The sequence below is a fragment of the Macaca mulatta genome, chromosome 15 (genome assembly GCF_049350105.2).
Source record: "Macaca mulatta isolate MMU2019108-1 chromosome 15, T2T-MMU8v2.0, whole genome shotgun sequence".
NCBI classification, from domain to species: Eukaryota; Metazoa; Chordata; class Mammalia; order Primates; family Cercopithecidae; genus Macaca; species Macaca mulatta.
In genome coordinates, this window is record NC_133420.1 from 73,392,123 (window position 1) to 73,536,301 (window position 144,179).

General features: G+C 35.9%; 1 long non-coding RNA gene across 1 annotated transcript; it reads right to left on the reverse strand.

Moving 5' to 3' along the window:
* Positions 1 to 32,601: 32,601 nt before the first annotated feature.
* On the reverse strand, positions 32,602 to 70,324 carry LOC106993722 (uncharacterized). Its single transcript, XR_013405050.1, has 6 exons — positions 70,212 to 70,324; positions 69,765 to 69,966; positions 59,584 to 59,785; positions 46,563 to 46,734; positions 45,498 to 45,699; positions 32,602 to 32,944 (listed from the first exon to the last, which is right to left on the reverse strand). It is a non-coding gene; the product is annotated as an uncharacterized LOC106993722 (long non-coding RNA).
* Between the last annotated feature and the right edge of the window lie 73,855 nt (positions 70,325 to 144,179).

Below are 144,179 nucleotides of genomic sequence, written 5' to 3' on the forward strand. Positions count from 1 at the left end.
TATTCCTTCCTCCCTCCCTTCCTTTCTTCTCTTCCTTCCTTTTTTCTTTCTTTCTTTTTTTTTTTTTTTTTTTTTTTTTTTTTGGCCACAATAGACCTAGACAGAGTACTTGTCCATCTGTTGTCAAATTCAAGCTTGTACACTGTGGAATCAGAGATTCAGCCACTACCATCTGAAAGCTGATCACACACTAACAAGATAGAGTGTTGCTGCTGAAGCTTAAGATAGGTACAGCCTGGAATATCAGAGAGCATGCCCGGCCCTCTGAGGCTATTGCAGCTACTACCCTCTCAACTACCACTGCTGGTTCTCCACAGCCTGGTCATGCTCAAGGCAAATCCTCATTGTTCCATGTGGCTTGTTCTGGGTCTCATGTACATCTTCTGGATGCAGAGACCCTCCAGACCCTGCTGAAGCTTAAGGCAGATACAGCCTGGAGTATCAGAGGGCATGCCTGACCCTCTGACGCTCTTGCAGCTACTACCCTCTCAAGTACCACTGCTGGTTCTCCACAGCCTGATCATGCTCATGGCAAATCCTCATTGTTCCACGTGGCTTGTTCTGGGTCTCAAGTACATCTTCTGGGTGCAGAGACCCTCCTGTCACTCTAAGCTGGGAGTTTTTCAGTGTCTGACATATGCAAAGGACCATCCTTAGCCAATGCCTTATGGAGGGAGACTGGCACTACTGCTGCTGCTGTGGCTAATTTAAGATTTGCTCAACTTTATGCTGCCACTTTTTTTCCTGCAGAAATTATCAAGGAACATTAACATTGCTGCTCAATATTTAAAGTACTTACAAGAATGATAAGTAAATGAATGAATGAGTGAGTGAATGAAAACTCTGACACTATCTTTAGGCTACTGGTACTTCCGAGTGGCTAGAAATCAGGGTTCCTGCAACCTCCTCCTTGGGTTTGACTAATTTGCTAGGACAGCTCACAGAACTCAGGCAAACACATTGCCAGTTTATTATAAAAGATATCATAGGCTGGACGTGGTGGCTCAGGCCTGTAATCAAAGAGCCCTCTCTCCCAGTGTTTAGATACATTCACCTCTTACTTCCATTAGAGTAGGAATCCATGAATGCAAATTTTTCTTTTACTTTTATGTGCTTAGTCACTATTTTCAAAATATGCATAGTGCTAGAGCACTTGGGTTTGAAGTAAAGTCTTGTCTCTGCTGCATATTAAATTAAAGGTGTATGTCCTCACTCTTCTTATGATGAGTACCTTCTTGGAGATACCAGCTTCCCATAGACATTGTCTCATTTCATCAGAGATATTCATACTACAAAAGAAAAAAAAAAATTGACCTTTTTTCCTTTTTCTTCAAGATAATGAGTACAAACTTGACTAATACATTTCAAAGCACTAAAAGAGGAGTTAAGAAACAGTTTGTTTCCAATACTTTTTTACTCACAGCATTGGATATCTACTTGCACTACAGTGTCATAGATTCACTCAGATCAATTTCCACACATACAAAAGAAAGAAAATCTGCTCTAAAGTAATTTATACACAGGACTGCTTGGCATAGATATGGCTGGCAACTTTTGTATAGCACTTTATCTGTGAAAGAAAGAGAGACAGACGACGAAAACAGAAAAAAAGGAATTCTGCCTTACTAAATACCTTGTGGGAGGACAGTATTATAGAAGCTGACCTACTTACTAATTCTGTTTACCAGAGAGATGCTTTCAGGAGAAAGAACACAGGTGATTGGGTCTAATCCCGTTGTCATGTGTACCTCTGAGTAAATAAACTAATACTATTTGCTACAAGAAGGACTCTTATCTATAGAAGGGCCTAGTGGGTGTATATGGTTAAATAGTAACTTATAGTAAATAAACACATATTCTATGACACATGGCTCCCTTGAGAATGTCACTTAAGCTAATAATTCTCTGGGTATGAAATTGAGGGTTTTTTTTAACTTTTAATTGACAGGTAATAATTGCACATATTTATGGAAATATAGAATGATATTTTGATACACATTCAAGGTATAATAATAAAATTATGGTAATTAGTATATTCATCACTTCAACTATTTACCTCTTTTTTGTATTGGGAACATACAAAATCCTCTCTTCTAGTCTTTTGAAAATATACAATAAATTATTGTTCACTGTATTCACCCCATAATGCTTCAGAACACCAGAACTTATACCTCCTGTCTAGCTATAAGTTTGTATCCATAACCAACCTCTTCTTATCCTTCCTTCCCGCAACCCTTTCTAGTCTCTAATAACTGCAATTCTCTTCTCTAATTTATGAGCTCAACACTTTTTAGCTCCCATATATGAGTGAGAACATGTAGTATTTGCCGTTCTGTGCCTGACTTATTTTGCTTAACAATGTCCTCCAGGTTCATCCATGTTGCCAAGAATGGCAGGATTAAATGGAGATTTTTCATAACTTAAGTGTTCTCTATTGTGGAAGAAACCTCAGAAAACCTCACTAGGAGAACTCAGCCATTATTGTGTGCCCAAGAGTGAGAAAGAAAGGCCCTGGGGAACCACCCTGGATGTCCCCAGACCTCTGCCTGCTTTGTCTGTTCCTCTTGATTACCTGTATCCTTGAGTTTATTACTGAAGTTTATATTTAGTAAAGTCACTGATTGATTTAGCCTGACTTGACAATCTGAATGTTCCTCTATACTCATTAGCTTACTTAGGAACATAAAGAATCAATGAAAACAAAAGAAATTCATGTATAGATAGATAAAGAGACTGTTTTTAGTAGAAGTATGTTATGATCATAAAAGCATTATTCAAATGGCAATGTTTATTTTATACATTTATATATTCTGCTTTATTACTTCTTTATTACAAATTTATATGTACACCAAATAATCTAGAATTCCAGGATAATTTGGCTAGCACAAAATAAATCAAACTTTGGAATGCTAATTAAAATTGGCTTTCAGCTATATGACATTATTTTTAAAGACTCAAAATAAGTATAACATTAATTTTGATTTATAAAATGAAAGAATGTCATATACATGTTTGAAGCAAATATTTTTACTTAATTTGAAATGCTGTTCCAGTAGAACCTAGGTTCCATAAAAGTAAATGATGGTACATACCCATACTATACGGTAGCTTAAAATATTATTTTGACACTTTGATTTGATTAAGTTTGATGTGATGATTCTGAGAAATCACTTAGGTAAGGGTGAAAAAGCTAGATAGATTAAAATAATCTTCCACACTTCATGACCTTTACTGAGTGACCTGAAAAAGATCTCTTTGAATTTCATTCCAGGCATGAGTTCAACACCTGTGTAAATTTGGTAGAAAAGAGAAAATGAATAGTACTTAAAAAACAGTGACTTTGGAGATGGACATTCTTAGTTAAATTCTCAACTCTGGATCTTACTAGCTGGGTACCATTAAAAAAAAAAAACCACTTTTCTTCACAGTATTTTTTCAGTAAAATTTGGAGATAATAATCTTTCAAAAAGGAATAGAGTGAGATAATATATGCATATAGCTATTTCAGTTGACCTCTAAATTAGTTTAAAAATTAAAGGTAAGAGAAGATGTTAGGTTTTAATCCACTGAACATTCTTCACAGTAATTGGACATTTTAAAATACAATATAATAACAAAAGCCTGTTGATGGGTTGGATACGATCAGCCGCCTTCCCAGTAACCACCTCCAAGTCTCTCCTAGTATCTCTTCCAGTCTCAGCACTTTCTCAAGATAGAAAAGCTTTGTCATAGGTATAATGTTACTGACCCCCCTGTGGAATGGAGATGCTGGCAGTGTTATGGAGTACCCCTGTGCATATGCGGGGTACTCAACTCTAGATTAGTGTGATGGTGCTCCCCTAGAGTTATGCACTGCATAATCTGTAGAACATTACATGATGGACCTTGTTGCTAGTTCCCCAACAAACCCATTTGTTTCAAGGAGAGCCAAGACAATAAGTCACATCTCAAGACATTTTCTGAACATGTAGGACTTCAGTTCTACAGTGCCACCCTCTGATGACAGCTCGGCCTTCCAGCATTTTTCTCTCTGTTCCTATCTCTAGACACTAGACCTATTTCTAACTGGTCTACTTCCATTAAGACTGAGGTACCAGAAGCTGGCATTTAGTGTAATTGATATTTATTTTTCCCTAAGGTCCACTCAGTAGTTGTAGGAGCTTACTTTTATTGACTTTAAGAATTGGGAGTGCAAAGTATAGTCACACTATAAAGAAAACAGTCTTGCTTTCAATGTCTATTTACCAGAATTAGGTAGCTACTTTTGTTTTATTATTATAATCTTAGTGTGAGTGAATGAACTTGGTATTTGTTATTGTCTACTTGTATCTCAGGGTGGAATAATCACAAAGTTTTTCGAAATCCTATAATGCCTGACACATAACATATACTATTATTATATTATTACTATCATGAATAGTCACTGATATAAAAAAGAAACTAGATTCACTAAGATAAAGCTAAAGGATTTGAGTAAAAATGGGTCTAGAGATGTTCTTGAGGAAATTGTTTTTCTAGGAGTTGACTGGGAGTTTGTGGGGGCTTGGGATGGTGGGGATGTAAGCCCTCTGAAATAGGTTTGGATATCCGTACACAGTGGACATTTTCCTCATCCTGAGGCTTGAAGGAAGTCCTATGGCACCTTTTGGAAATATTTAAAAGAAAAATAATTCTAAAATCTCTGAAGATAAAGTTGAGTGAAATAAATATACTTGGAGACCCCCTTTGCCACATCAACTGCTTTAATAGCTTGTGAGTTATAAGTGTAGTGGGACATGAAAATTGTTCTGATGCAATAAATTAATTATAAAAGTATATGATTGATATGAATGGAAACCATCCTAATTAGATGATGATGAGAATTGCATGAAGGATATTGCATAACAAGTATACCATTATGAGGTTGTATTTCTGTTAAGGGAATTAAGTAATTCATGATTGTTATTTATAAGATATTAAAAAGCCCCAAGGTAAAATACAGCTGTATATTCATGCATTTCTCGTGAATTATCTTGTATAACATATTTTGTAGAATTTTTAAGATGGATAACATGTGTTATGTTGAACTCCAATATTTGCCTGGATGAGATAATTACATTAGTTAGTTAGCTGTCAGAAGTGCTCTTTTCAAAATGAGGTAAAATATAGGTTATATAGATAAATAGAGAGATGGTGGATAAATGGCCATGTGATCTATTATTACAGAGCACCTTGATTTCACTGAAATCATTGAATAAAATAACTTTAAATTTCAGAAAATCTAGGGGTCTGAATTTAACTGTTTTATGTTTTATAGGGTTTTAACTTGCAGCATATCTTGAAGTTACTAAAATCTTTATTTTATATTTATGATGCTATCACAAATTGGCTATGATCGGGCGATGTCTCCTAGGTAAGATCCACTCATTTCAAGAAAAGTTTATTTTTTACTTCATAAAATAGAACAGTTTTTCTAGCGAGGAATGGCAGCTCAAATCATGAACTCCACACACAATTGCATTCAGTAACCGAGTGAATTATAGCACGATTTCAAGATTAACCCAAAGATCTTGTCTGAATAGTATGACCAGAGACCAGAAAACTTGCATCCTAATCTTCCCTGTGATATTGCTGAAGGAAGGGATCAAGGTAAAAGTTAGCAGCCTGATTTGTAAACCTGACACTAGGTGGTCAAATGCATGGAAACCCATGGAGGGAAACTTCCTCAAGGGTTGGCATTGGGATAGAATACTCAGATTCTGTCTTCTGATCATTAAAATGACACAGAGATTTTCTTCTTGATGAATAAAAACCACCTTGTTCACTAAATTATATTACTAGTCATTGATGGGATAGGACTAGAAAAAAAATTGTTCATGCTAAGGTCAAGAATAGAATAAGGCATTACAGCAACAATATATGCGCCAAGGCAGATTGCTGGAGTGGCCCCTACAGGATATTTGTCTCCCTAAAAGACATCCTTAGATGCTGTGACCTCCCAAGGTCTCTTACAAGTCTATTACTCTAAGCATTTTGTTTTTCCTTCCACATTAATACTGCCCTAGGTCTGCTTTCCTTCCTAGTTTATTTTCTTCTGCTTTTTTCATTTTCTTAAATGCATCTTGATTTCTATCTTCACTTTCTTTGGGAAATCAATAGCTTGTTAAAGAAGATAGTGGCACCTGAAAGGGCAGACCTAATGGTCCTACTCAAGAAATCATTGTGCTAACTGGGCTTATAAACCGTGTCCAGGCTCAAGTCTCCCTTTCTGAGGTGGCCAAGGATCACAATGAATGATACAAAGAAAAATGCTTTGGTTGGTGGAGGGGGGGCAGGAGAGGAAAGAAGAAAATACAGCAGTTTAAGAAATACTGGAAGATATTTTTTAGGCAATTTAAAAGTTGATTGTTATTTTTTGGTTTTATTTTTAAGATAGGGAATGGAAACATTATAATATAGTATTATTTAATTAAAAAACACAGCCTTCCAAAATAAGGAACACTGATTGGGATAAAGTTGCTCATGAAGACTTTGAAAATGCCTCCTTTGGAGGCAACTGTATTTCTGAGGAGATGTTGCTTTCAGAACTAGGGGTATAACATTATATGACATGAAAATAACAGTATTGTATTTTTTGTTTGATTATTAATCAAGGTAACGGTAGAAAACTAAGGAAAATAATCAGATCAACAGAAGCATCTTTTTTTCTGAGACAACTATTGGAATATTATTTTCCCCTGGCTGAATAACTAACCAGGTAAATAGAAAGATGACAGATATTTTGATCAACTACTTGTATTTCTTTGTAAATTTTTATTTTTTCACTTAATAAATCATGAGTGCTTTCCATATCTTAAATATGATTCCACAAAATGTTTGTAAATTGCTGCATTTTACCTGTGCTGCACTAACATTTATGTGCCCACTTTATTAATTGCAGAAAGAGGGAAATAAAGGTAGGGAAGGAGTGTAGGAGCCAGAATGAATGAAAAAGAGAGTAAGAAGAAGATGAGACCCATAGATAGTAGAGTGCAAAAGTGGAGAGAATAATGAGACAGTAAGCTCTATGGACTTGGGGTTTGGGTCTCAGTTTACTAGCTCTCCTGATGCAAACCACCTCCTATTTGTTATCTGATTTCAAATTGTTCATCGTCTACTTGAATCTCTCAATGTACAGATTAAGACCCTAGCAAATTAGAAAATTGTCAGACCTTGAAACCAAAGAGATTGGTATGCAATTTCTCAGTAGTTTTCTGTCTTGGACCACTTTGATCTTTGGCTTTCTCTTAGCAGACTGGAGAAACAAATTTATCTTGTGAGGTGCTTGTAAGTTTTCATTTAATTAGGTAGTGTCTGTAAAGTCTTTAGGACACATGTGTCCTGGGTAAGCACTAGCAAATATTAAATTAAACCATATGACATAGTCATTTTTATAGATCACAAAATGTCATGTATTAGCAATTTTATGTAGTTCAATCAAACTTTAATATTTTCCTTTTCTTTTAATCTGCTGAAGAACCAGAGACTAGCACCCCCAGATACCTGTGCTCACATACTGCTCTTATTCTATTGCACATGAACAATACCTAGCATTGGACTTCCTCTCCACAATGTGAATTATTGCCTGCTAATTACTGTGGCTGGAGGCCTAAAGGACTTCACCTATATGTATTTCCTTCCAAGATGATGAGGCGTCTCATTGAGCTCTGGGTTTTGGGCAACCTTCATTGAACCCACTATACCATTAATGGAGCTAAGGCTATAAGTTTCCACTTGATGGTTGAATAAATTTCATTTTACTCAAACTTTATTTAAACTGTCATGGGTTAGGAGAATTGTGCTCTCAGGAAACAAATAGTCTAACTCTCACTTTTTTTTTTCTGGTAATAAGCGTAAAATGACCATCGTTTAACTGGAGCTTGTACTTATATCATAGCAAAGATCTTATAGTTCTTTAACTGAGCATGCTGTTTCTAGGCTTTTGCATATGCCCATTCCTGTGCTGACATCTTTTATTTTTTGTTTCCTAGACACTTGCAAACTCCTACTTCTCCTGCAAGAGACAATTCTTATATCCTTTGTCATAAAGCTTTCTCTGACTCCCCTAGTAAGACAAACCTACACTGTCCCCAAGCTTCCACTGCACCCTCTATACACAGGCTATTATAATCCTGTATTTGGACCTATCTGTTCCCCCATTAAATTGTGAACTGCTTGAAACCAGGAACAGTATCTTTACACTGAAGTATTCTCAACATTTTGCATAATAACTGAAACACAGTAGACACCCCCAAATAGTTCCTGAACCAATTAGCAAATGTATGAATCAACCTCCTTTAAGGGCTCAACAACAGATTATCTGCTTTTTTGGTGGGGGAGTGCGTATTAGCTATCTATTTTTATATTCCGTTCCTTCCTCTCTCCTTCAATCCTGTAATTCCTTTCTTTTCAATTGAAGATTTAAAAAATTCTAATTTACCTCCCTGTTTAGAAGTGTATGGGAATTTTGAAGATGCTGATTTGCATAGGTATGTAGAATGAACAAGTAATCACACATATAAATGAATGCATTCCTTGGCATCTTTCAACTGATTACTATATTATCTCCCTTAATAAGATGCCTTAGAGTCTGCACATTTTCCTGATAAGAATAACTGCTGTCATATTTTTTGTTTTAATTTGAACATTTTAAAGGCATTTGCTATTAGCACTAATTAGATGTGTAAGAGCCTTCCTGAGCAAAGAAGATAGTCACAGCTAATTCATAAAGAATTAATGGTAGTAGCTAAATTGCCTTATAGATTTGCACTTTGGGTAAGGTTAAATTACCAAATAATGTGAAAACAGTTTAAAATTAATTTAATATTTAATATAAGTCATAGTTTCATTAAATTTGTAATAATTTTGAAATTTGTTCAATACTGCTCCAAATGAGCATCTATATAAAATCACTTTAAAGTAAATAAGCTAATAATATAACACCAGTAGAGGGAATAGTAACCTTAGTCATTTACAGAATACTTTTTATTATTATTGTTATTACTATTATTATATTTTTGGTTTTCTGCCATTTGTCTAGGTGTTATATACACAGTTTAAACCAGGTTCCTTACATGCAGATGTTAGACATTTGAGACAATTTAACTTGAGTCATTAGATTTCCTAGTAGCCTTAAGGTGGTTTGCATATGTAAGTATGTATGTATCTGTGTTTCTCAAAAGTTACACAGTTTCCCCTTAAAGAAGTTTATACGCTGAGATAATTCTTAATTATGTTGTTAACTCTTGTTAGATAGAAGTTACGTTACTGTCTAATTAGTTTAAAAGAAACATCTGAGAGGTGGTTTTAAAGCAAGAGTGACATCTAGTCAAGCTGCCTACTGAAACAGAACTCAAAGAGAAAGAACAACATTTTAGAAGCTCCTTTGCAAATTCTCAATCTGCACTACAAATGATTTCCTGATTTAAAGAATTCAAACATTGTAGGAAAAAAAAAACACACCTAAGTGTATTTTTGCACACTGAGTCTACTTTTCTGCAGATATGTAAAACCAGGGAACAGAATAGAATGGAAGTGAATTCACGTACTTTGTCGACCTACTGTAAGCTAAATTTTGCACCAGTACTTTATACATGTTATTGTTCATATCTCAAAATTAGGTACCTATTGAGGGGGTCAAGGGGATATCTAAGAGTACTCTTATTTCCTTCTTTGATTTGTACAATTTTAATAACAAAAGCTCTTTATTCTAGTTGGTTGAATTTTTTTTTTAACCTGCCTTTGGGTCCAGAATATCCCATAGACAGAAGGAAATAAAAAAAAAAAAATTGCTGCATGGCAATCCACCTGGTCTGAGGATCAGTTTGTGTCTTGTACTCACTGTGTTGAGGCACACAACAGAACCTGGAACACAATTCGTGCTTACCTGTGGTTTGTTGAGTGAAAGAATAAATGAATGTTACCCCATAGAGATTCACTTTCTATGGTTCACCCCAAAAGTCTGATTTCCTTTTTAGCTTGCTGCATTAAATGCTGGTACCTTGCCCTCCTTTGGTACCTCCTCTCATAAATTGGCCTTCTAATCATCAGCAAAGCAGCTTTCCAGACTTGTTTCCTATATACATTGGGTTTTGTTCTAGAAAACTGATTCTCAGTCCAGCTAGCTGTAGTCCTGGCCTCCTGGCTTTTACGTCACTAGTGTTACTCTTTGAGACCAGAGACATTTCATTTAAATGTCAACTGTGTCAACCCAAAACGTTGTTCTGTACCTATTCTCTTCACATCTTCCAAGAGACTCATTTGTAGATGTTGCTAGGCATAAGCAATAATCTGTGTTGCAATAATTTGAGGTTTATTTTGTTTCAGTTTTCAGCATTCCCAGATTATATTCTATTAGGAATAATGAATATTGGTTTCTTTGGCTTGAATATGTGGTAATGGGTGGGGGTAAGGAAAATGATGAGGGCAGACATTTAGAGGGCATCTATTTAAATAACATTTAAAGAATGCAAGGAAAAAACTGTCCTTGCTACTAATCTACAATCTCAGGCCATGCCTCCTTATGTCACATAATTACCCATACCTATTGTTCTTAGCACAGTATCTTTTTTCTTCTCTTTCCTTCAAAAACTTGGTAAATATTAACTCTTGCTTTAATTATATGAGCCCCTTCAATAGAAATAGAAGTTTCTAATAAAAAATAAGCTATTTCTATTTGTTTTTACATTTCAGTAACAATTTGAAATTATTAATAAATTTGGAAAAATTTCCAAATCTATTTCAACTTCATAGATTTATTTAGGCAAATTTTTATGGCGAGAAGAAACTGCCTTGAATAGCCATGTACAAACAGACAAGCATTGAATTAACTGGAAAAGAAGTGGAGTGCTTTTTGTTTTCATTTTTAGGACACCCAATATTCTTATAAAGTAAATCCTGGAAGCTTTGCTAGGGTTGGGAGAAAAGAAGGAGTGAGAATGACTTGCAGGAGGAGAATCTAGCACTATAATTGACTTAGCAAAGGTAGTTTTATCTACTTGGTTAACGACAGGTAGCGACTATATAATTGCTTTATTAAGACACCTGCACACTAGAATGTGAGAGAGAAACAGCTTGAAAAATCAAAGACTGACACTTTAGTAAGTTTCTAGTAGTCTATTGAACAGAGGCTTGTCAATGTCATCTCAAAAATTTAAAAAAAAAAAATTCTTTCTTTTTATATCATCTACCACCAACATAAAGGCACAAAACCTAGCAGGTCTTTCTGTATTTCGAAGGCAATATATGCTATATTTGGGTTTCTTCCTTCAACCATTTTATAAAATAACTCATAATTCTGTAGTTTTAACTGAAGTCGGTTTTGAGTGGGTCTCAGAACAGAACAAGGCTTTGCAACCAGTCTAATTTGTTATTAAAATTTCCCATTTGGGCAGTATCATCCAATAGATTAAATAGTGCTTGAAGTTCCCTATCTCTGGTACTTGCTTATAAATGCTGATTGGAACTTCTGGTTAGTCCTAATGCAATCACAGCACAATGCAGTTTCCTAGAGTTTGGGAGAAAAGTTATGTTCTCTTATGCGGAAAAATACTCTCCTTTAGAGAAGCATTTCCTGGCCTGCTACTGAACCCTACTGTGTACTGAATTTCTAAAAATGTGATACATGTGACCCAGTGTGCTTATAATTTAGCAGGTGAATCTAAGCCATAAATTCAGGAATGCAAAGTAGCAATCATCAATTGAAAGTTATATATATGTATGTGTGTGTGTGTGTGTGTGTATAATATTTATAACTTTATATTGTATATAAAATTTTATAGTTACATATATGGAGAGAGGTGACCCCTGGACAACACAGGTTTGTATTGCATGGGTCAACTTATATGTGAATATTTCTCAACAAATATACTTAAAACTTGTTGGAGGTTTGAGACAATTTCATAAAACTTGCAGATTAACTGCATAGCTGAGAAATACATAAGATTTAGACATGTCACATGTGCATGAAATATATGTAGTTACTAGTAAATTTGGTAATTTACTACCATGAAATATACATATATCTATTGTAAAAAGTCAAAATTTATCAAAGCTTATAAACACACTTATAGACCATACACGATGCCACTCACAGTCCAGAAAAATACAAACATGAGTATGTCATACTAAATTATAACTACATAAAATTAACTGTAGTACATATGGTACTACTGTAATAATTTTGTAGCCACATCATGTTGCTATTGTGGTGACCTCAAGTGTTGCAAATATCTGCTTAAAATGCTGTCTGACATTAATCATGCCTGTGTGGAACAGATCCTCTCTCTAGAAAATTGCACATCGCACATTGAAGTAAAAACTAAGATCTCATGGCTGTCACATGTTTTTCACTGTGTTTGGTGCAAAATCATAAACCCTGAATAACAATGTGAGACCCTTACAAAATGCCATTAGTGATGCTAGAAGTGGTCCCAGGAAGCAAAGTCATGGCAGTATTTAAAAATATTGAATTGCGGCCAGGCGCAGTGGCTCACTCCTGTAATCCCAGCACTTTGGGAGGCCAAGGCGGGAGATCACGAGGTCAGGAGATCGCGACCATCCTGGCTAACATGATGAAACCCCGTCTCTACTAAAAATACAAAAAATTAGCTGGGTGTGGTGGCGGGTGCCTGTAGTCCCAACTACTCGGGAGGCTGAGGCAGGAGAATGCCGTGAACCCGGGAGGTGGAGCTTGCAGTGAGCTGAGATCACGCCACTGCACTCCAGCCTGGGGGACACAGCGAGACTCCGTTTCAAAAAAAATAAAAAAAATAAAAAAATAAAAAATTTAAAATGTTGAATTGCTTAATATGTATTGTAGATTGAGGTTTGCAGCAGGAGTGGCCCACCATTTTAAGATAAATAAATCCAGCCTAAGGACCATTAAAAAGAAAAAAAGAGCATTTATGAATTCATAGCTGTAACTATACCAGCAAGTGCAGAAACCTTGTATGTTGTGATTACCTTTTTTATTTTGCATTGGAAATACAACCTTTACGTTGGGGAAAAATTACTATAGGAAAGGCATATCTATAGAATGTTTGAAATGTTTTGAAAAATGTGAAGTCATTATATGACAATTTAAAGCAAAAAGAAAGTAAAGAATCTAAGCTGAAGAATTTAACAACAGCAAAGGATAGTTTGATAATTTTAGAAAGAAATTTAGATTAAAAAAATGTCAAAATAACAGAGAAGCAGTTTCTGCTGACCAAGAGGCAACAGATAACTTCCCAAATGAAAAAAAGTCACTGAAGAGAAAGGAGATCTGCATGGATGGATTTTTAATAAGATGAAAATGTCCTGTTTTGGAAAACAATACCACAAAGGACATTTATTAGTAAGTAAGAGATATAAGCACCAGAATTTAAGGCAGGAAAGGATAGACCAATTCTACTGTTTTGTGCAAATGCAGTTAGGTTTATGACCAGGACTGCCCTTATCTAACACCAACTACCAATATTTTTATTGTAAAACAAGAAGGCCTGGAAAATAAGACCAATCTATTTCCTGGATTAGTTCTATTGATGCTTTGTCCTTGAAGTCTGGAAGGACCTTACTAGTGAGGGTCTGCATTCTTAAGTTCTTTTCATGTTGAAGAATGCCCCTGACCACCCAGGACTCCATAAGTTCAGCACTGAAGGCATTAAAGTAATCTACTTTACCCCTTATGTGACATCTTTAATTCAGCCTCCAGATGAGGGATCCATAAGGACCTTTAAGACTCATTACACATGGTACTCTATGGAAAGGATCATCAATGCTCTGGAAGAGGTATCTGAGAGAACATCATAAAAGTCTAGAAGGATTGCACCATTGAAATTGCCATTCTGGTTAGAGAAAAAGCTGTGAAAATTAGCAAGCGTGACACAATAAATTTCTGCTGAAGGACACTGTGTCCAGATGTTGTGCATGACTTTCCAGGATTTACAACAAAGCAAGTCGAGGAAATCATGAAAGAAATTGTGAAAATGACAACAACAAAATGAGGGTGGTGAAGAGTTTTAAGACATGAGCCTTGGAGAAAATTCAAGAGCTAATAAAATCCACACCAGAGAAATTAATAGAGGATGACTTGATAGAGATGAGTGCCTCTGAACGAGTGCCAAATGGTGAGGAAGATGTAGAAAAAGGAGTGACAGAAAACAAATTGACATTAGACAATTTGGAAGAAGTATTTTTGATTAGTCAAGATTGCTTTAGACTTCTTTTATGGCATGGACCCTTCTATGATACAGGCACTGAAATGAAAGCAAACAGTAGATGAAAGATTGGTACCATATAGAAACATTTTTACAGAAATGGAAAGGCAAAAGGAAAGAAAAAGCCAGACAGAAATTGTAATGTCTTTCTGTAAAGTTACATCAAGTGTGCCTGTCTTTCCTGCCTCCCCTTCTACCTCCTTCACCTTTTCTACTGTTGTCAGCCCCAGAAAGCAAGAACAACCCCTCCTTTTCCTCCTCCTCTGCAGCCTGCTCAACATGAAGATAAGGATGAAGGCTTTTAAAATGATCCACTTCCACTTAATGAAGTAAATAAATTTTCTCTTTCTTAACAGTTTCTTTTATCTAGCTTACTTTATTGTGAGAACATAGTATATAATGCATGTAACATACAAAATATTTGTTGACTTTGTGTTATTGGTAAAGCTTCCAGTCAACAGTTGGTTATTGGTAAATGTGGGGGGTGTTAAAAGTTACACAGGGATTTTTCAATTGTGTTGGGAGGGTCAGTACCCCTAAACTCCTATTTGTTCAAGGGCCAAGTGTGATGTGTGTGTGTGTAAATGTGGTTCAAGTTGTACATAAGCACATAAGTTTTAAAACACATAGCTTAATCTTCAGTAGCACATACTACTGCATTAACATGTCTCCATCAACCCCCACATTATGGCCTCACCTCCATATCACTATCTGATTGTGAAAGAGAACAAAATGGCCTAGTTGACAGATAGGCGTGAATGATATGCTGAGACAGCATTAAATTAGATAATTGCAGTATAAAAGCTTCACTCAGGTATGCAAAGAACAATGAAATAAAAATTCATTCCTTATATAATCCAACAAATGGCCAAAAATGTTGTCCAAAATCAATTTGTGGCTAAAAAAAGGAAGAAAGCTGGGTGCAGTGGCTCATGCCTTTAAATCGCAGAAATTTGGGAGGCTGAGGAGGGTGAGTCACTTGAGGTCAGGAGTTTGCAGCCAGCCTGGCCAACATGGTTAAACCCCATGTCTACTAAAAACACAAAAGATTAGCTGGGTGTGATGGTGGGTGCCTGTAATCCCAGTGACTCAGGAGGTTGAGGCAGGATAATTGCTTGAACCCATGTAGTGAAGGTCACAGTGAGCTGAGATTGCACCATTGGATCCAACTTGGGTGACAGAACGAGACTCCATCTCAAAAAAAAAAAAAAAAAAAAGGAAATGAAACAAGTAAATGAAAATATATTCTATGTTCATGGATTGTAAAAATTAATATTGTTAAAATGTTCATACTACCCAAAGTGACCTACATATTTAATGCAATTCCTATGAAATTTTCAGTAACATTTTTCACATAAATAGAAAAATCAATTCAAAAATCTATATAAAACTGTAAAAAACCCCAGATAGCCAAAGAAAGCTGAGCCAAAATAAACCTGGAAGCACCAAACTACTTAATTTTAAAATATAATACAAAGCTGTAATAATAAAAACAGCATGGTATTGGCATAAAAACAGACACATGGACTAACGGAACAGAATGGAAAGCCTGGAAATAAACCTACACATGTACTATTAATTTCACTTTGACAAAGGTGCCAAGAACACACAATGGAAAGGGAACAGTCTTTTCAATAAGTCATGCTGGGGAAGAACAAAATTGGACCATATCTCATACAACATACAAAAATCAACTCAAAATGGTTTAAAGACTTAAATATAAGACCTAAACTATAAAACTACTAAAAGAAGACACAAGAAATTGCTTTAATACGTGAGTCTGGGTAAGGGATTTGGGGATATTACTCTAAAAGCACAGTCAAAAAAAAAAAAAATAGGCAATGGGATTGCATCAAACTGAAAAACTTCTACACAGCAAAGGACACAATCAACAGAGGGAAGAGACTACCTACAGGATGAGAGAAAATATTTTCAAAATGTACATCTGATATGGAGGTAATATCCAACATACATAAGAAGCTCAAACAATAGCAAAACAAAAGCCAATTTAAAAAATGGGCATAGGATCTGAATAGAAATTGCTCAAAAGAAGACATTCAAATGGCTAAAAAGTATATTAAAACTGTTCAACATTATTAATCATTAGGAAATGTAAACTAAAACCACAGTGATACATCACCTCACACATGCTAAAATGGCTAGTATAAATAAGACAAAAGATAAGTGTTGGCAAGGATGTGAAGAAAGAGAAACTCTCGTATACTGTTGTTGGAAATGTAAAGGGGTGCTGTCATTATGGAAAACAGGACAGAGGTTCCTCAAAGAATAAAAAATGGGACTACCATATGATTCAAGAAACCCATTTACAGATATATATCCAAAATAAATGAAGTCAGTTTTTCAAAGAGATGTTTGCACTCCCAGGTTTATTGCAGTATTTTTCACAGTAGCCAAGACATGGAATCAACTTAAGTGTCCACTGATGGACACATGGATAAAGAAAATGTGGTTTTATATACATTGAAGGTTTTAAACACAATGGAGGGGTGGAGCAAGCTAGGAGAATAGAAACCTTCACCATTGTATACACCCCTGCACCCCACTGTAGTAACACCAAATTTTAACATCTGTGCACACAGAAAAGCACCATCACAAGAACAAAAAATCAGGCAAGCAATCACAGTACCTCATTTTTTACTTCATATCACTAAAAGAAGCATTGAAGAGGAATGGGAAAACAATCTTGAATCTCCAACACCACCTCTCCCTTATCAGCAGCTGCCATTTGGCATGGAGAGAGAATCTGTACACTTTGGGGAGGGAGAGACCAGTGATTTGGGTACTTTACATTGAACTCAGTGCTGCTCTGTCACAGCAGAGAATAAAGCTGTGCAGAGGTCAGCCAGCACCCATGAACAGAGAAAGCATTTGGACCAGCCCTAGCCACAAGGGAATCGCTCATCCCAATGGTTGGAACTTGAGTTTCTCAGTAAGCCTTGCTACTGTGGATTGAAGTGATCTGGGTTCCTAGGTAAACTTGAAAGGAAGCCTAGGACACATGGATTGCAATTTCTAGGCAATTCCTCATGCTAGACTGGGCTTAGAGCCAGTGGACTAGAGTGGCACATGACCTAGTGAGACAGAAGCTGGTAAGGCTTAAGGGAGTATGGGGCCATCACTCTCCCAACCCCAGGCAGTACAGCTTGTAGCAATGAAAGTGACTCCTTACTTCTGCTTAAGGAGAGGGGAGTGAAGAGTAAAGAAGACCTTGACTTGCATCTTGAATACCAGCTCAGCCACAGTGGGATAGGGCACTGGGCTGAGCTGTGAGGCCTCTATTCCAGGCACTAACTCCTATATGACATTTCTAGACACACTCTGGGGAAAAAAAAAAAAAAAAAAATCCACTGCCTTGAAGGGAAGAACCCAGTCCTGGCAGGATTCATCACCTGCTGACTTAAGAGCCCTTGGGCCCTGAATAATTAGCAGCAATTCCCAAGATGTATGCTGTAGGCCTTGGGCTCTGAGACATGCTGGCTTCATGGGTGATCCAGCACATTCCCAGCTGTGGGGGCTATGGTGAAAAACTCTTGCTTAAGAAAAGTGGAGAGAAAAGTAAAGGGAACTTTGTCTTGCACCTTAAGAACCAGCTTAGCCACAGTAAGGTAGAACAATAGTCATGATCTTGGAGTACCCACATTCACGCCTAGGATCTTGAACATGAGTTCTGAACCTTACCTGGGCCAGAGGGGATCCCACTACCTTACAGGTGAGTTCCAGGCCTGGCAGCATTGACCACAGACTGACAGAAGAGCCCTTGGGCTGTAAGCGAACATCATGGTGATCTGGCAAAACCCCCATGGACCAGTGGTGGTGGTGGCCACGGGGAGAGGCATCTCTGCCTGTGGAGAGGAGAGAGAAGAGTAGGAAGGACTTTGTATTGTGGTGTGGGTGCCAGCTTAGCTGCAGTAGAATACAACATCATGTAAACTGCTAAGGTTTTGGGCTCTGTGTCTTTGCTCCCAGACAGCGTCTCTGGACATGCCAAAGGGCCTGGAAGAACTTGCCATCCTGAAGGCGAGGGCCTTGGGCAAGACCCAGTGCTCTTTTGGCTTCAAGTCTGACCCAGCACAGTCCCAGTGGTGGTAACCACAGGAGTGCTTGCATCATAACACTCCCAGCTCTATGTGGATGAGCACAGAGAGAGACATCATTTGTTTGGGAAAAAGTAAGGAAAAACCAAAAAATGTAAGGGAAAAAGAAAATGGTAATCTCTGGACTACCAGGATTATCAGGAAGGTAATCCAGAGATTACCATTTTATTTTTCCCTTACATTTTTGGTGTCTGGGCATTGAAGAGTTATATGAAGTGTTACATGAAGGTAATCCAGAGATTATGCTGGATCTTATCTAAGACCACCAAGAGGATACCTCCTTGAGTCTGCAAAAACCACCACATCATTAATGGGCTTGAGGCCCAAGTCTCTTTGAATACCTGCAAAGCCTTCCCAAGAAAGACAGGTACAAATAAGCCCAGACTGTGAAGACTGTAATAAATATATAACTCTTCAATGCCCAGACACCAACAAACATCTACAAGCATCGACACCACCCAGAAAAATATGGCCTCATCAAATGAACTATATAAGACAATAGGGAGTAATCCTGGAGAAAAAGATATATGTCCTTTCAGACGGAGAATTCAAAATAGCCATGTTGAGGGAACTCAAGGAAATTCAAGATAACACAAAGAAAGAATTCAGAATTCGATCTGATAGATTTAACAAAAAGACTCAGAAACAAGCAGAAATCCTAGAGTTAGACAATGCAGTGGACATATTGAAGAAAGGGTCAGAGTCTCCTAATAGCAGAATCAATCAAACAGAAGAAGAAATTAGTGAGCTCAAAAACAGGGTATTTAAAAATACACAGTCAGAGGATATAAAAGAAAACAAAATACAATGAATACACTTATAAGAAAAAACCTCAAAAGGGCAAACTAAGAGGAGGTAGATAATGAGGTAGGGGTAGAACTTTTTGTTTTGTTTGTTTGAGTCTTGCTCTGTCACACAGGCTAGAGTGTAATGACACAATCTCGGCTCACTGCAACCTCTGCCTCCTGGGTTCAATTCTACTGCCTCAGCCTCCTGAGTAACTGGGATTACAGGCGCCCACCACTATGCCCAGCTAATGTTTGTATTTTTAGTAGAAACAGGGTTTCACCATGTTGACCAGGCTGGTCTCGAACTCCTGACCTCAGGTGATCCACCCGCCTCAATGTCCCAAAGTGCTGAGATTACAGGTGTGAGCCAGTGTACCTGGCAGAAGTTTTTTTAAAGGAATAATATCAAAGGGCTGCTCAAACCTGTAAAGAAACATCATTATTCAAGAACAAAAGAGTTGTGGAACACCAAGCAAATTTAACCCAAAGTAGACTACCTCAAGACATTTAATAATCAAACTTCCAAAGGCTAGGGACAAAGAAAGGATCCTAAAAGCATCAAGTGAAAATGTAAGAAATAACATACAATGGATCTCCAATACATCTGGCAGCACACTTTTCAGTGGAAATCTTACAGGCCAGGAGAGAGTGACATGACATATTTAAAGTGCTAAAGGGGGAAAAAAAAACTTGAATAGTGTATCTAGTGAAAATATGTTCCATTTGTGAAGGAGAAATAAATCTGGACAAACAAAAGCTAAGGGATTTCATCAATACCAGACTTGTCCTACAAGAAATGCTAAAAAGTCTGAAATAAAAAGAGGTTAATGAACAAGAAGAAACCATCTGAAGGTTGAAAACTCACTGATAATAGTAAACATAGAAAAACACGGAATAGTGTAACACTGCAATGATGGTGTGTAAACTACTCTTTTCTTAAGTAGAAAGACTAAATGATGAACCATTCATAAACAATAACTACAATGACTTTTCAAGGCATAGACAATTAGACATAAAGATAAACAGTAAAATGTTAAAAAGCAGGAGATGAAGTTAGAGTTTTTATTAGTTTTCTTTTTGTGTGTCTGCTTCCTTGTTTCTATATGCAATTGGAGTTAAGTTTTGTCATCACTTTAAAATTACGAGTTTAACATAGTATTTGCAAACCTCTTGGTAACCTCAAATCAAAAAGCATGCAACAGATACACAAAAAAATAAAAATCAAGAAGCTAAAATATTTGAATCAAGAAAATCACCCTCACCCTCACTAAAAGATAGATAGGAAGGAAGAAAGAAGGAAAGAGAAGACTGCAAAACAACCAGAAAGCAAATATCAAAATGGCAGGAGTAAGCCCCTACTTACGAATTTTAACAACATTGAATGTAAGTGGACTAAACTCCCCAATCAAAAGATGTAGAGTAACTGAAGGGATGAAAAACCAAGACCCATCGATCTGTTACCTACAAGAAACACACATCACCTATAAAGATACATATAGACTAAAAATAAAGGGATGAAAAATATATTTCATGACAACGTCAGCAAAGAAGAGCAAGAGTAGCTACACTTACATCAGACAAAATAGATTTTAAGACAAAAACTGCCAGAAGAGACAAAGAAGGTCATTATAAAATGATATAGGGGTCAACGCAGCAAGAGAATATAATGATTATAAACATATATCACTGAACACTAGAGCACCCAGATAAATAAAGCAAATATTATTAGAGGTAAAGGGAGATATAGACCTCAATACAATTATAGCCAGAGCCTTCAACACCCAACTTTAATCGTTGGACAGATCTCTCAGACAGAAAATCAACAAACGTCAGATTTAATCTACACTACAGATGAAATGGACGTAATCAATATTTACAGAACATTTCATCCAACAGCTGCAGAATACACATTCTTCTCAGCATATGGATCATTCTTAAGGATAGACCATATGTTAGGTCACGAAACACACCCTAAACCTTCAAAAAATTAAAATAATATCAAACATCATCTCTGTAACAATAAAATAAAACTAGAATTCAATAACAAAAGGAATTTTGGAAACCATTAAAAAAATGGAAATTAAACAATGTGCTTCTGAATGACCAGTGGGTCAGCGAAGAAATTAAGAAGAAAATTGAGAAATTTCTTTGCTATTGTGAATAATGCTGCAGTGAACATAGTGTGAATGTGTCTTTATAATAGAATGATTTATATTTCTTTGGGTATATACCTAGTAATGGGATTGCTGAGTTGCATGGTATTTAGACACACATATGCATATTTTCACTGCGGCACCATGCACAATAGCAAAGACATAGAATCAGCCTAAATTCTCATCAATGATAGACTGGATAAAGAAAATGTGGTACATATACACCATGGAATACTATGCAGCCATAAAGAAGAACAAGATTATATCCTTCGCAAAGACATGGATGGAGCTGAAGGCCAATATCCTTAGCAAACGAACCCAGGAACAGAAAACCAAATGCCACATATTCTCACCTGTAAGTGGAAGCTAAAAGATCCACATAGAGGGACCAACACACATTGGGGCCTTTTGAAGGACAAAAGATGGGAAGGGGGAGATCATTAAGAAAAATAAGTAATGAGTATTAGGCTTAATACCTGGGTGATGAAATAATCTGTGTAACAAACCTCTATGACACAGGTTTACCTATGTAACAAACCTGCACTTGTACCCCTGAACTTAAAAGTTAAAGAAAGAAATAAATACAATATTTCTTATCTACAAAAGGAAAATTTCTTGAAATAAATGAAACTGGAAACACAACATACCAAAACCTATGAGATACAGTGAAAGCAGCACTAAGAAAAGTTTATAGCTGTAAGTACCCTTGTTGAAAAAAAGAAAATCTTCAAATAAATGATGTGATGCATATCAAAGAACTAGAAAAGAAAGAGCAAACCAAACTTAGAAGAAGAATATAAGTAAGAATCAGAGAAGAGATAAATGAAATTGAAATTAAAAATACAAATTCACATACACCTACAGTGAACTCATTTTCAACAAAAATGCCAAGAACATACAGTGAGGAGAAAACAGTATCTTCAATAAATGGTTCTGGGAAAACTGGATATCCCGTATGCAGAGGAATGAAACTAGACTTTTGTCTCTCACCGTACACACACACAAAAATAAAAACGAATTAAAGACTTAAATCTTATACCTCCCACTATGAAATGACTACAGGAAAACAGTGTGGAAACTCTCCAGGACATTGATCTGAGGAAAAAAAATATAGTCTTAAGTTAATACCCCACAAGCACAAGCAACCAAAGCAAAAACTGAGAAATAAGATCACATTCAGTTAAAAAGCTTCTGCACAGCAAAAGAAACAATTATCATTGAAGAGAAAACACACACAATGGGAGAAAAATATTTGCAAACTTCTCATTTGACAAAGGGTTAATAACTAAAATATATAAGGAGCTCAAACAACTCTATAGAAGAAAACTAATAATCTGATTTTTAAAATAGGCAAAATACTTGAATAGATGTTTCTCTAAAGAAGACAGGCAGACAGGCATATGATAAGGTGCTCAGCATCACTGAAACTCAGAGAAATGCAAATCAAAACTACAATGAGGTATCATCTCACCCCAGTTAAAATGTTTTATATCCAAAAAGCAGGCAATAACAAATGCTGACAAGGATGTGGAGAAAAGGAAACTATTGTACACTATAACCACTATAGAGAACAGTTTGAAGGTTCCTCAAAAACCTAAAAATAGAGCTACCATATGATCCAGCAATCCCACTGCTTGGTATATACTGATGAAAAAAGGAAATCAGTATTTCAAAGAGATATCTGCATTCCCATGTTTGTTGCAGCACTATTTGTAATAACCAAGATTTGGAAGCAATCTAAATGTTCATGAACAGATAGATGAATGGATATAGAAAATGTGTATATACACAATGGAATACTAGTCAGCCGTAAAAAAGAATGAAATTGTCTCATTTGCAACAACATGGATGGAACTGGAGGTCATTATGTTAAGTGAAATAAGCCATGCACAGAAAGACATAACATTACATGTTCTCACTTATTTGTGGTATCTGAAGAGCAAAATAATTGAACTCATGGAGACAGGGAATGAAAGGATAGTTAACAGAGCTGGGAAGGGTAGTAGAAGGGTTGAGGAGGGGGAGGTGGGGATGGTTATTTGGTATTAAAAAAGTGAATAGCACCTAGTATTTGACAGTACAATAGGGAGACTGTAGTCATTAATAGTTTAATTGTACATTTTAAAATGCTAAAAAGTATAATTGGCTTGCTTGTAACACAAAAAATAAATGTTTGAGGGGATGAATACCCAATTACTATGATGTGATTATTATGCATTGAATGTCTATACCAAATTATCTCATGTACCCCATAAATATATATACTGTGTACCCACAAAAATTAAAAATTAAAAAAACACAATGGGATACCATTAAGCCTTAAAAAAAGATAGAAATCCTGTCATCTAGGACAACATGAATAAACCTGGAGGACATTATGCTAAGATATGCACAGAAAGATCAATACCATATGATCTCACTATACATGGAATTTTTTAAAAATTGACCTTATATAAACCAAGAGTCTAATGGTGGTTACAAGGGTATTGGGGAGATGTTGGCCAAAAGATAAAAAGTTTCAATTAAAAGCAGTAAGTTCTGGAGAGCTATTGTACACATGATGACTATAGTTTCTACATTCTTGAAATTATCAAGAGAGTAGACCTTAAATGTTCTCACTACAACAAAATTATAAGTATTAGATGATAGATACATTACTTTTTTCTTTATCATTTCATTTCACAATGTATACTTATATCAAAACATCACACTGTGCACTATAAATATATGCAATTTTTATTTATTAAATGTACCTTAATAAAGCTGGGAAAGAAAATTGATTTTTAAAAACAATAAGGAAGAAGAAAGACCAACCTAAAGTCACAAAAATAAACTTCATTTATTTTTTTTATTTATGGGCAATAGTATGCATTTTAAAGAAACATAATTTGAATACTGGTGAAGACAGAAGTCAATGTACCTGTCAGAGGAAGCGAGAATAAAGATGCCTGCATCCTATGTGAATTTTTTCCACAAGACATCCTCTGTCAATGTTGAAAAAAACGTCCAGCTTGTGTATGTTTAATGCATTCATGAACAAAGTAACTGTGGTAGCAGGGATGGAGATTTTTTTTTCATAACAAACTTACTTTGACACGAATTTTCTAGCTACCACTACAGTTGCATTGCCCACCTGCCAATAGCAGAAACCGAGGCTAGACTCCTGATATAGAATTAATCCCCATGGCGGTTAAGGACCGACCACATGAGAACAAGTCAATTGCATTGGACCTCTTCAATCACGGACATAGCAGCAGTTCATCCTTACTGGAATGGATTCTTATTCTATATGTAGATTTGCCTTCTCTGTCTCAAATGCCACTACCAGCATTTACTGAATGCTTTGTTAAAATCAAGGTATTCTGCAAAACACTGCTTTTGAACAATGTACTCATTTAACAACAAAAGAAATAAGATAATGCACTTACACTCCTGGAATTCATTCACTGACTTTATCACATCTAAAGCAGTGGCCTAGTGAAAGCAGGCAAGACAGTGTATTGAAGGTTTAGTTATGGCAATACTTGAGTAACCACATGAGATGAAATGTTCTGCTACAAGATGAGGCATACTTTCTCAACTTCTAATGTTTAGATGGTGACATTTTTCCCACTTTCAGAATACAGAGGATCTGGAACAAAGGTGTAAAACTGGAAGTGGCTTCTCTCTTTATTTCCCCTAATAACCCAGCCACAATATTTTCACTTCTTGTCCCCAAAACTTCAGTTTCTGCCTGTATAAAGTACTTAATAACAATGATGCTTTCATCTGGAGACACAACTATTGTTCCACTGAATTGGAAGCCGAGAATTCCACCCGGTCACTGAATTTTTTCTGCCACCAAACTCATAGGCAAAGTAGTGGATTACTATTCTGACTTGAATAATTGATTCTAATTATCTACAAAACAGAGGCATGGAGGAGATGGTCTGGAGGTCAGAGGTTTCCTCAAGACACTTCATGGTATTGTTATGTGCAGTAATAACATTTAATAGAACATTAAATACAAAAACCCACTTTAGGCAAGAACACTAACACAATCGTGTATTGTTTAACAACAGGGATGCATTCTGAGAAATTCATTATTAGATGTTTTTGTCATTGTGTCAACATCATAGAATGTACTTACACAAACCTAGATGGTATAGCCTACTGTACACCTAGGCTATATGGTATAGCCTATTGCTCTTGGGCTACAAACCTATACAGCATACTGCTGTACTTAATACTGTAGGCAATTGTCATGCAATAGTAGCAATGGTTTGTATTTATGTATCTAATCATAGAAAAGGTACATTAAAATGCAGTATTATAATTTTATGGGACAACCCTCACACATGTGGTCCGTCGTTGACAGAAATATCATTATACAGTGCATGACTGTACTTCAGATCTTTCTTGAATGATGATTCAGGTCACCATATAAAGAACCCCAATACACTGAGGTACTAGCTCAGGGCAAAGGGAACATGGAGTGGGCAGTAGAGGAAGAAATTATGACATGTTACCACTTGAAAAATAGGGATTGTGGTGGGAAATAACAGGGTATTTTTCTTGCTTATTTGATTATGTGGATATTTTTACATCAACCATTTTCCCACTTTCTCTTTCCCATACTGTCTATTACAAGGTGTGTTAAAGATGTTAATGGCAATTAATACTGTAAATTTAATCTTCAAGTTACAGGATATCAAAGGGAAATTATGACTGAGATTAAAAAACAGAACATTATCCAAATATGAATACATAATAGGCATCATTGAGAAAAAGGTAGGCATGTTTTTGGTTGATTAAAGCATAATCACACCATGCTGGATAGAATCAGAGTATTGTTTTCATCACTGCAATCCGGAAGCCTACAAACAGCTACAAAGGTAAATATAAATGCCAAGTGGAAAAGGTGCATTGAAGAAGAGAAGTTGAGAACTATATTTCCCAGAATCTACTTTCCTGTGAAATGCAGATTCTGGTCTGTTAAAGAGGGGTATCAGAATCAGATTTAGAAGGAAGAAGAGCAACATCTCCAGGAAGGCGAGATGGATGTTTGGGTAGACCTTGAATGGGTGTGAGGTTCAAAGCAGCTGTATTATACCCAGAATACATAAAATGACTTCTGTTTTCCTGACTGAAGCTTGACTGATTCAGTGAGAAAATAAAAATGTCCTCCTCCCAATTAAGAATAAAATGCTTATTCTTCATCAACTTTCCTCCAGTCTTAACTCTGGAGGCATTTTAGTTTGTGATGCTGGAAAGCAGAGTAGTTTCACGGTGGATGATAAAAATAGCTCTAAACAATTACTTTGCCCTTAAGCAGCTTTGAAAACAGAACATATACATTAAGAGAAAATAAAAATATAAAGTACCATGACCTAAAAGTCAAATGAGGGTATGAAGGAACTCTGTTCAGAATTTCAGAGAATAGCACAGATCTGTCTCTTGCTACGGGACTCTTGCATGCACCTTCTCCACTGCCTGGAAATGTCTCCATGCGGCCAGTTCTTTTGCATTCTTCAGATCTCAGCTTAAATGTTAATTCTTTATAGATTGAGCATACAATCTAAATTTTAAGTTTAGATTTTTAATTATTTTTCAGAGCACCCAATTTCTTTGTCTTCACTGCATTAATTGCTATTTGAAGTTATTTGTCTCCATATATATGTACTTAGCATCTATCTCCTCTATTATACTGTAAACTCTAAGAGGGCTAAGCCCATGTCTTTCTTTGTAAACTGCTTAATAGGCAGTGCCTAGCAAAGAGTATGGGTTTAATAAATAGCTGTTGAATGAAAAATTAATGAAAAAGTGATTAGTGAAAGCAGAGATAGTAAGAGATGGGTAGAAACATGTTTTTTAAAGAAAGACATTGGTACTGATCCAGAGATATTTCAATAATGTGAACTCATGATAAGAGTTTGGTTCCTTTGTTTGCTGAGTTGCAAAAAAGCAGAATGGTGGCATTCTAAGAGTCACTAAAAGACAGAAGGTGGGAGATGGAGAAGAAAAATGTCTTAACTTCCCATAAATCCTTAGATTTCTATTAAGTTTCAGTTCCAACTGATTGTGTTCACAGTCCTTCATTTTTATATCATAACCATAAAATTAATGTATTTTATATGGCATTTATAAAACAAAAGTTCTTAGATACCATTAAAATAAATATATCTCATGTAGCTACACATGGAATTATTTAGCAACAATTACTGTTCTGCAGAAGATTTTTCAATAGAAATTTTTGCTTGATGAATTTATAAACCACAGTAAAATGGACGTTTTGATAATTTTGAGACATATTATAAACACTATGAAAAGGCCTGCCTCCTTGTTTGAAGCTACACTGATCAATGCATTGACCTCTGTCTGAAACTGCATTAACCTTTTTCTACAGTGAAGAAATTTGAGAGCTCTGCTGTTTTTCTTCTTTAGAAACTTAAACTGAGACACAAAACATTTTTTTTTTTTTTTGGCAGTTTGCTTTATTTCCAGGCTTGTGCTGAGAAGAGTCATGTCTACATCTGCATGTAATATATAAAGCTACAGTTTGTGTAACCCAAAATATAATGTGAAAGAAGGACCATTTAAAATACTTAGACCCAAAGCAAATTTCCATGATTTTCACAAATAAGGCTTGTGAATTAATAAGGTGTATCATTTCATTGTTGTAGCAAACTGGATACATTTAATATTTAAAGAGGGAAACTTATACTTGCTTTTTATCCCCCAAATGGACTCTCTCAAGAAAATGCATAAATATTTTTATAGAATCAACTTGAAGAATATGAATATGTAAGTTTTGAAGCCCTCTATAATTACTGAATTCCAGTGGTCTTTTCTGTTTAAATCTAGACATTTCTCTTTAAAATAGTGTGATAGTATTTCTATTACCCAAAAAACTGAAACAATAATAAAGATCAGTTAAATTAGCTATTACATATTTGGTTAACAACATTAAATCTATAGTTTTAAAATTATTTTTATTTACTTTTGTATATTGAATTAAGTTACCTTTCTATTACTGTCATTTAAAGAGCTTAAAGTTTCCATAATTTGGGAGGTGGGTGGATCACCTGAGGTCAGGAGTTCGAGACCAGCCCAGCCAACATGGTGAAACTCTTGTCTCTACTAAAAACACAAAAATTAGCTGGACATGGTGGTGGGTGCCTGTAATCCTAGCTACTCAGGAGGTTGAAGCAGGAGAATTGCTTGAACCCGGGAGGTGGAGATTGCGGTGAGTCACGATGGTACCACTGTATTCCAGCCTGGGTGACAGAGTGACACTCTGTCTCAAAAATAAATAAATAAATAAATAAAATAAAGTTTACATAATTTGAACAGAGAGAAAACTGGCAATATTATATCAGGAAGAAAATAAGGTCATTTGGATCACTACCATACCACTTCTAATTAATTCCTTCCAAAATGCTGCCTCTATTGTATCTGTCAACTATCGCCAGAAATTTTATGTAACAAGCAAGCAAAATGTTAGAGTCATTTAACAACAAGAATTCATTTCTCTCACTTGTAAGTGTGCTGGGTCTGCTCATGTAGGCTGGATTTGCCTGGGCAGCTAGACTATGGCTGTGGGGCTGACTGGGCTTGCTAAGGCAGCTCTTCTCTGTGTGTGCTCAGTCTGGGGGCCATGATGCAGGCAGAGGAAGTTGTTTTCATGGCAGTGACAGGAGCGCAAGAAGCAGATTGGAAGCAGGTGAGGCCTCTCAAGAGCTAAACTTGGAGGAACTGGCACACTGTCCCTATGCCCACATGCCTTTGACTGAAGCAAGTGTGTGGCTGAGATCAAAGGTCAAGGATGTACAAATTGTATTTTTGTGAGAGGAGCACAAAGTTGCATGGAAAAGAAAATGAGAAGAGACAATAATAGCTAGCAGCCACAGTGTCCAAGGCAATTTTCCATTACAATCATGGCTATCCAAGGCTCTTTGGTTACAATGGCAGGAGCAGCAGCAGTGACAAGATGATATAAGGTTTGTTGTATGAAAATAGTTCAAATGTTAAAATTAATAATGGCTTAACTAAAAATTTAGAAATCAGTTAGCAATATGCCTAAGATAGTGTTAAGTATTGTTTGTCAATGGGTGTTTTTCTATTAAATGGAGACCACTGGGCCCAGAAGAAATAAAGCTTACTTTTATTCCCTTGGTCAGCCTGAAATGTCTAGTAATCAGCAAAGTCCTGCAAGAGAAATGCTTCATGTTGGACACTAAAATGTATTCAATTGCACATCAATCTCTAAATCGCGAGTATGGTTTTTATTGTTTTATTTAAAGGTATTTCTAAGTTAATTTCACCTGTTTACAGCTTGTTTATCCTTTCACAGCTATATAATCAGACATAAAATGTTTTTAAGGATATTTTTAATAGTAAGTTAGATCTAATAAAGGTTTTTTAGGATATTATTAATGATGTAGGACTTTCTATTTGCATTATTTAATGAAATACACTGACACAGATTCTCATACTTTTTGCACCACTAATGGACTCCCCCAAGAAATGGTGTTCATTTGCCTGAGAGTATAGTTTAGTTTCAAAAACTTTTCTCAGTGCATATCACTGCAGACCTTTGGAATATTCTCTCCTTCTTTTTCCTCTTCCCGTGTAATTTTCAACTATCTCAAATGCAGCATTATTGCACTACTTGCTTATCAAAAAAGATCATGACAAAGTGACCTGACTTTTGTTGAACTAGCAAAGTAGTATATAATATATTTATTCTCAAAATGTGAAACTCATTTTAAAAGGCCAAATTCTGTTTATTTTTTAAAAATTCTTCAGTGAATATTATCTTTAGAAATACATGTGACATTATCTTTAAAAACACATGCAACATAGGGCAGGGTGGGGTGGCTCCTGCCCGTAATCTCAGCACTTTGGGAGGTCAAGGCAGAAGAATCCCTTAAGCCCAGGAGTTCGAAACCAGCCTAGGCAACATGGTGAAACCCTGTCTCTACGAAAAATCCAAAAATTCTCCTGGTATGCTGGCATATGCCTGTAGTCTCAGCTAATCAGGAGGCTGAGGCAGAGGGATCACTTGAGCCAGTAGGTCGAGGCTGCAGTGAGTCGTGATTGCACTACTGCACTCCAGCCTGGGTGACAGAGTGAGACCCTGTCTCAAAAATAAATAAATAAAAATAAAAATACATGCAACATAAGAAACTAACAATGAAGGCAACTTATTTATAAGTTTCTAGTATCCAATACAGAATTTTTCATCTCTGAGGAATCTGAGGTTATGTAGCTAAAACCACTAGCTGTCTTTTCAGCTGTGTTATATTCTTAGTACTAATATGACCAGTTTCTGTGTGAGAAACTAAATATATATTCCCACACAATGCACAAATTCTTCCACATTTTTTTTCTGATAGGAATTCTGAAGCAAAATGGTTGTTCATAAGGTCAGATTTCTGTCTTGCTATGATTCATTTGTTCAGGCAGTCAGTGCTTACATTCAGCCATCCTGCACTGATAAGACCACACCCCCTATTAAAATAGAAAAAGACTGTCCTGAGCCCTTGAGAATCCTGCTTTCCTCTCCATGGTTCCCTCAGGACCCTTCAGTTCTGAGACTGAATGTCACCCTGTGGCATTTCAGTGTGTTCTGGCACCTTTTCCCATACTAAGATATAAGGGATCTATGCTGATTTTTCAACGCTTATGCCACACCAATTCTATTTATTTATTTATTTAGAAACGGAGTCTCGCTCTGTCGCCCAGGCTGGAGTGCAGTGGCATGATCTCGGCTCACCGCAAGCTCTGCCTTCTGGGTTCACACCATTCTCCTGCCTCAGCCTCCCGAGTAGCTGGGATTACAGGTGCCTGCCACCACGCCTGGCTAATTTTTTGTCTTTTTAGTAGAGACAGGGTTTTACCCATGCCACACTAATTCTTAAATGTCTTTAATAGCATCTTTGCAGGCATAGGGAGAAAATGTTTAGAAATCAATTGGGTCTTAAAAGGAAATAGGAAGAGATAGATTCAATTTCAGGAAGAAGCAAAGTGGTAGTGAAAAAAAACACGGTGAATATGAGAACTCCCATTGAAGTCAGTGTTCAGTTCACATAAGGCTCTGTCACTGGGTAGTTGTGTGGTTTTGGTAAGAATTTAACCACACACTGAGCCTCAATTTTCTCATCTTTGAAACCAGAATGAGAATACCCATTTTGCATAGGGTAATATTTAAAACAGGAGGTAATATTTAACTGTGTCTGGCCCTATCTTAAGCATTTAAGAAATAATACCATCTATAATCATGGCTGTGCTCAATATAACGGAGCAAGTCGAATTAGCATCTCCAGACTTTGTTCACTTATTTTTAGTTAGTACTCTGAATACAGCTGCTGTAATAAGCACTGATAGCATAGGGGGCTCTGGTTCAGTGCTGAAGAACTTAGCATCCAAGGTTGAACATAAAGAATATCCTATTTATTTCTTCTAACTTGCTACAGGGTGTTGGCACTCTAGTTGTCTGTGGATAAACTTAATATCTTGATTAGTTCTCCTGAGAATGCCTCTGGAAACTGTTATGTGAAGTGGAAGGTGGAAGGCTGGCTAATACCTATGGTGGCTTCGAAATAGTCTGCTGAGGTCTGGTAGCTTGGAATTGTCAGACATTTGTTACCTTGACAACCACAGACAGCACAAGCCTGGGTTTTGAGTGACTTTAGATTCCTTTGCAGTTCCTTCTGGGGATGAATGATTTGTATGTCTAATCAATGAATGGCAAAAACATGTTATTTAATAAGATTAATGAAGCTCACATAAAGCATTCTGTACACTAAGTCCAATGGCATGGCTTCCTAAGAAACGTAGTTAACATTCTTTAGAAATGCAGTTAACATTTCTGGAATGTAGGCCTCAGGGAGAACCAGAGCCTCCTTTAATACGAGGTGAAGCTCTAGGCAGGGGTTACAATGCCACTTTCAGTTGACTCTGCTATATAGTCTCAGAATATGTCCTGAGCCTTATGAGGAAGAACTTTTTCCTCCATTTTCCTTTTATTCTCTTAATTGTTGATGATCTGGATAACACTGGGATGATTTCTAGACCTAAAACTTCCTTTAAATAAATCAATCCTGACCGTATATTTTTACAAGAGGCTAGGAAACAATGAAAACAAGTATTTGTTTGTTTGTTTTTGGTATTTTTGTTCTGCTTAAAGAAATTCTGGAATATAATTTTTCTTTCTAGAATGTTTTTCACGTTGTTCTCTGTTCCTGTCACAGTCTGGCCTCATCCTCCAACCTCAGGTTCACCTTCATTCCTTTCGATCGGACTCTAACAAACCTCAGTCTATAAACAGAGATCTACTCTCCATGTTTATTTATCATAGTAATTTATTTCTTGGATGTTGTATTGGCAATTTATTGCTATCTAACAGACTATCCCAAAACTTAGCAGCTTAAAACAACTGGGGGTGATTATTTCACACAACTTCTGAGAGTCTGGAATCTGGAGTGTCTTATTGGGTGGTCTGGTTCAGTGTCTCTTATGAAGTTGCAGTCACTATCAGTTGGAGCCACAGGCTATAAGACTTGACCAGGACTAGAAGAACCACTTCTAGTTTCACTCGTGAGGTTGTTGGCAGAAGTCAGTTCTTTGTTCCATGGCCCTTTCCATAGGACTGTTTTCTCAATATGGCAGCTGGCTTCCCCTAGAATGAGCTGTGGGAGAGACAGCAAGAAGCTTTCTTTTATAATCTGACCTTAGAAATGACTATTACTTATGCTTTCTTCTGTTCACACAGACCAATCCTAATACAATGTGAGAGGGGACTACATAGGAGTGTAAATACGAAAGATAGGTCATGGAGAGGACACATATATTTTCCCTTCTCAGTTTGCCAAAGTGTGGAAACATAATTACAATGAATGTAAGGTTTTCCTCAACACTTATTCCTGGAGCTGTGTGTGAATCCTTATGTAGTACCAAGTCTAGATTTGGTTTTTGTTTTCTTGTTTTGTTTTGGAAGAGAGAGGATGTTTAAAAGGGCAGGTATATCTGATTTTTGGCATTATTATATAGCCAACTTGAAAACTGATGATAAGTTATCATGGACATTGTTAGTACATCTCTCACTTAATGTTCAGCAGGAATGCCATCTTTCATTCCCCCAAAGTATTAGGATACCCATAAGCTCCCTATATTCCAAATGGAGAGTGGGATGGATCCAGGTCTTCACTGTCCAGTATGATAGCTACTAGCCTTACATGGCTATTGAGTACTGGAAATGCAGTAGTCAGAATTGACATGCGCTGTGTAATACACATCTATTTTAAAGGCTTTGCCAGAACACAAAGTAAAATATCTGTATTGATTACATACTGAAACAGTGTTTTAGTTATGTTGGCTTAAATAAAATGCAGTATTAAGTTAGTTTAATGTTAGCTGTTTTGTATTTATTTTTTTTAAAAAAAAATCTATTGGAAAAAAATTACTTAAATAACTTGCATTGTGGCTTACATTTCTATTGGACAATGTATCTTGGATGGAAGGTAGCAATATAGAGGAAAAGCCTCCCTATCCAATACAGGAGCATGAAGGGCCCTTCACAATTAGATTGTTCTAATAGCAAGAGTATCTCCAACCCAGGAGGACAGAGGATAAGGGACCTGGATATTATCATCTCAAAGAATAGCCTTTAACTGAAACAAGAGAGGACACAAACAAATGGAAAAACATTTTGTGCTCACGGGTAGGAAAAATCAATATCATGAAAATGGCCATACAGCCCAAAGTAATTTATAGGTTCAATGCTAGTCCCATCAAGCTGCCATTGACTTTCTTCACAGAATTAGAAAAAACTACTTTAAATTTCATATGGAACCAAAAAAGAGCCCATATAGCCAAGACAATCTTAAGAAAAAAAGAACAAAGCTGGAGGCATCACACTACCTGACTTCAAACTGAACTGCAAGGCTACACAGTAGCCAAAACAGCATGGTACTGGTACCAAACAGATATATAGACCAGCGAAACAGAACAGAGGCCTCAGAAATAGCACCACACATCTACAACCATCTGATCTTTGACAAACTTGACAAAAACAAGCAATGGGGAAAGGATACCCTATTTAATAAATGGTATTGGGAAAGCTGGCTAGCCATACGCAGAAAACTGAAACTGGGACCCTTCCTTACACCTTATACAAAAGTCAACTCAAGGATCAGGTGCAGTGGCTCATGCCTGTAATCCCAGCACTTTGGGAGGCCGAGGCAGGCAGATCACAAGGTCAGGAGATCAAGACCATCCTGGCTAACACGGTGAAACCCTGTCTGTACTAAAAATACAAAAAATTAGTTGGGCCTGGTGGTGGGTGCCTGTAGTCCCAGCTACTTGGGAGGCTGAGGCAGGAGAATGGCGTGAACCCGGGATGGGGAGCTTGCAGTGAGCGGAGATATGCATCAAGCCTGGGTGACAGAGCGAGACTCCATCTAAAAAAAAAAAAAATCAACTCAAGATGATTTACAGATTTAAATATAAGACCTAAAAACATAAAAATCCTAGAAGAAAACCTAGGCAATACCATTCAGGACATAGGCATGGGCAAAGACTTCATTACTAAAACACCAAAAGCAATTTCAACAAAAGCCAAAATTGACAAATGGGATCTAATTAAACTAAAGAGCTTCTGCACAGCAAAAGAAACTATCACTAGAGTGAACAAGCAGCCTACAGAATGGGAGAAAATTTTTGCAATCTAACCATCTGAAAAACAGCTAATATCCAGAATCTGTAAGGAACTTAAAAAGATTTAAAAGAAAAAAACAACCCCATTAAAAAGTGGGAGAAGGATATGAACTGACACTTTTCAAAAGAAAGACATTTATGTGGCCAACAAACATATGAACAAAAGCTCATCATCACTGGTCATTAGAGAAATGCAAATCTAAACCACAATGAGATATCATCTCACCCCAGTTAGAATGGTGATTATTAAAAAGTCAGTAAACAACATGCTAGAGAGGATGTGGAGAAATAGGAACGGTTTTACACTGTTGATGGGAGTGTAAATTAGTTCAACCATTGTGGAAGACAGTGTGGTGATTCCTCAAGGATCTAGAACTAGAAATACCATTTGACCCAGCAATCCCATTACTTGATATATACCCAAAGGATTATAAGTCATTCTGTTATAAAGACCCATGCACACGTATGTTTATTGCAGCACTATTCACAATAGCAAAGACTTGGAACCAAGCCAAATGCCCATCAATGTTAGACTGGATAAAGAAAATGTGGCAAATATACACCATGTAATATTATGCAGCCATAAAAATGAATGACATCATGTCTTTGCAGGGACATGGATGAAGCTGGAAACCATCATTCTCAGCAAACTAACACAGGAACAGAAAACCAAACACTGCATATTCTCTCTCATAAGTGGGAATTGAACAATGAGAACATATGGACACAGGGAGGGGAACATCACACACCAGGGCTTGCTTGGGGGTTGGGGGGCAAGGGGAGGGATAGCATTAGGAGAAATACCTAATGTAGATGATGAGTTGATGTGTGTAGCAAACCACCATGGCACATGTATCCCTATGTAACAAATCTTCATGTTCTGCACATGTATCCCAGAACTTAAAGTATAATAAACATGAAAAAGAAAAAAAGAATAGCCTTTAACCAAAGATGAACAGAAATTGCCCCTCATGTGCGATTATATATATGTTTTGCACTTTTGTCCAGAAGTGTGCAAGATATGGAGTCGCTGCCAAAATACAGAGTCCCAGTTGCCTGCAGCAGTGACCAGCTGACAAACATATCTTGATTAGATTTTCTTTTCTTCCTACTCCACTATTGGTAATTTCTAGGACGACTTTCCAGACAAACTTCTTTTACATGATCCTACTTACAGGGCCTCCTTCTAGAGAAATCTAATTTAGGACAGAATGTATGAGTGCATGTGTCTGTAAGCAGGAGTGTGGATGCACAAAGACAGAGAAGTAGCCTTATGTATTTCCAGTTAGCATAAGTATTCATGGGTTAACTTGACATAGTGATTTGACAGCCATAATTGTTTTTCTTGTATATCTGCTTTCTTGTCCTCTGGTCCTGCATTTGTGTATCACCATTCTATCCTGGTAATATCTTACCTCCTTCCCTCTAAACAGCATCCTCTGGATGGCTGTGTTCACAAAGTCTTACAGTAGCCAAGTTGGGCCAGGTTCTAGAAATATGGGCCATACGTGACAGCCTAAAAGTTTTCCTTTTGACATTTGTTGAAAGGAAAATCAGTTTTCTTCCTCTGAGGATAGCATGAGAATGACACTTTACTTTCCAGCCTCCTCCTATTGTGACAGGTTGATAAGCACTCTATTTTCATCCTCCTGTTTTCTTCATCATAAATAGGTCTCAATTTATAACCCACATGTGCAGTTTCATTGAGAAGCAGGGCAGAAGGCGCACTGCCCTATTTTAGCTCAGCAGGGCAAGAGCATTAAGAACAATGAAAGGTCAGAGTTACCTATCACAAATATATCTGAATGATAGCATCAACAAAATCAGAATGAGCTTTTCCAGGAAACAGTGACCTTGTGACATAAAAACTATGCTACCTCAATGTCTAGGTTGCATTAAAACAAGCACAGTAATAATAACAATAGCACCACTTCTCATAAGTAAAGTGCTTTCTGATTTGTAAAACACTTTCATAGATATCTTCTCCTTTGATTCTTTCAACAACATTATAAGAGAAGCAACAGTTGTTGCGGATATGCTGGCAAATTATTTAGCAATGCAATCCTACCCATCTCTTGCACTAGCTAATTTGTATAATCTAGTTTCATGGCATTAAGGACACATCCAGGCCTAGGGGAATTAATAAAACTGTGTACAAAACTTGTTTGATGCATGAACACTCAGTCTTTGCAACATTAATTTCAAATGGACAGTTGGCCAACTCACATGTATTTATTGTCTCAGCTCACTCCACCCCAATCTCTATTTTCTTTATCTTCCTCCCATCCACAAATCATCCATACATGACCCACTTGCTTAATTTCTCCATCGATACATTATTCCTTCCTACTAGCCTGGAGCTTGATTTTAACAGCACTCTTGGTAATGGGCCCATTTGGTTTGGTCCCAGGACTGCCTCCTGGGTATTGTCAATAGTTGGCATCCTTCATAGATTTTTAGTGTAAGCCAAGAACTGATATGCAAATTTCTTTTGTCCCTGTGTTGTTTTACCCATTTCTTTGGAAACAGCATTGATAAAGATGCATTGGGACGGCAGCACTGTCAGAAGATTAAATTTTATGACAGAAAGTGCTAAATAAATGGTCTGTTAAAAGATTGAGTAATTAAAAAAATGTAGACACATTGATATGTCAAGCAAGGTAGAAATTAGTATATCATAAAATGATGTCATGCTACCAAGCAGGATGAGCTCATGAATCTTACCAGAGAATCCAGGCATTGGTCAGCATTTCTAGTGGAAGTGTTTGGTTTATGTTTATGGCAGAGAATTATCCTATAATGTAAGCTTCATAAGAGCATGGCTTTGTCCTTGTATCCCACTATGTCACCAGCTCCTAATACAGTGTCTGGTACAAAGAGAGCATACACGCAGTTTTTTAATAAATGGATATCACAATGATTAAATAAATTTGTCTTCTAGTTTATAATAATCTCCTTCCTATTTTAAAGCCGCTGGTATCATAGGGTGTCCTAGAAATAGGCATATTTTAAGGAAGAAATTTGAACAGTCCCTTTAAATTTTCTCAAGCTTCCTTTAATGAAGCAAAGAAAAATTCAGTTGCATTTTGTATTTCTCAGTTAGGAATGGTCTGGCCACAGGGTACAATGATATTTTTAAATACGGGGAAAATAATCCACCAGTTTAATCTGCACAATGTTTAACACAAATATCTTCTCCATTAACAATATGGTGCGAGAGAGAGTCTAGGGGTCATTAGAGGACCTGAAAACACCCTGCAATGTGTTTGTACAAGATTAGCCCTTCATTGAAAAGATGTATTCATTCTCGATATGGCCTTATGTCAGGGTTGCTGGCCTTAATGTGTGGAACTTTTCCAGTTCATCAAGGCAAACGTGCCCAGAGCTATTTTCTGGGTTTGAAATAAAAGAGCAAGCTGTGGTAAGCTTGAAACCTTTGTTACTATTTGTATTCCTCTCTTCTATTTCCTGCTCTCTCTTTTTTTTAATCCACCTGCTTTTTCCTTTGCTTGGTAAACAGAGTTGCCCATCTGACAAATTGTGAAAATATCCCCTCAACCCCTCAGTCACACATTTGGCCTTGGTTTTAATACCAAAGAGTTTAACATACCAAAACATAGGCAGCCATTCTTCTTGGCTTATTATAGGCTCAACTCAGCTATTTCTTCAACAAGCTGAAGGAACCTTTCCTGTCCTGTCCTCTCTCTTCCTGGTCTGGAATTTATTTTCCTATCAATCTAAATCTCTGCCTTTTGTGATAAAAATCTGTGTTTAAATTGAACATTGTTACAGATTTTTGGTTTAGATTTGATGCTGTGTATTTTATAAATGAGTTTGAAGAGAAAGGCAAGGAAATCCTGTACATCCAAGGTATCTAGTCAGTATGGGATATGTTATGCTACAAAGGCAAGTCACACAGACATCTAAAAACATAAGGTTTAGCTCATGCTACATGCCCATTGCTGGTTGGCAGGGAGTCCTGCCTACAAAAGTCACTCAGAGTTCCAGGCCAAGAAATCAGCTACCACCTCAAATATTGCTGGCCATACTACAAGGGAAAGCTAGAACTCTAGGGAAAGGCTTCTCACATTTTAACTTGCATGAGTTCACCTGGGGATCTTATGAAAATGTTGATTCTGAGTCAGTACATCTGGGCAGACCCTGAAAAATCTACATTTCCAAGAAGAGTTCAAGTGATGGTGCTGCTGCTACACTGCCTAGTGTATTTTCAGTAGCGCAGGCCTAACTAAACTAGCAATTAAGTGTTCTGCCCCAGAAGTACAATTTCATCAGACACACTGCTCCTCCCAACAACAAGACAGCTGGGAAGTACAATCCAATCAGATACCCAGAAAACAGAACTGAAAATATTTGGTGAACATCCAGAAACATTAGCATGGCTATTTATGTAGCACAGAAGCAAAATAAATACTTCTTAAATCATTTTTAAGCTAAACTGATCAATGTGTTAAAATGTTAATAAAAACAAATTGGGTAGAGATTCTCAATCCCAGGCTATATATCAGAATCAGCAATGGGGATGTTTTTAATCACAGACACCTGACAATGTAGAGTGGCTCCATGGCAGGGTTTGAGTATATTTTTCTTTTTTTTTTTTTTTTTTAACTACTTAGGCAATATGTTAGCCAAGATTTAAAAAGCACTGACGTAGGAATTCCTAAGCATTTTATTGAAGGTGTGAAAGTACAATTTAAAGAATACACTTGCAAGAGTAAAAGAAAATACTCTTCTAACCCACTGAAAGTTAGATTTCTGGAATAACAGATTAAGAGGTAAAAAAGCAAACAAATTCATTATGTCAACATGCATGGGCATCCCATAAAATATGAGACTCAAAGACCCAATGACTGAAGATTTTATACCTTTATGCCCTCAAATGACTGAAGTTTTATACCAAAGAGAAAGAATAGGGTCTGGGGGCTTTTCTGGGGGAGATGGTGACAAGCCACAGGAGGGTCAGGGGAGAAACTGCACTGGGAACAAAGGCTGTCTTACTATGCAGATGAAGTTTCTCAGAAGCAGCCCTCAGAGGAATTGATGGTAGCTGTGGTTAAAGTCTTTCAGTGGAGGTGTCAGACTTGTAGTCTCTTTTCCTGATTTAATCTTCCCTGATTGACAATTGTATGTCTTCTGGAGGAACATACCTTAGTCAGTTAAGGGTAGACCACAGAAAGCCCTTTCCCTGCCTTTGCTGCTCTTCAGCTGCTCTGTTTGGAGTCCAAAGTGACAAATTTGGAGGTATTCTTTTCTGAACACCCATATATTTGATTATCAATGCCCTCTACCACAAATTTATGAAATGTACTATGAAAGTAATTGTATTTTAATTGAAATTTAATATAAACTTACACCTGTGGCAGAAAATATTTAAATTTTTTCCATTTATAAAGTTTTTTTTTCTCTTTTTAAAATTACTGTAAAAGCCCAAGGGAAGGCCTTACATTTAAGAAGTCAAACATATTACATTATTCACATTGCTCAAGTATAAAAGTGCTTAAGTAAATAACTACTAAATGTTGATTTATTCAAGATTGTGAGATAATTGAAAAAAAGGTGGTCAAGGTAAACTGGAAGGCAGAAAATAAAAGGAAGGAAATGAAGAAAGGAAAGAAGCAAAGGAGTGAAGGGGGGAGACTTCCCCTTTGCAGTCTGAAGATTTGCTGAAAATAAACTGACAAAAGTCACATTGATAGGAGAAAAAGGCATACAAATTTATTTTATCATGTGTGGGTAAAAAATAAATCACAGTAGAATGATTATCCAAAACCAAATGAAGTGCACATGCTTATAAACCCTTCTTCACAGGGGAAGGGAGATGAGGAAATGTAGAGTAAATAATGTTAGGGGAAATGAATAGGCCCAATGCTCAGACAATGGTTAGTAACTTTGGCTACTAACCAATGGTTTGGAAACTGAAGGGGTCTAGGGGAATAGACAGTGGCTCCTGATGAAATAAACTTGTCCATGTGTAGTTGCATTCCCCACTCCCTACAATATGGGTTTACCTAATGAAAACTCAGGGAAGGGACAGAAGGTAGTTGTTTTCTTTGTGGGTGTGCCCAGTCCCTCTGCAGATAGGGGAAAAGCCTCTCCTAGCACCTGCTGATCTCCAAGGGCCTTCATTTCAAAATACTTAAGCATGCTAGGGTGCCATATTTTGGGGTAATATTCTGTGGTCTCCTTCAGAAAGAAAAGAGGGACGAAGCTGACATATTGCCCAGAACCAGAGCAGTAGAGGGTAGCCCTTGAGCACAGCCACGGGAATGAGCTAATGCAAATTCAATTCCAGATTCAGATTGTAATAACTATGAATATTGCTAAAGTGACTTATCCTTGTGCAAGTTACTCAGCTTCTCTAAAACTCAGGTTTCTCACTTTTAAAATGGAGAACATTGCTCTCTCTCTAGATCCTAGGTCAGCTGATTGAAAAAAGTTATGCAAATCTCTTAGCATGGAGGCTAACATGTTATCCACCAAAAAAGGTAGTTACCATTATTTTATTTGTTGACTTGATAGAAGGGAGCTGCCTACAATATGACTCTGATAACACTGATAGTAAAACGTGCCAATTCTCTCTTATTTCCTTGGGAGCCATCCAGTGCACATAGAGGATTTATATCCTTCTTAATAACCTCTGTCATTGAACCGTGGTAATGTTTGGGGTTAAGAGTTGTTATTAACATGCACATAATTAATGAAATGTAAACTAGATTTGTCAGACTGCCCCAGTGAATTAATTTGGATAAAGGCAACATAAGGATAAATAAAAAGGGCATAAAAGAAGAAAAGGATGTCACAATTAGGTCTACTTCATCTGTGTAACACAATGGTTAGGAAAACAGACTCTTGAATCTCACAGAGACCTGTCATTTCCAGCTTCGTCATTAGGGTCAAGTTACTTACCTCTTCTAAGTAAGGATTTCTTCTTCTGTAAAGAAGGTGAGAAAATATAACTACCAAAGGAGTGTTGTAGTGTTGTTATTTCAAATATGGACTGAGGAAAAAAGACAGACAGAATTTCTATATGGGATCCCACAGGTTTTGTGCTACATTGTGACCAAGAAGGCCTTAATGTTCCCCTCAGCTTGACTAAACATTAAGTAGGTTTCTTCTTGATATTAGGGCCCTGACATCCGTTTTGTCAGAGAATTAACCTTAGACAATTATTTATTTATTTATTTATTTTTGAGATGGAGTCTTGCTCTGTCACCCAGATTGGAATTCTGTGGCTTGGTCTTGGCTAACTGCAACCTACACCTCCAGAGTAGTTGGGATTACAGGCTCCTGCCACCACGCCCAACTAGTTTTGTATTTTTAGTAGAAATGAGGTTTCATCATGTTGGCCAGGCTGGACTAGAACTCCTGACCTCAAGTGATCTACCTGCCACAGCCTCCCAAAGTGCAGGGGTTACAGGAGTGAGCCACTGCACCCAGCCTACCTCAGACAATTTTTTATTGTAAATCAGTTCCTGACTTTTTGAGATTTAAATCTTCTGCCAACCTCTTTCCAGTTTTACAATCCAGGCATTTCTTTTTCAAGGACCTGGCAACTATTCCTTTGAAACGTAATCATCAAAGAAGATAGAGCTCCTATCTCCCAGTCTAGGTGGGAGGCTAGGAACTTAACTTCCATAAGCATCAATTAGCAAACACAGTGGACCACATCAGCCTATAGTCCTCTGGTTCTTTTTCATTAGTTCATCCCAGTGCTTAAAAACTCTCCTGCCTTTTGTTTCATTGGGATTAAGTTCAATCTCTCTTCCCTGCTGCAGTTGTCTTGAATAAAGTCTTCTTGTTTAACTCTATCCAGTGCAATTTTTCTTTTACACTTATAGTCTCTTCAAACCAAAGACCCTCAGAACTTTTCTATACTTAATCTTGATTCTTTAGGCCCAGTTGTAAACTAAAGTGAGAGAGTAGATTTAACATTAAGGTTTAGGCTGGGGGCAGTAGCTTACACCTGTAATACCACCAGTTTGGGAGGCAAAGGCAGGCAGATCATTGAGCTCAAGAGTTTGAGGCCAGCCTGGGCAACATAGCAAGACCCTGTCGCTATAAAAAGTTCAAAAATTAGCTGGTTGTGGTGGCATGTGCCTATAGTCCCAACTACTTGAGAGGCTGAAGTGGGAGAATCACTTGAGCCTGGAAGGTGGAGGTTGCAGTCAGCTGAGATCATGCCACTACAATCCGGCCTGGGTGACAGAGCAAGACCCCATCTCAAAAATAAAATAATAAAAATAATAAATAAATTTTAAAAAGAGAAAGAAATTAAGGTTTAGATGCTATCGATTTCTCATGCCTTAAATAGGCATCTGAAAATCATGTTAACTCCATAGTAGCTAGAAGTTACCTGTAGTCCATCATTTATCTGTAAATATTAAACTGTGAGATTTGCCAAATTTAAATTGGAAGAAAACTAGAATAGGAGGCATAACCTTCATGTACTGTCTATCTTCTTATTCTTTGTAGGAGAAATGCCAAGTTCTCAACTCATTTTATTAATATGCATTGAAAATATTAGAAATATCAGGCTAAATAATGAAATATGCATGTCAAAACATTAACCCTTTTTAATTTTTCATTGACTAGCATTTCATATGTTAAATAAAGCTAATCAGGTGCTCTAAAATTAAAGAAATCTTATTTATTACAATTAACCCAACATTAAGAAATTTTAACCTAATATACTTCGTGTCCTTTTGTAAAATTGTAGTAACTAGCAGAAAAGTTTAAGCTTCTCTACGTATTCTTACATTAATTTAACTAATATTTCCAGTTCTCAATTATCACATTGGTAGAAGAAGAAAATGTGAAATATTCTTACATATTCTGTCCCCAGAATTTGTTTCTGCTATAACCTCTGTGACATAACACCCATGCCCCCCTCAAAAAAAAAAAAATACAACCGTTGATAGGATAGTTTGAACATTGTTATAATTTCCAAGAAAATTTAATACTAGATTCAGCACTTTGATCAAGGTCTCTTTACCAAATAAAAAGGTATTTTTAAATTTGTTTATTCTTGTTTTCAGTCACTAAGTATTTAGATTTAGCTAACATTTATTATATATTAGGTACTAAGTGACATGTCAAAGAGTCATATTTTCACTTCTGGCTCTGATGCAGCAGCTCGTGGCAGACCAATACTTCAGTCAATACATTTAGAAAAGCTGGATAAAATGTTTAAAAATCAAATTGAAAAGACCATATTGCTGCTAAGGCAAATGAGGAAGCAGAAAATCAAAAACAAAGGATAAGACGACATTTTCCCCTCAGGGAATCTGCCAGGTTATGGTCTTGGGAAAGTGGGAATCTGAAAAACAGGACAAAGGACCATAACCAAAACAGATAAGCTGAGCAGGTTTTGGTAATTGAATGGGGCTGGCGAATAATTTTTGTTTAGGACACAACAAGTAAGACTTGGGGACAATGGTCTCAGAGTTTTCAGAGATGGGGAGAAGGGAACACTTTGGATATTTTCTTTTGAGAAATATCCTAATTCCTTAAGGTGAACATGGAAAGAGGCTAAGAAGCAAAACAGAAAGCTGCTGCCAGGGAGAGAAGAGTTTTCAGCATACACAAGTATCTGATCAAACAATAACTGGAGTTAGGTCTCCAGCTAGAGACTCTGCAGAGCTATGTCTTAGGAGTGGAGGTAAATTAAAGAGCATCTGAGCCTTATGACCACAAAAAACCAACCGTAAATCTGATTGGTCTTGATTGCATTAAGGTAATCTGTTTCATACTCCAGCTGCCTCCTACAGGAAGATGAATCATTGGTGGTAGAAGAGAATATGGCCCTGAGATAACAATTATATATGTATAATTTCTGACATTCAGGCAAAATTTACCGGGTACAGTAAGATACATGAAAGGGGAGGGAAACAGACAACAGAAACTCCTGTGGACAAAATTGGGACCTCCTGCCAATCCCCCTCCCCGGATTTATATGTTGACAATCTAACCCCTAATATGACTACTTTTTGGAGACAGGGCCTGTAAGTCATAAAGGTGAAGTCTTGATCCTATTAGATTAAGTGCCCTTATAAGAAGAGACATCAGAGAACTTTTTTCTTTCTCCCCCACTGGCACACAAAGTTGAGGTCATATGAGTATACGGTAAAAATATGGCCATCTACAAACCAGGAAGAGAGCCCTTACCAGGAACCAAATCAGTGGGTACCTTGATCTTGGACTTCCCAGTTTCCAAATCTGTGAGTAACCAATTTCTGTTGTTTAAGCCAACAGTCCCCAACTTTTTTGGCACCAGGGACCAGTTTTGTGGAAGACAATTTTTTTCATGAAGGGGACTGTGGAGGATGGTTTTGGGATGAAACTGTTCCACCTCAGATCATCAGGCATTAGATTCTCATAAGGAAAATGCAGCCTAGATCCCTTGCAAGTACAGTTAGCAATAGGGTTTGTGCTCCTGTGAGAATCTAATGCCACTGCTGATCTGACAGGAGGCGTAGCTCAGGCTGTAATGCTCAATTGCCCACCACTCACCTCCTGCTGCGTGGCCTGCCTGATTCCTAACAGGCCACTGACCCATACCGATCCATGGCCAGAGTTTGAGGACTCATGGTTTAGGTCACCCAGCCTGTGACATCTTGTTGTAGAAGCCTGAACAGACTATTACAGAAACAATCCATGTTGGCCCATGGGAAAACTTTCCCTTTTGCCTTCTGAAGGTTTGCTGAAAATCAAACTGAAAAAAAAAAGGAAGATTGATAGGAGAAAAGACATACAAGGTTATTAATGTACCTGGGGGAGAAACACAGAGTGATTACCATGCAATGGGATACAAATGGTTACATGTTCTCCTTGGTAGGGAAAAGTGAAATGGAGAAGTGTGGATAATTTTAGGGGGGTAGTAAATGATTGTTAGGGTAATTCAGTGAGCTTAAAGAACATACAATGGGCCGGGCGCGGTGGCTCAAGCCTGTAATCCCAGCACTTTGGGAGGCCGAGACGGGCGGATCACGAGGTCAGGAGATCGAGACCATCCTGGCTAACACGGTGAAACCCCGTCTCTACTAAAAAAAATACAAAAAACTAGCCGGGCGAGGTGGCGGGCGCCTGTAGTCCCAGCTACACAGGAGGCTGAGGCAGGAGAATGGCGTAAACCCGGGAGGCGGAGCTTGCAGTGAGCTGAGATCCGGCCACTGCGCTCCAGCCCCGGCGACAGAGCGAGACTCCGTCTCAAAAAAAAAAAAAAAAAAAAAAAAAAAGAACATACAATGGCCCGGAATGAAGTCTTTTGGGCTCACAGAAGAGACAGTGGTTAGTGACAAAAGTGCGCCCAGGTATGTTGCCAGACTTCAGTCTTTCGTCCTGTGGTAAGAGTTCAGTTAATGAAAATTTAGGGAAGTGACCAGAGGTCATTATTTTCTTTTGACAGGTCCAGACTTTAGGTAGATAAGGAGACTTCAGAGAACAACTTCATTCTATGCTTTGGGAGAGACAGAAGCACCATATTTTGGGGTGTTGGCCACATCTACATATAATGCAGCAACATTGTTAATGCACAGCTTAGTATTTGACAGCAGAGTACAGAGGATCATTGCTCACATTTTTGGGGTTCTTTGTGTGGCAGTCTCCTCTCTGATATTACATTCCACAATTTTCAGCTGCTTTAGTCTAACCAAACTCTGCTATCAGGCTCTCACTGAATGTAACCACCTTATTCTCCTTCAGTTCCCCTCCTTGCACTGGAGTCTAGAAATTGCCACCATGAAGAAAGCTGGAAATTCAATAGGGACAATCTAATTTGTTTCCCTTTTATGAGGAATCACAGCCCAACACTACTTGTCTCAATAGCTAAAAACAGTCGTTTCATATATTTTGACCAGCTTTTAATTTGTTTACTGTGGATATACAACTTCTGTATCAGATACTTAGGAATAGAAGGTTAATCCTTCCTATTCATGTTAAAAACTGTTATTAAACCAGAAATCATAGTCTAAAAAAATCTGATAAAGCATATCTGCAAAAATTCTCCAGCAAAAGTCACATTAGCAATAAAATAATGAATGACAGAGATTGAGAAAGAGAGCAGGACAAGGATTCCAGCTATAATTGCTTCAATTTATTATCATTTGGAGTTTTTTGCAAGTTCAATAAGGCAAGTAAAATAAATAAAATGAAAACAATTCTAAGGAAAGAGGTGCAAAACATCAACATGGAAAACTACAAGATAATTATGACAAAAATGTAAGAAGACCTAAATAAATGAAGGGATATACTATTTCCATAAATTAGAAAACTCAGAATTTTAACAATGCCAAATGTTGCTAAGTTAATCTGTAATAAATAGTTCCATGTACTTATAACAATTATATTCTTTTCAATGTATTGACAAGAATGGTAGAGAAAATTAAGAGATAAAAAATGGAAGATTTATCCTATCAGACATTCAGATTTATTATAAAGCTATAGTTACTGAAACAGTGTGATGTTTGGCATAAAAACAGGCAAAGAAAATAATTAAACAGAATGGAGAGTTCCAAAATAGATCCACATATATACAGTCATCTGTGATGCAAGTGGAGAATTTTTTTCTTTTTACTTTGCAAAGCAGAGTATCTGGACTTACATGCACACTATTACCACAAATTCTACACTCAGATATATACTCATTGGAAATGTATCTAATGTGCTCCGAAAACACTTGCATAAGAATGATTATAGCAACATTATTCATAATAGTGAAAAACTGGAAGCATACCAAATGTTTATCAATAAACATAAAAGTTATGTTTGAATAAAATAAATGTATGGATAAAAATTATGGTACATTCACACAAAATACTATATTCATGAAAGGGAACAAACTCAATGCATATGAACAACATGAATATAGCTCATAAACACAAGAAGCCAAACACAAAAGAATTCATAACAAATGATAACACATACAGTTCAAGAACAGACAATACTAATATATGATGATGGAAATCAAAGGAGTGGTTACCTTTCACAGGGGATGGTCACTGGGAAGAAACATTAGAAAGGATTCTGGATATACTGGTTTTGTTCTATATCTTCATTTAAGTGGGAGTTATATAACAGTGTTCCTGTGCCTAAATATCCATCAAATTCTATATTTGTGATTTTTATAGTTTCTGTATATATATTACAATACATATATTACATTACCTCTGTGTGTTTTACACTGCAACAAAATTCATAAAAGCACAGACAGTATCCAAAATATAGTACAGTAGGAAAGACTTGTACTTAGAAACCTATAATATTCAGCAGCATTCATAAGTTGTTAGGAAATCACAAGTTACTGTTTCATAGTTCAGAGTGGGAGAATATTGTTTCCACTTTGGTGGAGGTAGATTAAATTGAGGAGTGAAGAAAGGTTTTCTGGAAGAGATAAAATTTGAGATGGAACTGAAAAGAGAAACAAGTGATTGCTAGGCAGAAATGAGGAGTGGTCAGTCATTTCAGCAAAATAATTAGTATCCCCTCCCTGAAGTTGGTTAGCTATGTAAGAAAAAGTGACAGCCATTTGTTTGGATTATAATCAATAACGTGAAATTAGATTGAAAAGAAATATTAAGGGTAGATTTTGAATGACTTCAAATAATGGAGTAACAAATTTGGATTTCTGTGGGCTCTAGGGAGCAGGCTTTAACATACATAAACAAGAAACAAAGGCATGATCAAAATTATGATCTGGAAAAATAAATTGACCTCAAGGTTACAGGAAAGAGAAGGAAATTTATGTAGCAAGAAAACATAAATGAGTATTATGAAAATTTTATTCATTTTCATTTGGCAAATAGTTATAAAAGGTCTACTGACTAGCTGTGGTAAAAATTAGCGAGCAACTAATTTAGATCACTCGAGTGAGAGGGTGACAAGTAACATACATGACATCTTGATTAAAGAACAATTTGAAAAATTATTTATGGAGTACTACTAATGAAAAGGTATGAAAGTGCATAAGTTAAGAACACGTTCAGCTGCCATAAACCAAAACCCCAACTAATACTTTTTGAAATATATGGCAGTTTATCTTTTCCACATAGTAAGAAGACCATAGCAGATATTGCTAGTGCTGGTTCAGCTTCTTAAAGATGACATAACATCAGAATTTTGTTTTCAGCTTTATTGAGGTATAATTGACAAATAAAAATTGCATATATTCAACGTGTACAACATGATTTTTTCACATACATATTCATTGTGAAATGTTATCCATAATCAAGCTAATTAACATATCTGTCACATCACATAATTTTCTTTTATGCATATGTGATAAGAATACTTAAAATCTACTCTCTTGACAAATTTCGAGTATACAATATATTATTATTAACTATTGTCACCTTACTGTACATTAGATCCCCAGAACTTAACTCCTCTTGTAACTGGAAGTTTATAACGTTTGACATCTCCCCATTTCCTCCACCCGCTGACATCTGGGATCTTGAACTTTTCTCCAACATTCTGAGATTGTTGGCTTCCATCTTCTTGGGTAACGTCTTGCAATAACAAAGTATATGTCATATCTTTGACATGGCCTCTTAATCAATGAAGGTAGGGGGAAAGGCAGTGCCTGAAAATTCCATGAACTTTTTATAAGAAGGAAAAAGGTTTTTCAGAAATCGTCTCATCAGATTTTCCCTGTCATCACTGGCAAAAACTGGAGCACATGTCCAACCCCAGCTGAAATGAAGGCTATGAATATAGAGAATGCGAACACGATATACATGATACACTTCCCTGGCCTCTGTGCACTGCCAATCACAAAACCTATGTCACCAAATCATGATCAAGTCTCTTCGTTAACAAAGAGAAAGTGCAAAACTGATGTTGGTCCTAATAGAGTTATTCACCAGTCACACAAAAATATACATACATATATAATGGGTGGTGCTTGCTCTTAAAAGGCATAAGTAATACGCTTGCTCTGTGAATGTCGTAGGCGGCCACTACATTTAATATGGAAATAACTGCACTTCATATGGAATTAAGAAAATAACTACACTTAATATGGAATGGAGAATTTCTGTCTAATACATGGAATGTATTTTCAACATGTTTGCACATCTTTAATAAAGTTTGCTATGCTTTGCTTCTTCCAAAAACTGTCTTTGCAAGTTTGAAAACACATACAGTAAAGAGGGTAACCTAAAAATGAACAATATAAAATCACAATAAAAACTAGGATTAGAGAAATAGAGGTGATCTGATGAGATAATTATGTACAGAGAGTTCTACATTTTATGTGACTTAACAAGAAATAGGGTTAGTAAAGGATTTCTTATCATTTGACTTTAAAAGTAAACTGTTGTATTTTGAGAAATAAAGTCATCATCATTGCCAATAAGAAGGAATTATATGAACTGTTCAGTCTTTTTAGAATAAATATTAGTATCAGAAAGATAAAAGATAAATTATGTCCTTAAAAAGAATAGCTTCCGATAGGCTAAGTTTTTTAGGTGTAATGAATTTCCCATTATTTTCTTCAGGCCTCATTACCTATAATTGATTATTTTACAATTTTTAAAATGCTTTTAAGGCTCTAGTATGGCTATGTCTTTAATTGTAATCTTCCCAAGATTTCTTTAGTATATTTTTACTCGAGATAGGGACTATGTCTGCCTTGTTTCCCATCATATTTCTTTTTTTTTTTTCTTTTTTTTTTTTTTTTTGAGACGGAGTCTTGCTCTGTCGCCCAGGCTGGAGTGCAGTGGCCGGATCTCAGCTCACTGCAAGCTCCGCCTCCCAGGTTTACGCCATTCTCCTGCCTCAGCCTCCCGAGTAGCTGGGACTACAGGCGCCCGCCACCTCGCCCGGCTAGTTTTTTGTATTTTTTTTTGTAGAGACGGGGTTTCACCGTGTTAGCCAGGATGGTCTCGATCTCCTGACCTCGTGATCCGCCCGTCTCGGCCTCCCAAAGTGCTGGGATTACAGGCTTGAGCCACCGTGCCCGGCCCCATATTTCTATTATACATGGAAGTCAATCAATAAATATTTATTAAATTAGTCTGTGGGATAAAAATAAGAATAAGAACTATTGCTCTTTTTTCTCAACATCAATTATAAAATACATGTTAATTAATATTAATACTGATTTTTAAAAATACACAAATATTCTACATATGAAAATTTTTGCTATTAACCCTCTCTAAAAGTTGCAGTCAGAACATGCCATCTTAAATGGTTTGTGTTTCCTTTTCCTCTGATATTCCAAAGTACCCAGAATGGTGTCTCCCACATCCTGCATCATTCAGTGTATAATTGATGTTCTCATGAACAAAGAGATTCCTAAGGACAGTTGAAGCAATATTACTTTGGTACCTTATTTCTGGTTATCTGAATGTTGGGATAGAATTTATTGAACCTAGATAAAGAAAAGATTTACATGCCTATTAAGCTATCTTTCTTAAATATTAGATGTTCCAAGCAGTCTTTGAGAAATGCTGCGTCTCGGCTTATTCATAGTTCTATTCTGAAATTAGTGACTGAGTGCTGGATTATTGATTAACAAGAGATTTATATGTTTTAGAAACAAGCTGAACAAGAAGTTGCATTGGACATTTTACTGTCAAAGTTGAAAGGCTGACTTTTTTTCTTGACCAGACAGAGGGCAGTCACCCTTTTTCACAGAGGTAGCCTCCAAGGATATTTGCAACCAGTCCACAGGTTTCTCCGCAACAGAGTTTTGAATCTGTTAAAGTGTTTGAAGAGTAAACAAATTGAAACTCCAGATTTCTGTATAGCACTTTATGACAAATATCATTTTGGCATGAAAAACTTTAGTGGTAGGTGGTTACCACTCAACTAGACCATGGGTGGGTCCAAACCTAGTGCCTGAGTAATGTAACTGCATCATAAGTTTTCTACACTTTTTAGTGTCTTATATTATACTCAAAAATGTAATGTATTCCATCACATTAAAAACAAAATGGAGGCCAGGCACGGTGGCTCATGCCTGTAATCCCAGCACTTTGGGAGGTTGAGGCGGGCAGATCAGCTGAGGTCAGGAGTTTGAGAGCACCCTGGCCAACGTGGTGAAACCCTGTCTCTACTCTGGAGGCTGAGGCAGGAGAATTGCTTGAACCCAGGAGGCAGAGGTTGCAGTGAGCTGAGATCACACCACTGCACTCCAGCCTGGGCAACAGAGCGAGACTCCACCTCAAAAAATAAATTAATTAATTAAATAATAAAATAAATAAAAATTAGTGAAAAAGGAGATGTGGCTAATGAAAGAGAATTAATAGTATAATTGTAATATCTTGAGCCCAAGCATAAGTAGAATGATGCTTTTGACAGAAATAGGAAACTTCAATCCATTTCAGGATTACCTACCTGCATTGAAGTATGAAATTTTTGTTTTGAAATTGCGTGAAACATGAATTAAGCAGACATCTATTTAAGAAGTGAAAGAGAGTGTGCACCAGATCCTAAGTAAAGCATTTCATCAAAACCAGTCATCAAGGTAGAGTTCTGGGAAAGTGAGAGGAGAGATCCAGGTCAGTTCACCTAATCCTGGGCTGGCTCAGCTTGGTCCTACTTAACTCTTCATCTCCCCCCCATTTCCTGTCTTTATTTGCCTTCATATTTTATTTCTAATCTTGAACTTATATCCCGGTACCTGACAGCCAATTTAACATTTCTGGCCTTGTAGACCTTGTCTCAGCACTATGCTCCCCTTGTAAGTGTCTGATCCAGCCCATCTAGGGGGAAGTTAGACAGGTAATATCTATCTTTTACTTTTGAGAAAGAAGAAAGTGTAGTATTTAATAATACCTTTACAGGCAGGCCATATTTATTCCAAAATAGCACTTTATTAGGGCTATAAACATGCAATTAATCATGCTCTACTTTCATGGTATGTAAATGCATACTACCTAAATGGAAGAGATTACTTAGAACACTAGCTATGAATCACAGAGCCCCTGTGACACTCCTCAAAATGCACCAAGGGAACGGCCAGTGCTTTTGAAATAATGCAAATTATATTTGCTAGTATTCGTTAAATACTTATCATGTATTAGGCATGTGTTAAGCTCTTATAGGAAATGTTACAGTAGTAAAAGTATCTAGAAAATTGAATTTCTTATTTGTCCATAGTCTCAAAGTAAATATAGGATTAGAAATTGAAAAATTATTACTTCAGTTTACACATTTCAACCGTACAAACATTTATAAAATTGGGATTTTTGAAACATTGTATTTTGACATTGTATTTTCTAGCAAGCTCAGATAACATTTTTAGAAGGAAAAGGATTTTCACTGAATTCCCTGATTAGAAACTGACACTTAGGGGTGCTCAGAGTGCCTCTTTCAAGTAACGAAGATTATATACATTGCTCTAAATAGTGAGGGACTGATTTGAATGCCATTTAGACCCAATGCCTTTTCACAGGTTGCTCCTCTCACATGGAATGTCCTTTCTGTATTCCTCATCTAGAAATGTCTGCTTTCTTTGAGACCTGGCAGCTAAGATGACAGTACAGTAATCCACAAAGTACTCTAGCATTTATTGGCAAGATGGGTGGCTCTCAAACTTGAGTTTATCAGATTTATCCAGAGGGTTTATTTAAAAAGATGGCTGGCCCCAATCCTGAAACTTCTGATTCAGTAGGCCTGAGGTGGAGTCACAAATTTGCATTATTAACAAATTTCCAGGTGACAATGCTACAATGCTGCTGATCCAGAGGCCACACTTTGAAAAAATATTAAACCATGGTACAACAATGACATAAAAAGTCAGTGTCCTTTTTCTGCCAGGCCTATTGCTTAGGCCTTCAGTTAAATAATACACAGTTATGTGTGTGTTAAATTGCTTGGTTGCATTATTAAGATAATTTATATTCCCATCACTAATCTAGTCTCTGAAACCAGATGCATATATTCAACTACCTATTCTGTAGCTTCATTCATATGTCTAACAAGCACCTAAAGCTTAACACGTCGGAGAATGAACTCTTAATTTCTGTCCCCTCTCTGTTTCTACACAGTATACTGCTCTAGTCCTATATAGCAAATCTTAAAGGCAAGGTACAAAAGGATGAGGTATTTTACAAGTAACTTAACTGTGTCCCAGAGAATACAAAAACCGAAACAAAAAAATCAATGATATTATAAAAACACAAACATATCTAGGCACAAAAAAGTAAAATGTATAATGCTTAATAGCCAAGCAAAAATTACCAGGCTTACAAATAAGCAGGAGAATACAGAATATAATTATGAAAATAATCAATTGAAACCATCTCAGAAAGGACATATGCATTAGAATTAATAGTCAAGACTTAAAAATAGTAATTATAATTGTATTACATACATTCAAGAAGTTAGAGACATAGAAGATATTTAAAACCCCATTCAAACTTCTGGAAATGAAACTATGACATGTGAGACAAATACTGGTTGTAATTAACAGATTACACATGGTAGAAGAAAAGAGTAGTTAACTTGAAGATATAGCAGCAGCAATAGTTAGAAATGAAATTCAGAGAGAAAATAGACTAAAAAAAGTTAACAGAGCATCAGTGAGCTGCAGGACCATGTTGCAGTCTGAATATGCATGCAATAAGAATCCCTCAATGAGGGAGAGGTTGGGCACAAAATAATAGCTAATGGGTAGATAGAATTCAAATATGGCCCCAACATTTTTTAGCCCCTGGTGTATTCACCCTATATAATCCCCAGGACAGTGAATACGGTAGATTTTACTCTCTTGATTTGGTTATAAGGCACAAGTATCCTTTAAATGGGGAGATTATTTGTGTGGGCCTCACCTAATCACATAAAGTACGTACAATAGAAAACAAGCAAAGAAATAATGTCTAACATATTTTCAAATTTCAGAAAAAAACTATTAACTGAAAGAACCAAGAGACTAAGCAAAACCCAAGTATTAGAAACATGAAGAAAACTATCCTAGTGCATATTTTAAGTTGCTCAAAACTTGTGCTAATGCAAAAAAAAAAAAAACAAAAAAAAAAAAACAAAAAAAAAACAAAAAAAACCCCAAAAACCTTAAATGCAGCCACAGAAGACCCACTCACCTACATTAGGGAGTCAAATACAAAATCTTCCTGAATCTTTCAAATAAAATATGAGGTTGCAAATAAATACCAGGATTGATTTAGACTATTTTCTTTACCCATCAGACTGCACCAATTCTATCTTTAGGGTGTACTATAAAAAAAGACTTTAGTAATTACCTCGTTTGAATATCTTATAGATCTATTGAAGGGAAATATAATTACCATTTTGTAAAAAATTTAGAAACTGAGCTCTATTTGAACATATTTACTCATATGTTAAAATAAATAGTACCAAGAAGGGCAATTATACAATATTCCATGTGAAAGAATATGCTTCCTTTTTTTCTTTCTCTTGCCTTTTCTAAATGTGGAATCATGTTTCCTCTGAATTCCAAAAATAAATAAATAAATAAAAATTGGTTTTGGATAAAGACACAAAGGATAGAATTGATTATATATATATATAAAATATATAATTCATATTTAATGAAATATGTATTTCAAATTACTGATATACTAAGCTGACTTGGAAACTGCTGGGACTTAACTGGCATAGATAAGTGGATAAAGAGAGAATATTAACATTAGGCAAAGCCAGAGAGATAAGAGGTTGACTACCAAGCTAAGGTTATCAGTGGTATCATGTCTTCCTAAGGAACATCATAAGCACAAGTTTGAATTGGACTGATTTTCTGTAATATTGACTTCAAGTATTGGTTGAAAATAAGAAATAGTTTCCAGCCTTTTGGGGGTAAGGCATTACTAAGAGCATCAGCTAATCACATTGGAGTTGAGAGCACAGCTCCAATGGGTGATAAGAAGCTGAAGATGAAACTCACAGTGAAGGCTGGGAATGTACAGGCAAGCACTGTGGTTCCAGCATACTCTGAGTTCTCATCATCTCACCCATGCTCTAGGTATATTGCAACAAAACAAGTTGTCAGCTCCATTATTGTGGGGTTAAAACTTTCTACTTTGATCTGCATTCACTGAACAACTTAGGCTGAGCCTGGCTCTGTGGATAACGTCGTCATTACAAGAAATGTAATGACCACCATCAGCTGGCAATTGGGAGATGAATAATATAGGAGAAAAGAAGAGATTCTTGCTTTTACTAATCAATTATTTTTTAGTTCCCAAATATTCCTTTCTTAGAGAAAAAGGGGAAAGTTTAGACATGGTAAACACTGAGAAAAGTCAGACTAAATATTTTTAGAATATCCATTTATTTCTTATTATCACAAAATTTTTAGAATATCCATTTATTTCTTATTATCACAATTCAAGGAAATGATGTACCACTTTTTCACTTTTGAGAGAGAAACCGTTAATAAAATTGATCGTTAATGCTGAAGACTGTCATGAATTAGTCACTAGATAGAGGCATGTTTAAATTGCAAATTACTTTGAAAGTCATTAACCACCCCAAACTTAATAAAGTGAAATCTTCACACTATTAAAGAGAGTAACAGATGTTGTTTTTAATGTTTAATGAAAAATATTTATCTGCTGCTATAATCCAGTCCCGTCTCCCTGACCCCCGTCTTTTTTTTTCCTGCTCTCCAGTTAGGTTTGTTATGTTTCATTTGAAAGCTCTTTTGCAAGATGATGAGTGCATTATTTTTTTACAATTGTGAAGGCTCAATCTTAGATAAATGTTATTTATAAAGGAGTTCGGCATACTGCATATTTGAGAGCAAGAGTCAGTTTCTAGAAATCTGTGTGAGTAAAATGGAGAGAAGGCATTTTTTTTTTTTGTCTCCAGCCAATATGGCAGATGAGGATATGTAACCACAGAAAAGCATTCTAATTGGTGCAGCTTCAAGCCTTGAAAGATACTGCATGGTAACTGTGCTTTCTCTTAGATGATCTTTTTTTCCTTCTTGGATTATTTAAGGGGGACTAATTTTTTGAAACCCTAGGCAACAAGATCACAAGCAGTAAACAAAGTTTGTATCAAGAAAATAATGGTATTTCAATGTTAGGGAAAAACAATATCATAGCCAGGAGGGAAGCAATCAGAACTTACACTGCTGCAATCTGGAAGCTTCTCCTCAGGACCTGTTTACCGCTGGTTCACTGTTCTCCCAAGCAGTATAATGTGCCAAACAAGTGGCAGGTGGGAAAGTTATGTAAAAAACTGTCTCCATGACTTCGTTGACTGCTGACATACAAAAAGAAATTGTAGAGACATTGAGCCTTCTGAAATAAAAAATGAAAATTAGGGTAATCCCCTCAACCAAGAGACGGAACTGGTCTCTATCTAAACAGACCTAAAGTGAATAATATTGTCTAGTGTGGATAGAGCTCCTTCTGATTAAAAAATGTGTCACAGCTTCCTTAATTTTGTGTAATAGTATGAAAAATATATCCTTGATTTCACCTTCTAGACTTGCAACTTTCTCCTAATTCTTTGCGTTCCAGGTTCAAGGAAGAAAAACAGCAATCATGAAGAGAGAGAAAGAGCAGCATAACAGATCATTACATTTATAGTAATGATTTGATTCTCAGAGCCAGGCTTAGCCCAAGTTGTTTAATGAATGCAAATCAAGGTAGAAGATTTCAGCCCCAGCATGAGTGGAGTTGATAATTCGTTTTGTTGCAATATAGTTACAGGATATATATATTAGTCTCCCTGGAACATTCACTCCCATAAGAAAGGAACCATTTTTTCCCATCTATTAGGCAAATCTTGCAGATTGAAATATTAAACAATTAAAGTTTATTGTTACGTTATACTGTGATGAAGTACCACGAGTAATCTTATCCTTGACCATAGATTAAAAGATCATAGCCTTCTGAGGAACTGCAAAATGACCTCTAAAATTGTGTGGAATATAAAGGCATTGCAGTCTAAAATAACTATAAGTATCATTCCATTGTACAAATATTTACAGACTATGGTACCTAATATAGGCCAGGAGCTATGCCAATACTTTAGAGGGAAACACAAAGACGGCAAGCATAGCCCCTGACTTAAGGAAACTTCATGTTTAAGAGAAAGAGTAGACAAGTATACAAACTGTAATAGGCAGCAAGAAAAAGTTCATTTAGGCCGGGCGCGGTGGCTCATGCCTGTAATCCCAGCACTTTGGGAGGCTGAGGCGGGCAGATCACGAGGTCAGGAGTTTGAGACCAGCCTGGCCAACATGGTGAAACCCCGTCTCTACTAAAAAAATACAAAAATTAGCCGAGCCTGGTGGCGTGTGCCTGTAAACCCAGCTACTCAGGAGGCTGAGGCAGGAGAATTGCTTGAACCTGGGAGGTGGAGGTTGCAGTGAGCCAAGATCATACCACTGCACTTCAGCCTGGGTGACAGAGCAAGACTCCGTCTCAAAAAAAAAAAAAAAAAAAAAGTTCATTTAGAGATAATCAAAGATGTAAGGATGTTCAGATCAGGAGCTCTTAAGTTCAGAGAAATATTACATGGGCTTTGTGGATTGAACTTGGTTTCTCCAGGGAAGAGAAAATGTAGATGATCCAAGCTGGGGGAACAAAATGAACCAAAGCATCAAATTTGAAGTATTAGGATATTTGGAGTTGGCAAATTGTTCATTGACTTGTGGAGTATGCTGTTTGGGATGGCAAATATGAGAGCTGTTGACAAGAAAATCGTCCTGCCATGTATTTCTTCTATATATTACATTCATGACCTGTGTGTTTATTTATTTTGAACTCTTTCAAATGAAAGATGACATATGAATAGCCATTCTCTATAACTTGGTAAAATGTCCCCAAAGTGATAAAATCCTAGTAACCAGCATCTAGATCTAAGAATCATAGTACCATCATCCAGAAGCCCCCCAACCTCCATAGCCTCTTTTAGTCACACCTCCCCCATAAAAATCATTATCCATTTTTATATGTACCATTGTATCACAGTAGTTTTTTTGTTTAGAACTTAATATAAATAAAATATTAGATAAACTTGTGTTTGACTTCTTTTACTGAAGATCTGTGTTTAGTGTAACTATAGCTTCTTCTTTTTATTGTTTATTAGTATTCAATTGTATAGAATTGTAAGAATGATCTATTGCTGATGAACATTTGGTTTTTTAATTTGTTTTAATCTTAACTTTTCAATCAAATAAATGTGTTAAAAACAACTCAATTTCAAAATGGTTAAATGAACGCAGTGACTGATTAACTTAAATGTATACATAATCACCTACATACCATATTCAAGTATGAACAATAATCAGCAATTTTCCTTATTAGTGATGAGTCATAACTCCAATTTGAGGACTGGGAAGTAATTGGGTCACTTCTGTGTCCTGTTTATCTCTTCTGTGGTCACCTGACTAGCTCAGTTGGTAAAGCCTGAGACTCGTAACCCCTTCTAGTTTGCTTCATACTCTAGTCTGTGTTGACCTCTTTGAATTCTGCATTGTCATTCCTGATTGGAAAGGTCCTCAGATGCATTATAAACATTGTATTCTTGTATTAGAGGATGTTTTGCCTCAACTGCAAAACATCAGGTATTTCTACTATGTTATGTAAACAAACAACCAAAAAAACTCCTTGCACGCATTTTGTTTTCCAATTCCAGAATAACTCTGTTGAAAATTTACCTCACTCGCTCTGATGAAGGAGAGTGTTATCTTTCTCTTGAGAAAGCTCTGTGTTTTGAGAAGGAACAACTAACTTTCAGATTGCCATCTGGAAGGTTTCTCACTCAGGAAACTTACCCAAATTCCCCCTCTATTGTCCTCAAAAGGATCGTCCATCCATGGCTCTGTGATTCTTGCTGTGTCTTGCACTGTTAATGTTTTCCTGGGGGAAAGTAACATTTCTTAGGATCATAGGCAGCGATTCCCATCTCAGTTACCAATCATGATCATTACCTCCGTCAACCCCTGATACCTGCTTTTATAAATTTTGAGGGGAATAGAAAGGAAAGACCAAGAAAATGCAGAAAGTGGAGGGGAGTGCTTTCACCATGCATTGTATGTATCTTCAGAGATTCAGTAAGAGGATGAAAGGCTGCTGGGCAAGTGACTCCATGGGAGCTCCAAACCCTACTTGTACTTGACAAAAATGATTATTTAATTTTTTTTATTTTCAATTTTACAGATTAAAAAAAGGATGGCAGAGTGAGACACTTCCCTTTTTATTCATTCTTGCTACTTTGCAACTATGAGTTTCCGAGAAGTTATAAGGTTGACTTCATATCATCCATCCCAGTTACAATTCCACTGTGCATAAACACACTTAATGGATTATATAACTACTGTATTAAAAGATGTATTAATTCCTTGGGTGGGACTTGCAGTTGTTCTGGAACTTAAATGCACTAATAATATTTCCAATATAATATATGAATATATGTCCTCTGGGTATAGGACAAATATCTTAAGGAGAAACAGTGTTATCATTCTTAATACATACCAGAATTTTTTTTAATGGAATTTTACTGTAATAAACAGCTTATTACAGAAAAACACTTTCTCTGAATATAATGTATCTTATTATAATGCTCAGTATAGCATCATGGTTTTTTTAATTATTTCCAAATAACATAGAAGAAGTTGGATTTAATCTAGTAAGAATTACAACACAATTTCTATAGTCAGTAGCTCAGTAATGAATTCATGTGAATTTGAATGTCCATTTCTGAGCTACTTACTTTAATTCTAAAAAATGTTTATTGAGTGTTAAGTATATGACATGTGTCAGATAATGAAAGTATAAAGCAAATTAAGTCAATAATCCTGTATTTCAAGGAATTTATGGTATAACCTAGTAGACAGTAAAAAACATAAAATCATCATGGTGACATACATTTCATGATGGAGATACATAGCTTCCATGGGAAACCAGAGAGGAAGATTTTTGTTTCCTTGTTATTTATATATATATATGTGGGGGGTGTGTGTGTGTGTGTATTTTTACAGATATATGCTTATACAATCAAAGTTTTATGTGCAAAAGCCTGAGATGTATGGCTTTGGAAAACAGGATAAGTTTTAGGAAGTAAACATTGGAGGGGAGAGGCAGTCAAGAGATAAACTTGATCTTATTGATCTTCAGAGAAGTCCTAACTTTTAGACATTATTAACCATATTTCACAGAAGTCATGGTACTGATTCCTGGCCAAATCCGCTGTATACAAAAGCCTATTCAATCTTTTACTCTATACAACTGAGATATTAAATTGGAAGTTACTTATTTTAATAACATAATTTTTCTATATAATGCTTCACAATTCCAAAGCATCTTCACATAAATTGCCTTATTTTAAACTCATAACCACCTTGTGAAGCAGAAGGTAAGCATATTTATTCCCATTTACACATGAGGGAACAAAGGCTTAGTGTAATAAGAACTGGTGCAAGATTATCACACATTTATGGAGTAAAATCTAAGTCATTTTATTCCCAATTTTGCAAACTTTTATTCTCTGTTTCTTAGTGTCATAGTTACTATGATAAAATGGGCAGTCATGACTGCATATTTATTCTCACATACAATTTATAACATCTTATTTTAAGAGTATAATTAATAAAATTTTTTTTTAAAATTTATTTATTATTATTATACTTTAAGTTGTAGGGTATATGTGCATAACGTGCAGGTTTGTTACATATGTATACTTGTGCCATGTTGGTGTGCTGCACCCATCAACTCGTCATTTACATCAGGTATAACTCCCAATGCAATCCCTCCCCCCTCCCCCCTCCCCATGATAGGCCCCGGTGTGTGATGTTCCCCTTCCTGAGTCCAAGTGATCTCATTGTTCAGTTCCCACCTATGAGTGAGAACATGCGGTGTTTGGTATTCTGTTCTTGTGATAGTTTGCTAAGAATGATGGTTTCCAGCTGCATCCATGTCCCTACAAAGGACATAAACTCATCCTTTTTGATGGCTGCATAGTATTCCATGGTGTATATGTGCCACATTTTCTTAATCCAATCTGTCACTGATGGACATTTGGGTTGATTCCAAGTCTTTGCTATTGTGAATAGTGCCGCAATAAACATACGTGTGCATGTGTCTTTATAGCAGCATAATTTATAATCCTTTGGGTATATACCCAGTAATGGGATGGCTGGGTCATATGGTACATCTAGTTCTAGATCCTTGAGGAATCGCCGTACTGTTTTCCATAATGGTTGAACTAGTTTACAATCCCACCAACAGTGTAAAAGTGTTCCTATTTCTCCACATCCTCTCCAGCACCTGTTGTTTCCTGACTTTTTAATGATTGCCATTCTAACTGGTGTGAGATGGTATCTCATTGTGGTTTTGATTTGCATTTCTCTGATGGCCAGTGATGATGAGCATTTTTTCATGTGTCTGTTGGCTGTATGTCTGTCTTCTTTTGAGAAATGTCTGTTCATATCCTTTGCCCACTTTTTGATGGGGTTGTTTGTTTTTTTCTTGTAAATTTGTTTGAGTTCTTTGTAGGTTCTGGATATTAGCCCTTTGTCAGATGTGTAGATTGCAAAAATTTTCTCCCATTCTGTAGGTTGCCTGTTCACTCTGATGGTAGTTTCTTTTGCTGTGCAGAAGCTCTTTAGTTTAATGAGATCCCATTTGTTAATTTTGGCTTTTGCTGCTGTTGCTTTTGGTGTTTTAGACATGAAGTCTTTGCCCATGCCTGTGTCCTGAATGGTACTACCTAGGTTTTCCTCTAGGATTTTTATGGTATTAGGTCTAACATTTAAGTCTCTAATCCATCTTGAATTAATTTTCGTATAAGGAGTAAGGAAAGGATCAAGTTTCAGCTTTCTACTTATGGCTAGCCAATTTTCCCAGCACCATTTATTAAATAGGGAATCCTTTCCCCATTTCTTGTTTCTCTCAGGTTTGTCAAAGATCAGATGGCTGTAGATGTGTGGTATTATTTCTGAGGACTCTGTTCTGTTCCATTGGTCTATATCTCTGTTTTGGTACCAGTACCATGCTGTTTTGGTTACTGTAGCCTTGTAGTATAGTTTGAAGTCAGGTAGCGTGATGCCTCCAGCTTTGTTCTTTTGACTTAGGATTGTCTTGGAGATGCGGGCTCTTTTTTGGTTCCATATGAACTTTAAAGCAGTTTTTTCCAATTCTGTGAAGAAACTCATTGGTAGCTTGTTGGGGATGGCATTGAATCTATAAATTACCTTGGGCAGTATGGCCATTTTCACGATATTGATTCTTCCTATCCATGAGCATGGTATGTTCTTCCATTTGTTTGTGTCCTCTTTGATTTCACTGAGCAGTGGTTTTTAGTTCTCCTTGAAGAGGTCCTTTACATCCCTTGTAAGTTGGATTCCTAGGTATTTTATTCTCTTTGAAGCAATTGTGAATGGAAGTTCATTCCTGATTTGGCTCTCTGTTTGTCTGTTACTGGTGTATAAGAATGCTTGTGATTTTTGCACATTAATTTTGTATCCTGAGACTTTGCTGAAGTTGCTTATCAGCTTAAGGAGATTTTGGGCTGAGACAATGGGGTTTTCTAAATATACAATCATGTCATCTGCAAACAGGGACAGTTTGACTTCTTCTTTTCCTAACTGAATACCCTTGATTTCTTTCTCTTGCCTAATTGCCCTAGCCAGAACTTCCAACACTATGTTGAATAGGAGTGGTGAGAGAGGGCATCCCTGTCTTGTGCCAGTTTTCAAAGGGAATGTTTCCAGTTTTTGCCCATTCAGTATGATATTGGCTGTGGGTTTGTCATAAATAGCTCTTATTATTTTGAGGTACGTTCCATCAATACCGAATTTATTGAGCGTTTTTAGCATGAAGGGCTGTTGAATTTTGTCAAAAGCCTTTTCTGCATCAATTGAGATAATCATGTGGTTCTTGTCTTTGGTTCTGTTTATATGCTGGATTATGTTTATTGATTTGCGAATGTTGAACCAGCCTTGCATCCCAGGGATGAAGCCCACTTGATCATGGTGGATAAGCTTTTTGATGTGTTGCTGAATCCGGTTTGCCAGTATTTTATTGAGGATTTTTGCATCGATGTTCATCAGGGATATTGGTCTAAAATTCTCTTTTTTTGTTGTGTCTCTGCCAGGCTTTGGTATCAGGATGATGTTGGCCTCATAAAATGAGTTAGGGAGGATTCCCTCTTTTTCTATTGATTGGAATAGTTTCAGAAGGAATGGTACCAACTCCTCCTTGTACCTCTGGTAGAATTCAGCTGTGAATCCATCTGGTCCTGGACTTTTTTTGGTTGGTAGGCTATTAATTATTGCCTCAATTTCAGAGCCTGCTATTGGTCTATTCAGGGATTCAACTTCTTCCTGGTTTAGTCTTGGAAGAGTGTAAGTGTCCAGGAAATTATCCATTTCTTCTAGATTTTCCAGTTTATTTGCGTAGAGGTGTTTATAGTATTCTCTGATGGTAGTTTGTATTTCTGTGGGGTCGGTGGTGATATCCCCTTTATCATTTTTAATTGCGTCGATTTGATTCTTCTCTCTTTTCTTCTTTATTAGTCTTGCTAGTGGTCTGTCAATTTTGTTGATCTTTTCAAAAAACCAACTCCTGGATTCATTGATTTTTTGGAGAGTTTTTTGTGTCTCTATCTCCTTCAGTTCTGCTCTGATCTTAGTTATTTCTTGCCTTCTTCTAGCTTTCGAATGTGTTTGCTCTTGCTTCTCTAGTTCTTTTAATTGCGATGTTAGAGTGTCAATTTTAGATCTTTCCTGCTTTCTCTTGTGGGCATTTAGTGCTATAAATTTCCCTCTACACACTGCTTTAAATGTGTCCCAGAGATTCTGGTATGTTGTATCTTTGTTCTCATTGGTTTCAAAGAACATCTTTATTTCTGCCTTCATTTTGTTATGTACCCAGTAGTCATTCAGGAGCAGGTTGTTCAGTTTCCATGTAGTTGAGCGGTTTTGATTGAGTTTCTTAGTCCTGAGTTCTAGTTTGATTGCACTGTGGTCTGAGAGACAGTTTGTTATAATTTCTGTTCTTGTACATTTGCTGAGGAGTGCTTTACTTCCAATTACGTGGTCAATTTTGGAGTAAGTACGATGTGGTGCTGAGAAGAATGTATATTCTGTTGATTTGGGGTGGAGAGTTCTATAGATGTCTATTAGGTCTGCTTGCTGCAGAGATGAGTTCAATTCCTGGATATCCTTGTTAACTTTCTGTCTTGTTGATCTGTCTAATGTTGACAGTGGAGTGTTGAAGTCTCCCATTATTATTGTATGGGAGTCTAAGTCTCTTTGTAAGTCTCTAAGGACTTGCTTGATGAATCTGGGTTCTCCTGTATTGGGTGCATATATATTTAGGATAGTTAGCTCTTCCTGTTGAATTGATCCCTTTACCATTATGTAATGGCCTTCTTTGTCTCTTTTGATCTTTGATGGTTTAAAGTCTGTTTTATCAGAGACTAGTATTGCAACCCCCGCTTTTTTTTGTTCTCCATTTGCTTGGTAAATCTTCCTCCATCCCTTTATTTTGAGCCTATGTATGTCTCTGCATGTGAGATGGGTCTCCTGAATACAGCAGACTGATGGGTCTTGACTCTTTATCCAGTTTGCCAGTCTGTGTCTTTTAATTGGAGCATTTAGTCCATTTACATTTAAGGTTAAGATTGTTATGTGTGAACTTGATCCTGCCATTATATTAACTGGTTATTTTGCTCGTTAGTTGATGCAGTTTCTTCCTAGCCTCGATGGTCTTTACATTTTGGCATGTTTTTGCAATGGCTGGTACCAGTTGTTCCTTTCCATGTTTAGTGCTTCCTTCAGGGTCTCTTGTAAGGCAGGCCTAGTGGTGACAAAATCTCTAAGCATTTGCTTATCTGTAAAGGATTTTATTTTTCCTTCACTTATGAAACTTAGTTTGGCTGGATATGAAATTCTGGGTTTAAAATTCTTTTCTTTAAGAATGTTGAATATTGCCCCCCACTCTCTTCCGGCTTGTAGAGTTTCTGCCGAGAGATCTGCTGTTAGTCTGATGGGCTTCCCTTTGTGGGTAACCCGACCTTTCTCTCTGACTGCCCTTAAGATTTTTTCCTTCATTTCAACTTTGGTGAATCTGGCAATTATGTGTCTTGGAGTTGCTCTTCTCGAGGAGTATCTTTGTGGCGTTCTCTGTATTTCCTGGATTTGAATGTTGGCCTGCCCTACTAGGTTGGGGAAGTTCTCCTGGATGATATCCTGAAGAGTGTTTTCCAACTTGGTTCCATTTTCCCCCTCACTTTCAGGCACCCCAATCAGACGTAGATTTGGTCTTTTTACATAATCCCATACTTCTTGCAGGCTTTGTTCATTTCTTTTTCTTCTTTTTTCTTTTGGTTTCTCTTCTCGCTTCATTTCATTCATTTGATCCTCAATCGCAGATACTCTTTCTTCCAGTTGATCGAGTCGGTTACTGAAGCTTGTGCATTTGTCACGTATTTCTCGTGTCATGGTTTTCATCTCTTTCATTTCGTTTATGACCTTCTCTGCATTAATTACTCTAGCCATCAATTCTTCCACTTTTTTTTCAAGATTTTTAGTTTCTTTACGCTGGGTACGTAATTCCTCCTTTAGCTCTGAGAAATTTGATGGACTGAAGCCTTCTTCTCTCATCTCGTCAAAGTCATTCTCCGTCCAGCTTTGATCCGTTGCTGGCGATGAGCTGCACTTCTTTGCCGGGGGAGATGCACTCTTATTTTTTGAATTTCCAGCTTTTCTGCCCTGCCTTTTCCCCATCTTTGTGGTTTTATCTGCCTCTGGTCTTTGATGATGGTGATGTACTGATGGGGTTTTGGTATAGGTGTCCTTCCTGTTTGATAGTTTTCCTTCTAACAGTCAGGACCCTCAGCTGTAGGTCTGCTGGAGATTGCTTGAGTTCCACTCCAGACCCTGTTTGCCTGGGTATCAGCAGCAGAGGCAGCAGAAGATAGAATATTTCTGAACAGCGAGTGTACCTGTCTGATTCTTGCTTTGGAAGCTTCCTCTCAGGGGTGTACTCCACCCTGTGAGGTGTGGGGTGTCAGACTGCCCCTAGTGGGGGATGTCTCCCAGTTTGGCTACTCAGGGGTCAGGGACCCACTTGAGCAGGGAGTCTGTCCCTTCTCAGATCTCAACCTCCGTGTTGGGAGATCCACTGCTCTCTTCAAAGCTGTCAGACAGAGTCGTTTGCGTCTGCAGAGGCTTCTGCTGTGTTTGTTATTGTTTACTGTGCCCTGTCCCCAGAGGTGGAGTCTACAGAGACAGGGAGGTTTCCTTGAGCTGCTGTGAGCTCCACCCAGTTCGAGCTTCCCAGCGGCTTTGTTTACCTACTTAAGCCTCAGCAATGGCGGGCGCCCCTCCCCCAGCCTCGCTGCTGCCTTGCCGGTAGATCACAGACTGCTGTGCTAGCAATGAGGGAGGCTCCGTGGGTGTGGGACCCTCCCGGCCAGGTGTGGGATATGATCTCCTGGTGTGCCTGTTTGCTTAAAGCGCTGTATTGGGGTGGGAGTTACCCGATTTTCCAGGTGTTGTGTGTCTCAGTTCCCCTGGCTAGGAAAAGGGATTCCCTTCCCCCTTGCGCTTCCCAGGTGAGGCAATGCCTCGCCCTGCTTCAGCTCTCGCTGGTCGGGCTGCAGCAGCTGACCAGCACCGATCGTCCGGCACTCCCCAGTGAGATGAACCCAGTACCTCAGTTGAAAATGCAGAAATCACCGGTCTTCTGTGTGGCTCGCGCTGGGAGTTGGAGACTGGAGCTGTTCCTATTCGGCCTTCTTGCTCCGCCCCTAATTAATAAAACTTTTAAAACCAGGACTTGAACTGGGTGAATTCAGAGGATAGAGGACAAGCTGGCACACATAGTAAAAAATGTAGAATGCAAGAAAAGGCCCAAGTGCTCCGAATGGATGGGGATAGCTTAAAGAAATTGTCACACAGAGTTTAGCTTGTAACTGGGAAAGTAACTTTTTCAAATGGCTTCATGAACCATGTCCTATATATAAGCAGAACAGAATATACCAACATGTCTAAACACACATGCCTGTTTGAGTCCTTTGATAACACTATTACTAGTTGTTTCCTCTACAAGGTTAGGTTGGATTTGGCCAGTTAATTGAAACTGAAGAAAACAAAATCTAAACAGATTACACGGGAGCTCAAATTTGAAGGAGGGATTCATTTAGGGAACATGCATTCAACTAGCCAATGTTAACATGCAGGACCACGTTAGACATATGAGAAATAATCCTACACAATTTTCAGTCCTGTCAGCTGTAGCTAAGGAGTTATGGTGAATACTATAAAGTTAGGTCAATCACCTATATATTGGGACTGACAGTTATTAAGGAGAGCTAATGTGTTGATCCAAGTGATATTTAAAAACCACAGTTAGATTAGTTTAGATGAGGTTGTAATTCCCATTTTCATCATGAATTTTATTTTACTTTGTCAAAGATGTAATAATACTGAATAGACTTTAAATTATTTAAAGCCTCATAATAATTTCACTGTTCATATCTCATTAATTACTTAACATTATAATGGTGGTCTACCTCATAAATAGAAATATAAAAATAGGCGACAATGATAGAATATAGCCCTTGCTTTTTGCTGTGATAAATTTGAAGAGATCACAATATTGAAGATATTTCAATACTTAACATGCAAAGAAAAGAAAAACTTGCAAAAATTAAATTCAGTCCTTTTTATATGATTAAAAGAATGATAATTTTGCAAAGCATTATAGAATCTTTTTCTCTCAGGTCTACATTTTTTTCTGGCATGTCTTTCAATTGTGCTAAAAGCAAATTCAGTACATCCTATGTTTTGTCATGTAGGGTATCATATTGTCTCCTTCATAGCATTGCTGTAAATACATGAGGAGAAGAAAAATTCAAGTAGCAAATAGGGCGTGTGTGTGTATGTGTGTGTGTGTGTGTGTGTGTGTGTGTGTGTATTTACCACAAAGTTAATATAAGTTTAAGTACTATAACTACTACAGAACTCTAATTCTCAAACTGGATTTTATATCAGAATAGTCTTAGAAATTGTCAAGATGTAGGTTTTGTGGCCCTACTTTTTTCCTACCAAATCAGAACATCACTGTTGCAGTGCCTATAAACCTATATTTGCAATACTCTCCATGGTGATTCTGATGTGCAGCTGGATTTGAGGACCACTGATAAGATATTCATATCAAATATTAAATGTGTGTACATAATTAGTATTGAAAATACATGTGATGTTTCTTTGAAATTGTAAAATATCTAAAATAATGGTTTTAGAAGTAACTCCATGCCCAACATCACCATGGTAAATGCTGCAAAGTATTAAATACCTAGCATAGTGCCTCTTAACAGCTCATCATGCTGGCTTGGGTCATGGGTGATAGTTAGCAAGAAAATTATCAAACGTGAACTGGATTATCAAATGAAAACTTGATGAACTCTTCTATACTGCAGGAAAAGGGGAAGAGTGACTTCAGGATAAAGAGCAAATGTCATCAGCTCAGCAGTAGCCCAAAGACCCCCTTCAGTGTTTTCCACATCCCTTCATGTAATTATGGTAATTATCATTGATTATGCTCAAAGTTTTTTCTAGATAGTCTTTTAAACATTTGCATAGATTATAATTACATAATTCTCACCAAAAATATTATATGTTATTAAATCCATGTTACAATCTGGAAAACTGAGGGTTTCACAGAGACCTGTATTTTGTAACTACTAAGATAATACAGTAACTACAAAATACAGTTACTACAGATAATATAGTTTCTGTAAAAATACAGTAACTCTACAGGTAACAATGATAACAAAAGGTTGTCTTCAAAAACATAGATAACACAACTAACAGCAAAATAGCAGAGTTACTTTCCTCATTGCCAGAGTACAAGGACTCCTTCTCCCATACTTCTTCCCATGCCTCTGAAGTGCTTGGTTCAATGAAGGTTAGCCTACTTTACTTTGGGACCACATCGATCAGGTACTGCAGGGCCAGTGGGCAGCAGAGACCTTCTATTAAGTTTTCTTATGAGTCACTGGTGAAGCATAGGAGTTCCCTGCCTCTGGCACTCTATAGGAAAAAAAAAAAAGGAACAAAAGAAAACAGGCAGTTTGCCCCTGTCACATAGATTAATCAAGAAAGCCATAACCTTTGTATATTTAGTTTGTCTCTGATAAGGGGAAAAGGGCATTATGATACATACAGACAGGAATCACTTCAATCATCTTTAAATGTCTTAGGACGTAAGGCAAGGGGCTTAACGCTTTCATTTAACACATGTATTCTTTTTCTCTTGAAGTTTCTGTAATTATTACCTGTGCTCCTTCTATCATGCTGTATTGTGAAAACTTCAGAGAAAAGAAGCGAGTTCTATAGATCAAAGAAAAAATTGACTGGAAAAAAAAAGGATTGTCTTTCTACTAAACACACACACATATTCTGTTGTTATGGCAACATAAGATCTAAGAATGGCACACCAAATAATATGGTACCAAGGCACATTATTATACTGTCATCAAATGTCACAATAAATGTGCTTCAGCTCCTGAATATAACATACAGTATTGTTTTCTGTTCTTCTCAGTACTTTCACTTGAGGTCAAAGCAACTTTTTTGAATGAAGACCAAATATCACCCATTGCCCTTCTTGTTAAATCTTTCTTGCATAAAGATATCCCACTAATTTCACTGAAAATATATTCAATAGATTAAAAATTGGGCTATTTCTTCTGTTTCCTAAGGGAACAACTGTTTATCCTTCAAAACCCATTACACTGTATCTATATAGCAATATGCTTAGCTGAGGAATTCATTTGTGTGTGTGTGTAGTGTATATATATGTGTGTGTGTGTGTATGTATAAATAACTTTTATTGACTAAAAATTGGCTACAAATATGTAGACAAAGTAAATCATACTGATTTAGATAAAACAGATTGGTTTAGTATATCTTCCCACATGCTTTTAATCTTTAAAAATATATTTATGTAAGAGAGCAGTGGTGGAAATTTTACCATTTTTTGGATGGTGCTGCAAATTATAGAGTTGCTTTATTCTTCATATTTTCTCTAATATCCTGATATGCATATGTATGTTAGTGTTCTATTATGGTATTGACTCACAACCGTACCATGTGACTTTGCCAATGGAAAGACAAAAAAATGAGGAAGGGCGGGTTACAAGTCAGCAGCATTTTTCTGCAGAACAATATGGAGAGATTGCAACAACAGTGAAAAGGTGAGTTATCTAGGAGGTTTTAGAAATGATAGGAAAAGATCACACATTTTAAACAAGCATGAAGTACTGAGAACTAACATGGGGAGGGTCTGAAATTGGCATTAGGGACTGTTTCCTCTTTCATGTAGGAGCAGAAGAGGAATAAAAAGGAAAGGCTAGGTTGAAGTAGAAAATGAGGTTTCAAAGATGTGTCCTTGGGTGTATGTCACCCTCATGCCTTACTGCCCTTCCACCCCTGATATTTCACTCTAATTCTGCACCTATATGTTTTTATTTTTAAACCAAGAAGTTGTCACCAAAATATAGAAAAATGCAGATGACCCCCAACTTACTATAATTTGACTCACGATTTTTTTGACTGCAATAGTGTGGAAGCAATATCCATTCATTAGAAACCATACTTGGAGTACCCATAGAACCATTCTGCTTTTCATTTTCAGCTCAATGTCCAATAAATTACAAGAGATATGCAACACTTTATTGTAAAATAGGCCCTGTGTTAGATTACTTTGCCCAACTGTGGGCTACAGTAAATGTTCTGAGCACTTTTAAGGTAGGCTATGCTAAGCTATGATGTTCAATAGGTTAGGGGCATTACATGTATTTTTAACTTAGGATCTTTTCAAGTTATGTTGTGTTTATCAGGACGCACCATCATCATAAGTCAAGGAGCTTCTGCAGATTTCTGAATTGTACCAGTCCATTTCCAGAGTATTCTACATTTATCGCTAGGAGCTCATTTCAACAGAAAAATAAATCCATAAAATTGCCGTTCAGTTAGTGTCAGCTAATTCTGCTGCTCTGTCCCTATTTATTTGAAAAATGTGCTATCCCACAACACAGTATATTTGTGAGTGAACTAAATTAAGGGTGATAATACTGAACCTACTAATTTAAAATATATTCTGGGGCTCTTAGCTTAGTCAAACATATTTAATGTTTGTCTTCTCAATATTATTCTCTCCAACTACCCATTTCAAGAAATAATTTAACACTGAGTGGAGAGCTGTACACTGATAAAAGAGGTCTATTGTCCCCAAAGCATTTACTATCAGTTTACTCAGACTATCTTAAAATGCCAAAGAAAATGAAATTCCAACTCAGTAATTTAGCCATGTGCTAAATGTATTTTCTGATGAGATTGCTGCGTATTACTGAAGTCCAAATTAGAAAGTCGGTGAAAATTGATTGGGAAATCTAAGGACTGCATTAAAAAGACAAAGGCATTAATGGAAATAACATGGACTTCAGTGAATGTTTGAAACAACGTTTCAGAATTTTATTTTTATTTAGAAGTACAGGTTGTTGTGCAGCACCAAGTGTGTTCAAGCTACCTATAGAAATCTGGCAGGGGGACATGAAACCATCTTTGAAAACACCCACAAACATCTTTACAACTGTAGTTTATCTATCACTCATAAATACTTTGATGCAGGAAAGTTCCCAGGCACCCAGCTAGAGAGCGTGTTAAATTTTGAAGCATATTTATGGAACAGTTATGGGACTTGGGCTTAGCACCAGATGTCAAAATATCCATCAACTTTTGAAAGATTTTTCTCTCCTATGGAAAGACAAAGGAGGAAAAGGCAACACTCTTCTCAATTTTTCATTTTTAGGTTGTACTGGCACAGGTGTGCTGTTGTTCCCTGTGGTTTTACTGTTTAGCAATCATGTAGAACCTTAGATTTGAAAACACTCTCCCTCATTAATCATCAGTTCCTCACACTGTGATGTAGGCTCTACAGTGAGTTCCTCCTAACAGGGCTGAAAGGGAAGGTGAGGAGAGACAGCACCACACACACACACACATGCAAAAGTGTGCACAAGCACACACACAATTGATTTTGTAATTTCTAACATTCATTTATTGGCCTGTTCTATATATTCGATAAATGACTAAATACCATCAGAATTGACACTAATATATAATTACATGTAATTGTAAAAGGGGGTGATTACATTTATGGGTAATGTTCTTAGTTTATTTAGTTACATGAATACCATTGACTTATAGTAGAAGAAGAATTTTAAGAACATTTATTTGCTTCCACAATCATTGCTTGGAAATATTCATCCCATTGATGTTCAGATATCCCCCTGCTGTCTTTTATATTCATCTGCTTTCATTTTTCTTCTCATTCCGTTTTCTTTCCCTCTTTGTTGCTGGAAGTCAGGGACCCTGAACAGAGGGACTGGCTGAAGCCATGGCAGAAGAACATAAATTGTGAAGATTTCATGGACATTTATTAGTTCCCAAAAGTAATACTTTTATAATTTCTTACGCCTGTCTTTACTGCAATCTCTGAACATAAATTGTGAAGATTTCATGGACATTTATCACTTCCCCAATCAATACTCTTGTGATTTCCTATGCCTGTCTTTTCTTTAATCTCTTAATCCCGTCATCGTCGTAAGCTGAGGATGAATGTCACCTCAGGACCGTGTGATGATTGCGGTAACTGCACAAATTGTTTAAACAATATGAAATCTGGGTACCTTGAAAAAAGATCAGTATAACAGCGATGTTCAGGGAACAAGGGAGATAACCATTAGGTCTGGCTGCCTGAGAGCTGGGTGGAACAGAGCCATATTTCTCTTCTTTCAAAAGTAAATAGGAGAAATATTGCTGAATTCTTTTTCTCAGCAAGGAACATCCCTGAGAAAGAGAATGTGTTCCCAAGGGGAGGTCTCTAAAATGGCCTCTTTCGGAACGTCTGTCTTTTACAGTTATAGATAAGGGATGAAATAAGCCCTGGTCCCCTGTAGTGCTCCCAGGCTTATTAGGGCAAGGAAATTCCCGCCTAATAAATTTTGGTTAGACCAGTTGTCTGCTCTCAAACCCTGTCTCCTGATAATGTGTTATCAATGACAATGCGTGCCTGAAACTTCATTAGCAATCTTAATTTCGCCCCAGTCCTGTGATCTTGCCCTGCCTCCACTTGCCTTGTGATATTTTATTGCCTTGTGAAACATGTGATCTCTGTGACCCACACCCTATTTGTACACCCCTCCCTTTTGAAAATCACTAATAAAAACTTGCTGGTTTTGCAGCTTGTGGGCATCACGGAAACTGCCGACATGTGATGTCTCCCCTGGACACCCAGCTTTAAAATTTCTCTCTTTTGTACTCTTTCCCTTTATTTCTCAGACCAGCGAACACTTAGGGAAATAGAAAAGAACCTACATGAAATAATGTTGAATTATCAGGGGCTGGTTTCCCCCAAAACCTCTTAAAATGACTTACTGTATACTGGGCCTTCTCACTTTCATTCTTCCTCTTTTAGTCTGTCTCCTCTGTGTGTTTCTCTTGCATTCCAATATTTTCACTCTTTTCTAACCATCTTTTCTACTTTCTGTACCATTCAGTGACATTACCTCTTGCCTATCACTTTTTTATTGCATTTATATTTATCTTTATCCTCTCATCTTTTTTACTCAGATATTTTTCTCCCTTCTGTGATAAATTTCTGTTTCTCCTATAATGGACATTTTTCCTTTCCTCTTATGTAAATGTTTCCCTTTCTTTTTTTCCCCATGATTAATATTTTCATCTCCCACATTTTTCTCAAATGCTAATTTCGCTTTTACTTCCTTTGTTTTCTCGTCCATTTGCCTTACCTTTATTGTTCTTTTTCTCTATTCTTATGAGAAAATATCCTCTTTATCATCATTTCTTGCGTTTTCATTCATTGACTCTACACTATAGTCCCCTTCATAGATATTGCAGGTGGCACTACTAATTTCTCAGTCCTTAAAAGGTCGTTTTCCTTAAGTGTCCTAGGGTTGATTTTATATGTCATCGTAAGTCCTGCCTTATTGGTCTGCTCTATTTGTTGAATAAATTATTAACTCTAGTGAGAATTAACACTAATAAGTAATTACCTGTAATTATAAAAGGGTGATAATCATTTTGAGAGTTCGGATCCTTGGTTTATTTGATTGCATAAATACCTATTAACTCCAGTAAAATAAAATCATTGATATTGATTTAAAGGTAACCAAAGGTATTACCCTACCTTTGAGACTCTATAGTAGATTGAAATGACTAAATACTTATATATTTTCTTATCTTTAAATAGAGGTTAATTAAATTTGATCACAATTTTTTCTTTACCACACTGCCTTTATTTCGCCAACAAAAAAATAACGTGCAATAATTCAGAAATAAACTTGGCAATACAATACATGCAGAAACATGCACAGGTACACACATTTAAACATCTCTTTTACTTCATCTTTTGTTGACTATTTTCACTACATAATGAAGGGTCTCTGTTACAGGCTACCTGTGCTATTCATTAACTGATACTTTACCAAACCTATAAACTAACTTAGGAATAATTAACATCTATATACTATTTTATCTCATCATTTATAAATATTCATTAACAATTTTTGAGGACTAACCTCTACAGAAGTCCTGAAGAAAAACACTGAGCCAAAAGAGAGATTTTCATGTCATCTGTTGGAGAAAATAATAATAAAAGAACAAGCAAAGATATAATTTTAATACCATAATTAATAAAACAAGAGAGGTATGTGAAGCACCAAGAGCATACAGAGATTGACCTCAATCTAATAAAATTTAGGGAAGGCATCTCTGATGAAATGAAGCTTGAGAGGTTGTAGGAAGAGTATGTGGTACTGAAAGAGGAAATGCCACATGCATTTAAACATATGGACCCATTGTATTTTTTATTAGCTTGTTTTAGGTTTTTAGAATTATTTTATTACTACTAAAAAATGAGTCAATTTTTGAGCTTATTATTTTATACCTGTGTATATATGTATATATAGATTAACTTATATTAGTTCAATTAATCTTCACTTGATTACCACAGAATTTTTCTTAAATATGCTTTCTTTTGTGTAATATCACAATGGTGATATTTTGCAGTCTGTTTCAGTTTTCTGTTTCTGCATAACAAATTACCACAGAATAGCAACTTAAAACAACAGGCAATTATTATCTCATGGTTTCAATAGGTCATAAATCCTATTGCTCAGACTCGCCAGGTTAATACTTTACCCCTTTTTATTAACCCAAGATCAACTGATAGTAAACTAGTAATGAGAGTGATATTTCGTCATTTTCATAAATTAGATCTGTACTCAATGGGAGGGAATTATACAAGAGATTTTGTGTGTGTGTGTGTATGTGTATGTGTACTGGGTGTAGCGGGGGCATGAAACTTGAAGGCCATTGTAGAATTCTGACTGCCGTGGATACTCATTGTAATTTTAATAAGAAAGTAACAGTAAGTTTATAATATAAATTCTTGGCTTAAATTTAATATCTTTTATTATGTTGGGAAAATCCATGTTTATATTCATCTATTTTCTGAAGGATTTTGTTAAACAAAACATTGTTAGTATTTTATTAAGTTCATTTGGGGAGCTTTTGAGATGACAGCTTTGTTTTTTCTCATTTGACCTTTTAATTTTATGTATTGTATTAATAGATTTTTAAAATAAGTGAACTTTTTTGACCATGTGGCCAAAAGGAAACCATGTGGTCACATGCAGTGTTACTTTGGGAAGCCATATAAGTTTACATGGCAAAGAGATAGGATATGGGCTGGATTAAAAATTTTGATGCCATGAATGCCATTTATCTTTTACAGTATACAAATTTAATGATAATAATAGAAGCTCAGCCTCAGACATTTTAAGAACAGCTAAACTGGATACTAACTTTTATTTAGTCACTGAATATTTACTAGCCTGCCTAGTTTTTATTAGAACTGTAGTGAACTCAGATAAAAGGAATTCGAATTCCTTTTGAGCTTTTACTGCCCTACTCAAAATCCTCATTAGTTTTTCATGTCACTTATAGTAAAACCAAAGTCCTTTTAATGGCCCCTGAGAAGTTTTTTACACTTTGTTTCCCTATAATCTATCTTACTTAACTTCTCCTTTTCCCTACTCACATCCTACTTAGGTCAAACTTCTCTTCTTTTAATTCTTCAAAAGTACAAAACCTGTAGCACTTTATGGCTTTTGCACTTGCTGTTGACTCTCTTGGGAATACTCTTCCCTCACTATCAAGTTTGGGTTTTACTCAAATGCCAACTTTTCAGGAACATTTTCCACCTCTCCTGCTTTAGTTTTCTCCATAAGTTTTATAACAATTCAATATGCTATATATTTGACTGATTTTTTTCATTGTGCCTTTACCACTGTTGAGGCAGGATAGGCAATCAAGGAAGTGACCATGTCGTTGGGACATGGCAGCCGTGGGACGTTACAATCAACACAATTAAGCCTCAGCATTCTCATTGGAGTTAGGTGCATTCAAGCAAAGCTGTCTTCCATAGGGAATTTCCCCTGTAGAGAGCATGCACGCTTTGATTTTACCTGTCCTCAGACTGACCCTTTTCTCATCATGATGTTAAAAAACACACCCCTGGGTGGAGATTTTAAGATGCTAATGAGACATGCAATGTATAAACAAGCATGCACAGCTACTGCGCATGTGCACCCAGATGACTATCCAGAACATGCTTACTAGTAACACCTCTTCCCACCTCCTTATGATTAATCATGTAAGACTTCCACAACAGCAGTCTCCCCAGTGCCAGTCTTTGCTGTCTCATCCTTACGAGTAGCCCACCCTGAACTCTCTCTCTCGGGGTGTACTGTCTACTCTGCACTTAACTTTCAAAGTATTCTTTTTCTTTCACGATAAGTTATGCTGCATCTCCTTTGCCACGTGTCTCTTATTTAAGTTCTTTTAAACTTAGAAGACAAGAACCGAGGTCTCACTACAGCTGTCAGCACCTTTACTATACAAGCTCCACTAGAAAAGGGATGTTCTCACTGTTTTGTTCATCGCCACAACTAAAGCATGCATGTGTGCCAGAAACATAGGTGTTCTATATATATATATATATTTTAAATGAACATATATGTCTACAACGAATCTAAGTTCTTGTAACTTTGTTTGAAGTTTATAAAATTCTATACTTCTCTTATATAAGTGATCCTACCTCAAATCCTGGCAATAATTATTAAACAAAGAATAATGTTGAGCATTTTTAGGAATATAAAATGTTTTGCAAATGAAAGACTCATGTAAATATTATCATATTTCCCTGAACATGGGATCCTTTACCAAATACAGCCTATGCTGTGTTTTCATATACTGTCTAAATAACTCTGCAGATGCCAGATTCTTATTGCACAAATTTTCTGAATTAAAATTACTAAATTGGTATTGTGAACCTCAATTATGTTAAATCATGAAGGCATTAAGGCCTTCAAGCAACAGCAATTGAATTACATTCCAAGCACTCTGCTTGGAAGTAGAAATTTAAAAATGAACAAAATATATTTTCCACCCTTGGGTCTAAATCTTATTACAGATTTTTTAACAAAATATAACTTCATCTCGTGTTTAAAAACAAATAGATAAGAGCTCATTAAAGTTATTATTAGGACATTATTTTACTTATTTTATTTTATTTTTATCTTCCATATTAATTATGGCCTGTTGGTTATTCACATTTTTTATGCCCATTTCATTATGTTAAGGAATTTTCTCCTTTTTCTCAGTTTATATTTATTCTTTTCCCTCTTCGTTGTTCATTGTCATCATCCTCAAGTTTCGTTTGTCTCAGGGTTGACTTGAACATTGTTCTAGTACATTTTTACCTTTTCTTCCAACGTGTTTCAAAACTCTTCAACAATTCTACTCCCTTTTATACTCTTTAAACCTTTACACTTTGACTTTAAATCACATGTGCTTATCTCTACTTCCTCTCAAATGGCCACTAAATTGACACTAAAGAGTATAAAATGGTAAAACCCACTTGGACAAAGATTATGGAAGTGGAGACAATGGGAAATCAGTTGGAAACAAAATGGAAAAGTTCTAACAAATCCAACTGGCTGGAAAGAACTGAAACCTTAAGTGCATGGTGAGGAGAATACTGATAATGAGTCAAACCATTTAACGGCAGGGAACTTTTAAAAAGTTCAGAGATTTGAGATACTCTTCCCCGTTAGGAAGAGTAGTGAGGGCAAAACCAAAAATGGGGTAATTATTTGTGCATCTATATATAAAAGATTTAAATCCAGATTGTTCCATAAAGCCACCTAACCAGATGAATGCTCCCAGGCAGAACAAAGGTTTACTCTCTGAGGAAATTTAACAGAAGAAGCTGGAAACTATAGACTCATGTATGTTGAAAAACAGGAACAAGATATGTAACTAAAATAAGATATTTTATTGAAGACCTGCTCACTTAGTCCTCTTTGCTTCTGGAACAGCTATGGCCAGGCAAAATTACATGAAGCAGGAGTCTAAGGATTCCTTTCTAAAGAAACTGGATAACCATAGGGGGAAAATGCCCTATGTACTAACTTGTGCATTCTCCACTGTTAAATACGTGACTCCTCATTCAATGACTACACAGTGAAGCTAGCCTGTCAGCTCTAAGATGTGCCTGCAAAGCCAACGATTACTCAAATATGAACAGCCACCGAGTGTAGTACATTTTATTATTGGCAAAATATTCACTGGCCCTCCCCACCAGACATAAACCCTGATTATGTGATTTGCTTTGACTAATGAAATATGAACAGAAAGGATGGATATATTCCCCATTTGAGCACAAGTTTTAAGAGTTCTTATTGGTTTTATCATTCCTATTTGCCATCTGTAATTACATTAATGATGTCTTGCACAGAGGATTGAGAAAACAGGGGAGAAAAGGTAGCATAAGGAAATTTTAAGTGCATAAAATGCTATATTGAAAATGACCCTCCAATACTGAAGACAGTGAATAAAAGTAAACTCAACACAGAGACACATTATCATGACATTTCAGAAAAACATGAGTTAAAAGATACTCCTGTTAGATTCTAGATAAAAACAAATTATCACCACCACCATCACAGGCAGTTATAGCATTGGAAAGCAGGACAGAGTGAAATCTTTCCGCAGCAATAGCTCGTGTCCGAAGACTATGGTAAACTGCCTTCAAATTTATAAACTTGTCTTAGTCAGGGTTATCCAGAGAAACAGAAATAATAGAATATAGATCTGTGTGTATAGATATAAATAGAGAGGGAGGAAGAGAGAGAGATTTATTATAAAATATTGGCAGCTAGGTTATTCAATGTGTTGGCATAAAATTGCTCATAGTAGTCTTTTATGATCCTTTGCATTTCTGTGGTATTATTTGTAACGTCTCCACTTTCATTTGTACTTTACCTGAGACAGCTTTTTTCTTTAGCTAATATTTTATCCATTTTTAGCTTTCCAGAAAGCAAACTCTTAGTTATGTTTATCTTTTTTATTCTCTATTTCATTTATTTCTGTTCTAATATTTATTATTTTTTTTTTCCTTTCAAAAAGAAGTTTGGGCTAACTTTGGGCTTAGTTTGTTTGGGTTTAGTTTGTTCTTCTTCTAGTTTCTAGAGGTATAAACCTCCCTCTTAGAACTGCTTTTGCTGCATCTCACACATTTTGTTATATTGCATTTCCATTTTCATTTAACTCAATATACTTTTTCATCTCCTGTTTGATGTTTTCTTTTGTCTGTTGCTTGTGCAGGAGTGTATTTAAGTTTCACATATTTGTAAACTTTCCTCTTGTTATTAATTTCTACTTTCAAAGCTTAGTGGATGGAAAAGATGTTTGATATAATTTTCATCTTACTACATTTGTTATGACTTGTTTAGCGGCCTAAAGTATGACCTATCCTAGAGTATTTCATGTATGCTTGAGAAGAATATGCATTTGGCTGCTGTTAGAAGAAATGTTTGATATTTGTCTATTAGGTCCATCTGATTTAAATTACAGTTCAAATCTGATGTTTCTTTTCTGACTTTTTGTCTGGATGATGTAACCACTTTTGAAAGTGGAGTATTGAAGTCCCCTACTATTATCATGTTACTATATCTCTCTTCCGCTTTGTATATTTAGGCACTCTATTTTGGGGTACATATATATTTATAATTATTATGTCTTCTTGATAGATTGACCCATTTATCCTTATGGAGTAATCTTCTTTTTCTCTTGATACACTTTCTGACTGACTTCTATTTTGTCTGACTTAAGTTTATATACCCCCTTCTATCTTTTGTGTTCTACTTGTTTGGAATGTATATTTCTATCCTTTCACTTTCAGCCTATTACTATTTTTGAAGCTAAGGTAAATCCTTTATAGGCAGCATATAGTGGGCTTTTTCTTTTTTCTTTCTTTCTTTTTTTTTTTTTACTTTAAGTTCCGGAATAGCATTGAATCTATATGTGTGCAGAAAGTACAAGTTTGTTACATAGGTATACGTGTGCCTTGGTGGTTTGCTGTGCCTATCAACCCGTCACCTAGGTTTTAAGTACCACATGCATTAGCTATTTGTCCTGATGTTCTCCCTCCCCTCGTTCCTGCCCACCGACAGGCCCCGGTGTGTGTTGTTCCCATCCCTGTGTCCATGTGTTCTCATTGTTCAACTCCCACTTATGAGTGAAAACATGTGGTGTTTGGTTTTCCTGTTCCTGTGTTAGTTTGCTGAGGATGATGGTTTCCAGCTATGTCTCTGCAAAGGACATGCTCTCATTCCTTTTTATGGCTGCACAGAATTCCATGGTGTATATGTACCACATTTTCTTTGTCCAGTCTATCATCGATGGACATTTGGGTTGATTCCATGTCTTTGCTATTGTGAATAGTGCTGCAATAAATATACGTGTGCATGTATCCTTATAATAGAATTATTTATATTCCTTTGGTTATCCCAAGGAATCCCAGTGATTGGGACTGCTGGGTCAAATGGTATTTCTGGTTCTAAATCCTTGAGGAATAGCCACACTGTCTTCCACAACGGTTGAACTAATTTACTTTCCCACTAACAGTGTAAAAGTGTTCCTATTTCTCCACAGACTCACCAGCATCTATTGTTTCTTGACTTTTTAATAATCGACATTCTGACTGGCATGAGATGGTATCTCATTGCAGTTTCGATTTGCATTTCTCTAATGATCAGTGATGTTGAGCTTTTTTTCATGTTTGTTAGCTGCATAAATGTCTCCTTTTAAGGAGTGTCTGTTCATATCCTTTGCCCACTTTTTGATGGGGTTGTTTGCTTTTTTGTACATTTCTTTAAGTTCCTTGTAAATTCCAGATATTAGACTTTTGTCAGATGGGTAGATTGCAAAAATTTTCTACTATTCTGTAGGTTGCCTGTTCACTTTGATGATAGTTTCTTTTGCTGTGCAGAAACTCTTTAGTTTAATTAGATTTCATTTGTCAATTTTAGCTTTTGTTGTAATCGATTTGGGCAATTTCATCATAAAATCTTTGCCATGCCTATGTCCTGAATGGTATTGTCTAAGTTTTCTTATAGGGTTTTTATAGTTTTGAGTTTTACATTTAAGTCTTTAATCCATCTTGAGTTAATTCTTGTATAAGGTATAAAGATGGGTCCAGTTTCAGTTTTCTCCATGTGGCTAGCCAGTTTTCCCAGCAACACTTATTAAAAAAGGAATCCTTTCCCCATTGCTTGCTTTTGTCAGGATTTTCAAAGATCAGATAGTTGTAAGTGTGTGGTCTTACGTCTGAGGTCTCTATTCTGTTCCATTGTTCCATATGTCTGTTTTGGTACCAGTATCATGCTGTTTTGGTTACTGTAGCCTTGTAGTATAGTTTGAAGTCAGATCGCGTGATGCCTCCAGCTTTGTTCTTTTTCCTTAGGATTGTCTTGGCTATGCAGGCTCTTTTTTGGTTCAATATAAACTTTAAAGTAGTTTTCTCTAATTCTTTGAAGAATGTCTATGGTAGTTTTATGAGAATAGCATTTAATCTATAAATTACTTTGGGCAGTATGGCCATTTTCATGATATTGATTCTTTGTATCCACGAGGATGGGATGTTTTTCCGTTTGTCTGTATTGTCTCTTATTTCCTAGAGCAGTGGTTTGTAGCTCTCCTTGAAAAGTTCCTTCATGTCCCTTGTTAGCTGTATGCCTAGGTATTTTATTCTCTTTGTAATAATTGTGAATGGGAGTTCATTCATGATTTGGCTCTCTGCTTGTCTATTGTTGGTGTATAGAAATGCTTGTGAATTTTGCACATTTATTTTGTATCCTGAGACTTTGCTAAAGTTGCTCATCAGCTTAAGGAGTTTTTGGGCTGAGACAATGGAGCTTTCTAAATATAGTATCATGTCATCTGCAGACAAAGACAGTTTGATTTCCTTTCTTCTTATTTGCATACCCTTTCTTTCTCTTCTCTGATTGCCCTGTCCAGGATTTCCAACACTCTGTTGAATAGGAGTGGTGAAAGAGGGCCTCCTTGTTTTGTGCCCATTTTCAAAGGGAATGCTTCCAGCTTTTGCTCATTCAGTATGGTATTTACTGTGGGTTTATCATAAATAGCTCTTATTATTTTCAGATATGTTCCATCAATACCTAGTTTATTGAGAGTTTTTAACATGAAGTGATGTTGAATTTTACCAAAGGCCTTTGCTGCATCTATTGAGATAATCGTATGGTTTTAGTCATTGGTTCTCTTTATGTGATGTATCACGTTTATTGATTTGCGTATGTTGAACCAACCTTACATCCCAGGGATGAAGCTGACTTGATCATGGTGGATGAGCTTTTTGATGTGCTGCTGGATTCAGTTTGCCAGTATTTTATTGAGGACTTTTGCATCAATGTTCATCAGGGATATTGAACTGAAGTTTCCTTATTTTTTTGTTGTGTCACTGTCAGGTTTTGGTATCAGGATAATGCTGGCATCATAAAATGAGTTAAGGAGGAGTTCCTCCTTTTCAATTATTTGAAATAGTTGTGAAGGAATGGTACCAGCTCCTCTTTGTACCTCTGGTAGAATTTGGCTGCGGATCTGTCTGTCCTGAGCCTTTTTAGGTTGGTAGGCTATTTATTACTGCCTCAATTTCAGAATTTGTTATTGGGCTACTCAAAGATTTGACTTTCTTCTGGTTCAGTCTTGGGAGGGTGCATGTGTCCAGGAATTTATCCATTTCTTCCTGATAGTCTAGTTTATTTGCATCAAGGTGTTTATAGTCTTCTCTGATGGTAGTTGTATTTCTGTGGGATCAGTGGTGATATCCTCTTTATCGTTTTTTATTGTGTCTATTTGATTCTGCTCTTTTTTCTTCCTTTTTTAGTCTGGCTAATGGTCTATCTGTTTTATTAATTTTTTCAAAAAACCAGCTCCTAGATTCATTGATTTTTTGAAGGGTTTTGTGTGTCTCTATCTCCTTGAGTTATGCTCTGATCTTAGTTATTTCTTGTCTTCTGCTAGCTTTTGGATTTGTTTGCTCTTGCTTCTCTAGCTCTTTTAATTGTGATGTTAAGGTCTCAATTTGAGATCTTTCTAGTTTTCTGATGTGGGCATTTAGTGCTATAAATTTCCCCCTTAACACTGCTTTAGCTGAATCCCAGAGAGTCTGCTACATTGTTTCTTTGTTCTCATTGGTTTCAAGTAACTTTTTGATTTCTGCCTTAATTTCATTATTTACCTAGGAATCATTCAGGACCAGGTTGTTCAATTTCCATATAGTTGTGTGGTTTTGTGTGAGTTTCTTAATCTGGATTCTAATTTGTTCACACTGTGGTCTGAGAGACTGTTTTTTTTTTAATGATTTCAGTTCTTTTGCATTTGCTAGGGAATGTTTTACTTCTAATCATGTGGTCAATGTTAAAGTAAGTGCCATGTGGCACTGAGAAAAGCGTATATTCTGTTGTTTTGGGGTGGCGAGTTCTGTAGATATCTATTAAGTCTACTTGATCCAGAGCTGAGTTCAAGTCCTCAATATCCTTGTTAATTTGCTGTCTTGTTGATCTGTCTAGTGTTAACAGCGGAGTGTTAAAGTCTCCCATTATTACTGCATGCAAGTCTAAGTTTCTTTGTAAGTCTCTAAAACTTGTTTTATGAACCTGGGTGCTCCTGTATTGGGTGCTTACATATTTAGGATAGTTAGATCTTCTTGTTGAATTGATCCTTTTACCATTATGTAATGCCCTTTTTTGTCTTTTTTGATCTTTGTTTGTTTAAAGGCTCTTTTTTCAGAGTCTAGGATTGCAACCTTTGCCCTTTGCATTTTTTTCTTTTCTTTTCTTTTCTTTTTTTTTTTTTTTTGCTTCCATTTGCTTGATAAATTTTTCTCCATCCCTTTATTTTGAGCCTATGTGTGTCTGTACACATGAGATGGATGTCTTGAATACAGCACACCAATGGGTCTTAACTCTTTATCCAATTTGCCAGTCTGTCTCTTTTAATTGGGACATTTAGCCTATTTACATTTAAGGATACGATTATGTATGAATTTGACCCTGTCAACATGATGTTATATCATTATTTTGCACACCAGTTGATGCCGTTTCTTCATAGTATCATTGGTCTTTATATTTTTGTGTATTTTACTGTGGTGATACCAGTTTTCCCTTTCCATATTTAGTGCTGCCTTTAGTAGCTCTTGCAAGGCAGGCCTGGTAGTGATGAATTCCCTCAGCATTTGTTTGTCTGAAAAGAATTTTATTTCTCCTTTTCTTATGGGGTTTAGTTTGGCCGGATATGAAATTCTGGGTTGAAAATTCTTTTATTTAAGAATGTTGAATATTGGCCTCCACTGTCTTCTGGCGTGTTGGGTTTCTGCTGAGAGATTCACTCTTAGTCTGATGGGCTTCCCTTTGTAGGTGACCTGGCCTTTCTCTCTGGCTGCCTTTAATATTTTTTTTTCCTTCATTTTGACCCTGGTGAACTGATGATCATGTGTCTTTGGGTTGATCTTCTCATGGAGATCTTAGTGGGGTTCTCTGTATTTCCTGAATTTGAATGTTGGCCTGTCTTCCTATGTTGGGGAAGTTCTCCTGGATAATATCCTAAAGTGTGTTTTCCAATTTGGTTCCATTCTCCCCATCTCTTTCGGGTACTCCAATCAGTTGTAGGCTCAGTCTTTTTACATAGTCACATATTTCTTGGAGGTTTTGTTCATTCGTTATCATTCTGTTTTCTCTAATCTTGTCTGTCTGCCTTATTTCAGTAAGACAGTCTTCCATCTCTGATATTCTTTCTTCTGCCTGATTGATTCAGCTATTGATGCTTGTGTATGCTTCATGAAGTTCTCTGATTCAGTTATTGATACTTGTGTATGCTTCATAAAGTTCTCATGCTGCCTTGTTCAGCTTCATCTGGTCATATATGTTCCTCTCTAAACTCTTATTCTAGTTAGCAGCTCCTCTAACCTTTAATCAAGGTGCTTAGGTTTTTTGCATTAGGTTAGAACATGTTCCTTTACCTCAGCGAAGTTTGTTATCACCCACCTTCTGAAGACTATGTCTGTCAGTTCATCCATCTCATCCTCCATCTAGTTCTGCCCTTGTTGGAGAGGTGTTTCAAACATTTGGAGGAGAAGAGGCACTCTGGCCTTTTGGGTTTTCAGTGTTTTTCGTTGACTCTCATCTTCATGAATTTGTCTAGTTTTGATCTTTGAGGCTGCTGACTTTTGGATGAGGTTTTTGTGGGGACATTTTTCGTTGATGCTGTTGCTGTTGCTTTCTGTTTGTTTGTTTTTATTTCAATAGTCAAGTCCCTCTTTGGGGCTGCTGCAGTTTGCGGGGGGTTCACTTCAGGTCCTATTCATCTGGTTCACTCCCACGCCTGGAGATGTCACTCAAGGAGGTTGGAGAATAGCAAAGATGGGTGCCTGCTCCTTCCTTTCAAATCTCTGACCTCAAGGGGCACTGACCTGATGCCAGTAGGGATACTCCTATATAGGATGTCTGATAACCCTTGTTGAGGGGTCTCACCCAGTTGGGTGGCATGGGAAGACGGATCCATTTAATGAAGCACTTTGACTGCCCCTTGGTGGAGGTGCTGTGCTGTACTGAGAGGAAACCCACTCATCTGGGCTGCCCAGATTCCTCAGAGCTACCAGGAGGAAAGATTAAGTCTGCTGGTCCATGGAGACGATGGACACCCCTCCCTGTAGTGGCTCAGGCCCAGGGAGATCAGAGTTCTGTCCCTGAACCCTTGGCTGGAGTTACAGAGTTACTGCAACCTCAGTGTTGGCTGCTGCACCTCCCTCAAGGAGCTCAGAAGGCTTAGATAGCAGGCAGCCACAGCAGTGGTGATGGCCACCCCTCCCGCTGGGAACTCAACTGGCTTAGGCCAATTCTAGCCTAAGAGAATCATAGGGCTTCGTGGTTGGGACTTAAGGCCCTTGTGGCGTGGGCTTATGAGTGGGATCTTCCCATCTTGGATTGCACAGTTCTGTGGAAAAAGCATGGTTTCCCAGGCTGGGTAGCATGCTCACTCACTGCCTCCCTTGTCTGGGGTTGGGGACTCCTCTGACCTGTATGGCTCTCAGGTGGGCTGCCACACGACACTGCTCTTCCTTCTTCTCCCTGGGTCATGCCAGCTGCCTACTCAGTCCTAATGAGAGAACCTGTATACCTCGGTTTCTTGTGCAGGATTCACACACTGTTTTGGATCTTTTCCATGGGAGCCTCAGATCACGTCTGCTTCTAGTTGGCCATCTTGGCCTTGCTGCCCCAGTTGACTCCTTAAAAAGAAAAAAATTCATTCTGCCTCTGTATGTATTTTGGTTGGAGAATTTAATTAATTAACTTAAATTTTATTATTAATTGCTATTTTGTTAATTTTTTCTGACTTTTTAATAGTTCTTTTGCTCCCTTCTTTTCCTCTTGTTGTTTTCCCTTTTGATGATGTTTTGTAATGTATGTTTTAATTCTTTACGTTCATCTTTTCTATATAAACTATAGGGTTTTACTTTGTAGTAACCTTAAAGGCTTAAATAAAATATGTTACAGTTGTATTATTCTACTTGAAGTTGATAACATCTTAAATTTAATCACATACAAAGTTCTACACTTTTACTCATACCCTTCCACACATTTAATATTGTTGATGTCAGAGTTTAAATATTTTCATATTGTATATCCATTAAGAAAATATTGTAGCTATGGCTCTTTTGTCTTTTAACCTTAATATGAGAGTTAACAGTGGATTACAGACTACTATTACAATATTAGAGTACTCTGTATTTGAGTATATATGCACCTTTACCAGTGAAATTAGTGCTTTCAGATAACATGATTTTATGTTACTAATTAACACCCTTTCATTTTGACTTGAATAACTAACTCCCTTTAGCATTTTCTGTAAGCAGGTCTAGTGGTGATGACCTCCTTCAGCTTTTATTTGTCTGAAAAAATCTTTATCTTTCCTTCATTTCTGAAGGACAATTTTTCCAGATAAAGTATTCTTGCTTAGTAGGTTTTTCTTTCAACTCTTTCAATGTATTATCTCAGTCTGTCCTGGTCTGTAAGGTTTGTGCTGATAAATTTGCTGATAGCCTTATGTAGGTTACCTTGCATGTGACATGTCAATTTTTGTTTACTGTTTACAAAATTCTCTTTTTCTTTGATTTTTGAAAATTTAATTGTCATGTGTCTTAGTGAAGCCCTCTTTAGAGTGAATCTGTTTTGGAATTTTAAGCTTCATGGATGTGGACATTTACATCTTTCCCCAGATTTGGGAACTCTACAGCCATTATTTATTTAAATAAGCTTTCTGTTCCTTTCTCTATATTTTCTTCTGGATTTCAGTAATACTTGTATTGATTCACTTAATGGTATCCCATAACTTCTATAAACTTTCTTCATTCATTTTTCAAAATTGATTTTCTCTTCTGACTGGATAATTTCAAAATATTTGTCTTAAAGTTTCACAGATTCTTTCTTCTGCCTGATTGAGTCATCCACTGAAGTTCTCCATTGAATATTCATTTCATTTATTGTGCACTGCAACTCCAGAATTTCTATTTGGTTCTTTCTTTTTATGATTCATATTTCTTTATTGAACTTTTCATTTCATTCATATAGTGCTTTCCCGAGTTCCTTGAGTTGGTTATTAGTGTTCTCTTATATCTCACTGAGATAGTTTTAAATGATTATTTTAAATTGGGGAGGGGGGTAACTCTTCAATCTTTACATTCTTTAGGTCAGTTTTTGGAAAATTGTTGTGTTTCTTTGGTGCGATCATGTTTTCTTCTGCTTTTGTGTTTCTTATAGCCTTGCATTGATGTCTGTGCATTTGAGGGAGCAGTCACTTCTTCCAGCCTATCAAAGGGGAAAGACTTCACCTGCGGGCAGTTGCCAGGGCATTACCTGGTTGGGGTGCTGCATTTCCAATTCTAAAAGAGCACAACAGTGTGGTCTCTGTGAAACTCTGTCAGCTAAGGTCAACATTGGTAAAGACTGTAGGAATCTTCAGAATCTAAGGCTATGAGTGTCTGTGGAAGTGGTGGCTACTAGGGCTGTTGGTATCCTTGGTAGTAAAGTTTACTGTGGTCCTCGCACTGGCCAGGGATAACTCTCTTTGTATCACATCTATTATACTGTCCTCCATGCAGTGGGAATGCACAGGATCCAAGACATAGGTACTCCTGTGGCTCTTTCTATTGAGAGAGCACTCCAGCATGGATTTTGGGTAGCTCTCTCAGCTGGCCTTAGCATTGGGAAAGATTGCAGAGGTCCACGGTGGCTAAAGCTGCAGATGACTGTGGCAGCGAGAAAGATTGCTGGGGTTCACCTGTTCTCTTTTATTTTTCCTCAGGGAAAACCCCTTTGGGGAAATCTCTCTCAGTTTTGAGCTGCTCTGGAATGAAGCATGGGATGATGCAACAGATGCTTTCACTGTTTTCTGTGTGGCCATCCTCAGTTCTTGTACTCCACAAGATTTCTGAACTTCTTGGTTGTAATGTGAAGATTTCCCAGAGCTGTTTTTGTCTGTATGCAGTTGTTCACTGTCTTTTGGTGAAAAAGCTGCGAGTTGGTACCTCCTAGTCTGTTATCTTACTGATGCCACTGTCCCTACGGTTGCATTGAATTAGTATTAATTTTTCTTTGAGAGTTTGGTATAACTCTCTAGTAAGACCATTTGGTGTGAAGTTTTCTTTTTTGGCATGTTTTAAATTATGAATTTTATTTCTTTAATAATTATAGGACTATTTAAATAGCATTTTATTTGGGGTAAGTTATAGTAGTGTGTGTGTGTGTGTGTGTGTGTGTGTGTGTGTGTTTATATCTGTGTGTATTTAAAAAATTAGGCCAGAAACAGTGACTTACACCTGTAGTCCCGGCACTTTAGGAGGCCAAGGCAGGCTGATGGTTTGAGCCCAGAAGCTCAAAACCAGCTTTGGTAACATATAACATAGCGAGTCCTCATCTCTACGAAAAATAAAAATTAGCCAGGCTTGGTGGCATGTAGTCCCAGCTACCCAGAAGGCTTGAGGTGGCAGGATCACTTGAGCCCTGGAGACAGGGGTTTCAGTGAGCTGAGATCCTGCAACTCCATTCTAGCCCAGATGAGAGAGTGAGACCCTGTCTCTAAGAAAAAATTTAAAAAGTTCATTTTATCCAAGATTCAAATTTCTGTGTACAAAGTATTTTCTTATAATTTTGCTGTCTGTAAGTTCTATAAAGATAATCCTTATTTTGTTCCTAATATTGGTAATTTGTGTGTTTTCTTTCTTTTATTTTTGTCAAATCTCGTGATGTATTTTTTAATTTTATTGATCTTTTCAAAGAAATAATTTTTTATTATATTGATTTTTCTGTTTTCAGTTTTATTAATTTGTACTCTGATAATTGTTCTTTCTTCTCTAGGTTAGTGTTTATTTTTTATTTTTTTCTGGATTCTTAGGGTAAGACATTAGATTGTTGACATGAGATTTCCTCTTTTCTAATGTAATCTGAATGACATAATTTTTTTCTCAGCACTGCTTTAGCTGTGTCATAATTTTCTTGCTATGTTGTATTGTACTTTTTATTCAGTTCACTGTGTGAACTGTAGATAGAGAGAGAGAGAGAGAGAGAGAGAGGGACAAGACTACCCTTCTCCTGGTCCTTTAGCTATAGAAAGTAAGCTTTTGTTCAGTCATTTTTGTCTGCACCCACTGGCATTCCTAGGTTGTCACCTTTCTCATATTGAGTCTTTCACCCTACGATCCCTAGCCACTCTGCCTTCCTTTCTCCACCTTTCAGACTGTGTTAGTCAGCCGTAACAAAATACCACTGACTATCTTAAAAGGACAGAAATTTATTTCTCATAATTCTGGAGATTGAATGTCCTAGATCAATGTGTCAAAAGGTCTGGTTTCTCTGTTTCTCCTTTGCTTGCAGGGTGCCACCTTCTCCCTGCATTCTCTCGTGGCCTTTTCTCCAAGTGTGTTTATCCCTAGTATTTCTTCCTTTTCTTATAAGGACACCAGTCATATTGGCTTAGGATCCCAACCTTATAACATCATTTAATATTAATTTTATCTTTAAAGGCCCTATCTTCAAACATAGTCACATTGGGGGTTAGGGTTTCAAGGTAGGAATTTGTGACAGAAACAGGTCAATTCATACCACTTTACCTTCTGGACCCCCAAAATAATTCATATCCTTTTCACATTCAAATACATTAATCACCATTCCAACAGCCCCCAAAATCTTAACCCATTTCAAATACCACAGAAGAAGTCTGGTTCCCATTCCCACCAGTAAAGACAGGTGGGCATATAGCCTTCCGCTTTCAACAGACTGTAACACAACTGAGTATGAAGACAGGACATTTTTTTCTAGCTATAATAAATCATCTCTAGTCCTCCCTAGTAGGGGGATATCAGAGAAGGCCAAGTGGACAGTTAGGCCACTAACCACCACCTAATGGTAGCAAGGCCACACCACAATGATATCAATGGATGTCACGTGAGGAGCAATTCCAAGGAACCGACTACCCTTTTCCAGCATAAACTCTTAGTCCAAAGTTTCATCTAAAGATTATTGAAATCAGGTAGAAGTGAGACTTGAGGTATGATTTATCTTGTTTGAAACCAAACAAGCATGTGCTTCCAAAATACAGTGATGGCGCAGGCATAAGATAAACATTCCCATCTAAAAGGAGAAATTAGAAAGAAGAAAGAGGTCACAGGTTCCTAGCGAGTTCAAACCTAGCAAGGCAAATTTTATTACATTTTAAAGCTAAATAATGTAATTCTCTTTGGCTCTATGCTCTTTCCTCTGGGCCCGGTGGGATAGCAGCACAGCTTTCTGTATCCCTTGTGATTAAATACAAATGGGTGTTTAATAAAAATATATTAGATGGATGTTGTTCCTGTTGTTTGGAACACCCCACATTCTCCCAAGGGAAGGCCATGGAGAAACTTGAAGATGTAGAGAGGATGTGACATCTTTATGAATAAAAAAAAAAGGGTGAAAAAAGGAAAGATAAGAGGGGAAAGAAAGAAAAAGAAAGCAAGGAAAGAAGACAAAGAAAGAAAAGAAAAGAAGGAAGGAAAGGAAGGAAGGAAAGGAAGGAATGAAGGAAGGAAGGAGGGAGGGAGGGAAGGAAGGAAGGAAGAAAGAGAGAGAAAGCAAGCTATTATAATTGTTGGTGTCTCTTTTTCTGGCATAAAGGAAAACCAGTAGGAACCAAACTATAACCTTGGTTCATGCTGCAGACAGCCTTAGCAAAACTTTATAATCCTGCACATCAACATTTGGATCTGTCCTGTATTTCTGGGTGAAAATCTGTTCATGTTTAAAGAATAAAGAAAGAGACTTGTAGTTTAAATCTTAGTCATTTTTCTTCTGCACAGCTAGTCCAAGAACATGCTTTGGAAATGTGTTGTTTTCTTTCTTAAGAAAGTGTTTAGAAAGCTCAAAATTTCGATATGTTGCAGCATTTCTAAATCCTATTTTTTTAAGTGTAAGGAATTAAATACGCCTGAGTTATAGATTTTACAGTGTATATAAATGAAGGATTTTCGCTCTAAGTGAGTGCTAGTTACACAACTTAATTCAGCTTCCTAAAATTATGTTTGCATACTATCCCCTGTGACTCTTCACTTTTTCATACAACGACTTATCTCCATGGCCCTGCTGGCATGCTTTCTCCTCATTTCCAATAGTGTGTTTCCTTCCACAACTTAAAATCTGATATGTCTTATAAAAGGACGTAAGTGAAGCCTTCTGGTATGAAATCAAGAACTCACTCATACACAATATGACATCTTACCTACTGTGTCAGATGTGACTCACTTCCTGTTTGTTTCAAAATCTATTAATATTGATTCCAAGAAAATATGATCTCAGAACCTTGATGCCACTACACTCTTCTGAACATACTTTCATACCTCATTTTTTAGACTTACATGACTTCTGAGGTTGCTACTATAGAGATAACTGATTTTTAGAGAAATTGACACTGATGGAGCTCTCTAATTAATTAGTGCTATGCCTGGGTCAGCCTTTCCTATTGTAGCCTAAATAGGCAATGCATGGCTTGGAGTTGTACCTTTCAATGGAAGAGTAGGAGAGGGAAAAAGTGTAAAATTTTGCTGAATTTTGAATTTGCTTAGTAGCCATCACATATACAACTGTACACCTGGGGGTTTATCTCTTGACTTGTTATTTTGGTAAAATCATGATACTTTTAGTTCAATATGAGAACTCTGAAGAGGGTAGAAACTCACTTTCATCAATGTTATTGTTTTGTTTATCATTATGGAGAATTGTAATTCCTGGGGCTATTCCTATCCCTAATATCTCTATTTTATTCATTTTTCTACTCTTGAAAAGACCAAATGTGATTGTACTTTGGAAATGTTAAATATGATTTATATATGCATACCTGCTCTAATTATACCCCATAAACCCATTAGAGATTTAAGCTGTTGCTCAGTTCTGATTCCCTCCTCTTGTAACCCAATCTAACTTTCAGCAAGGCAGGCAGACAGTGCTACTTATGTTAATAGCTGGGGTTCATCAGCATAAATTATTTTTGGGTGTTCCTCCATGTGTTTCATGCTGTATTTGATGTTATGATTTGCAGCAAACAACAGAGGCACTCAATGATTTAGCTGCCTGTGCTTGGTTATTGCCACAAGGGAGCTGAGGGGCTTTTAAATAAACTATGTATGATTTCCTCACATGAGATGCTGTTTAAGTGCTACACATGACAGGCAAGTGCATTTAAGGAAAGCTCAAATGCATGAGTTGAGATTTCCAGAGCCAACTTTAAAATCAGCTCCATGGCTTGACTTTCTGAAGCAGTGCTGGACTCCAAGAAGTCACTGAATGAACTGGGGATGGAGGAGGGCAGAGGGACAAAAACAAATGTGTGATGGCGGCAAAAATTCACAAGGATTGTGGTGGTAGGCACAAGATGAGACAAGAAGCAATTAAGGATCTTGTAGGAGAGAACATGACACAAAGTGAGCTACAAATTCCAAACCACACTGAGACGTAGCCTTCATGTTTAGCATATGAAAACTGAAATAAAACTATGACTAGTCAATGGCAAAATTCTTATTAATAGCCACAAATCTATTGATTTCATCAAGAAAAAGAAAAGCAGAACACTTGTAATAAAGGCATCAATATTTGCACATGCATCTGTGTTTTACACAGAGTAGTTGCTTAAAAATGCTTATAAATATATGTTCCACGAAGAGTTTTTAAAATTTAAGGACCAAAGTAACAATAGAGTTATCAATTGATTATTTTTGCTATTTCTTTTCATCCAAGTTAAATTTTTGCATTTTCATAATCAAACTTCCAGACCAGTTTTATAGTTGTATTACAATCTTAAGATGTATTTAAACTTTTGCTGGATATAGTGCCCTTGTACTATGCAATTTTCTTCATACTTTTTGACTTATTTTCACTTATGAGATATTGATAGGTAGAGGGTTAAGCTTACTCATTCAGTTTCTTCAAGTTTTAAATAAAATACCCACCCCAACACCCACATATGATGTCTTACTTTACCTTGTTTCTTAGTAGTGTAGCCCTTTTTATAAACATGTTCATTTTGCTCTGTGAATTACATTCTTTTGTGCACCCAATAAAAGAATAGAGTTAAAAGTTAGACATTCAATTTGTATGTCTGTGTTTAGCAATTGACACTCGATTTATCTTTCTTCTTACTATACAGTGAGTTCCTTGAGTCATGGATCTTGTCTTTGCATCCCTAGAGCCTAGCACAGTGCCTAATATATAATAGCTACTCAAAGAGAAGACTGGATGCATTCTGAAATTGTGGCTTAGTAAATATTTTCACATTTAAATTTTAGCACTTTAATTCAATTCCAACAGTATGTAAGGTGTTGTACGTACGTGAACTTGGGCTCCCAGTACATAACACAGTTTAAGTTAGAAATATTCTCCTGAGCTTCAGTTGTTGGGGGTGAGAATAGAAGGGAGAAAGAGAGGTAATGGCATTTGATGGCATATATTTCTGTCCAATATGGAAAACCCATTTTTATCCTGGACCCCAACTAAAATTCTTTCTATCCAAAAGTATTTTCAATTTTCCTGACTTCAGTTTGTTAAATGATGCTGAAGATATTCAGAAATCAGCATATAATGTAATCAGAAAGCAAAAAGATTACAAGACTCAGAATTACAATCAATCAATCAAAAAAATCCATTCCTTGGGTAATATGCAAAGCAGGCATCCAGGAATTTCTAGAGAGAATTGGAAGGAAAAAATCTATATAGATTTACTGAGAAAATTTTAAAGTGGATTTTGAACAATCATTTAAGCAAATACAACAATAAAACCTGCACCTACAAGCGAACATCCACAAACTAACCAACTATATAAAAAGCACAGGGCACCCAAAATAGGATGAACACAGATTAGACAATGCTAGAAAATAATGCCCACTTCACCAATTTTTAGGCAGAGGTTACCCCACTGAATATATTTTTTTAATATGAATATCTTTGCTTGCTTAAGAAAACTCCATGAATACTGGTAATCTTTATTTTAGAATGCTGATTGAGCCATTGTCATCATAACATTATTATCTTTGTAAGGTTCTACTTTGTAAAACCCTCTTAGGAAGTATTAGAGATAGCTATTAGACTATTTTGGCCATAGTTACAGGTTACAGGATGTTTAATATAGGGTAAGCATCCTCATCCATGAAGAAAGTTGCTTTAACAAAACAAAATAGATGAGCCTTCAATGCTCTTTGCATACATGACATCGCTCAGAGACTCCGTGAAGCCCTACAGTCACTATGTTTTCCTTTCATATTTACTGGAGAGGTATTGTGCCTTGCACACACTTTATTGGCCAGTAAGCTGCAGGATTAAAAAAAAAAATACAACTCCTGCCAAGCTGCTGCAAACACAGGGCACTGTAGTTTAAGGGATCTCTTGAGGACATACAAATCATTGCACTTAATGGGCTGACTGTACAAACAGTCACCGAATGGTGTTTATTTCTGGATCCAAGGCCATAAAATTTGTCAGTGGTCCTCCATGCAGGAATAGCCTGCGAGGACATTTCATTTTGCAGTCTAACTCCCTCTATTTCCAGGGCTTCATATGAAAATGAGCCTAGCAGTTTGTAAATGGCGGGAAGCAGCCTGAGTCTAACATTCAACAATGATTTTATTTTCTGCATTTACATTTTTGAGGAATAGCACAGCTCTGTGGTATGTTTATTATATTATAATCAGACACAAAAGAGAAGAGGACAAAGCAGCAGAGGGGAAGAGAAGTGGAAAAAGAAAAACAATATGTGAACTAAAGTTAGCAAATATATTAAAATTTAGCAAATTTGTGAAGCAACTGGTATCATTCAACTGAGCATAAAACCAGACCACTTATCTGATTTGGCTCTCAATGAACATTTTTCTTACGGAGATTTCAAAAGCAGTTTTATAGTGCAATATGTTTTCTAAATTTTAGAAATCAAGCAGCCTAGGATTTTGCTTTCTCTCTGAAATACTGTGACTAGAGTTGGACCCACATGGATCAATTTAAGCTTGGCTTCTAGAGAATATTTTGAGGCTGCTACGACGACATATTTAAAACATGTTATGGGTAAATTGCTCAGATAATTAAACTTTTGTGATCAGTCTTATATATTTACTTGTTTCACACCAGTGAGACTTAGAATCAGTGGCCACAAAACTATATAACTTCACTATCAAAAATCCTAAACTACTGTCCCTATGTGGACAACTGATGCCCTTTAAAACCAATCAATAACAACATCATGACACCTTGATCATTTACCTCTTATCACTATCCTTCAACCCAGTTGGTCTGCTGATGACTACCTGTGTAACTTAGTTTCTCATCTATCAAATAGGCACAACAATAACTACTTCATAGAGACATGATGAAAAATTAAATGAACTAATACAGAGCCCTGTATACTATAAAGACTCAGTAAGTGTTAGTTTCCTTTCCCACTTGTCCTTCTACATAAACATTCCCTTTCCTCTTGTTTGGATTATTTATTGCTGTAATGTAGTTTCTTGTTTGAATAGAGGACATGTCAGTACTAACCAGAAGGGAGAAAAGCAAACAGACTTGACAAGTATTGTGACAACATAATCAGGATTTGGTAACTATTGAACATGGTGAGTGAATGAGAGAGAATCAAGAATGTATCAAAATTGAATTCTGTTATCAAATTGTCTCTGTTCAAATCCCAGCTCTGTTACTTAATAGCTGTGTAAACTTGGAAAAATATTTAGCACCTCCATGTTTTGGTCTTACATTGAATAATATGAATACCTGACTTGTCAGGTTTGTAAGAGGATTAAATGAGCTAATGCAGAAAATGCACCGAGCCTATGAGGAGCAAGTCTGAAGTTAGTACTCTCAGTTTCTGACTTCAGTGATTCAGAGGAAGGCAGTTCCTTTCAGCAAGGCGGGAAATATAAAATAAAAAACAAGGTTTCAGGATGACTATGGTTATCTCACTTTCTGACATATGAAGTTGAAAGTATCTATAGAAATCCAGGTGGGAGAACTTTAGTAATAATGTATGTTTGCTGTTGTTTTTTGGATATACCACTTCTGGAACATTTTAATGATAGTTTATAAGCCAAGAATATGTTAGATGGCAGAATGAGAAATCCAGTTCATAAATGGTTTAAAAAATAGATTATTTTTATTTTGTTTTTACATAACAAACTACTTAGAAGTAGTTAAATGCTGTTTTAGGGCCCAAGGATGTCAGGGTCAAAGTCTCTGCAATTCTTTTGATCTTTCTCTCAAGGCAACAAGATGGTTATCACAGTAGCTTCCTCCATTACATCAGTATTGGAGATAGAGATAAGGCACCTATCCTTTTTTCGTTAGGAAAGAACATGCTTTCCCAGATGCCTCTAGGAGACTTCTGCTTATTTATTTATTTTTTAAACCAGACCTGTATGATAAGGCCAATCTAAACCACAAGGTTGATGGTGAAGATTTAATTAGGCATATTTGCAACCTTGATAAAGCTCCAGATTTTCTTAGTGAGGAAGAAGGGATCCAGATATTGGATACAGGGTTTGCCATAGACAGAATGTACAGTCATCTTTATGTAATGATGTAAAGGGATTTTGCTACTGGGAGACTTAGGAGTGACTAGATGATCTCTGAAGTAATTCTTCAGTTATTGGATTCTACGATTTAATCTAGCTAATCTTCAAAAGCATCATTTTGTAGTTAATTCAATGTTGTCATTTGGGCAATAACATTTTATTAGCAAACAAATCAGCAAAATAATAAATAGAAAGTAATTGCATTTCAGACATAGAGTTAAATGTTATAAGATGACTTAGCACACATGTAAGCACTTATTAACATCAGACTTTATTCTAATTTTTCTCCCCCTTACCCTTAGCCCTCTTCACCCTCAAATAACATAAGTACCTACGTCGTGCCATGTAGTTTTTTGGTTCATTTACTTGCAAATTATTCAAAGGCATTAATGCATTATGATTCATTTTCTATGTGAATTGCAAGTATAGCTACTTCACAATACTATTTTCCTCTAGTATAATAGCCATGTGTTAGGATGTTTTTTGTTAAGATGTCAGATCATTTTGTAATATGTACTATTATCGCTTATTATATTGTACCATATAATTTATGTATTACAGAAATAATTATTACAAATTGAATTTGTATTAACTCAGTAGATTGCTATGCACAATAGTTAGAAACTAAGAGCCTTAACTTTTTATTGTCTTTTAAAATAATAATTAATATTTATCATTTAGTAAAAATTACAAACACTGCTCAAAATTCTTTATACTGTATTTCTTGCCTCATTCAGTATGCTTCTGAATGAAAGGTTTTAAATAAAAAAGAAACCTTTCAGAATAAATCCTTTTAAAAATGAATAGAAAATAAATAGTTGAAGTCCAGCTGAGAACTTCCTCAGATGAATAATTTCTCCAAACCTTTGTTTGACAAAGAATCAACATGTAGAATAAATTAATAATAATGTGAATTTAAACAATGTATTTGGATCATATTTTATTGTTACATACTGGCTGGAAACATTTGCCATGTAGGTAACAAGTACATTCCTGGTGATAGCTATAATTTCATCTGAAGCAAACCTGATAATGCAATAAAGAAAATGCTTATCTAATGCAGTGTAATGATTTTTCAGTTTCCCCATTTTTAATTGAGTGATCATCCTTACACACACGGGGAAAGATAAGAAGTTCTTTCTCCTACATAGTTTATTCCAGTGGAGACCTTGAAAAACAATAGAAGAGAGGCAAGCCTAAGAGGGAAATCAGTAGGAAGGCTTGAAGGAGAAAAACTGGAGGATGGACTTCTGTTTTTCCAGAAGAACTGGAGCAGAAAACTGGTATCATTGTGAGTGGGTAATGAAGCATGGAAATTTTACTTGCCAAACTCCTTAGGGATCTCTTGGGAGAAATGTGGTTTGGTAAAAATTATAGGTACATAATCAATGAGAAATGAAGACCAACATATTGTCACTTTGATCTTATTGGTTGAAATGTAGAGTGTTTCTACTTTACAATAAATTTTTGGTTGGAAAGAATATTATCAGACTAGACTTAACATGTATGAGGGCATTTGAGTAAGAATTGGACCACAAATCCTGAACAAAAGCATAAAGTCAATGATATCTAAAATCAAACCAGCATGCTTCAATGCTTAGATAGTGATGATTTCCATCTTTCCCGAGGAAGCACACACAAAGTAATTATATTGAAAAATAATAATACTTAAAAGATTAAGTAATTCTTTAAAGTTTATATGAGTGAAATTTTTATGTTTTACATTTTCTTTTTTTTTGTTTGTTTCTTTTTAATTAGGTAGGTTGCAACTCACATGTTGAAATATCCTATGAGAAGAGGGGAAATCTTTAGGAAAGTTTTGTAAGCGGACAGGTAGGGTCTTCAGGGATTATAGGCATTCAACTGGACTGAACAATCTGTCTGTTTTACAGCTTCCTATCTTATAGTTGTTGTTTTTTTCAAACCCTATGTGGTATATGGCCACCTACTTGGCTGAAACCAGCTCCTGACAGACCTTGGCAACTTACAGATGAACCCTAGTTAACTTTTCTCATTACCATGCTAAAGTATCCACCCTGGGAGGACCTATAGCTTCATTATAATAACACTCAACCTATGTGCTGACATGATGACCCTGTGTCTGCATCTCTAGGAACCCCCGACTACATGCCATGACGCACCTGCTACCCTTTCCATTGCCCAGTAAAACCTTCCTGTTGCTTTCCCTTTGGGAGCACCACGTTGGAGAGTAGTGCCAGGGCTTTCCTTACTTGTGACAAGTAATAAAACTCCTATTGATCAAAACTAGCATTCTCGTGGAGAGTCTTTTGTTGCTCACAGGCAAATGAACCCTGTTCTTTTTTGTGTAAGAGTTTTAAGCTTAAAAATAAAAAGGGGAATACTTAGAATCCTCTTGATCTTTATTATTTGGGACAATGATTCTGAAATTTTACTCTTTATAATAATGACTCAAAGATTTAATAAAAATACAGATTTACAGTTCATGACCCCAGAGTTCTTAGTTTATTGTTTGGTAATCAACATTTTTAAAAAAGACTCTTTGGTGATATTTGGGTGATGAAGTGTTCATCACCCAAATTCAAGTTCAATTCTAATGGTCCAGGGATATCTTTGGTGATATTTGGGTGATGAAGTGTTCTTTGGATAGGAATTTGAGAAATATTAGTGTAGGACAATGGGTCTCCAAATGTTTCTGATTGTGGACACAGTAGTAAAAAAAAAAGTGAACATCTAACATAAGTGTCTTTTCAAAAATAATGTGCATGTACTTCTGTCTATAAATATAGATTTTAATTATTTTAGATAAAAATGTAAATTGAAGTTCAAATGTATATTTAATATACTACTTTTGAATATTTCCTAAGGTCCCCACTGTGAGGACACTGGTTCTTGAGAATACATCCTTGACTTGATTGAAGAATACCTATTGTAAAAAACAACTGTAGCACACACCATACTTCTAGAGCAATCACAGACAGATTCTCATTTAAATTGGAAACAAGACAAGAATTGATATTATCTACTATTATACTAAAGATTCTAGTGGGTATACGCAGAAAAAAAATTAAATGTGTATGATATTATTTACATATTATTAGATTGTCTTCCTATGAAACCAAGATAATTTAGAAAGCAAACTATTAGACTCAACAATTCAAGAGTACCATTTTACTCAGTTTTGATGTGTAAAAAACAATTGCAGCCCTCTACCAGTGAGAATATGCATTTTTAAAGAAATAGTCGTAACAGTTGCAACACAATTTTTAACAAGTAACATACCTACGAAAAAAATCAACCAAAATATATCCTAGACTTTCATGGAGAAAATTAGAAAATTTTATTTAAAGTATTAAATATACCACGCAGCTGAGAGACACATGACATCAGGAATAGGAAACCTGAATATTATAAAGTTTTCAATTCTCCTCAAATTGAAATTGCATATGGAACATAATTCCAATCAAAATACTCTCTTTAAAATTTTATTTCATGTTTTGTTCAATTAACATCTCTATTACAAAGTTTATATGGATAAACAATGAGGAAAAAAACATAGCTGGCACTTTGGGAGACCGAGACGGGCAGGTCACGAGGTCAGGAGATCGAGGCCATCCTGGCGAACACTATGGAACCCTGTCTGTACTAAAAATACAAAAAAAATTATCTGGGCATGGTGACAGGCGCCTGTAGTTCCAGCTACTTGGGAGGCTAAGGCAGGAGAATGGCATGAACCTGGGGGGGTGGAATCTTATGTACACAATACTGACAAATTTAAGTTACATGATAATACACATCATAAGACTTTACCTATATAAATATTAAAATTATGCCCAATAATATAATCTACTGTTTATAGATATATACATATGTAATAAAAATGTAAAGATTTTTTGGAAAGATAAACATCAAATGCAGGGTAGTCTTTGACTCTGGAGGGTAGAAAAGACAGTTAGTTGAGGTGGGGGGCATTGACTTCATCTTAATGTTTTTATTTATCCTTGGCAGTGAACACATGGGTGCTTTTAACCTTATATTTTACATATTTTTATGTGACCGAAATATTCCATATTAAAGATATCCATATTGAAAAACTAAACAGAAAACATAAATTAAATGGAAAATGAATCAACACATAAAAATAGCCACAGTATGAAATGGAAGAAGAACAATCTGAATAAAACTAGACAAAGATAAATGAGGGTAGAGAATAAAATATATTGGAATCTATTTCAAAGTCCGTTCACAGAAATAATTCAGTGTTATTAGAAATGTAGACAACAAACAAAAAACAGTGACAAGAATCAGAGTGCTTTACCAAGAGAAAAGGGGTGGGGGAATGTTGGCAAAATATATCCAAAATATGATGTACTTCCTGGGCTGTAAATCAAAGCTATTCAATTAGACTGGTCATTTACCTCGAATTATTGCTTTATGGGGAAAGATGTTAATATACTTGTACTTTACAGTTACATTTGGCAATTTCCTTCTCCCCTTTCCTGAAGTCTCAAGTAACCATGAATTCTCTGATTTTTGCACTGAAAATCCCACTTCCTGAGAAATCCCTCAGGCCTAGCCTAACTGGGATGGTTGGTTACTTTAGTAGATGGACTTGGACAGCACAGTAGTTTTTACAAAATTCAAACTGTTATTCCTGGAATAACTTCCTACTATCTTCAGATATACAAATTTCAGCATCTTTCAGCAATACCTAATATTAATGATGTTAATTATGTATTAATTCACCTCTAATAACTTGTGTGATGAGTCTAGAGAGACCCCCCCCCCCGCCACCACACAAGTCCAATAATTGTATTCCTAAGTTTGTGGTAACATGCTTCTTAACGTTCTTTCAGCCTTGCTTTCTTATGAGCATTTTATCTTTAAATTGGACTGCATCTTGCATCTTTCAAAAATGAGCTTTGATGATGCTTTCTCCCAACTGTAGAAATAACTTCCTACCTATGATGAAAAAAAGTAAAGTTCAGGTATTGGTATTGTGTAAAAGTAGTCCTGGTAATTCTAATGGTCCAGGGATAAGAACTGCAACCTTAGAGGATGAAGGAACGGTTTTAATAGATGATCATATCTTAAGGGTTTCTTTAGTTTTATTCATGTTTATTAGGTGAAAGTAACTTTCTTATTCCAAAAAATGTGTTTAGATATTGGTTTGGAGATAATAAATACTGTGTGTGTGTTGGTTTGGGAATAATAATATTTATTTATATGTATACGTGGGTCTTCATTGACATTAGAATGTTCTATAAATTATTTAAGTATTTAATCTAAGAATTTTATATTTGATTTCTAGAATTAGAATTTTGTAGTGTTGGATTATATTAATGATTAACTGACAATGTTATTTGATTATAAACCTCATGGGCCATTCTTAAGCAAAAACAGTTTTTGATTAATGTATATTTAATGTTTCTTTTACCGGAATTATGTCACAGAGAAAATACATAAGAATTTATTATTTTCATTTAACAAAATCAATGAGATACAGAAACCTTATCCCTTATTCTTTCTTGTATATTCTATAGTACCCAATAAAACTAGCTATGCTAAATGATTAATTCCTAAATTTAAAATGGAATGTCTGCTACAAAACTAAATCATGGCTAGTAAGACTGCATGGCATAAATCCTTCACAGGGTACTATAACCTTTATCGTTTTTGAAATGTGCCCCATCAAAGAGCCCTCGGGTAAATGTACAAGGGACCCATATGACATTTACACAGCCATTGTGTCAGATTAGACTTTGTGATCCTCCCACATCATTAGTCAAAGCCTGAATGGAGCAGATGCATGACAGATTGCCCAATGCCTGACGCATAGCAAGTAAATAGAGAAACAATGGGGTTTTATTCAGACTTGGGCCCCATGTCCAGAGGGTCCCCTGACAGGAGGCAATCTTCAAGTTCAAGCCCTTCAGGCCAAAAGGTACAGGACATGAATTCAGTACCAGTTCTTTTCAGTAGCACATAATTAACCATTAACAGCAGTAGAAGAAAAACAGTAGATTTTCTTCTACTACTGAGGGCTAAATAGCAGGCTGCAAATATTTTGCAGCTGGCATATTCCTGGGTAACTGAAGGAGTCTAGTGAGGTTTGTTTGTCTGATTACTGATTGATTTCCTTATGGTGAAAGAAATTATGTTGCCCCCCAGTCCTAAGCAGCTGAACTTTATTTACTTATATTGCAAAAAAAAAACCATACAGTATTTGATGTTGTCAGTATATCATCCTAAAAGAGTAATACACACTAGTGTAGAAGGAGGTAAATTGAAAATATTTTAGTTGCTTTTAGATAAAAGATGGTCAACATTGTAAGAGAAATGTGTCTACTTTTTTGGTGGGATTTGGCTTTTCCATCTGTGTTTAAAAATCATTCATGAATTGCAATGACTAAGAGATAAAGTATCGTAGAGAGAACCCAGGTGCAGTGACTAGAACCCTAGGAAGAATCAGCAGGTCTGAATTCTGGCCCCAAAGGCAGAGCGAAATAAATTATTCAGAATTGGGGAAACCCCTTAATTTTCTATGTCTTATTTTCCATGTATACAGAATGACTATGTCATTTTTCATACAAACCAGGGTAAGTTTGAAAATAAACAAGGCTGCTAATAATAATCATATCAGGGTAACAGGTCTAAACCTGGACTATACTACATAAACCAGAGTTTGTGGTCATTTTGTGTTCTGGTTTGAATGTGCAGGAATACCTCAGAGATATTTTGGTTCCAGACTACAGCAGTAAGGCAAATATTGCAACAAAGTGAGTTAAAATATTTTTTGATCTCCCAGTGCATATAAAAGTTATGTTTACATTGTATTATAGTATATTGTGGGCAATAGCATTATGTCAAACAAAGTACATGCCTTAATTTAAAAATACTTTATTCTTAAAAAATACTGATACAGACATGAAATGAGCACCTGTTATTGGAAAAATGGTGGTGATAGACTTGCTCAACACAGGGTTGCCACAAAACTTTAATTTGTGTAAAATACAGTATCTGCAAAGTACAACCAAGCAAAGCACAACAAAGAAAAGCACAATAAAGAAGACATGCTTGTGTGTATACCTTAACAATTCATAAGTTGAAACCTAATCACCAAGGTGATAGTATTGGAAGGTGGGGCCTCTGAGATGTGATTAGGTCATGAGAGTCCTGCCATGGTGAATAGGATTAATGCCCTTATAAAAGGGAGTTCAGAGTGTTACCCCCTCCTCTTTTGCCCTTTCATCTTTTCTGCCATGTGAGGGCATAGCAGTCACCCCTTGTGATCTTTTCATTGTTTCCTCCATGTAGGATGCAGCAAGAAGGCCCTTATCAGACACTGAATGTTAGCGTCTTGATCTTGGAATTCCCAGCCTCCAGAACTGTCAGAAATGAATGTCTTAGCTTTATAAATTACGCAGCCTAAGACATTTTGTTACAGCAGCAGGAATAGATTAAGACATTTTGTTTATCAATAAAATAAAATTTCACATTAAATGATCTCTGATATTTAGCTTTAAATGGCTATGATTTTAAGTCCACCTCTCTTTAATAATATAGTGTTAGAAGGGGTGGAATTTAAGAGTAAAAAAGGGACAATGAGTTGAATATCCAAAAGTCAAGCCAGAAAATGAGAGACTTCGTTTTGCATCCTTATGCCTTCCAACTGCCTACCATTAGGAAGGAGAGATGATAGACTTCTTATCAGCCTCTTAAAAAATACTGTATTATTTCATAAATAATCATTTTAGTCGTAAGATTTTCACAATTTATTGAAACTCTGCTGAATTTTCTGATAATCAACTTAGGGGTGGTAAAGTTGTTTTTTAAGTCTCCATTTTCCCCTTAGGTATTGCACTTTAAAAACAATATCTTCATAATTTCCCTCCCTCCAGTCCACACACACACACACACACACACACACACACGATCTAGGAGTGGAAAAAGTAAGTAGAAAAGTACTGTAATTTCTGAGATGGCAGTTCCCAAGACGAGTTGAGGATAAACGGGAAGTTTAGGAAAAATCAGAAAGATTTAAAATATTTAACTTAAATCAAGTGAGTAGGAGGGAAGTAAATTCAAGAGCCTAGAATATTTATGTTTTAGTTCTAGGTATTTCTATTTCCCAATAGAGAGGTTGGCATTGGAATAGCCTCCCAAAAAGTGCACTTCAAGGCTCTGAAGGAATTAAATTTGGATAGAAAACTTTATCCTACATCAAGGCTTAATGGAAAAATAGGTAACCATGAAGAAAACATCTTTATCGTAAGTAAACAAATCACATTAATTATTCTTCATATACTTGAATTCTGTTTTACAACTTACATGGCACATTCACATACATTATCTTACTAGTAGCCTCAACAACTCTATTAATACTAATAATTATTATCCCTTTTATATTCAAGAAAGCTGAAATTTGGGGAGGTTAAGTGACTTCTCCAAACACATATAATTAATAAATAAATAAATACTTAATATTTAATCTCAAATCTTCTTAGAATTAAAAAATGGAATTTCTGGAGACATTGGGAAACATATATCTCAAGAATATAAGGATACTCCTGTGTGTAAATGTAGGGTAACAGAAAAGATGACGCCAGGAAGTTACTGGAGAAACTTAAAGCATTGCATTTTAAGATCACAACTTTCCCCCTAGGCCAAATAGCTTATTAAGGAATAAAGAACTCAGGTCTTCCAAACTTGTGATTACTATAGCAAAAGATTGCAAAATACTCTGCTCATGTGTAGGAACATGGTTCCTTTCCTCTCTTCTCAGTTCTGGTGCAACCAAACCCTCCTGACCTTTTTAATGTGTGTAATTAGCACAATTTCTAATGAGGATTTGGTTTGTTGAGAGGCTTCACTACAGTCCAACTGCTGTCTCCTACAAGAAGTGAAAACATTTGCAAAGAGGTGCAAGTAAGATAAAATAGAACTACAAAGTCATTTAGCTTCTACATACAACAGATACATGGCAGAGTTATGATTTTTCTTTTAAAATAATATGGCAAAACCTTACTTAAGAAAAATGTTCAGATTATACATTTTTTAATTTCTTTAAGCTATTTTTATGATTCAGTTCTTAGAAGAAATGCTCCTAAATATAGTTTATACAATTTTCTGTGATAGAAAGTAGAATATCTAGAAAATAACTGCAGTTTTTTTCTTAGATGACTATAGATATTATTGTGCCTTAGGGTCACCTTTTATAACTTTTTTTTTTTATTTCATAATACCCTTGATGTAGATATTTTAAATAACTGGCCTCAGGACAGCCTGGAAGTTTATTTTAGAAAAGAAAGCTCTTAACTGTAGCTTCTTAACTGATTGTATTTCCTTTACTTAAAAAAAAAAAAAAACAAATAATTCCAGATTCTGATTTATTTGATCTTATTGGGTCTTGTCATTATGAATAATCTGATTCTGAAATCACTTCTGTTAAAGACAGTATATAAAGAGATCATAGATTTGAACATTCATTGCCATCACATTTACAAGTTTTATCATATCTCAACAATTTCCTATACTAGAAACAGAATTGTTACCAGCTGACCAAGATGGCCTTAATGCTTTTCTCAGTTTGAACAGACTTTAGGTGGGCTTTTTCCTGACTCAAGGCCTTGACTTGCCTTTTGTTAGAGCTTTGCTTTAGAAAACTTGTACTATAAATGTAAATTATTCTCTAACTTTTTTTGATGTAAACCTTTTAGTCTTTTGCCAGCTGTAGAACCCAGGAATGTCATTTCAAGCACTGGGAAACATCTCTATGAAATGCAATCTCCAGGAAAGATAGCACTAACTATCTCCCAGTCTCTGTAAGAGAGCAGGGACCTTATTTTTATGGGGACCTTGCTTCATGTTGAATGTGAATCACGGTATATGAATAAACCCCAAGCAAGAGTTTTGTTCATCTTTTTAGCTACTTTTAATTCTACTTGCTGATAGTCTTTTTTGATAGAAGTAGGTTTAGGCTACCCTGAAAAAGGATTTACAACTTATGCAAAGCACAGTAACTAACAAATACTTGGAGCTCTCTGAACAAAGAACCTTAGGGGAATTTGGCTCTTTAGAATTGATCTGTGAGGCTGAAATATGCCCTAGGCACACGTGTCACTATTTTATGTTTCAAACTCCATCTCAATAGCAGGAGCTTAATTTCAATCCTCTAGTTTTTAGAGCGAATTAATAACCAAGTGAGTCTTTCTGTTGTATTTTATCCACTTGCTAAATGGTATAATGCAAGAACTGAAAGTGGTAGGTAAGTGGAGGAGAATTTAAAAAAAAAGTAGTTGTTTCTAACAGTGTAGATGGTTGTTTTATGTTTCTTTAAGTTAAAGAGAACTAGAAAAATAAATTATAAACAGGTAGAAGAGTGAAAAGGGAATATGAAGAAATCCAGTTGCCTCTTCTGAAGGAGAGTCAATATACTCCATTCCTTAACCTTACGTCTGGCTCTATACGCCCTTTGAGAGTAATGAAAATACAAAAATATCTCCAAGTAGGTAACAACAAGTGCTAAGGTTCCTTAGCTTCATGCAATTTACATGTTACTAAGAATAAATATAACTCATACAATATTGAACCAAAAGTGGTTAATGGCCATTGCCAGCTATTGTCAGGAATGTTTAATAAATTATATAAAAAATTAAATGTTATTTCAAAGCAGAAAATGACTTAGTCTGCTGAAGAAATTTTAAAGTAGTACTTCCATAACTATAATTCACAAGAGAATGTTAATCCCATAGGGGGTCCATGTCTACTGAAGAAAATATAAAAAAAGGAGACTCCGATCTATCTACAGAGATGAATAGACATTATCATCCTGCAATCATTTTTCTTAATAAGTAATGCAGTGACTCTTACTTTGTCAACTGAAATGTTACATATATAATGACCCAAGTCTGGCTGCTTACCACTTGAAAGCCAGACAAAAGAGATGAGGGTTGATGGGAGGAAAAGCAGATTTACTCAGAGAGCCAGAAAACCGAGAAGATGGCAAGTACCATCTTAAATTTTAAAATTCACCATCAGATTTTCAAGGGAAATTTGGCAGGGGCAACATATGGTGGTGGTACAGGGTGCAAGGTCTGTGTGTCTTGTTGCAATGGCTATTTGGATAATCACTCATCTGGAGGTCTGCTTAACGTTATCTTGACTTCAGCTCAATGGTGGCAGACTAATTGTTCATGACTCAGCCTTAAGTGGGAGGATTCTGAAATCACAGCTCCATGCTTGGTTTATTCAAGATTAGCCTCTGAAATTTCTTAAGCAAGATAATAATTAGATAAGTATGCATTACTTGAGGGGAGTGCCTAGAAGGGACGGAATGAAGAGGTGGAAGGGAGGGAAAGATGAAAAAGAAAGTGGATGATTTTAAAAACTGAGGTCCCTGGTTACATGTATACACATATGCATGCATGAATAGACAGATTAGATAGATAGATAGATAGATAGATAGATAGATAGATAGATATTTTAAAGAATGCATTTTGTGGAAGGATAGTTGCAAAAATTTAAATTACCTGTGATTAAAAATATGGGCCCTGTAAATGGCAGGCATCTTTACACCAACAGTAAAAGAGAATAAAAGAATCCAGATGTGACCTGAACTTCTCTTCCCCTCTACATTCCCCACACAAATTAATACAATCAAGGTGTTTTTCAAAGACAGATCCTCAAATTCCTGCCTCCATTTCCAACCTGTTGAAATATAATCTCTAGGTGCTGGGTCAATATACTTAAATGAGCTTTACGTAAATCAAAATGTGAGTGTACTAGAAACTTTGCCTACCATGATTTTTAGTTTCTCCCTGTATGGAGCAAAAGGAATTTTCCTTCCTTCTCTGCCTTTCTGAAGGTTTGATAATGGAATCTGTAAAGCAAACCAACTATAGACAGATTAACGGGAGAGAAGGGATACAAATGTAGTACATGCACGTGTGCATGAGAGCCGCACAAATTTTGAGACTCAAAGAAAGTCCAGATGACTATACTTTTTATACTGTACAGAAAGGAACAGAGGCTTGGAGTTCCTGGTGGGAGGTAGAGACAGGTTACAGGATGATGAGGGGAGAAAATGCATGGTGTTATGTTATATAGATGAAGTCTCCCAGGTTGGAGCCCTCAGAAAGAATAAATGGTAGTCTTGGGTAAAATTTCTTCTTTGAGACTTTAAAAGTTTCACACATTTAGCCTTCTCTTTCTGTGAGTTAATCTTTCCTACATTTGGATAAGGAAACCTCAGAGAAACCCTCTTCCTGCATCCCCTATTTGCTTTACTAAGGTAGACAGATATAAATTTCTTCTACAAAAAGATAGCTTTTTAGAGCTTCTCCTGTGTCTGAAGCCCCTCTGAATAGTCATCTCAAAATATGCCAGAGAAGGACACCTTGACGTGGTATATTTTAATCTCTATATCAGATAGTCTTCTGTATTCATTTTCCTTTAAATTTCTTAGTGAGAAGACAGAATAATGTACTTTATTTTTTTCTTCCTTTGTTTATTTTTTCTCCCATTTTTCCTTCTTAATCCTCCCTTTCCGTTTCCTTCCTTTCTTCTCTCCTTTGTTCCTTCTTTCTTCCCTTTCTTTCTTTCATCTTGTTTTAGTGATTTATGACAGATTATCAACATGTGTAAGAAACAATTAAAATACTATATAGCTTTTATAGTTTGTTTATCAAATATAGCTTCAAACGTTATTTAATAAATGCTGTAAATACAGACCATAAATTTTAATAATGTTTATTATTGCATAAAATTTCTTCTTCAGATAAAGAAACCACCTATAGGAAAGCAGAGTTTTATTTTCTATTGCCACGTGGCAGAACACTATATAATTCTAAAATGGCATTTTGTAAGGGAAAGTTACTGTACATTTCTTACTTTGCTTTACATTACTATACTGCTTATAAGCTTATAGGTTTTGTTGCCATTTATTGATAGTACCAGATCACTCCCTTTTCAATAGAAATTTTTCTCTGACATTTCTTCAAATATATGAAGTCTCCAGGTTTTCATTTATACATTGTTTTAAAAGAGTTTGAGGAAAGACTGCCTGTAAATTGATAATATTTTCTGTATTGCTTGGGTCTTATACTATTATTTGGCTATATTTGCTCACAAAAGGGCAGGGTCTAGATCAGAGGTAATATTCCTAGATACATGAATCTACCTATTACTGACTCATAAAAGCAGAATTGATGAACGTCCAAAAGTGATTTTTGTATTATTATAAAGTTAAAAGATCTTAGAGTAAAAAAGTTTATGTTTGTCTCAAATTTTTAGCTAATTTGAAATTTTAATTTCTTCCTTCTTCTTTGCAGATTAGATTATATGCATAGTGAAGCTTCTGAGCAAGCTATTGTACCTTGCAGAGCTCTTTAATGACATTTTTAGTAAAATGAGCATCTCTGTCAGTAAAAAGATAGGTTGGAGGTTCCCAAGAAGCATGCATAAAAGTGGGCACTTTTAGCCGCTTCAGAGCTATAACTCTACAGAAAGGAAAAGATTTGGCCCTTACTGAACACAAACATGCCTCAACCAGAACACAGTCATACTCCATTGCAAGGGAGTATTTATATGAAGTTCACTTGAAATTATTCAAGTGGGCCTGAGGATTTGACTGCATTCATATCCTTTCTTTACAGTTTTGTCAAGATTTTGTTTTAGGCAGATGAGAAATACATTAGAGACAACATGTTCTTGTGGATTTGACTTACCTCATTTGGATTTTACTTTATTTTCACTTGAGATCTTTTGACACTATGAGGTACCCTCCTAGGGAGCCTGAGATTATCTTCATGTAATTAACATCAGATCTTTCCTAATATTTTTTCCTGATGTCAGGAAAAAAAAATTTGTATATAATGACTTCTGTGAACTCATTGCAGAGACATAGAAGACTGAGATGGCGCAAAAAAATTTGCAGACACATGCAAATTTTTTTTTTTTTTTTTTTTTTTTTTTTGAGACGGATTCTTGCTCTGTCGCCCAGGCTGGAGTGCAGTGGCGCCATCTCGGCTCACTGCAAGCTCCGCCTCCCTGGTTCACGCCATTCTCGTGCCTCAGCCTCCTGAGTAGCTGGGACTACAGGCGCCCGCCGCCACGCCCAGCTAATTTTGTTTTTGTATTTTTAGTAGAAACAGCGTTCACCATGTTAGCCAGGATGGTCTCAATCAACTGACCTATGATCCGCCCGCTTCAGCCTCCCAAAGTGCTAGGATTAGAGGTGTGAGCCACTGCGCCCAACCGGGGCAAAAATTCTATAAAGACTATCTGCTTGGCATAATGATTAGCTAGGACATTTCTACTTCCTTTAGTTTCTAGGTCACTTTTTGTTTTATTTTTATTTTTTAGTGAGTTTCTGCCTTCACAATAGCTACTTCCTTTAACAGCATTAAGGCACCTAGCATTTTCTTGACCTGTTGTTCAGGTGTTGCTGCTGAGGTTAGAAAGTCTTGCCTTTTCGCAAGTATCGCGCATCATTGGGGACCTAATCTGAGTGTAAGCATTAACACTCTGGCAAGTTGGCAGGCTCTCCTAAGGTCAATAAGTTCCGCTTATTTGCCTCCTGTTCCCCCTAAGTAAAATAAGTTCTAATTCAGGGTCAAACTAAAGATCTGTTATGGCATAGACAGCGTAATAATTTCTCATTTCAGATGACTCATAAACAAAAAGACTCGATTTTTAATTATCCAAAGAAACCTCTAATAAATATTCCTGAAGTCCTGGCAATCCTTAGAGGTTAAACTGACACGTGTTTCGATTTTTTTCTGGTAAGGAAATAAACATAACATGGTTCAACGTGCCACAGTGATAGATAGTAACATGAGAAGAAGAAAGGAACAAAGCATCATAATATATAAGCCAGCTCATTGAGAAATATTGCATACTTTCAGTCAGTAGCAAATATTTTACATCATAGAGATTATTAGGTTCAAAGCTGACTTTAACACTTTATCAGCAGAAGCCTCCGTGATTTGTCAGTGGCTACTATATGAGGGTGGGCAGTGCATTTTGCCACCGGATTGAGGGAGAGACTGTCATTAGCTCTGGGTATTTGGTGGTTTCCCTACAGTAGTATTAAGATATAGAGGCCTGACTAGATTGTTTACCAACAAACAAGTAGACCATGAAGGGGAGAGTTGAAGAACATGTAGGAGAGAATTGAAGAGATAACTTTAGTTTACAAAATTTCTGCTCATGTCTATGTTCCCCAAGTGAGGAGTCCTGTCACTGAAGGTTTGTTTGGTCAGGTCTTAATAAAAGAAATTTCAAAGAAGATAGAAACTCACAGTTCACAATAGCCAGTGAGACATAAATATCCCCTGAATTGTCTTTTAGTAATTAGCCAAGAGAAGATATGAATGACTTCTTGTCAATCAGAGGTGAGTTACTTCCATGAGAATAATCATAAAACAATAAGGAAGAATGGAAGAAAGGAAAAAAGGAAGAAAGAAAGAGAGAAAGATAGGGGGAGGAAGGAAGGAAGGAAGCAAAGAGGAAGAAAGGAAGCAAAGAAGGAAGGAAAGGAGAGAAGGAGGAAGGAAGAGAAGGAATGAAGGAAGGAAGGAGGGAGGGAGGAAGGAAGGAAGAAGGAAAGAAGGAACCAAGGAAGGAACGAAGGAAGGAAGTTTTGCTAATACAATTGCATTTCTTTTTTTCTTAAATACATTTTGATACTTTTGGGAATACAACAAGAAGATGGTAATAAAATTTGTTTTAGAGTTTTACTTGTGGATCTAGCAAAAGGTTATCATTAATTCAAGATAGAATTTAAAGGAATTTGAGGTCATCAAGATTCTAAAAATTTGTGAAAAATAAAATCACTGAATCTCTGGGACATGACAATCCATGTATATTATTAGTTTTACTAATAGAGTAGAATAAGTGTCAAACACCGGAATCCAAGGAGATCCTAAAGAAATGAAAACATACGTCTACAACTGTGATGGCTGGTGTTGAGGTGAATACAGTATTTGGAGCTAACAGCCCTGGAAACCTGAGCATAACAGTCTTACAATCTTATCTTAATAAATGTACCAAAGTCTATTGACCTTCTTACATAAAACAATTTGTATAAGTATTAGACTACTTTTTTCTATTAGTCTTTGTACTATGGGACTCAATTCTTCCTTTGCTTCTAGTTTCAAAGAGTACCATGCAAGCTTGAATAAAGGTAAAGATCAGTCACTCTTAACCATGAGGACATCAGCTCCTCTAGCCTGACCAATAGCAGTAGAATATTTATTTAGCCCATGTAGGGCCAAATACCTTATAGAGATCTTCAACTTGTGCATTATATAGTGCAAGGATTCAGGTAAGTCTCATCCTAAATTAAGTATGGTATATTTATAAAATAAGGAAGTCCTCAGAAATTTCAAGAAAGACATTCTCTGAAGAAAATTTAACTTGACAATTCCAATTACATAATAAAATTGTCCCATTTGAAGTGGACAAAATAGTATCAGAGAGAACAGTTTCCCAGTCAAAGGACTAAGAGTAACAGTTACTGGCTGACAGAGAAAGAGTGACTGAGTGCTCCTGCTTGGGTCATTCAATTAGATTCTATGGGAGAGCCATGGACATAATGGTGGGGTTTATTGTTGAAAATGTAGCATCTGTTCCTAATAAAAATAAAACAAAGAAAACTGAAATTTTGTTTTATAACTGGTAATGACAATTCTCAAAAACTTTGGAGAAGAATTGGAAATTGGGCCCTCTAGTCTCCCTTGAAGCCACTTGTCCATCAGATTTATCCTTGCCACTGAACAGTTTTAGATAAAGCAGGGCAGTTATTATTTTGGTGTTAGTTTAGTTAACTGGACACTTACAACAAGATTGGACAGAGCGAAAGCTCACAAATGTTCAATTTGCAAAGCCATTAATTTGTTTTGCACTATACTCTGTTTTGGTTTTATGGCCCTTTCAAGATGTCCAACCAACTACACAAGACATGTCAGGGGAGTCAGGGGAGTTATTTCCCATCCAAGGCTTTGTTTAATTTCTAGCTATATATTTGTGGAAAAGATTTTTACTGTAAATTTTTAATTGTGGTATGTTCAGTGAATAAAACTCCTATGACATCATACTTTGTAATTCATTACTTTGTGATTTAGTGTATGGTTGAATTTTTTTAATGTTTCATGTGTATTTCAGAAGTGTCTTCATTGTCTTCATTCTCTGTATTTTTTTAATAGGAGCTACACAAAATATATAAACTGCTGAGAATACATACATTCACATATACATCATACATTCACACATGATCAACTTTTTTTTTTGACAGAGTCTCACTCTGTCACCAAGCAGTGGTGTGATCTTGACTTACTGCAATCTCTGCCTCCCGGGTTCAAGTGATTCTTCTGCCTCAGCCTCCAAGTAGCTGGGATTACAGGCGTGTGCCACCACACCCAGCTAATTTTTGTATTTTTAATAGAGACGGGGTTTCACCATGTTTGCCAGACTGGTCTTGAACTCCTTACCTTGTGATCTGCCAGCCTCAGCTTCCCAAAGTGTGGGAATTACAGGCGTGAGCCACGTCACCTGGCCATGATCAACCTTTTAAATGACTTATGGTTGAGACTTTCCAAAGCAGGTCACCATCAGTTTCTTCCCTTGATCAGTAAAATGAGGCAGAAGCAACACTGTGACAATTCTAGGCCTAACCTGTGGTAGGCTTGACAGCTTCTAATTATACTCAGAGAAATAGCCACTGTACCTTCAACAAATGTGGGCTAAATCAGTGATTGAGAAGACAACATGTGAAAACAGAGGGGAAACTCTGGTAAAGGTGCACTGAGATGTACAGCATGTGATGATGGCTTCTTGCACCTTCTTCTCTAGCCAAGCCTTTACATGAAACAAATTTGTGAGTGCTCCCAACTGGTACTACATGGACCTGAAGAGCAGGTATTCTCTTCAGGTCCATGGAAGAGAAGGAAGAGATTCAACCAATCCCTTCCTAAATTCCTGACCCTCAAAACTATGAGAAATAATAAATCTCTTTTGCTTTTATCCATTATATAACCATAGATAACTAAAACAAATCTAATAATCTATAACTTCTTTTGTCTTCTTATCTATTGTTTGATCAGTAATCCAGGTAATAACATTGTACTTTGATTAGGAATTTACCAGTTCCTATTTGAAAGTATATCATTATCTTCTTTACATTTTTAAGATAATATTGTTACTAATAGCTGTAAAAATAACATACTGATTAATAGTTATAAAGTGCTTAGATTGGACCTGACACTCTTTTAAGTGCTTTACATACATACTTAATTGTCACAGCAACTCTGTGAGTAGCTGATTTTACCATGACTTTGTAAGTAGAAAAAAAACGAAGCATAGAAAAGTTCTCTAATTTGTTCAAGTCACACACTAAGAAGAAATCAGAGCTGGAATTTGAGTCCACACAATCTTAAGGTCTCTCTAGGTTTTTTTCTCTACTGTTGGCATTTTAAGTTTTCACTGGTTTTTCTTCCTCACACGACTCTATGTTCTATCTTTTGAAGAATCACACAATTTCTGATCCACCAAGAATTTTTCTTATATTCTGTCATAGCTACTTTTTTTTTCTATTTTAAGAACTTTTTAAATTATGCCTAAAAAGTCCAAAATTAGATTCCAAGAGGAATTTTAGCACTCCAACCAGAAATCCCCTCTATTCAGGTTCATGCTTAATTTTTCTTCTCAATTTTTACAGGGAATATCACTTCTACCCTAGTTAATCTATTTGATAATGCATAATCTGTTTTACTAATAACACTGAACAGCTAGACTTTAGGTATTTGCCAGGGAGTAAAATCTTGACATTATTATTTTTCAATAACTTTCAGAAGATTGGCTATGATAAACAATATTTATGTAGTATTTTTGGAATATAGACAAAATAATCACTCATCTTAGCTCCAAAACAGGATTTGCAACCTGATGGCCAAACCTGGTCTTCATTTCCAGGCCTGCTTTCTTGGGTCTACACAGGTTATTATTTTTAAAAATTATATTTAAATCTCTTTAGATAGGCTCTCATAGATGCTTAATTTCTACTTATCTTGCCCTAATTTCTCTTTCTTGCCTGAAGTTTTGCATAAATGTTATTTTGAGGTCTTCAATTTAAAACTTCTTTTTTTGTGAAGCTGGACAGAAAGATGTCACATGTAGAGAGCACATTAAGTTGATGCCTCTACTGAAGTAATTTTACTGATTTTAACTGTGTCATAATACTATCAAACTGTATTGAATAACATATTAAAAATAGTTCCATAACAGTCAACATTGTATTTACTATCAGTCTGTTGTTAATTATGTTATTATATAATATGGACTCCTCTCTAGGAAAACCTATAAGATAAATGCATTTTACCGTTTACTGGAATAATTGTCTTTCTTAAACAATTGGCTTGTTTCTACACTATAGGTGCTGTGGCTGGCGTTATTGATTTTATTTTCTTCTGTCACATCTAGAGAACGTAGAATTAATTTTATGTCTTCCTTGAGCAAGGATGCACGGCCTTGTTCTCTCTGTTTTATGTATTCAACACATTACTGCCTCTATCTTGCTTTTCTAAATTTACTTTTATTCCCATTTTATTTACTTATTATAAGTATATTTTACTTTGTAGTATTTGTGCAGCTACGTAAGTCTTCATAAATCCTGTTCATATACAGTAATATGCCTCTGCAAATCAATAAGAAAATGTTATATTGTTCCCATTACATATTATGAATTCCATCTTTATATGCTTTTGAGTTAATATTCTATTGTTATATGTTCATACCTGAAAATAGTGGACCTCAGTTTTACATCAGAACCAAGAATCTACTGCCCAGATTGGGCAAAATCTGTAAACAGAATGTCTACAAAATTTGATTGTGAGAAACTTCTTTATGTTTAAATATGCTGCACATTATGATACCAAGAGAACTTGAGTCAAATCATTTTTTATTTTATTATAAATTTCTTTTTCAAGTCTCTGTCTCTTTTTAGATTCCAGGTATCTGAATGTGACAGCCTAGATAGAAATCTGCATGATTATTTATTTCTATGTGTCCTTCTTTTTAAAATAAACATTTTTGTTTGTTTTAATGTTCTCAGTGACTATGTAATAATATATATGATTCCATAAGCTTTTTAGACATAGATGATCTTGATTAAATTGATCAAATAAATAATTTAATTAATCCAGCAAAACTACTAACTTAAAGTGTTCAGTCTTTGTTTTCTTTATCCACCAAATTGGCCTACAGTTTCACTTACTTCACTGACCTTACTAGTTGCTTGAGCCTCAGATTGACAGCCTAAATGTACACACCAATAAATTCAAATTATTTTTTGTATACCTTGTACTTTTGTCTGCTTTGCCTGTTGTGAACACATATAAACTCAGGTACATACATCACAATAGTAAAATTAATATTTTGTGTATTAAAGAAATTAAACATAAGCCACGTGCACTACATTTCAGGGCCTGGAATATTTTCACATTCCAAGAATATGTACAGAACTTCACAGAAATACAAAGAAGCTGTAATCATAATATCACAGAGTGAGAATGTAGGCCCAAGTTCTTATTTTTCAAGTAAGAGAAAGCAATGAGTTTTCTCTACCTTTCTGTAGTATTAAAACTAATAATTAGATAAATCCAGAACTCATGCCTTATCAAATTCCAGAAACTGTGCACACTGCAAGAGGCACAGAGGTGAGGCATATACAGTGGTTGAAGAGTTACAGTTAGGAGGGGAGATGATAAGTGGAGGATCACAATAAAAGTGGAACAACTGCTAAAACCAAGGGATATTTAACTGTCATTGAAACAGAAGCAGCATGAAGCAGGAGCACCTATGTCATCATTGAAATATTAGGGAATGCTGGGTTTATTTGTTTGTTTATTTGTTTTGAGACAGAGCGTCGCTCTCTCGCCGAGGCTGGAGGGCAGTGGTACGATCTGGCTCACAGCAACCTCCACCTCCTGGATTCGCGCGATTCTCTTGCTTCAGTCTCCTGAGTAGCTGGGACTACAGGCACGCAACACCACACTCGGCTAATTTTTTTGATATTTTTAGTAGAGATGGGGTTTTACCATGTCGGCCAGGCTAGTCTCAAACTCCTGGCCTCAAGTGATCCACCTGCCTCAGTCTCCCAGAGTGCTGGGATTACAGGCGTGAGCCACCACACCCGGCCTCTAGGGAGAGCTTTTGAGAAGGGGTGACACTGGAGCTGTGTCTTGATTGCAGTGAAGTGGATGTGTGAGGAAGAATATTCCAGCAAGAGAAAGGCCTTGCTTAAATCACATAAGTGTGAAGGAGCACTATGCTTTGAAGACTTAGCAGTAGATTCACATGACTGGTACAAAGAATGCATGTAACCTCACAGGAGGACCATAGGAGAACTTCCTGATTGTGTAAGTTTGAGCAAGTTTCCCAGAGACTCTGGGCCTCTATTTCCTTTCTTAAATGTGTGGTAGTGCTTGATGCCTACCTTGCAGCATTATCTCCGCAGCAGGAGAAGAAGCTGGAAGGCAGGAAGGGTAGAGAAAAATCCTGGTCCAACCAGATGAGTAAGTCTAAACTTATCCTAAATGCAAGTGGGAGGAACTGGTAGATTTTAAGCTCGATAAAGTTTGTGTTTTAAAAAAAAAAAAAATCATTCCAAAAGTAGTGTGAAGATAGATTTAGGGGAAGAAGTGAATAAAGGTCAAAGCCATTGCAGATATCAACTGGGAAAATAATAAGGACCCTACTGAGGCAATGGAAGTGGGAATATAGAGGAGGCATATTTGAGATACATTTAAATGCAGAATTAACAGACACTGATAACTGGGTAGCTGTGATAAATGAAAAAAAGTGGTGAGTTAAGAAGAAAACATTGACAATATTGACTTGGGGGACTGGGTAGATAACAGCAGAATCAACTAAGAAAAAGAGAGCATGAGGAGAAGCAGCTTTCAAGGGAAGAGGATAAAAAATATTAAAGGAACTGTACAAGGATATTTTATTGTGATGATTTAGAGCTTAGGAGAAAGGTCTGGACAGAGGTAATTTCCATCACATCTACATCAGATGAATAAAGAAATGAGAATTAGATCATTTAGAAGTTTGTGTAAAATGAGAATAGTAGAAAGCCAAGGAAAACAAAACATAAAAGTCAAAGTGTAAAAAAGCAGTTTGAAAGGAGTGGAAATTTTAGGAAGAAGACCAAGGAAATTCATCATAGAAGCAATGGAAAAAGGGGCTGTCAAAAAAAAAAAAAAATCATCTCCAGGGTCCAACGATGGATAAATGTCCAGAATGACAGGATTTGATATACATGGTATGTACGGAGGTTACTGATGATTTTTTTCTACAGCAAATTCAGTGTGATATTAAAAGCAGAATCCAGTTTCAGAGAGAATCTAATTTCATTAAATAAAATGATTACTATAGTGTAAACAGTACTTTCAAGAATCTTGGCTGAGGAGAGAAGAAGAGAAAATATGTTAAGGATGTTATATGGTCAATGAAAGGTTTTCTATAATAAAGATTTGAGCTAGTGTATATGACTATGCCCAAGAATAAACAGTAAGAATAGTGAAAGATGCAGAAGAATGGAAGGAAAATTGATGCAACATGAGCCAAGAGAAAATCAGAAAATGTGATCCAGGGTACAGGTTAAAGGGTTAATTGTAGACAAGAAGAATGACATTCTGGCAAAAAGAAAGACGTAAGGATGGGATGGTTGCAGATAAGCTTATAGGTGGAGTGGGAGAAGTTGAAGAAGTATATATTGTCAAAAAATAAGCTGTGAGATAACTATAGGAGAAAATAGTAATAAATGTTTATATTGCATTTTTGCTTTAAAGTAGCTTTTATTAAGTTATAAACTTAGTTCCTCAACTTCATAGTCCCAACATTTTAAAAATATGTTGAGAAAATTCTCATGTATCTATCCACACTCTTCAAGAACCTTACTATTTTCTATTGGTTTTGGAGACATTTAGTAAAAAAATTCAAATGCAACTCCTTACCTCCACATTTACTGTGGTAATTAAAAAGATGAAATCTGTTATATTTCAAAATTGAAAGTAAATTTTATATTTCATGGAAAATTGGAAGTTAATGTCATATGGCAAAATTGCAATAAGTTACATTCTTTTGATTTTCTTTTCTCAGAATGTATTGCATCTCAAGAAATTACAATTGTAACTTAGCTCAGTTTTTAAAAATAAGTTGATCTATTACAGAAAGATGAGCAATGGTCTTAAAACAAATACACAGAGAAATAAGCTACTATAAATGGAAAGTCTTTGTATTTCTATAAAATACAGTGAGCTCATTTCTGCAGAGTGTCTGTGATATGAAAGCTCTGAAAAACTTTTAATCCCTCATTATATTCAGTTGAATTGAGAGAGGGTGGGAAGGGAAGAGGAATAGAGTCACATTTAAACCAGATTTATGCCTATTGAGCACCAGAGAGTATCTGGAAGAACCAAACTGCTTCTTAGACTTCCGTGTGCCATAAGGTAGATATCAACCATGCTTGATTTGCTAATGATAATTGGTTTTAATCCCATATTTCTAGGTAGGATCCATCAGTTAATTTATTTTTATGCATTCCTTGGAAAGCTTATTCAACCTGGGAAAAGCAGTATTTCCCTTAAAAAGGAAAGCCTGATTTACAGGCCAGAGACATGAGGATGTAACTTTGGTCAAATTACCTAATGACTCTGGACTTTTATTTCCTTATCTGTAAATTATAGATAATACTTCATGTCTACCTTGCAGCATTATTCTTGATATTCAAAATAATGAATGTATAGTATCCAACATATATGCCACAGTAAAAAAGTTCAGTGATTACTGTCTCAGAAAATGTGTTCAGATCCTTTGGCTTGGAGGAATAATTGGGGTATTAAGACCCAGAAAATCTTCTGATGTTAAATTGTTGCCCCTTAAAGTGACTGCAGAATTTCAGACTACTGAGTAGGTTATAGGCCTATTAGAATAACATACCCCTTGACTGAACTTAGAATAACATACCCCTTGACTGAATATTTAACGTTGAAGTTGTATAAGTTATAGATGCTATAAATATGTCTATTAACCTATTTCCATAAAGTTACATGCTACTTTATTTTTAAAAGAAATGAAATCTCATTCTTTTGCACAGCCTGGAGTACAGTGGCAGAATCATAGCTCACTGCAGCCTGGATCTGCTTGGCTCAAGCCATCCTCTCACCTCAGCCTCCTGAGTAGCTGAGACTACAGGCATGTGCCACCACCAAATATGAAATGGCCCGCCCAGCTATAAAAGTCATATTTTTTGTTAATGTCTAAATCTTAAAATATATGTTTATTTATGTTGGAAATATATACTCTAGCTATGGTTATCATGAAGAGCAAAATAATACACACTTTAAAAAATTATATGTATTTTAATGAGTTACTCAAATACAGGTAGTCTTAATTTTTCTCACTTTGATACGCATGAATTCAGTCACCACAGTTTAGTTACACAAGTCTTCAAAGATAATGGCGAAAATTTCAGTTGCCATAGTATATTAACCGTGAGTAATTGCATACGGTACTTTGCTGCTAGCTATTCCACCCACAACTCACTACATAAATAACCAATGTGCATCATGAGCAGTGACAAATCACATCACTTCTTTAAAAGTCTGTTGATGATTGGTCATGGTGCATGTGCTATTCAGTTCACGCAGAGACAGCAAAACGTGTGGTTGTGGTGCTTCCTTGTCTCCCAAAGATAAATCCGCGTGACATTTTATGAAAATGGATAATCAAAAGAGGCAACTCATCCAAAAGTGAGAGTAACAAAGAGACAAAAAATAATAAACACTGAACGTGAGATTTGAATTGAATGTAAATGGAGTTACAAAAGAAATAGCCATCAGAATGTTAATAATGCTGCATTTATGAGAGATTCTAGGTATGCAGCTAGAGAAATGAGCATAGGTGAACTTTATTGGCATAAATGAGGAAAGTGGTTGTGTTGGAAAAGATGAAGCTGTCTGAGATGAAGTGATGTCAGCCAAAACTCACATTAAAGAAACCTTTGGAGATATTTCACAATATTGAAAGTGCAAAGGATAAATTGTTGCAAACTGATCCAAACATAAAAATGAGCATCACAATTGCTTGATGGGAAGAAGAAGGCAAACACTGTTCAGACTAATTTGTGTAAGTTTTTGCAACAAAATAAAACACTTTGAATTCTCAATGTTGGCAATGTTTTAAATAATAGTTTGCTAAAGAAATAATTCATTTTATTATTATTTTTTTCATTTCTTCATACATTTTTAACTGACAGGGTTTTTAATTTTTGAAAAAATTTTCTTAAAGCCATGAAAAAATCATATTTTTCCATTGATTATTGAGAATTATTTGCATTTTTTCAGCTTTCTTGATCATTTTAATAGTGTTGCACTACCACACAAAGCAAGAGCTGTTTGTGCCTACTGATTAAATACTGAATATCATGGCCCATCATTTTGTGTGTTCGTTGCATTTCATGAAATATTTGCATACATATGGAAAGTGTGAAGTATTTTCTTACTGTTTATTCAAAAGGCGAGAGGCTTGTCAACCACAGAGTCTGTGTGTAAGTAATCAGAAAATTAGAATAAATTGTATGCCTTGAGTCAGAAAGCAGAGCTCTAAATGGTTGAGCTGAAATTTGAACTCAAATATTCGAAATCTAGAAATACTCACCTTATATATGTGCTGGCTCTACTTCTCACTAGCTGTGTAAGCACAACCAAGTTATTTCAGGTGAATCAATATATTGGAGGATAGCAAAGACAGATTATCTTGTCATCCTGGCAGTACACATAACCTTTCTAAACATTAGATTGTTCATGGAAAAAGTCAAGAGACTGTTACCTATGTTACATGGTTGTTGAAAGGATTAAGTGTAAGTATAGTGCTTAATACATAATGTGATAAATGTTAGTAATTGATGCGTTTTCTATCTGTAATTCTAAATATTGAATGCAATCAATTTATTGTTACTGCCACATTTATTACTGTGTAATAGCAAACAATTTATACATTTAAGAAGAATGAGTAATATTAACATTAGTCTAAGAATAGAGAACTCAGTGGCCCAATATTAAAGTAATATTTCCATTTAATGAAAATCATCAGTGCTCACAAATAGAAAACTTGTGCACAGAGACTGAAAATGATATAAAAAAGGATATTTCATAGATGGAATATAAAAGTAATATGGATATAATGCACATTGTTTTCTCTCCATCTTGACTACTGGGCTTGGAGACTGTGATTCCCACGAGGTTCAAAAAGAAAGATGTTTATAATAAATATGAAATGCATCAATGGGATTACATTATGGCTAGAAAATCAGGATTAATTTTGTTCAGTTTCTAGAGAAGACAGTAAAATCTTTAACAAGAGGAAAGTTGTAAGTGTATTTATAATTTAGTTGTAATCAAGTAAACATAGCTTTTAGGAAATATTGAAAAAAATTATGATGCATTTAGAAATCTAATACTATTTCTAATTGTGAGCATTCCATGAGAAATAAAGTTTGCCAAAAGTGTAAATACTTTTCTTCAAACTATGTTAATCAATGCATTGTTTTACATTCTGATCTCTTAAAATTTTCTTCATTCTTTCCTTTCTTTCTTCCATTTTTTATTTTACATAGAAACTGAATGAATTAAATGTGGCTAGAATTTTCTGGGGAGGTTCAATAAAACTACTAATGCTGAAGTAAACTACAGGTATTATACACCATGTTTTCTATTGCATATGACTTTTACGTTTTAGGTGATATCTTTTAACCATGGTAAACCCAAATGTATCTTTTAACCATGGAAAACTCAAATATATATAATAACAAAATGTGTTTTATTGAGACCTACTTAAATTACTTAAATTTTTAAAATTTTCCTTTTTAAAAAATGTTTCTAACAAGCCACGAGACAGAGTATAATACAGAGAAAAAACCAGTTCATTATAGAAATACGAAGTGTCGAACTTTTACAATTAAAGCATGAAGAAAAGATAGACGAAATAATTGCATAGACATAGAATTAAAAAGTTCTGGAGAAAGTCCCTTAAGTTTTTAATAGAGTGAAAAACAAAGGAAAACTATATTAGGTACCTACTAAACACTAAATATTTTCTAAACTTTATCTCATACCAGGAATGGATCTTATTTTTCCTACTTAACTAATGAGTCAGAAAAGACTTATACCTTGTTAGGTCCTCCAGTAAGTTAAGTGGGAATTCATACACTGGTTAAATATCAGGATTCCAAACCCCATGTTCTTTCCACTGTTCATGTAGTTTATTAATAAATATCAATAGTGCAGTTTGATAATTGATTTTTCATAATCTAAAAATAAAGCAGCTTAGAAAAATTAAAAAATACATATTTGGGCAAATTGACCAATATAAAAAGTGTTATTGTTGGTTACAGACATACTTGCTAAGTAGGGGGAGATGAGTAAAAAGTTATTTTTAGAGTTCGAACAAAGATTTGTAGCTTTTTTCCAAGTGATTCAAAATTGTGTATAAGACAATGTTGTGTCACGTTTCACCTCCAAATATTTTGAAACTAAATGAATATCAAAACATATGAGTATTCTGTTCTTGACTTGCATACCTCTTTGTGAAAGCTAATTCACAACTCCAAATTTTTCGATTTTTAAAAAGTCTTATACTAAAAGCCATTTTTTTCCTGAAACAATGGGTCTCTACTACATAATTTCATCACTAAAGACCACTCTGTATGGAGGAGTCTTAAGTTACATTTAACTGAAGGAAAAGATGCAATTTCATGTTCTTTTTAGGAGACAGTGGAGACAGAAAACAAAACTTACAACAAAAACTCAGTGAAGACAAATGAAACCCTTAACTCAATAATATGATGCTAATGAATCAATCATATTGAGAATACTTTTTAAAGGTGTGTTTTATCTTTTTTCCTAAGCTAACTATTAGCTGAAGAAAATTAAAAATAAGCTGTTATTATTGTGGTGATATAAGAACACTAACAATATTCATATGTATCCTTGACCTGAGGCCAATGACTTTCCAAATTATTTATCTATCAAAGCTTATTCCAGAGGAATAAGTAAAATAATCACTAGATTTGCATTTTATTTTTCCCTTCTATGGTTTTCATTATCTTTTAAATTCATTACTCAATAAGAATTTGTGGAGCTGAAATTACAGGAAAGATGTATATTCACATAAGTAATGCTGTTCATGTTTCATCAGTGAAAGTGTCAAAGAATAACAAATCCAGGATTTTCTCTTCAAGTCAGAAAAAGCTAATGGGGCAAAATAGTGTCGAATCCCAGCAGATTACATAACATCCTGAGGATTGTAGCTGTCACTGGTGTAATGTCCTAATTAGTTTTGTTGTAGGAGGAACAGCATGAGAGAGCTTGGTCTTTATTGAAAGCTGTAGCTAAGTTACTTCGAGTATAAAATTTATATTGTCTTAGATAATAGCATCAGGCAGTAATATGAACACTGGATGTAATTTATGTTACCATTTAGAAGCTATGTGTATTCTGTGAAAGTCATATTAACAACATTCTAGTCATTCTTACATGACAGCACTTGTGTATATTAATAATAACATCCTAGACACATTATTTTTTTCATATCTCTCCCTAGCTACAGCTTACAGGAATTCAGTAAATAAAGTAAAGTTATGACTTTAGGAATATATTGGCTTTCAGTATTAAATGATAGGAAAATCAAAGGTTACAGAAATTGAGATTTCTACTGAAGCTATCAATTCACTCTTACAGGAGACTTTCCCTGCAATGCAGAAAAAAGACATAAAATATAAACACATTTAAAATTGTATATGTGTATTTCTATATGTATATAGCCATATAATATATATAACCATAAATATGCAAATTTCTAGACATCTCCAACATGGCACTGCTAGTTCATGTGCTAGATGAAAGAGAGAGAGAGGTATAAAGAAGAAATTAAATTTTAATACATTTTCAAACAAAAAATTAGTTTCCTTAGGGAGCCAATTACTTTTTATTTCATTTTGTTTTGCTTTAGTTCAAGAGTTTTTTTCAGTGCCTATGTAATATGTTAGGTTTTAGGCATTCCAAAGTGAATGAAGCAGGATCTTAATTCTTAAGGAATGCAATATGTAATTAAGAGAAACGTTAGTCCAGGCATGGTTGCTCACTGTAATCCCAGTACTTTAGGAGGCTGAGGAGAGATCACTTGAGGCCAGGAGTTTGAGACTGACCTGGGCAACATAGTAAGTCCATGTCACTAAAAAAATACAAGAAATTATCCAGGTGTGGTGGTGTGTGCCTGTAGTCACAGCTACTTGGGAGGCTGAGAAGGGAGAATTGAATGAGTCCAGAAGTTTGAGACTGTAATGAGCTATGATCCCACTACTGCAGCCTAGCCTGGGTGACAGATCAAGACCCTATCTCCATCAAGAGAGAGAGAGAGGAGAGAGAGAGAAATTATAAAAATAGCCCTATAGAATTTCTTCAGAATACCGATAGTGACATATAAAACCATGGTAATTTTTTTGAGCGTATTTTGCTACTTTTTAAGTGTTCATCATTACCATTTGGCATGTTATAAAATCATCCTTAGGAAGTTTTAATATCTTAATTTTTTCTCTTTTCTCTCTACCACTTATTCAATAGAAGAATTGACATGTTTTAGCCAGGATGCAACCATAGAAAACAGAGTGGCTGGTTTGTATGCAAAGATATACATGCAAAGATATGCAGGAGAAACTGAGAGGCAGAGTGAACAGACTGGAAGAGCAATGGCTGCCTATGAGGGGGAAAGCTGAGAGAGAATAGATGCCGCATAAAGGAGGGGATGATGTACTTTCTTCTCATCGCTTTCTTCTCCTTGTATTCTTTGCTTCTACGCATTGATGTGATAAGTTTTTATATGGCATTAACTTCTAGGAAGAACAAATAGACAGCATCAATCTTCTTTAAGATAGAATGACTTCCATGTAAAGTTCCGATATTTATTTTCATCTGACTGATAGCTTATGAGAAATAGAATAACCGATCTAATGACTTGAACCTTTCTTTTTTGTTTTTTTTTTTATTGAAAGGATCACTTACTATCTGAATGGAATCCTGTCAAAAGGATGACAGCTACTAGAGTCCCATTAACTCCAAGTTAGCATATTTCTTTTGGCCCTACGTGCTGTTCTTAGGAAAGAAATAGAACAAAAAAGTAGGCCTAAATACTGACCACACATAACTAGAGCGTACTTCTCATTCAAAATAATCCAGGTTATGTTGCAGTAACAAATTGAAAATCTTGGCTGCTTATAACTCCAGAGGTCAATTTCTTCCTTGTATACATGCCTGTTTCATGTTTGCTGAAGTTCAGTTCCGCATCTCCTGTCCTTTGAGAACCAGCCTGATAAAGCTGTTTATCCTGGAAAAGGGAAAAGGGAACAATGTGCTAGCTATTAATCCTTCCTATATGATGTATGTTTACATTTCGTGCCACACGTGATGTCAATAAGAAAGAAACTAAAATTGTCCTCCAGGGAAAGTTAGACGATCACAGCAAACTCTACAGTCTATTGCAATGGAGATCTTCATGCGGCTGGTTGTGCCTAAACAGGTTTCCCCTTTCGTTTTTCTCATATCATTTTCCACTACTGTCCCCCGGGGTTTCTGATGCTCCTGCTGTGTAATATTCTTCCCTCTTCCTCTTCTGCCACAGGGCCTATGTATGTGCTGTTCCTCCAATGTGAAATATGTTTCCCCAAATCTCTACATGGCCTAATCTTTTGCTTCCTTCAGGTCTTCGCTCCAATGTCACCTTTTTCACGAGGACTTCTCTGGCAACTCTACAGAGAAGTCCAACCACTTTGGTATTTCTTACCTTTCTTTCTTGCTTTAATTTTCTGTACTCACTAATGTACTATACAGTTATCTCTCAGTTTCTTTGGAGGATTGGTTCAAGGCCCTTTCCTTGAATACCAAAATCTTCAGACATAAAATGCTAGTATTTGTTTATAACCTATAAACATTCTTTCATATACTTTAAATCATCTCTAGATTACTTATAATGCCTAATGCAATGTAAATACTATATAGATAATTGTTACATTGTGTGTTTTTTTATTTGTACTTTTATTGTTGTATTATTTTTTATTTTTGTTTCTGAATATTTTCAGTCTTTTGGTTGAATCCACAGATGTGGAACGTGCAGCTAGGGATGGTGGACTGTATATGCTATTTATGTTATATATTGTCTATCTCACTTACTGAATTGTTAACTGCATGAAAACAGGAATTTTTATTCACTTCTGACTTACCATCATCTAAAATAATGTCTGGTATTAGATAGGCTGTAATCATTGTTTCTTGAGTGAATTGCTTTGTAAATGAATGAGGCATTCAATTCTATCGGTTTAGCTGTTTGTCTGATCAGCTTAGCTGTCTCTTGCTGAAGGCTGTGGCTTTGTGGTCCTCCTCCCTTCCAACCTAAACTTCTCCCTTCCCCTAAATTTGATATATCCTCATTGACCTGAGACATTTTAGAGGTAGGAGGAAAAAGTGCAAAATTGGATATTTTGGGGGGGATTTGTTTTTGTTACTGAAATAGTATGTGATTATAGATGAGTTATTTCGATTGTTTGGGTCTCAAGAAATGAGATATAATAAAACGTATGATGTTTATAATCAAGATATCCAAATCTAAGTCCAGGCAGCACCACGTACCAGCTACATATATTACCTTAGCAAGACGTTTTGCTTAGATTTTTTAGATTTTTGTTTTTGTTTTTATGTTCAGTTTTTTTAAATATTAGGCCAAGAAAATGATCTACCTATTCTTGTTACTAAGTTCTTGGCCTTAATGTCCAAACCCTCTGTATTAGTGTTTTCATATTGCTATAAAGATATACCTGAGACTGAGTAATTTATAAACAAAAGAGGTTTAATTGACTCAAGTTCCACATGGCTGGGGAGGCCTCCGGAAAATCGCAATCATGAAGGTGAAGGGAAAGCAGGCAACTTCTTCACAAGGCAGCAGGAGAGAGAGAGCCCACTTTTAAAGCCATCAGATCTCTTGAGAACCCCCTTGCTATCACGAGAATAGCATGGGAAAAACCGTCCCCATGATCCAATCATCTCCCACAATGTCCCTCCCTCGACACATGGGGATTACAATTTGAGATGAGATTTGGGTGGGGACACAAAGCCAAATGATATGACCCTCATCTGTACACTTGGCTCTGAGATACCAGACTTGGGATATGTACATCACATTTCTGCTTTGCTAGCTGGCTACTCTTCAGTTCTCCACTAGCAAACACTAGAGGGAGTCTCCCAGTCTGGAGGGAGAAGCAGTGACTAGCTTTTTGCTGTCTACTTCATATGGGCTTCTTGTTTGCTGGCAGTTCCTAGGAGTCATGCCTGCAGAGTTTTTCCTGGCAGCAGCTTCTGAATCCTGTTTGCCATGTTCCCAGCACTTGTAGAGCCAGCTTTCTTCTGCCTTTCTCTGCTTCAGTCACCAGGCCAGTTGTGGGGTACCCGGTACTTAGGGGTCTGAATTTCAGCTCCACAGGATCCCTTCTCTAAGTCCCTGAATTTTAATTACTCCAATCTATTCCCTTTGTTTCCTCAGCACTAAGGGTTCTAGCTGTTTCTGAAATAGCTACCTTTGTGAAACTTTGGAGCCGTCTTTTTACCCCTTTCAATAGTTAACAACTTTACACCTGGCTAAATCTCCACATTAAATTCTCTCTTTGTTTCTCTCCCCTGACATAAAGCAGATTGATACATTACCTTTCCTATCAAAGTCATGGGGTTATTGTGAAGATAAGATGAGATCATGTCTGGGAAAACTCTGTGAACAACTCAGGATTGTCTGAACACTGAAATGACTGGATTGGAGTCAGCCATGTGAGGTGGGCTTCATACACCTCTCATAGCTTCTCCAAAATGATATATAATATCAAGTCCAGAAGTTAAAAACTAAACTACCAAATCCAAAAGTTACAAATATTTATGTCAGCAAATAATGACCCCACTCACTCATCTATGTGCATCAGAAGTAACGAATGAGACTGACAGTTTTGCTTCTGTTCTTGAAGAGTGGACAAAGCAGACAGCACAAGTTATACCCATGGGAGGAAGACTGTGAGGTCCAAAGTAGAGGGCACGTTGTTGAACAACACATTAATCAGTGTCTGGGTTTTAAAAAGGTAAAAATAGGTCTATAACTAAGTTTCACACTGGAGCTACAAAGAGCTAAATTGTGGAATCAATTCCTCTGGAGTTGCTGGGTGAAGGTGCAAGAGCAATAGGAAAAACACTCAGAATTTGGGATCAAAAAATGTATATTCCTTTTTTAATCATCTTTATGATCTTGGGAATGATTCTAAACTATCCTATCCTAAATTTTCTTATTTTTCAAGTGATAAATTCTACTATTTACAGTTAGTATAGCATCATAGTTGAAGGATAGGAGTTAGACCAAGACAGCTAGATTTCTTCTCCTGCTTCAGTCACTACTATCACTGTGATCTTAAGTAAGATAAGCTTTGAGTCTTATTTTCCTGAACAGCAGTGTGTTGATGATGAAAATAGAAACCCTCCATTTGGCTTTCTTGGTGAATATTTAATGAGTTTGTGTATGTAGATCTCTTCAAATAGTTCCTGAAACACAGTAAGCATGAAATAAATAGTAGTCATTACCAGTATTAGTATTACATCAAAGGATTGTTATCTAGAGTAAATATATGAATGCATGTGAAATGCCTAGTGTCATGCCTAGTGGTCATTTAATAAAGGTTGAAACATGAAATTTATGGTTGGATTTTATAGATATAATTTGAAAGGATTCTTGACTTATTTGTGCACATATGGCCTAGTCCACAGTTGTGTGGGATACTTGATGAGATTCATGAGGACTCCCATTTAGAACCTCAGAAGGGATGGCCCTCTGGCCTTCTTTGCAGAGTGGGAACCTTTGCAGAGACAGTATGCACCGCAGTTCCTATTTGTGTTGTAGGTGAGAACCTCAGACAGAGCAGCTGCCTCTGCCTTGACTGGAAGAGACAGAGATCTTACTCAGTAGCGTTTATAAACTGCAAGACAATGCTCTCATTCACCCCACTCAGCTGAGTACTGTGTCCAGGATCAGAAGACCTAGAATGCTTTGCCTTCCTCTGGGCTAGGCAAATTCCTTTCTGCCCAACTCTGGGTAAGTGAACCAGGAAAAGGACAGAAGAAGTTTGCTCTTTTTTTCCTTAGAGCTGGCAAGTCTGTTTTTTTTTCTGTTTTACTGCTCCCTCAATTAGAGAAAAGCTAATCTTTTCATTCTAAATTTAGAACTATAATTAAAAAAATGGTTGCATCTTAAACCCGTCTTTCAGGTCCTCTCCTATAACAATACATACATTTAAGAATTATTATAAGGGCAAAATAACTTACATATAATTAAAGTGCCCACAAAACTGTTTCTCTTTATTTTTTCTTTGTGCAATCAGAGAAGAGGAAGAAGGAAGAAAACCATTGGTGATCCTAGGCATAGATACAGATTATGATTTGTTAAGTGTACCTTTGAAAAAGAAATAAAGACAAACATTTTTTAAAAAGTACTTGTAATATGGTTGCATTTTGTTTGTATACTTGCAAGAAGGGATGACTGTAGATGGAGAAGTTGTTAAAAAAATAACCTCAAGCTGAAAAAGAAACTGTCTCACAAGGAGCATCTTGCATTTTTCTAAAGGAATCTGGCAACAAGAGAATGTGCACTGAGTACTGGCTGCTGCGTTCTTTGGAGGGAAACCTGAGAAATGTCTGTTTTATCAGAATTCAGAACACTTGCCATGGAGAGCTATTTGAGCTTTTTACACTCTTTCCTCACATAAGTGGCTAAAAGTGGTGCTATGGGGCAATCATGGCAAATAGTCATGAATGACATAGCAACAGGTGATAGAGGATGCCTCCACGGAGTTTTGACTGCTGACCCATGACCTCCAGGGCTTGGACCAGGTGAATTACCAGTTAAAAAATTTAAACTTGGTTGTCTTATATAATTTTAAGTGGAATCTTAAGTACATCATGCCTTCCATAGTACTATTCTTATGTTTAGTTAACAAATATTTATGAGTATTTTTTTTCCCTTATCTGTCATTATTAGTCAAAGAATATTAGGATCAATTGAAAAACATGTTTCAGTATTGCATTACTTAAATTCGTATTTAAAATAAAGTCAAGAGATACAGGCAAACCTTGCGAGTTTTCTGTAGCTTGAAATATTTCAGAGCTCATAAGCTGCAAAAAAGTATTTCCATTAAAAATAATAAAAATATTGTTTTTATTATTAATTATTTCTTTCTGTTTTATGTAGTAACAAGTCTTAGATCACCTCTGCACATCATTATTTTATAAAAATATGATTATTAAACTATTTTAAGATACTTTGTTTCATCCTATCTTTTAAGTACATTATTATAAATAATTCTACTGAATAATCCATAATACTTTTGAGGTTTTTATATTCTAAAAAGAGCTAAGCACTTTGCAATAATCTTTGCTTGTAAAGAGCAAATAAAACAGAAAACATTCTGAAAGATTTTATTCTCTCCAGACTGGTAAATTTAAATCAACCATTTTCCCTGCCTTCTCTCATTTAATTTCATGTCATCGCTATTTATGTAGGAAAAAACTAAGCCTGAGGGATTTATCCATACCTATAACCTTACAATTAGTAGCACCTAAACTGAGCTTCAAGTGTGCAAAGGTAGTGACCCTAAACTGCTCCACTAGAGGAGGTGACATGTGCAACTTGAACTTGGACTTCCCAGCTTCCAGAACTATGAAAAATAAATTTCTGTTCTTTATAAATGACCCAGTCTGTGGTATTCTGTTATAGCAGCACAAATGGAATTGAGACATTACTCATATAAATTTTCAAAAAGCATGATTCTGTTTAAACACATTCCTAGGTACCTCTTGGGTGTAAATCTTCCTGTTTACTTTTAATAATTACTTTTTAATGTAAATTGTTTTTATTGAACATAACTTTCCTTCCCTTCAATCATAAGTGCATGGCTTGATAAATGTTTATGTGACACATCCATATTAGTAATTCTCAAATTAAAAAATCAACATAATCAGCACTCCAGAAGAACTGTTGTATATCCTCCCTTGCTGCCTCTGACACAAATAACCACTCTTCTGACATCTAGAATCACAGATTAGGTTTGCCTGTTTTCGAACGTTATGTAAATAGATTCATACAATATGCACTCTTTTTGTCTGATTTCTTTAGTTTGGTATCACATATGTGAGATTCACTTACATTTTTGCAAATTGTACTACTTTCATGTTCATTTCTATATAACTTTTTTGTATTAATATGCCACAATTTTTATACTCATTCTATGACTGATGAACATTTTGGCAGTTTTCAATTAAGGCTATTACAATTGATACTGTTAGGAATATTCTTTCACATATCTTTTGGGTATAGAATGAAGTTCTAATAGTTATATACCTAGAGCAATAAATGCTGTGTCATACATTGTTTTTCAGCTTTAGTAGATACTGCTAAACACTTTTTCCAAAATGTTGTACTCATTTACAAATATCTTGGTTCAAATTTGGAATACCTATCTTTTTCAGTTTAGACATCAGGATACTAATAAATCCTCAAATTATACTAGCCATTTGTTATTATCAACAACATTATCAAACATTTGTTATAATTGTCATGTCATTGATGACCAATGCAGTTTCTCACCTATTCATATGATTATTAGTCATTTGGATATCTTCTTTTGTGAGGCACCTGTGTAAGTCTTTGCCATTTTTCAGTTTCATTGTCTATGAATTTCTAATATATTCATTATAATGCTTTATATTTTATGGCTGTTTTTAAGTTGGTTGCATTTTTTAAATAAGCATCTGAATGAAATAAAAAGTAAAGACATTTTGAGTGCATTTGTAAAGCAGAGAAAAGCTATGACTTAAATGAAAGCAAATGACTGTGTTTTGTGATATGACCTAGAAGAGCATTTGCATTCCCAAATCTTTGAAGAACTAGCTTTTCTCATTTTTATTTGCAATCATTTGAAAATGTATATGTCTTAAAGATTATATACGATGCCATTTAAGGACCTTACTCCTAAAATATTGTGGGTTGTGTGTTGCCACTTTCTAAGTCCCCAAATGCTTTGAAACGAGTTAATTATAAACACACTATTCTTTTCTGAAAAACACATGGAAGATTTTGTTTTAAAAAAATACGGTCTTCTTACTCCACCCATATTTTTTAATGGGTTTCCTTTATTTGGTACATCTGAAAGAAATTTTTAATATAATATTTGCAATATCTATTATGTTTGCAAATTTAATAAAGTTCCAAACCTAAAACATATTCCAGATTTAATTATTTTTTCCATGCCTTTTATAAGATCTTATTTTTCTTCTAAATGATAGCTCTACAGTGCTTAAAAATATCCATTCCATCAATTATCTCACTTGACTTAATCAAAAGTGAAAGAAGATATATTAAATGTACTTCTCTAGGGGTAGAGTAACCCAAACAAGCTATCCTCAAAAGCAGAGCCTAAGCAGAGTGTAGGAGAAAATACACTCGTTTAGAGCCGTACTCTCTTAAAAATTACAAAGGGGAAAAGTTGTTAAGACATAGCCATAAATGATAAATCATCAACAATATTGTTTTATCTTCACAAATTTAAAATTCACACCATTTGTCACGTCCAAGTATCTCAAAAACAATTTCCAGCTAGATATAATGGAACCCACACCGAGAAAATAAATCAAATTTAAGCTAGGATTCTGGGAATCACAGCTTTCTTTTGTGTAGAAAGTTGCATTCCTGGTTTCTTATCTTGTAGTTTTATACAAAAGAGGAATAAAAAGAATAAGAACAAAGGCTACAGATGATGTAAAGATATGGCGATTGAAGTTAAATTTTGTCTCACGAGGAGCAGTGTAACAAAAACATCTAGAACCATAAATTGTTAAAATCTAGATTCTGTATTCCTTTTTTACTTAAGCTCATCTATAAGAAGCTCAAAAGTAAAAGGCTTTTGTTAGATGGAATTGTCCTAGACTTTGAAAATGTGTTTTAAATAGAGAATGAATCATTATGGATGAGCATATTGGATTTGCAAGTATTTGACTGTTTTGATACTTTCTGCCTGAATGTTTTCCAACTCTCTGTACCATAGATGCTTTCCACACATTGAAATGTCTTGCAGTTGTTCAGAGTAAAGGAAACTAGGCAAGGAAGTCTATCTTCCAAAGACAGTCCCTCTATATATAGCATTCATTTGGCTGTCAAAACAGAAAAAGGCTGTCTGACAAATGTCTAAATATCACAATGTTCATGTAGGCTCATTGTCTGAGGTTTGTGTTTTACATTTGCATTTAAACATGTTTATTATATTTATTGCTCATATATACAGTTTCTCATTTCAGTTTCAAATGATGTGTACACAATTTTTTTGCAGTTATGAAAAGCCACACTTTATGTAGTAGATAAATTAGTAGTTTTTAGCAAAATGGAGTTTTATATATTGAAGAGACAGAGAAATACATAAGAAAAGAGTTTTTATTTTATTTGGCTCATAGCCTTTATTAAAACTTGATTTAAAAATCCAAATACTGCCAAACATTATTTCTCTTTTTCACATTATTATCACGAATAGAGCCACTAAAGGTCTGCCTTCCTCTGCCCCAAATAAAATGAAATATTGTGCTTTTTAAGTCTATAAACTTTGCTTGGAATAGAATTGGAGCTTCAAAGACATGTTACAATCTTCTAAAGAGTTCAGGTGAATTCAAATTCTGCACATATACAAATTCAGGAAGCAATATCTAAGATAAGGAACAATTAATTTTGGAGTCTTCTCTCTCTTCAATTGCACTTTTCACTCTTTTTCTAGCATTCCTTATTTTCTGGACGCCTGATAATCTATTCCTATGTTAGTTCCTTTCTTCCTTGAAGGACGGCTATATAATTAGTCAACTATTTCAAATAAATAAAATAATGTTTCTTCATTGTTGAGATTCCTTGTGCTATTGTAATTTAAATAGAAATTCCTGGGACATTGTGGTGCTTAACCCAAAGAAATAAATGTTGATGTCTAGACTGACTTCCTTCCTTTCCTTCTTTTTCCTTTCTAAAGTCAGAGAAAATAGGGTTCTTGTGTGGGCTAGGGCCATAGAGTGTAGACAGAAGGGTCTTAGTGAAGGCTAAGTAAAAAGCATTAAACACGAAGGAGGCAAGAACTTGGTTTTGCAACTATGGCTCAGGCCTGGACAAGTGAGAAATATAAGAAGGAGGTTAGAATTTGTATACAGATTCAAAATACAGTTTCCAGAAGGCTTCAAGACCCCAGTTAAAGAATGAACATTGCAAAGTTCTCTTGTCCCTAGGCTAGTGGTACTCAGAAATAGTCTGCTGTTGTATAGTCCTAGACAAATGCTTTATAGAGTGACAATTAAAACTCGCATCACAACTCTGGGTTTGGGCCACATAGGGTGACCAACTTCTCCTTCTACCTTTAAGAGATCTGGAATATACTTTGGTTCTTCTAGAAATTCCGTCTCTTCTGGGACCCAGGGAACTTTGAGGAGAGACTAAAAAGTCCTCCTGACCTGTCTTCACATTTAATATCTGGCAGCGATGGTGAGGAACCGAATCAAAGGTCTGGGTACCTTTCGCCTTAAAATAAAGTATCCATTTTTTAATAGAAAGGTTTTCCTGTTGCAACTTATGAATATATTTATTTGCTTGTTAGTTTGTTCATTTGTTCATATATTAAAGTAATAGTTATTTCATTTATACCTGAGGTGATAGGATAAAATGATAAATAAGACCAGTTTGGGCCAGGCGCGGTGGCTCACGCCTGTAGTCCCAGCACTTTGTGAGGCCGAGGCGGGTGGATCACGAGGTCAGGAGATTGAGACCATCCTGGCTAACACGGTGAAACCCCGTCTCTACTAAAAATACAAAAAATTAGCTGGACGTGGTGGCAGGCACCTGTAGTCCCAGCTACTCGGGAGGCTGAGGCAGGAGAATCGCTGGGACCCAGGAGGAGGAGGAGGTTGCAGTGAGCGGAGGTCACACCCCTGCATTCCAGCCTGGGCGATAGAGTGAGGCTCCATCTCAAAATAAATAAATAAATAAATAAATAAAATTAAAAAATTAAAGAAAGACAAATGAGGTGGCTATTCTCATACAGAGATCTGAACAAGACAAATAAGTACGTTTATACTACTGAGTTCTAACTTTTAATGAAAAGTCCTTTTTTCAATAGACTTGTTTGTTGATAACTGAGGACCTACACTTTCTGACAGTGCATATTCCACGATAATTTATTCAGAAATATTCAATAATATTTTATAATTTATAATAATAGGCACATCAAAAGTTATAGAGACAGCTCAATAAATACCTGAGGTTTTAGGAAAGATCAAAGGAAATCATCTTTAGATTATGTATCCTTTGTTTAATGCAATCAGATATAATTATTAAGAATTTGCATCTGTATTTAGGTACCTGAGTTTAGAATTCAAGATTAAAGGAGACATTTTGACTTTACAATTCTTTTTTTTAATTTTTACAAAGACAGCTAAATATCTAGAAATTTTATCTCTTCATTTGGTTATGTTTACAAATAAAAGATTTTTGTAACATCTGGCATCAAAAGGCATATCTCAAAGTAGCTTCAAAGAAATTCCAAGTCACTTGTGAACCCAAATCGATCTTTTCATAAACATGGTAGCAAGATGTGGCAATACTGACTTTCAGTGCAGGATACTTCCCTATTTTATCAAACAGATGAGTTTCTTTAAGGAAAAGAAAGCTACTCTAAATATCCATGTGTGACACAATTATGCAATGATGTCCTAAACCTTGATATTTTAAAACATTTTTAGAAAGTCTATTGTACAGAATGCCTTTTTCTACTCTGTATGTCTATAGCCTTCAAGATCAGGCTCAAATTTCATTTCTGACCACAGTAGTCTAAGCAAGCAACTTTTTGAAACACATCAAACACTTGATCTATTATATTAATCTCGAGACAGAATTGTTCAAATTCCCTAATAACTATAGAAATTTATCAATTTAGCTTTTAGCTTATTTTTTTCTATTTATATTGCTACAGTTTGAATTTATGTGTTCTTCTAAAATTCACATGTTGAAATTTAAAGTCCAAGGTGATGTTAGTAAGAGGAGAGTACTCTTGAGAAGTAGTGAAATCATGAGGGGGCTCTGCCCATATGAATGGGATTAATATCCTTATAAAAGAGGCTTTTGAGAACTGCCTAACCCTTTTTCCCTTCTTCCATATGAGGATGTGGTGTTGGTACCCTCTGGAGGCTGCAGTAATAAGGCTCCATCTTGGAAGCAGAGAGCAAGCCCTAACCAGACAACAAATGTGCCAGAGCCTTGGTCTTAGACCTCTCAGTCTCCCTAACTATGATAAAAACAGTTTTTATTATTCATAAATTACCATTTTCAGATATTTGTTATATAGCAGCAAAAACAAACTAAGATATATATTACAAAGCTGTGTTGACAGGCACATACAGATTCATAAATGTTTTATCTTCTTAGTGAGTCTTTCATTTTATCATTAAGTAACAATCTTTTCAAATCAATATATTTTTTCCTTTAAGTAGATTTTATATGACAACAATGCTTGCTATGACAGGGTTCTTTGGCTGCATATTTCACTGAAATTGTGTATTTGTGTGACATGCACAGGCACACATACACATGTGCATGTGGGTATAATCCTTTTGTTTCAACTTTGCTGTATTAACAGGTATATTTTATTATAACTCTATGTCATAAAAGTATAAGCTGAATTTTATTTTCTAACCCATTTGAGAATCTTCATCATTAAAAGACAAAGTAATGAATTTTTATATCTTGTTATTACTGTTTTATTGTAATACCACCTTCATTTAAAATGTTTTCTAGTTGAAATTCATTTGCCTGATTTTCTTTCCTTCATTTTATCTTTTTAAAGGAATTGATTGGGTGTATTTAATTATTTTTCTTTTTATCTTTCATAGTAATATTATCTCATGTTTTTCAGGGTGTTTTTTAAATGTTTGCAGTGGATAGTGGATGCTCCTGTCAGTGTTTATTTGGTCTGTCATGTGGCCAGAATTCCCAAATATTGATTCAAACAACTTAATCATTTATGATCTAGTTATATTGCTCTTGTTGTTTTCAAAACCTAACTTAAACCATGTCCTAGCTAATTAAGGAGAAAGATATTTACTGAGTACACACTATGGTCAATGTATGACAACAGAAAACAGAAATGAACAAGATTTGAACTATATACTGAAGAAAGCTTTAAGCAATTATATATGGGCTTCCTTCATTCCAAATAAATTGGCAGAAGTACTCCCACCTCTTCCATTACCGAACATAGTGCCTTGGATTTTGTTAAGTGGAGCATAGGTAGACAGAGAGGTGACCAAGTTGTAACTGAATGGGCTAGTTCCCCCTTAGGAGGGAAATATTAATATATGCTATTTGAGACAGGTGGAGATAATAGGCTGCACTCTCCATTCCAGACAAGTTCTCATCTCTGAAAGAAGAATTCCAGGACAAGCATAACATCCTGAATGATCTCACTGCAGGTTGCAGGAGAAAGTACTTGTGCAGTCTCTTCAAAGTGGCTCTAATAAATTTCCTGCAAAGACTCCTCCACTGTATCACTGCCGGATGGAAAATTTACTAGTGGCTCCTCTCCAGATTGAGCCAGGCCATGCCTCCTCCAAGAGCTATGCAGTTTACGCTAATTGGTTAATTAACAAGCATTTAATAAACACCTACTGTGTGTCATGCACCCTATATGCAATTCTGTTCTTTATTTATGCAAAACCTACTCACACATCAAAGCTTGGATCAAGTCTTCCCTCCTTTGCCTTCAATATTGATTCTAAATCAAGTTGACTTTACCTATGAAGATGATCATCTGAACCATACTATTTGTTTTTTTAATATTTTGTCACTATTTGATCACTTATTGATTTCTAAGTGAAAACTTTACTTTCCTAGCATACCTGCAAGCACAAGGACATTATTTTTCTCTTGTTATTTATTATACTTGAACACTTGGTGATTGATTTGTTGTTACTTGAATACACTATCTTCCAAAATATGTTTCAGCAAATGCTAGTCCTTAAAACATTTTGAGAAAAAGCAGAGGTGTTGGTAACCAATGTGATCAAATCAGTTTGTGAAATGCTGCACACTATTTTCTTCATTTTGAAAATATATGGTGCAGTTTTAAGACAATTCAGACTTTAAGACTTCATGCATTAAAGAAAAAATTTTAACTAGGTATTCCAGAAACTTAAAACAATTCTTTGTTTAATGCAATCACACATAATATTAATTACATCTGAATTTAGATATTTGAATTAAGAATTAAATATCAAAGGTGATGATTTAAATTTTGTTTTGTTTTGTTTTTCTATAAGGACAGTCAAATAGGTGGATGTATTGTAATGTAGGTACATTTACAAATGAAAGCCCTCTCTCTCTTTATAGAACATCATTGAACATCTATTAAAACCATTCTACAGAATAGTTTTGGAGAAATACATTTACACCTTATAGCAATGGCTATTGCCAATAATATAATCAAGGTAGGTGCTTTGTCATGGGCGATACTGTTTGTCTCATGGTGGTGGTGTTTGGAACTTCCTGGAAGATGTTTAGTAACTTTGTGTAAGTAGTGGGTTAAGTTTTCTTACATGGCCTTTGAAGCTATGATCTGAGAGCTACAAGAAAAACAGGTGCAACATCCATCACCCTAATGATTGTCAGGGTTCCTTTAGTTGATCAGATTACCTGTCACATTCTTCTTCCTAAATGGGGAGGAACTGTCATGTGGTCAGTCTAAACAACAGCTCCTATGCCACAGCCTTCCAGTAAACTCAAAGACATTAAACCAGACAGTTTCCTTGTCACCAAACTGAAAAGGCACACAAGTCCCCAAAATTATTTAGCCCATTGGGTACATTCTGTGGAATATTGTGCCTGAGAAGTCTAAAAGGTGAAAATTACTCCAATGGAAGTAATGTTTTCATGTTGGTAAAGTTGTCAGACAAATGGTTAGAGATTAGGAAAACATTCAGTAAACCAAAGATTTTGCCAGTTAATGGATAATGTAGAGAAAGTCCTGATGTGGTAGGTCAACGAGTGGAAAAGTTTAATTAAATATTACATTAATGCAAATGGTTTTCTGCTGTACTACCTGGGCTGTTCATGCTATGGATGCCTATCATCATCTGGCTTCTTATTTGAAAAATAGCTTTAGACATTAAAATATTATAAAAATAACACAAAGTGCTTGTAAACCCTGCATGTAACTTTCCCTATTGAAAATATCTTACATAAACTTAATTATATAAATACAGGAATGTCATTGGTACAGTAGTGTTAACTGCTGTCTCTACCTTATTATAATTTTTCAAATGTTCCCATTAGTGTCCTTTTCCTGATGCAGGATCCAACTCCAGACCCTATATTGCATTTAGTTGTCAGGACTTTTAATTATCTTACAGTCTTGGATGGTTACTCAGTTTTCTTTGTCTTACATGACCCTGACAGATAGAGTACTATTTCTTTAGTTTTTAGCATTTTCCTAAAGTTGGGGATTTTTTTTCAGGGTCAGATTCAGATTATGTATATGTGACAGGTATACTCAAAACGGTATATGCCCTTCTCAATGTATCATTTGAAGGTGTACATGATGTTGATATGTCTTGCTTTTAATAAGGTTAACTTGATATTTTTCGCCATTATAACATTTGATATTATATCAAATGAATGATATTACAACATTTCTATTTTTCCTTTTGAAATTAATATTTTGTGGGAAGATAACTATAGACTGTGCAAATATTTTGTTTCTAGTTATAACTTTGTCCACTAATTTTAGCATTCACTGATGACTCTTGACTGCAATATGTATGACTAAATTGTTTATCAAGTGGTGAATTTTTATTGTTTCTCTTATATTTATTAATTTGAATTCTACTCTAAGGAAGAGATGTTTCTTTTATTCTATTTATTTGTATATGCACTCAATTATTTATTTATATCAATATAGACTCATTTATTTTATTTGATGGGCCATAATTCATAGCTATCATTATTTACGTTTTTTCCTCAAATTAACCCAGTTTGGGCTACTGAGAGCTTCTTTAAATTGGTTCCTGTGAACCCTCATCTTTTTTAAAAAATTGTTTCTTCACTTTCTTCTTTTCTGGCATTCTAAGATATTCTGGACTCATCTTGTACTTCCTCAGCAATTGCCCAACCCTGTAATCAACCATTTTTCTCAAGGATTCTTGTTTGTTTTTATTAGAAAATTGCATTTAGAAACCAGAATCTAAACATTTGGTGTTCTCACTGCTACTAGGATGTTATTGCTGTTATGCCTTCTCTGTAAACAAAACATGAAAGTATTTGTGTGTATAGTAACACATATGTAGACACATCTACATCTATTTCTTATTTATTCACATTATTTATAATAAAAGCCATGAGTTTTGACAAATAATTTCAATTCCAGTCCAACATCACAGAGTTCATCCTAGCCTTCCCCTTTCCTTATTTGTAACTCCTTTCTCTGATA